This window comes from Diadema antillarum, unplaced genomic scaffold (assembly GCF_040938485.1).
Source record: "Diadema antillarum isolate AM-2024a unplaced genomic scaffold, OU_Dant_1.0 seq00000944_RagTag, whole genome shotgun sequence".
NCBI lineage: Eukaryota > Metazoa > Echinodermata > Echinoidea > Diadematoida > Diadematidae > Diadema > Diadema antillarum.
The window spans coordinates 186716-330894 of record NW_027271793.1 but is presented as its reverse complement, the minus strand read 5'-3'; the positions used below and the strand labels follow the sequence as shown (position 1 = coordinate 330894).

The 144179-nt window shown below is 38.5% G+C and overlaps 1 protein-coding gene across 1 annotated transcript; it reads right to left on the bottom strand.

Moving 5' to 3' along the window:
- Nucleotides 1–49904: 49904 nt before the first annotated feature.
- On the bottom strand, nt 49905–131244 carry LOC139741657 (EH domain-binding protein 1-like). Its single transcript, XM_071652235.1, has 22 exons — nt 130861–131244; nt 123301–123534; nt 102355–102412; nt 101595–101690; nt 100594–100650; nt 99728–99909; nt 97417–97637; nt 90184–90484; nt 89594–89741; nt 87636–87832; nt 85690–85738; nt 84129–84824; nt 71909–72031; nt 70142–70277; nt 64283–64318; nt 56903–57073; nt 55361–55497; nt 54269–54389; nt 52363–52456; nt 51931–52004; nt 51380–51494; nt 49905–50043 (listed from the first exon to the last, which is right to left on the bottom strand). Exons 2-22 carry the CDS (start codon nt 123402–123404, stop codon nt 49959–49961), a joined length of 3201 nt encoding a protein of 1066 aa, XP_071508336.1. The 5' UTR covers nt 123405–123534; nt 130861–131244; the 3' UTR covers nt 49905–49958.
- Nucleotides 131245–144179: the final 12935 nt, after the last annotated feature.

The following is a 144179-nucleotide window of genomic DNA, read 5'->3' as shown; positions in this document are numbered from 1 at the left end:
AACCCCTCCCCTACCCCACCAGGGGAAAAATAGAGACACATAAGATAACTTGTTATATGCCACTAATAATTATGTTTAGAAAAGTTACATAAACGACTGTGATAATGGTGCACCTATCATATTCAGTGAAACAAGTAGATTAAATTATGTTGGCACTCTGTCGCCGAAACAGATTGCAACTATTTGGGCAGGAAATGTCAGTGTTCAGAGTAATACTTCTTGTTATTTCGTTGAAACATGATGCATCAAGCAGATGAAAATGTGATAAGTTGGTTTGAGTACATTTCGTGTTGATAACCTGTATGTTATGCCATCAAAATGACTGCTGAAAAATTAGCTTGCGGTCACCTTGGAATCCCAATTCTAAGACAAAAATTGTAAGAAAATATAAAATGAAATTTTACTGGTTGTCGCAGTCACTAATCGGAGATTACGAAATTATAAAGTTTAAGACGGGATGTAACGGATAAAGGGAAACGTGAAGTCTTGGAAAATACGGTTCTGGTCACGTTTCATTTCGTTTCTTTATGTCAGTCAACCTGTTCTCATTTTGATCGCGTACTCCTTCATTTTTTTTTAAATCAAAAGTTATGAAAGAAAGCTCACATGTCGTTGATGGTTAATTTCCAATCTTTCAAGGTTACCAGGAACCAACTACCAGTCAGTAAGGCATCAGGGAGAAACACACAGATCTTATCTCACCAATCTTTGCACTATCTGGTCTCTCTATTTGGGGATGCCATAGACAATGGCTCGGGGTTAATTAATGATTTCTGGCCTTCCTTGATTACCCACTAATTCAGAACTAAGAAAATATTTGCTCAGTTACCTAATTAGCAAGTGTAGAAGACTTGGAGAAAAAAAAAAGATAGTGGTTGCTTACCACATTCAAGTAGCATTTGCGGTTACACGAGATGTAAGCCTCATTTCCCATTTTCAGGAGAAAATGTAACTTTGTAAAATGGCCAAAATGGACATGATATGAAAAGCTTCGATTTTGTAAAAAAGAATAATAGAATAAGAATAAAATTACATAAAAGAAATAATTTCTGTATATCAGTAGCTGTTATAGATTTCCCCGTAGAGAATCCAGAACTTAACACTTAATTGCATTAGCATTTAGATTTGCAAGACAAATGCCATTATCTTTACTACATCAAGCTTTTATTTTTTTGGTATCATGCATACATCATTACCACTTTTTTCCCTTTAATTGACCAAAATGTGTAACACTGCCAGACACGGTAGAATATCTGTCTCTTTATCGCTCGAAGGGTTACGTAATAAACTGTTTCGTCAGATGCGTTCACTCACACGTAAATGATAGCATGTGGTAAAATATTAACAAATTGACTTTTCTGCTCATACGACGCCATGTTTTGAATAGGTACAGATGTCTGAGATTGTTATCAATTATGAAACAGGATTATCTATGTTTCGTTTTGAAAAATGTAAGACAAGGCAATTGCCGTCTCTGTTTATCGTTTTTTGAGGGACATGAGAATACAATGGTCACGATATCTCTCGATATGAGCCGTAAGTGTATGCATGATCACCGTTAAAATGCGCGCGTCATTGGTACGCTCATGCACTCTTCCAACGCGCGCCGATCGCTCAGTACCACAGCTCATTTTCTTCATTCTTCATAACCTTTACAGGAATATCTTAGAAGGCTGGTGGTCAAAAGAAAAAGAAAAACATCCAGCCAAGAATTACTACGTTTGTGTTCTCATGTAACCCCCTTTCAGCAACTGTGTGCGATACTCTGCTACTTGTCAATGAAAAGTTAGCCTCAATAGCTAGGCGAGCTACACAAAGCATTTTAATCTACTTAAGCTGGATTATCCGGAGATTACTCCATTTCTTATTGACAGAGTAATTTTCCAGCCAGCTAGTTCGGTCGACAATCGAGGTTCACGAGCGACTAATACGTCATAATCAAAACAGATATCAACGAGATGAATGGGACCAATTATGGGCAATAGATCACTTCTTTTCATGCTCTAGGGTAGCCTTTTCCTCTTGCTCTGTCACAAAAGCGATGGAAGTTTGCCCATCATCAAAATACTTTGATATCATCATATGCCTCTTCGGTATTTACGGTTTGTGACTATGGACAACTCGTGACAGGGGGGATTAGCGAAAATATAAACGTCATCAGTACACTGTCACGACGAGAAATGTTTACGCACAATTCACAGTCTAGAGAAGGATATGTCTTCATGTTGATCTCCTTTATGAAATACTTCAATGCTTCCAGAATTTCTGGCGGACTCGGTCGCTAAAAGACTTTGGTGTGTCTTGCGCATTTTGTACTTCTACTTGAAACATGAAATGTGCCAAACAACGTTCCGAGTTCCAAACGAAGTAAACTCTAAATCAATTATTCTGTTTTATCAGTGTTTATCAAACCTTAATATTACTTTTCTTGGATATTATGCTTGATTAAAAAAAAAGGAAGATATTCTATGTTCCTACCTGCACTCCACTTGTGAAGTTGCTGTCACCTCAGTAGTTAAGATTCCGACGGTTTTCCAGTTGTTTGTTTGCCGTTTGTCCAGGCACACTATTACTTGCAGCACTTTACTAAAAAACCATGCAGATGGTGCAAGAGACTTTCCGGTTCCTATAGAGAAGCAATCAAATCAAATGACTGAGAGACGATCGATGGAAGAAATAGGATTACTACACATAATCTTAAGACAACATTGGAAATAATCATGTGTTCGTGGTTGTTTTTAATGTGCATTGCACCACACATATTATATGAGCAGTACATTAGCGAAGCATGATTTAATTGTGCGACAATTATCAGAATCATCTGGCTAGTCAATATGAGGTGATTTTTGTTTTGGTTTTTAAGTGGTCACTTCGGCGTCGGGTCGACAAGATTCAATCGCCTCCGTTTGGCTACCAGGTCCCAGACACGCCACGCTCGGGGTTAGAGCGCCGTAGCTCTGGTGGTGACAGGCATTCGCACCCGCTTGACAGACGATAAGCCTGGTATGACACACCAGCAGGAGTGAAAAAAAAAATATTAGAAGAATCTTGTTAAGCTTTAGACAACGTTAGTAAGGAGCATCCACTGCATATGATAACTGTGATTAGTGATGTAGATAGATTATGTTGGTCCCACGTTAATTCTAAGTCCTTACCTTTTACTTGATGATAAAAAGACTTGAGAATTCCTACCGCGTTTCGCTCATAGGACCAGTGGTCTTAACGGGTGTACTTCTGAACCCATGTAAGTATGGCACGGGCTGGTGGTCTATATGGCACATCAACGAGCACCTTTTTTTCTCTCTCTCCCTCTCCACTTCTCTCCCTCTCTTTCTCTCACTTTTCAGCTTCTCGGTATGCCCGCGGCATGTATTCATTGAGTCGGGAATACATCCGCCAATCAGGTGTCGCGTACTATATAGATCGCCTTTGCCAGAACATAGCGGTTTGCCGTGTACAATATGCAGAGTAATGTCGTAAAAGTTATCTTTCGCTGATTATGGTATAGTTTGATGAGTAGCAAGAAAGATGATAATTAGAGACAGTATTCCAGTATCAGGACAATCAATTAATTGATGGTGTCATCATTGTTCAAAGGAATTATTTGCTTTTAGTTAAGCTCAGATACTTCATGTATAATACATTCAAAGGCAGTGCCACTCTCATCAGCTATCATGAGGACATCGAACTTTCCCTAACCACGTCTTGAATAACCACTCTACCAAACTCTAACCACGGCGTTCAACAGGGCCTCCTATAACCCCGACTCATGTCAGCCTTTTGCCATTTTTTTTTAAGATGACATTTTTCCTTATTTTTTCCTCTTTTTATGCCCCTCATTGCTCCGGGCGCTTGGACGAGTTCAAACTGGCTACCCCCATGTTTACACCCTTTAAGTTGCTGCACACTGGTTATTGTGGCCCAAGAATTCTCTTACTTGTGGTCGGCTGACGTATCATAATAGTAACGCCTTTAGAACGGGACTTTCTATCAAATTTCGCCTTTCATCAAATGGGGTTAGCACGGCGGTATCGACGCTGCCAAGCCAACTCTAGCGCACCTGTGAACCCCAGACCGCGTTTACTTTGGCACCCTTTCATTCTTCCCAGTTGTCAACTCCAAACCTCAGTCTTTTCCACATTTTTTTTTTATAGGGAAGAAAAAAAAATGGAAAAGGAAGAGAGAAAAAAGAAAATTCAAGAAAAAAGCCTGGTAATACAATCACTTTTGTCTCGGAATTACAAAGGCTCAACGCGCTCCCTTTCATGACATGACAATCTGCGACGCATAAATTGTCGGAATCCGAGGCGTTATTTTCAATATTCCGATCTGAACGGCTGGTGATCCGTATGTAAACTTGAGACACAACTAGGGAGAAGTGTCTTTCATAACAAATACACACGCTCGAATTGAAGAGGAAAAAATAATGCATTGACAGATTGAAGGAAACATTAGATCCTAGCGTAGAAGACATTCAAAAGATTTATTGGCTTATAGATATATTTTTTTCAGTACACCATTGTAATCAATAGACGGGGATTAATGTCTGGTCACAACAGTGTCAGCTTTGAAACGAGCTTCTCAAACATGTCAAAGCCAAAACATAAGCTAACATTTTGTTCTTGTTAAGAGCGATCCTCTTAGAGAACTGTTCTTGATCGAGGACACAGCGGGAAGATCATCCATCAATATATTTTACTGCTGTACAATCCTTTAAAAGACACCAGTTGCAGTATGACAAGATGGATATGTTGTTATCAGAAAACCATTCACACTATCAAGACATCGTGAAGAGAGGAATATTATTGTATAAGTGGTAAGAAGTAATTAATGTTAGGAACAGTCAACAAAATAATGTAATGGCAGAGTTTTGGGTCTAGAAAACAACAATGTATCATGCGACAAGCTTATAATCCTCTCCATGGTATTGTTACTATGTAGTGTACTAATGAAAACAAGTAGGTAGGCTTACAGATGTAAGGGATTTATTTGTATATGAATGTCTTGAAAAACAGATCGAACTTGTTCATGTATTCAGAGACGCAAATACCAACCAGTATGATCGTCACACGGAGAGTCGTCTCACCAAGGCCATGACATTTTGGTTACGACGACACATCCATATTTTCCGCTGATTATTTTTTTTTCCCGATTAAACAAACTTAACTTTTGAAAGGAGAAGAATCCTAACGAAGCCGAATTTGCGAGAAAAAAAATGAAAAAACAACAACCCGGCTTCTCGAATTAAATGGCCTTCCTTCAGTAGTGTCTGATTCAATCGTCATCAACTGAAGAAAGCATGCTTATCATGCGTAATGTATATAAGTGATATATAATGTATTTACACTGTATGTAGTGAGAGATTGAAAAGGTGTTATCGTAGTTCGGAATTACTAATATGTGCCTACTGTAGATTGATACTTTGAGAAGCTTATCGCAATTTGTGTTTATCTTTTTATCACTATTTTTTTTGACGTAATTATGTCCTTTCAATGTAAGGCAAGGTGCATGGTCCAGATGAAAATTGTCCGTTTAAAGTCAAAGTGCGCGGCTTTTCCAAAAACCAAGAATTACGCAAAACATTGACAATTTAAAGTGTTGCTTAAATCATCCAATCACTTCTCTCGTCTCGCTCTCTCTCTTGTGATAAATGCATGCGCTTAAAAAACATAAACACATGCATATATTCACCTTCACTTTCATACTTACTTTCCGTGTGCTCTCCTCCTCCCCCCCCCAAAAAAAAGGTCTACAATTCTTGTTCTCTCCCATTTGTGTTGTAAGAACCCCTCCCCCCCTCTCACTCCCCATAGCGTCTATTGAATTTGGGCACTGGGGCAAGAGGTGAATATGAATGGGGGACCCAAGCAGGAAGTGAGAATCAGTCCCAATCGCGGGTAGAAGTCCATTCAGTGGGCCACAGATTACACCCTCTGGCTTCGTGCTCAACAGCAAGTTCAATTGGTCCGTCCCTTTGCTGTTATACTGTTGTGGAATTCCGTGGCATTCCTGCTCCTACAGTGCAGGCACTCAAGAATACAAAATGAAAAGAATAAAACAGAATAAAACAGCAAGCACTTAAGCAAAAATATCAAATGATATATGACTTGGGCTTGATGTTCGTGGCATCCGCTGAGGCAAGAGTTGCATATGAAATATTATGTATGTGTATACACGTATATCAATATATATCAATATATATATATATATATATAAACACTATATGTTATACATATATATATATATATATATATATATATATATATATATATATATATTATATATATATATATATATATATATATATATATATATATATATATATATATAGGGTTAATTTGGCATGAATTCCCTCCGCTTTTCACAATATTTCCAGAAGAGGATGGCTTCTGCCTAGAGTTGGTGAGTAATGCATGTGCCATCAAATATGCGAGCACAAACACAACCCCAAACAGATACGTTTAAAAACATGTTATTATTTTTCCGAGGACGTTGCTAAATTCCAGTCAGCGAATTGAGGTGATTGCAGCAAAACAAAAATCATCTGGAAATACACACGTATCCGTTAATGAATACAAAGTGAAAATATACCAGTATGTGATATGAAAAAAAAAACTAGCATTGGATGTGTATTATCATTCTTTTATATCCATAATGAATTCATTTTTGTTTTGCTAAGTCGATCATGATAAATGCTTGATAAGTTAAAACAACAATAGAAATCAATACCACGCTGCAGGTTTGAAATCTAGTTTACACGTAGAGGGATATATAAGTTTGATGATGAGAACCAAGTGTTTGCTCCACAAAACTTTTTGCAGTACCTGAAACTCACTATATGGACTTTCTTTGAGGTAACAGCCAAAGAAGCAGCAGTTAAAGAGCAGTTAAAAGCGCAGCATATTAACGGAAAGCACATTTCACAAGCCAAATGAAATTAAAACATCGGAATCTGGTGAGAAGTCCACTTTTTATCATTGCTGATTAGTTCCACGTAATTTTACTCCTTCCAGTCTTACCATTCTATACATGTATAAGTGCCTGCTGAATATCGTAACCTTAAATGAAAATACACTGTAATGTGCATTCGAGATGAATCATCCCATACACAGGAACGGAAGAAATGTTTGTTTTCGTGTATGTTTATGTGTTGTGTGTGATTTTGTCTGTTTGTATGTGTGTATGTGTGGACGCGAAAGTAATTCATATATTTGTTTAAAGATAGTCGCAACAGCCCGTGTGTACGGTGACCAGACATAGAATGCAAGTTATATTTAACAATACATTATGTATAATATAAATATATAATATATGAATATATTATTGTCATATCAGAAAACATTTTGATACGGACTGAAATCAAGTGATACAGAGAAATACAGATAATTAAAGGAAGAAGAATTTTTTTCCACCGATCGCCCCTTATGGGCCCATACATAGGTCAGGGGGTTCTGGGAACGGAAACTGGCCTATATTGACTTGTTTACGGTGATACGTGGAAGGAATGGTTCTACTTGTATAGGCTACTGTAGATGGTCAAATCTATCGTACTGGATGGTCTACTAATTGCTTCCATCTCCCAGGATTGGTGTGTGAAGGCATGTGAAAAGAAGACAAAAGAAGAGACTCTCAGAGGAAGATGCCAGGAACACTCGCGGGCTGGTGGAAAAGAGAAATCGATTGCCTTGGGAAGAAAAAAAAGAGAAAGAAAGAAAGAAAAGGTTGAAAGGAACAGATTTGAAAGAAGTTCCAAACTATCTTTCCACCGATATGCCTTCTTTTCATTCCCTTTTTCCCGAGTCAACGCACAAGAAGAATCCACGGTAAACCTCTCTCTGTGAAAAAGAACGACAAAATCCCAGCCCAGCCCGACTGAAAGAGGTGATTAAGGTTGGCGTTGTGTCTTCGTCCTGTCTATTCTCAGGCCGTGAACAACCATTGATGAAAAGAAATCGGGAGGTGAAGGCTAATTAAATCCCTGGTCCGATCAGGCAGGGGACAATAACTGCTGTCTTCTTCTTCTTCTTCTAGAAAATTTCGAGTAGCCAGTGGTGGCAATGAGAAAGGGAAAGGGAGAGATATAAAGAGAAAGAGGGAGAGAAGGAGAGAAAGGGAGTGATGAAGAGAGAGAGAGAGAGCGAGAGAGAAAAGAAACCATGATTTCTCTTGTTTAGAGCTTTACCAATCTCTTTAAGCGCTTTCTCGTTTATGTGCACCTGATATATCGATTTACCTTGGAAGGTGTATAGGTGTACAAGGACATATACACAAATATATGAACATAACGACGCAAACATGATACACACATGCACATGCACATGCACACACACACACACACACGCACGAAAAAAGTTACATTTATAAGAAAAAGTACGTTTGGATTGGGCCTGAGAGGCACAATATTATCATAGGCCCTAGTGGTCCTGTATGGTTACATTTAATTGCTTGAAATTACAAAAGGGGTCATGATCTTACTGATGATAATGAGATGATTATAAATAGATTACGGATTTGTGTGTGTGTGTGTGTGTGTGTGTGTGTGTGTGTGTGTGTGTGTGTGTGTATGTTTATTTTCCTTCGCTGACACTTCTTTAAAAATGTGTTTTTTGTGTGTAGGCACCCTACATCAAACCATATTGGACAGGGTGGACATATTGGACATATTGGACAACGGACAAAATACATTATACTTTAACATAGTAAGTTGTCATATTAACTGCCAGTGTGATAAGAAGTGTCATAAAAGCGTCAAAAGAGAATGGGGCGAAACCCACATCGAATCAATGTTACAAGCAATATATTCTTTAGACATTGTTTCACGTGCACTGAGTGGGTTATGCGCTTTTCTTTTCTGAAATTAATGAAATGGTGCGTTGGCACGTCCAGGACATTGTCAACTGACCCAGACGTTTTTCATTACATGTTCTCTTTCTTATCCGCAAAAAGAATCACGTATTTCAACCCATGATTCGCCCGAATGCATCATAGGGCAAAACAACAGCATGATTTCCCATGAGTCATTGTGTCAGTATGAAAAAAAAAGGGGCGCAATATTTTATGCTTTCTTCATATTACTATGATCGATGTGTGTTGATGATGTCGCATGCGAGGAGAAAAAAAAGAAAAGCAAAGTTTGCCCAAACCCGATCGTTCCAGTAATTCACTTTCTACCGTAGACGGTTGCTACGCAGTACCCGAGTCTTGGCGCGAAAAGCATTCGGCGGATGCACCAACGCGCCATGGCCAGTGGCGTTGCCAGACGTATCATCGCGCTGTACCGGCGGGAAATCCAATTTAATGGACCATCGTGATGAATTAGCGCGCTCGACTTCTACACCAGTTTGACTCAACGTAGGCTCCACTGCTGATAAAAGAAGAAGAAGAAATACAAATCAAATTGTAGGTTGAAATTTCGCTGGCGAAAAAAGTACAAATGAAATAAGATAGAGACCAGACTATAATACTATTGGAAATTGTCCCTTTTGCAACGTTGCTCCTTTCGTGGTAAACGCTGGTACATATACTTGGGATGTATTATTCTCATTAAACAGCTTTCTCATCATTGGAAGAGAAAATAGAGCACTCTATTGCAATCCGTTATGAACTTTGCTCCAAGGTACAGGAAGGTAATTTGTCACGAAATTCATCACGTGTGTCCAATTACCATATCCTCCAATCTCGTAAACTGTGCAATCTGCTTCCAAAAATCATCTCATTGAGACTTGAAACACTATGTCAGTTGAAAAAGAAAATATTCTCACATACACAAGAATTGACCATAATATTATCATTGTTCTTACAATAAACTCCAACCCAATTTTGCAAAGACATTTCTAACTCGCAGTACATCGCCGGAAATAATTTGAATGCAACAGTGCCGTTTTTTCGATGATCCAAGCAGTATAAAGTTCAACGATGAGGTCGTCGTAAACAATATGAGAAAATTAATTGTCTCAATTCGATTGTCTCTTCCTCTCTAATATTTGATATTGATAACTGTATAATTTACTACTTCAATTGACTTATGATTCTATGATTATGTCACTACACAATGCACTAACTTCTGCAGTTCAGCCATTACCATTACCATACAAGCGAAGTATAGCAATATTTACAACAATAACTGTAGACAACTACAATCCTCTGAACTAAACTTATAAATAAACGTCAATGATAAAAAAGAGAATTCTGTAAACAGTAATGGATTTCCCAGAATGTAGAATCAGAATCTGACAAAATATTGACTATCGGGACTATCGGGCATCGCATGTATGTATCGCGAGTTGATCTGGCAAGACTAGAATTGGGATGTTTCTATTATCCCCCCTTTTTACTCCCCCTGTCTGTCTGTTTGTCTGTTTGTTTGTTTGTTTGTCTGTCTGTCTGTCTGTCTGTGTCTCTTTCGTTATCCTTCTGTTCTACGGGAATCATGTCGGACACTCTTGTCCTATTGCATTAATGTAAGATTTTTATCGGTTACCAAGCAATGCCAAGGGGTCAAGCTTATTGTCGGCACCGTTCTGTATGGAAATATATAATGCCAGTCATTATGTTACAGAAGGACATGTAATGAAAATTTTTGAAAGTTGCAGGAAATTTATAGTTATGGTTGTGGTGCCATATCATATATGCATTATAATGTTTGATGGTATTGCTAAAATGTGTAAAGTGTTGCCATTCAGAGAATAAATCAATCAAATCAAATAGAAAACTGATCACAGCGTTGTAAATAAGATGAAAGGAATGTGGACCTTCTACAATTACATAATTTTGTCTTTAAGCTCCATTTGGTGGTAACGTGATAGCTAAAAACCTGATTTTTTTTAGACCCCCAAACAGAAAAAAAAACCCACCAAAACGCTGAAACTTAAATTCTTTTCCCGTAGTCGATTTTCTCTCTCTCTCTCTTTCTCTCTTTCCTCTTTTCTCTCTCCTTTTACTTATATACTCTTTTGTATGTGCTGTCTTGATTGGTCAGTATTCAAGCATTCATGGTTCCATGAGCAGCATTGTTCCGAGTGGGCCCTGCTTTTCAAGTGTTTCCTACATGGTTGGTTGAGAAACAACGAAAGGCAGAGGAGAATGGCCGAGATGTGGCGGGGAAGAGGCCTCCAAGAGGATCCAAGCTGCAAATGAAAGACAACAAAACCACTAGAAGTCGGCCGAAGAAGGGGCGAGGATTAATACCAGTGAGAGTGTAGCTTTACCCCCACCCCACCCCACTCATTCTCTCTCACTTTACTCTATGCTCCTTTTTTTTTATTTTTTACTCGGCTTGTATTAATGAGCACACTGCGTGGGTTGTGCTTAAGTGTAAAAGAGAATCAGTGAAAAGTGGGGGGGGGGGGTTGGGGAGAGGGTAGGGCGTTGTGGAATTTCTCACGACTAATGATCCAAACTTGAAAGGTAAAAAGGGATTCTATCCAGGTTTTCTGAACCTCTACCCGGCAAAGTGTAATGCAACGCAGAATGATATGGCTTCAGCTTATCGGTGCGTGAATGTGAACGTGTACTCATGCACGTGTGCTCTACCCGTTTTTGATGTATCATGCTCGTATGATGTGTTTACTAAAAGACCTTGCAATTTGCATCCTAAGTGATACTGTTTTTCTCACGCATATTCATGCGGACATAGTACGTACGCTTGAACACAAAAGCTTTTCCTTCTCAGAGACGAACCGCATATCGCTATGTAATATGCATTATTGGTTTACATACTTCTTGTATATGCCATATGACTTGCCTAAATTCCATGAAGAAAGAATACGTCAGAACACACAACAACCAAAAAAACCAAAAAACAACAACAACAACAACGAACACTCACACCCAAATACACATACAGAAGATTAGGGTAAATATTTTAACAAACAAATACTGAAGAAACTGGTCAAGTCATAAAGCAAGATGATAAATTATCAAAACCTATTCTGTTATATGGTCTAGTAGGGGTTTTCATGGAGTTGAACAATTACTGACGGATATTGTTTTGAATGGCTTGGGTCATTCACATTAAGATTAGTTAGGGGAGAGAGAGAGAGAGAGAGAGGGAGACAGGTAACTGATCACACCATTAAATGTGACTGACTAAATCAAAACACCTAGCTTGATAGGTCAGCCCAGTAGGAACGTTTAGTACCTCCTTGGTCAGCAGTAAGCTCAGCATCCAGCCATTAATGTTAAGTCCCGTCCAAATGGCCGATTCTCCACGTGGGTGAGATAAACATCTATCTAATCCAGACCGCCACTCGTTACACATCCTCTTTTCGATTTAACTGGTGGGAATCTGGATTTGCCTAGCTTACATTCGTGTTTTCGATTGTCTGCCGATTAGACACCACAAAAGGTTGCCGCCATTAGAAGTGGACATATACTCTAAACCAAGCTTTGCGATTATCTACAATTGAAATTAAACCCCTGACAATGTCCATCGGAAGGACTAAGCGATGGTTCGATGTGTGAGGTCAACACGGAAAACAACCGTTAGTGGATTTAGATTAGGATTTAAGGCGGGAAAATAACCCCACTTCATGCAGCTCTTGCTCTCAGTCACTTCAGAAATCTATTCATTGCCATGAAGTCGTCTGCAGACCGTAATAACGGGCGCGTGTATAGTTGTTATTGAATGCTTGTTTACAACTTTCATACCGACTTCAATTCAATTCTACGCCATTTATACTGCAGTCACGTTACAGCGAAGTAGACGTGTGGGGATAAACTGCTTTACAAATGATAATTTGCCGATTGCTTACCTACGTCTAGTCATCGTGGCTGTTGTTTGTTATGTTGGTCGAATACAAATCATATGACCCTGATGGCATGAAGAGCTCAGAGGAAAAAGTGAAGGTCATAAAATTCATTCATCTCGCTGATCATTGGTTATTTTGGTCATTGTTCCGATCTTGAGACGAGACATACGAGCATCCCTCTTGTCTGTAAGAAACGTTTGCTGAATGCGCAAAGTATAGTTAATATACATAGGCCTAGTTATATGTGATATATATACGTATATATACGTATATATTATTCCCTATCGTGCCTAAACAGTTCAGTGTTATTTCGAAACATGTTATCGTATAGATCGTTGTGCATCTATCTTAATCTATGTAAACAATAATGTTTTGTAATACGTATCAAATCCTGTTTTTCTTGTTGTATTCTTTATTTAATCATAAGTTGTTCAAAACATTATAGCCATCAGGGTCAAAAGCTTATGAGCGAACTATTATTGGATCACTGATATTAAATTTTCTCCGAAGAACTTGGCGTAATGTGAATTCAGCGTATAGGTAAGTTGAATCTTATGTGTTACTCGGCACTAGACAGAGAATAAAGATAATGCACGACTTGAAACAATACCAGTCACTATTATGTATAAGCATTATAACCATGAATAGAAATTGCATGTACTTGCCATTATAGTTTTTTTTAATCATGAATGATTACTAATATAACTTTTAGTGCAACGATGCCCTTTCATTTCTTTTTCTTAAAATCTTAGTCACGAATTGGTCATTTTATAATCAGTGACGCCACCACCTCCAAATGAATAGTTATAGTTGATAAGTTATGTTTTTTTTTATCGTTGGATGAGCTTTATGCAATTTTGTGGTTTGGAGGCAAAAGATAACCATTTCAGACACTTGGCATACAAATTTCCATAACGATCATTAGACGTATGGGCAATAATAATCAATCTGACACCAATCTTGAGATAAAACATGCGGAGAGTATGTTATCGGTGTCTTTGTGGATCATGTAAGTTTGTATTTCAGTCAAGCTACTTTGAACATTTTACATGCACTTCATTCATTCATTCATTCATTCATTCTTTATTGGTCTATGTCAGACATAGAAATTTGGCTTCCACTGGCATTACATTGCAACAAAATGATCGTAACAGTTCACATAGTTTACATCACAATTACATGATTACGTCTATGATAAGCACAATGAAAACAAACAACACCCTACAAATCTATTACACAATACATATACAATATATCAATTCTTTATAACCCTATACATTGTATAAATCAAACTACTTCAACCCTTCTCAACCCCCAATTTTAGATTTATAAAATTAAATAAATACATCAAATCCCTTCAAACATATACATAATACTATTTCAACATTTATACTTACAATATATACCCAAAACCCTTTGCTCCATAACCCACACCAAGGAAGGAGATAGAGAGAGAGAGAGAGAGAGAGAGAGAGAGCGAGAGAGAGAGAGATACAGATAGACAGAGAGAGAGAGGAGGAGAGAGGAATGTGAAATTTGTCCCTGGCCCATAATCCTGTTCCCTGGAGCACGTATATGCAGATGAAACAAGGAATTTAAAAAAGAAAAAAAAATCTATGAGCTACAAACAAAAACTACCAACATCATACCGGTAAACATTTTAATCAGAGCAATATTGTCAAACACTGCCAAATATAAATTATGGTCAGAATGCTTCATCATTTCTGCAGGAATATGATTTCAGTTTTGTTGCTACAGGGCGACATCTTCAGTCATGTTTGATACAGAAAGACATAGCAATCCCTTTCACTAAAGTCATTTTAAACATTCATAACATGTCTCTTAAGTTCTATTTCTTTCTTTTTTATCGTAGCAATTTCATACGAAGAATCCCTCGGGAGGATATGTGGCTTCAATCTTGGCGCCAGGAAGACACCAAGCCGACTTGATTCAAGTCATCTGTACTATATATAGATTGAAACACAGGAGGTAATTTGAAATACATTTCACATGGTCGTCTCATGTTCGTGCGAAATCATGTATGTGCTGATCTTTTCTCTTTTTTTTTTCCAGTCAGTCTTCACACAAGGCTTTTTTTTTTTGTTCGTATCGACAGGAAATAATTGACTGAAATCTTGGCCCGAAGACGCCGGGACAACAGGGAGTATCTACTATTCCCGTCCACAAGTACAGACAAGGAAAATGTTCGGAGAAGAAGCGCGGGAGATGCCCACTCATCCTCCGCACTCTAATGGCAAATTGTCAGTCATGCCAACATTATATTTTGAGCTAGTAAAGGAAACCTCCACAAGCAAGGTCAAGGCTATTTTTGTGGCCTCCTACACTTTCCATCTGACCTTCACAGGACTGGTTCTAAAAGTGTCATTCCTTCAATATTTCTCACTTTTTCCCCACTTACGTCGCCAAGGTGAAACAATATACCGTTGAATGAAGGGGTTGTCGTTTGTTTTGTTTGTTTTGTGTATGTGTGTGTGTGTGCGCGCGCGTGTGTGTGTGTGCTTTTTTTATCAAAAAGCCTCGAAAGAAGAGGGTGCAGACAGAGACCTTTTTTTTTCTGTCTTTGAACTTCTTGCATATAGTATTGGCAATCAGCGCGGCCAATCTGGCGGTCGTCTGCCGAGAAAGCATGGGGGCGCTGAGGGGAAAGAACACGTCGTGAGGCTGGGTGGAGCGAGAGCACTCGCGAGCGAGATGCGGTGGCAGATTACGACCAAATTGAAATGCATTTATACAGCGCATTCAGCGAGCTTGAGTTCTTCACCGATCGCTCCCGATGTCCGTCGAAGCGTTGAGAAATCATCTTCATTTGATGGCGGCGGGGAGAAGTAGAGAGGAGACGATTTGGAATGTCAGGTATTATAACAAGTTTGTATAGAAAGGAACTTGTGGAAACCTAACTACCATACGCACTGATACATGACATAATTCAAAACGAAAAAAGAAAAAGAAAATGTTAATTGGCAGTATATACGAACACAAGCTTGCCTCACCGAAATAGCTTGCAGGAATATATTGGGTATATTTCCTCTTTTCCTTCCCTCTCTCATGCGCTCTTTTGGTTTGGTTTGTTTTTGTTTTTGTTTCTTGCCTTAAAAAAAAGAAATGGATGTTTTGCAGAAGAAATAAAAAAAAAACAATGTTGTAATAAAGCAACAAGTACAGTCAGAATCAGGCTGGTGTTGTTGTTTTTCATTTTCTGATATTTACATCAACTCAGGTCTTCTTGGTAGATGATAATTTCTGAACGGCGTTGCTCTAAGCCAGAAATGCTGGTTATACTCGACAGTATGCACGGAGGTTCTCTTCCATCCCGTCATATTTTGTCACCGTGAGAGTGGTTCGGTTTCATTTCATGTAACGTCGAAATAATTTCCCTCAACCCTCATTTGCATATAAAACGGCGAGTTTTTTTTTCTTTCTGTCACCCATCGCTAATCCACGCTAAAAGCCGACTAAGCCTTTGCCGATACCCTGCCATTAGAAGCCATCGTACAACCTGGAGAATTCGGACGCACCCACCAGCATCCATCCTCCACCTATACAGAAAGAAGTCCAGAGCGAGGGGAATAGCCATTATTACTTCTTCTCTATCTCTCTCTCCTTTAATAATCAGTGACGATATTATTCATGGAAACTGCGACAGAAATAAGCCAGTTTTCACCAGGACTGTCGTTACCTCGACGCCTGGACTGGGGTGATGAAGTTATATTTTTAGCTTGATGAGAACTGCAAAAAAGCAAGATTTGACACAACGTGAAAACTAGGTTTATTAATCCTTGTTTTGTGTTTTTCTCTTACCATAGCACGAGAGACGGGTAAACTGTAAACAAGTTGTGAGTATGTGTTCATTTACGTGACATAACGGTACATTAAATCAATTTATGATGATATATTTTCAATGATTACAAGTAATGATATGCAACAATGCCCAATGATATGCGAATGGTTGTTGAATGGAACGTTAGACGCACTTTTGCCAATGACCTTCGTCTTTTGTCACAAACACACGTGCACACACATAAAGGACAAACACACATGCATAATATAATTTCTTGTACAAAGATTTGTACAAATGCTAAAATGCGAATGAAAAGCACTTACTTTTTTGTTCTTTCTGATTTATTGAATTGTATTCTCATTTATGTCATTTTTCAATGAACCTCACCACAAAACAATTAGCTATAAATACTATGTAATCATCACTGAGTGGGGCTATCCAATCGCATGCTTTACACTAGTCTTTGTCAACTGTAAATTTGTAAATGTTAACTTTTATTACATGAGAAATAGATACCTTAACATATTACAAACCAAACTATATCATTTGCGCTGGGAATAAAGGCTCAATAAAAATGGAAACGATACAGATGGGATTTATGCGAATGATTTCTAATGAGCTTGAAAATAAGATCTCGCTTTTGTTGTTACCAACTCATTTCAGTTTAAAGAGCAATTTGCAGCGACGATTCGCATCACAATTTTTTTAAAGTTCGTTTTGTCATCTCTGGAGTTTGTTAACTGCATAACGTATAAAATGTGGAATTTTCGAAGTAGATAATGGATCTAAAAACTCCTTTGTCCTTTAAGCATAGATGATTTACAAGGAACGATTTCAAATAAAACCTAAACTGCGAACGTCTAAACTCCAATCTTGACAAAGGTCATGCGACTTTTGCATGAGCTGTTGCTTCCTTGCCTGGCAGCCACGGTTTTCTCTCTCTGCGGCTGGATTTCGAAGGGATGACCCGTTTCTCCGCTTTCTCAAGAAAAAAAGGAAAAAAGTGCTCACTGTTCAGACAAAATCAGTGGTATTTCTACGCGGCATACTGGGTCTCAACTCAACTCAACCCGATTCGTGTCGTAATATCGGTAATTGTGACAATTCTCTGATGCGATTAGCGCTCCAAAATCACGCGTGTTGATCTGTTGCATGAGTACGGTTAATGCACTTAGCGCTAGCAGCCCCTAACAACACAGCAAAGGATTTACTTGGCAAAAGTATACAACTGTGAAAATGCAACAATTTGAAGACGACGTACCCTAGGCTACGATGGCTGCAAGCATGATAGGTCGTGCGTGGCTGCGTGCAAACGACAGTCGCCCAGTATAGTCCGCGAGAGTGAGGCGAGAGCGCGAGGTTGGATTGGAGCCGCGGCGACCGATTACGCCTTGTAATCTGCTTTCCATTAAGTCGCTCTGACCCACACGAATGCAGCGGACTTAAAACACCCTTGCATTGATTATAGCTAAACAAATGTATACTAATTCTAATGACGATGTCATTACGGTTGCTTAAATCCGAATTAGTCGATGTTCAAACAGTGGAATCGTTTCCGATTTGTAGGTATAAGCAGTCGTTTTAAGGTCATGTTTTTGTTGCGAGTCTGTGTTGTTTACACACATTCCAATTCATGTGATTAAGACGAATGTTCATGATGTATGTCGTTCTGATTCCCGTGTTGGCTCTGTCCGATTAAATCACCCGGAATCCAGTCTTACACCAGACCTTATACCTTACTTAGCCACGAGTTTAAAGGGTCAAACTTCAATCACAGTTTAACTTACACCATTCTGATCTTAAATAAATCGTGTCTCCTTAACGTTCGACTGTTTCTGCTTATTCCAGCCCTTGTGGACACAATTCTCTATTTGCATTCGTCATCATATCAGTCATCATTGCCATTACTTTAACTTACCATAATGGGTGCAAATGTTTACGAAAATATATGTAAATATATACATATTCATATATCGTAAATGTATCATATAATAAATACATATAAGTACATATACATTATAAGATATCATACAAACCTATATACACGCATAGAAAGAGAAACAGAGACCTGCTGTGTTACTGTTATTATTTTTGTTTCCTGTGTTTATGTGGGTCATAAATAATCATTATCAATCATCATTATTAATCAAATCTCTCTTTGCATGACGATGTTAATGACCTTGGTTACAAAATTTGCTGATTTCACCAATCAATACTTATTTTTCTGAGTAAAGTCAAATTCTACAAAAAAAAAGAGATATTAGAGTTAAGATGAACAAAATAATGGAAAAAAAGGATGTCATAATCATGATGAAAGATGTAAACAACATGTATGTATATATGATTCACGTATATATTATGTGTGTGTGCTAGTATGTGTGCGTGTGTGTGTGTGCTTGTGTGTGTGCATTAAATGTTTTCTCATGAAGCGTAGAGCAATGTATCTAATGGTTACGAAACTGTTTTTGTGTTTGTTTGTTTGTTTGTTTGTTTGTTTGTTTTTCCCTAGAAAATATCTTATCTGGAATGGTTAAAGGGGAATCCGGACCAGTTTAAAGTGTCAATAAGAAATGTCTGGTAAGAAAGAGTAAACATTCTTGAGCACAGCAGTTATAATTTGATCAGAATCGGATAAAAATCAAGAAAGTTATGAAATTTTGAAGTTCCTGGAATTTCACAAAACACTTTCTTTAACAGTCAATATGCAAATCAGTGACTGACGTCATCGACTCACTAATTGCCATATAGTTTGTACACAAACTCTTGAAATTTCTATTTTTTTTTTATTTCAAATACAATTATGCCCTATTATTGGTTAAATACTAATAATGAACGTGAATGATCATTATTTTGAGGTCATTTAGCCAAATGTATGCTTTACACTTTTATAACAAACAAAAAAGAACGAGAAAAATTAATGAAGAGTGTTTTTTAAAAAATCGTTATTTCTCTTTACACACGATCAATGGAAAATTGTGAGATAATGACATGATCAGTTCACTCAATGATATATTCATATCAACTGTTCAATTGAATTGTCTTGTAAAAATTAGCAAAAGTTCACAATTTCACGACTTCACTACTTTTTATCTGATTTGATCAAATTGTCAGTGTTGTGAATATAAAATTTTATTCTTTTTTAAAAACTAATATTAACTGGTCCGGAATGCCCTTAAAAGCACGTGTTGATGTCGAATTTCAATTCCGATAATTTTCCTGATCACGCAGCATACGAACAGTAATCGTTTATAACATTACACTACCCCCTCTCCTTCCTCCTCTTTGTACATACAATGTGCATTTTTGAACTGCTTTCCATTTACACCTCTATGGGCATGGCGGCTCGTGGTGCATCGAAGAACCACCCAAGAGCCCCGCGTCAAAGACCCCATCTCGAGTAACTATCCTCACTTGATTCTTGGAGTACTCTTGACTCAAGAAGACAAGTTTACTTATTTTTTCTTCTTTATTAACCATACACGCATGTACAGCCATACATCATATATCTGGCGCAACAGAAGTGAACGGTCTTTCTTCCCATTTTTTTTTTCTCCCCGCCGATCTCCGCCGCTGTCCCTTCCCAGGGGACACCCGATAAGATCGCACGCCCGCATGCCTCGAAGATCGCAAGAAGCTAGATGGATTTCCCCTCATCCTCCTTCTCCTCCTCCTTTGCCTCTGAAGTGTACAAGTCGATTGTTTTCTTTTGATTGGGAGAGTGAACAAGAACGTGAGTGCGGGAAAGAGAGGGGGAAAGCTAGTGAATATCAATGGTCTCGTTCAATGGATATCGCACTTTACGAGCAGTTCTTTATCCCAGGGGAAGCCAAAAAGGAACTTCATACCGGTAATTTTTCCTGTTTAATTCTGGGAGACGGAAATACGGTATGATATGTGAGAGGCCGAATGAGAAACGGAGGAAAGGGAAACAAAGATAGCCTAAGGTGAACATTGATTGTTTGAGGTATCTCGGGAAAGGATGGCCAAGAGCCGACGGTGGAATGAAAACGATGCGAGCGCCTGAAGCCAAGAGAAGTGATTCTTCTCGTACTTTTCTGTCGTACCAGCTTGAGGTCAATTTATTTTCTCCATTTCACCTCTCTAGCTTGTCTGTTGCTACTCGATCCCTTTATATCAATCTCTATTTGTGTGTTCTTTTCATGTTGCCCTTGGCGTAACAACACAATAAGAAATTATTTTATTTTCATGTGTTCGATTAAGCATGCTATACACTTGGTATACCTCATGCATCCGTACATCCTCTTATCAATGATTATTAATAGATTAACGGACACTTCATTTACTCTCTTTTTTTTTTTTAATTACTCAATAAGCTGAGTATAATAATTTCTTGACAATTTCTGCATGTACGACGTGTAGCGTGTGTCTATGTTAAGCGGGTGAGAATAAATGAGTGAATTGATGAATGAATAATGAAAATCAATACATATATTATATAATGTATCTACATCGCACGTCTGCAAGCACGACCCTTAATTTGCACTGAAATATTTTTGTTTACAATGATGATGAATTGTCGTCCAATCCAGACATAAAAAAGAAAAAGAAGAAAAAGAAAGCAAAAACACAAAAGCTCACTATTATTGAATAATTATGATATGAACAGAAGCATAATAGCTTTGAAGTTCAAAGGCGTTATAAGACGCAATCAGAATCTCCTAGCTCTGTAATACCTACTTTTATTCTCTAATCATATGTTTTTGACATGCTCTATGCCCATTTCATTTTTTTTCTTTCTTTTACAGTTTTCACTTGTTTGGTGTATAGGGTAAAGTTGAAGAATATTGCCCGTGCATGGTACAATCGTTTGTGTGTGTGTGTGTGTATGTGTGTGTGTGTGTGTGTGTGTTTGTTTGTTTGTTTTTTGGTCTTATTTCAGTAGATAAATTCATAGATTAACAATGTCATGCCAACAAAGTTATCAATTCATCCAGTGGTAAATATTTCATAACCCCTTATTACAATACAATCAAGATGAAATAGAATTACGCAACAATCCACCTGTGACTGTAGCACTGTCTTATCTAACAATTATTACCGGATTAGATGAACTTTGCTCTTGTTATAAAAAAGAAAGATGATGATGATGATGATGATGATGATGATGATGATAATAATGATAAAGATGATGATGATGATGTGATGATGTGATGATAATAGAATGCGTGCATTGTTTCTTTCATTTATTATATAAATTCGTGCATATTACTGTTTGTATAATATTTTATGACATAGGACCTACTTATTACAAATTGTTACACAATATACTTAATTTGTCAAAATATGTATTACATGTTGTTGAGTTGAAACAAAGTATTATACTATCAACTGAATTCAAATTGAAAATGGGAAAAAAAATAAGGATGATAGCAAAGATGATAATAATATAATTACTAACAACAGTTGTTCATAACGAGACTAAGAAGAACAATGAACAATGATGAAAAAGCACCTACAATTTTATTCTAGTGATTATAACCTCCTCGTGTATATATTGCTCTTATGATATTGATACACAAACAAATACAATATAGAATAAAATTATGCAATATTGACACCCTGCTCTACATAATGAGCATGATAATTGTATGCTTCTATGAAAACGTTAAAAAATCATAGTCTGGGCATTAATCATGAAAAGGAAGATTTTACCATATCGACCTCTAAAATGCAGGCTATGCACGGTATAATTTTTATAGTCATTTGCAAAATACTATTCATTTTTTTAAAGTACATTCCATGAATACACATTTCGACCATGAATTCTGTCTGATAGTTTCACAGTGCACGTATAGGAGAATAAATCAATAACAAAATCCCGAAACAATATAACAGCAACGAGTATATTAACATCGTAATAATTGCGTAACGTTATGCAGCGTACACCAACGCGAATCTCTTGTAGGTATTCTCCATCTTAAGATATTATCTACACCCCAAATTCCCCGAAAGCTCAGTCACTTAAAACAAGTTGCCGTCAAAACTAAATATAACAAACATGTGGGAGGTATGGAAGGAAAATAAAACGTACCATAAATACATAGATTTACACATGTACCGCAATATCAACGTCTATATCCATGCACCCATCGTTATACGGAAGCCGGATCTTATCCTTCCCTCATAGCGTCTTGACTTTTTGTGGCAATAAATTATGTAATCAGAAAAAGAAATATCTTCCAACTGAACTATGAATTATTCTCCTAAGAAATAATATCAATATCCATCCTCCTTTCGGACAGTGTTTGCGGGACTTTGTAGAGGAAAAAAGGGGGCATATCATGCAAGCCTAGATAATTTTAACTATCCAAGCGATTTTAGTGATTTTTTTTTTAATGTGCAATTTTGGCAATTATAAAGTGAGGAGGTTACAGTAAACTCCGTTTCACATACCTGTTTTTACATAAATCACTCAAATTTCAGAAACATTCAATGTATAAAAATTGGAATTTACAGCTGTGCATCTCAAATAGCTGTAATGTCAATCATAATGTAATGAGACATTTTACTATAACTGCAATCAAATTGATATATTATGCATGTTCATGCATCCTCTAAAGACCTAGTAAAAAGATTTCCCATTCGCCTGCACACATAACTCAGTCTATTTCGATTCTGGAAAGCCCCGGGCAGATCTCGGACAAACCTCGGGCAAGTCTTCTGACTGTCAGGTGGTATCTTGTAAGAAAGGTATGCATAAAACTTGAGTGGTAGTAAACTGGTATATTTGAGTGAGGTGCCAACAATTTTTGTTTCCCTCTCTATCTCTCTTTCTTCTTTGTCTCCCTCATTTTCTTATTTTACTATGACTGATTAAAGTTCCAAATGTTTTATGAAGCTTCAAAGCTTCACATTAGACGAATGCTAAAACAAAATCAAATAAAACAGTATCTTACTTCATACAGCAAGTTGCAATAAGCTAGTCCATGAACATTGAACCTTATTTGCTTTAAGTTTTTCAACTTTGAACTTTACGAAAATGAAAGACATAGAATGCTGCACGTCTTCCAGTCTGTACAATTATTGTGCAATTTACAGAGCCAAACAAATGCTACTTTTTTGTCTCAAAACATTGCAACTTACGCATAAAGATATAGGTATTTATTGATATGTTTAGGTCACGTTCGAATTATCGTGTGTGTATGTGTGTGTGTGTGTGTGTGTGTGTGTGTGTGTGTGTGTGTACTAAATATTGTGCTGCAGCTGACCTACTGTTGATGTTTTCAGTGTGTGTCTTGTAGTGTATACAAATTTTTCATAATTCATGTGAGCAAACCGATTCTTTCCCGCAACTCTTTCGTCCCTTAGTTTTGCTTTTGTTTTTGTTTTGTTCTTTGCTTTATATAATCAATGCAACATACCGAAATGAATGATTATAGAGCGTAACGCAAACATGTGTCTCCAGAAGCGCAGATACACAGTCATCATGACCGTAAGCATCAGTACATAACCGCACAATGGACGGAAATAGCACACTTTTTGTGGCGTTGTCGATATGCGGCTGGGTAATGTTATCTTTACCAGGTGTGTCGGGATCTCAGATAAGTCGTAGGTTTACCGAAGGGATTGAGTTAATCCGTCAGATAAATGCTGATGCAAGTAAGCAAAGGAGAAATACCACATTTTTCGTCTCTTTCTGAGTGGACGAAGTTTACATGTACACACACAGTCACACACATGCACACGCACACCCACATGTACCAATCGATGAAGCCAATACACTTTGTACATTTACGCGCATTAACAAAATTTACTGAGCTATACGTAGTGCGATTTTGATTTGATTTGATTTGAATCTATTTTCCGTTAAAAAGTCACATTACATAGTCACTGCATATACAAACTATTACATAAAATGAACGGAAGGATAGCCCTACTCAGCTATGTTTGTCATAACACAGCTGTTTTCCAGACGGGTCCTAGAAATTAACAATGTTGTGATAGCAAAATGATAATTACATGAATTACATAATAGTGTAGAAAATCAATAAATCTTAAATCAAACCAAAAAATTAAGATTAAGATAAAAATAAAATGGAAACATACCTCTGACACCTGCCAGTTGAATCAAATAAACTGCAACCCCCATTACCCCACCATTACGACTCACCCCCCGCCCAAAATATCCATGATACTTTAAATACACACGCACGCACACACACACACACATATATATATATATATATATATATATATATATATATATATATATATATACATACATATATATATGTATATATATCATATACATATATATATTTATTAATCAGTTAAAGCCATTTTGATATATGTTGATCAATTTCTTTAAGAAACAAATTATATGAAATGAAGGATTTAGCGTCACGTGCTAAATCATTAAAGTAAGAAGCTCCACGATATGAAAACATTCTTTTACAATAATCAGTGTGAGGCTTTTGTAAGGAGAGATTTCCATCGGAGCGTAAATTGTATGGATGTGAAACAAATTGAAATGAATTTTGCATATACGGTGCACTGAGATCATTTAAACTTTTATACACTAAAGATATAATATGTTTGATACGGCGAGATTTTAGAGATTCCCAATTCAAAATTTGACGTAACTCATGGTTAGATATATGTTTATAAGGACTTATCCCAAGTATTATTTTACCAGCCCTGTTTTGTAATTTCTGTAATCGATCGGTATATTTCAGGTGGGAGGAATCATACACTACATCTGCGTAATCAAACAAAGGATGAATTATTGTACGGTAAATCAATTTCAAATTACATAATAATAATAATAATAATAATAATAATAATAATAATAATAATAATAATAATAATAGTGAGACTCTTATAAAGCGCACATCTCTACCTAAAAAAAGATACTCAAGGCGCTATAGAACAGAGTACATATTGTGTCACGTTACAACAGTATCACAGAAAATAATAAGACAATAAACCAACAAACAATAGGCCTATATACGTACACATACTATACATACAGGTATACAATATTGTCAATTCAAATTAAAAATATATGTCTTGAGATTCTTTTTGAAACTATCAATGGAAGATGCTTCTCTAAGAGATTTTGGTAGGCCATTCCATAGTTTTGGGCCCATATATGAAAAAGCCCGATCCCCCCAATTATGCTTGATTCGAGGTACCTGTAATTTTAGCGAGTTTGATGAACGGAGATTACGTGGTGGTTGGTGAAGATGAAGAGCAAATTGGAAAATGGAAAATGGAAAATTGGAAAATTTACATTCATTAATATAAACTCGAAGACGACCTAAGAGTTAACCAATTTACTGATTTTTTTTTTTTTTTTTTTTTTTTTTTTTTTTTACAAAGATATTCATTATGATCGTTCCATTTTAATTCTTGGTTTTATAATCACCTAAGTATTTCACGGCTTCCTTGCATTGAACATTGAATATGTTTTCCACTGATATAAACATTTAAATTTTTGCGTTTTGTCAACATTGAATGGGTACCAAACAATATACTCTCCGTTTTATCGACATTGAAGCGAATTTTGCTCAAACACATCCCATCATATATATATTCCAAGTCTGCGTTAAGAAAATAATCTATACAATTAACATCTTTGTGAGAGTAATACAAAATGGTATCGTCTGCGTAAAGTTGTAGGTCGCAGTGTTGTACCTGCTGAGCTATATCGTCTATATATAACGAGTGAACAGTAGTGGTCCAAGGATTGAACCTTGAGGTACGCCGCGATGTGGCGGAACGCAGAATAACAGATGGACAATCGGAATTTTATGAAAAAGATATTGTCCTGAATAAGATAATTATGCTTGTTATCGTATTTATATTTATTTGTCTATTAATTTGTTTGTTTGTTTTTAGAGGTTACCAGATTCCAATTTGCTAAGTTTTCAAGTGATATCGCACTGCAATTATTTCAGTGTTGATTAACTTTGTGAAAGGATGACAGACCACTATGAGACGGTGATCGGAAATCAGGAGATCACATGACGGAACGACGTCACAGTAGTCATGTGATATGACACTGTACCAAAAAAACAACAACAACAACAAATGCATCTTCATTCGAACTGTCATGCCGTTTGATATGGGATTTGGAATCAAAGTAATTAAAGATCATGTTAGCTCCTTCTTTAGGTGTATGCAAAGATAAAGCTCGACGAACGAGAGATCGAAGCAAAGAAAGAGAGAGAGAGAGAGAGAGAGAGAACGAGCTATCCTCAATGCTATACAAGAAGAAACCCTGCTGCCTGGCTGGGCGTACTGATGTGCGTGTTGTTGTTGGTGTAGTCAAACAAAAAGTGCATGCAGTATCAAAGGGATAACAGCAGGTCTATTGTCAAGCTTCCATTAACCTCTAACGCCAAGAGATTTCCCGCGTAAGAAATGAGACGGTGCTTTATATCAATCATGGCAGAAGAAATTATGTCACAAAAGTCACTCTTTTGCTGAGTTTCTAACTCCGTCTTCGAAATTTCCTTCTCTCTCTCTCGCATTCCTCCTTTGATTGTTAGACTAAAACGATGCCGATGGTACGGCATATGAGTTATTCATAATACCGCCCGGCCATTACCACTCGCTCGCGCGCTCCTGAAATGATGTAGGTAGGTGATGTATTGCATATTTCATGATTGCGGCGGAAAGACGCGGCAGAACCTGTAGAGTATTAAAAGCAACACTGGACTCGTGAGAGAATAAGAAAAATATGAAAAGGGAGAGGGAAAAAAATAACGACGAAATGGATAAAAGCTAGGAAATGTACAGTTTCTTGTGGTACGTGTTAGTAAAATTAGCGACAGATTTTGCTTGTGTATTTGTCACTTCATGCCGGCACGCTTTCTTCTTTTAAGAAGAAGCTTTGCAGCTTATCGAGAATTGTATATTTTTTTTCTTCCCTCTCCAATACTGAGAAACGGAACTTTCACAGAGAATGACTGATTATGAATCTGCAGAAAAATTCAGTACTAAGAATGAGGAATCTCGTCACGTTTCATGATATATCATTCTCCATTAAGGGGGTTAAAGTGCATCATGTGCCTGTTTTTTTGTGTGTGCAGTTTCTGTTCTTTTTCAAACTCTGCCCCTCCAGCAATCATATCTTATTTACTCTCCTCTTGTTTGTTTCTCGACAGGAGTCAAGAAGGTCAATGCAAAGGCAGCGTACTGGCGACACGGTGGCTTGTATTACGTAATTTGCGTCACGAGCTGCGAACCGCCATGGCAACTGCAGCGTGAGAAACGAACATGTTGAGCCAATGAGCGCCGAGATACAGTTCGCTGGCGTGAATAATGCCATTTTAGTTTGACAACAGGTGGGATGAAACACATATGCAGACGTGTTCAAGTAAAGATTAAAAGAATGTTCTAATTCTGATAAAGATCATGAAGACATTAGCCATTTCAATTCAGCGAAATTCAAAAGTTAGAATGAAGGCTTTAATAATATTTGTACGGCATCTCCGTTTTTCTTCTTTACTGTATTTTTGTTTACACGTGAAACTATGTCTTGGGTTTTATTCCTGAGCCTTGCTGTACGTCAATCTCTATGAAGTTATTTTGTGTTTGTTTGTGTACTAGGCGTTTTTGTGTGCTCTGGAATATGCATATAGGGCCAGTCGGAATCAAACGATATCGTCTGATTGTATTTGGTTTAGCTGATTTTATTCAGTGTCTGGATTATCACAAAATGGTCGTGCCCAAAGTTTGAGGTACAAAACTAATGTTTTGCCTTTTTGTTCATTTTTTATCATGTATCAATGTATCAATGTATCTGTAGATATGCGATTTTCACCTTGTGTAGATTATTATATGGATGAAGCTATTTACTGAAAATTGTTAATGAAATTAATGTTAATAAAAAGAGTCTTTCGGGTAAAATATCAACAGGAAAAAACAGGTTCCTGTCGAAGGAGCGAAATTCCACTATATACTTGAATACTCGATATCACAGCACAGGCAAAAAGCAAATAACGCTTCAATCACATCTTTAAGAGTGAAAACATAATACACCCACTAGCCTTAGATTCTGCTTTATCTATCCCTGTGTATCTCTCTCTCTCTTTCTCTCCTTTTCCCTTGTCCATATGATTAATAATAATATGTACTTTAGCCCATCTATTTTTGGTCGAATGACCATGACAATAAATACCGTCAGCACATTATATCAACCCAGTCTCGGCACTGATAAATTACATGACGGAAGACATTTCCGAGTAAAGAGAGAGAATAAGGAACAAAGAGCGAGTCAGAATCTTACAAGACGCCATCCAGGTAAGTTCGGTGACATTTTAAGTACTATAAATTTGAAGAACGTAAGCCTTTATTTCATGCTTCATGTGAGGCAAAAAAAAAAAAGAAAGAAAGAAAGAAAGAGCGAGAGAGAGAGAGTATTAAGTAAAACGCGTGATCGAAAGACTATAAGAACGCACTTCTTTCTCGGTAACATACTCCTGCAATAGTTGGGGAATCCAAGCACGATGCGACTTATATAATTAAGTAAGAGCATCGTCTGTGGCGTGTTTTCACAACAAAATGTTCATCCTAGCTGACGACAAAACGAGAGTTTTCGCTTGTGGTATGTTCGTGAGCAGCTCTGGAAGACCACCTTTTAGTTTAAAAACAAAAGCAGAACAAAACACCGGAATACAAGGCACCAGAACTTAAAGCATCAAAACCGCAGAATATAGAGAGATTACATAGACCAATGGGACACAATATGTTGATTGGAGTTCCACTTTGTTGTGTACTCATATATTGTGCAAAATTGTAGCATATCATGACGGTTATTCGACCAAAGTAGATGGTGTAAACGAATGGAATTTAATAAGTACTGCTTTGAAATGCAGCACAACTCTTTCTAGATTTAAGTGCTTACTAAAGGACTCTTTTTTTAACAGTTAGCTATGACTGAGTAGACAATGCTTTTTTTATCTATCCTTATGTATACTGCATGTGTGTGTGTGTGTGTGTGTGTGTGTGTGTGTGTGTGTGTGTGTGTGTGTGTGAATGTATATTATATGTATGTATTAATGTAATGGTGTCTTGTTTATCTACTTGACTTCACACAGAATTATTAGTAATATTTATGTTGCCATTGTAAGGTATATAGTATTTTCATGTGTAGGCATCCTGATACAAGCACAAGATACTTTCAAGGCTGCCTGCATGGCTCTCATTGTAAACGCTACTATCATACAAAGTTTTTGTGTCTTATTTTGTCGAATAAATGGCCTAAATTGGCCTCAATCAATCAATATTTGAATTCATAACTATAATCAGCATAAGCAAAATCCTGACTGAAATCAACAGAAAAATGACCTTGGGGACAGGAAGAATAATTTGAATCTACCGTTTAAGTTTCATGTATAAGAGAGTCAGCAAGAAAAAAAAAAAGAACAAATAATTGTCATAAAAATCTCGTGTGTGCTTGCAAACTATCCCTACTCACAATTTCCCTGACACATGGCGCGTCGTATTTCCCAATTTCCTCCTTTCGTTTTCCCTACTTTATGATGTTGCAAGTATAAACTTTCGTCGCTGAAAAGTGGAAGGCGCAAGTTGTACTGTTAGAATGCAGACTGCGTTCATGCCACTACGGAAGCTAGCATGAATATAATGAACGGGAGTATATGCGCTCTTCCAATCGGACATCCTTCCTGCCGCTTTTTCCACAGTAGATAAACCATAATCATCGATGCAGCAAGATCTTGAACAATACTGACAACGATACAAAAATGGATTTCATAATGAGATATCATACTAATTTTGCAACTTCTAGAAGGAGAAAAGCTCAGACGTAAACCATGATATGATGAGATAACATGACAAAAGTTTAGGGTAATGAAGTGCGTCAGTACTTTTTATTATTGTTCTGGGTATCTCCTTGGACATTTTCTTCAAGCGCGACATTGTGCACGAAGAAAGATGTCCATTTGCTTTCCTGTTCCTAAAACATAAATCTATTAACATTCAACAACACAAATTTCTGTTAGTTATTTGGTATCTACAGAAAGGACACAAGTGATATATTATGCACTCCTGTGTTCATCATACAAATTATGATGATTAACTTTATTCAGCAGTGATGGAGACAGATAAATCAAACAAACAAAATTATAGGTGAGTTTTATTCCCTCTTACTGCTTTATTTTCTGTCACTAATCGGACAACACTTTGTTTGTTTGTTTGCTCCATATTCCACATTTCACAAGTATACAGTACATCATAAATGTATAATCATCAAGAGTTGTGCATGGAACGTGTCGATACTACAAATAAGAGAATTGATACACGTGATCGAAATAAGGAATCTACAGTATAACAAAATAGATGTCCATTATACATTTAACTACAAAAGAGTGGCATTGTCGCCGGAACTTTGGAAACATGTTCTACTCAATTTCGCTTATACATCTGCTTGATATTGACAATGGCAGACAACACAGATTTTTGTTTTTCCTTCGAAGAGATTTAGAGGTCATGTATGTCTTTGATCCATGTTTACGTCGTTGCTCTTATTAAGATAGAGTAATTACTGTCTTTTTTCACTTTGTTGACACCAATCTGTCAGAGTGACAAATATGTAAGTCACTTGAGTATATAAAGAAACAAAAACATGTATGTGTGTGTGCGCGTGTGTTCGCCAGTGAAGGTGAATGTGTGTCATGTCCCCGTTTTGCGGGCATTTTGAGAGAATATGATGTGTTCAAAAAACAAAAAGCGGATTTCGTTTCTTTGGTTAAAAAGAGTCACAATGTAAGTTTGACATAATTTTGCACAATGTTTGTGTCACTGCATTTTTTCTTTATATTAGTGTAAGATTGACATTACTTTGTACTATGTTGTGTGATTTATAATGCAGTTTGGCTTTTTTTTGCGTAATGTTTTGTTTTTGTTTCTGTGAAAGTGAATTTTGTGATATGAAATTGAACGAAATTAGAATAAAGAATAAAAAAGTAAAGCTTTAAGTAAAAAGATACCATTTAATGAGCATCACTACTCCCAATCACGACCTTTCCTTTCTAATATCCAGAAATTAGCCCCACCCCAGAAAAAAATGAAGTCCGAAATTATTCATATGGTTTTTCGCCCTTATGCTGGACAATATATGATTTATGCGTACCGCATAACCAGAAGGTAATTTGGCAGCTCCGTACGTACCAGAACAATAAAGATCAATCTGTAATCTCGCGCGTTACACTGGTGGCTCTGAGTGCAGCAGATTGAGAAAAAACACTGCCATTAGTGTTCCTGAAATCCGTTAGATCCCGCTAGGCCTCTTTAAACCACTGTACTCTAAATGGGTGTAGCGCCCATCCAGCACTCGCGGAGTCAAAATTGAACGAAAAGAAGAGAATGAAAGGGAAAGAGTGAGATAGAGGGGGGAGAGGAAGGAAAAGTCATAATTTGCGTACATGAATGATAACTACCACCCGCTGGTTCAACGAGCGATGACGGCGGGGGATCGCTTGCCTAATTGCAAGATTATAGAGCTACCATCGGGTCAGTGGCGAAAGTTGTGGTCCTTTTTTTTTCCCCTTCCTCATCTACCTCTTTTATCTGTTGCTTCAACCTCCATCCGTCATCGTATATACATTAAGTTCACGTCTAACCCGTCTGTCTACCCGCACAGGGTGGGGTACTCAACCGTCCTCAATGAGTGGCAGTTTGCCCGCAATGAGCCGACTCGATGACTTTCACCACGCCCGCCCGTGTCGGGTGGTGCTGTGGATTGCTCCCGTGGCGCCGCGTGCTTGGCTGTGGCGACACATCTGTACGTGGCGGACTGACGTGATAGGCAGATTGGACAGTCAAGGGAGCCGAGGTCAACGCGACTTTAATGCGGGGGGGGGGGGTGGTATTGTAACAATTATTTCAGTAGATACCCCTTAAAAATCACCGTACGTCACTCACAGTTATGACAATTAAATCTCTATTTAATTCAATTTCATTACTTTATCCTAAGGGGTTTCTTTAATGCATTTTCATTTCTAACTAAACAAACAAAGCATTCTTCGAATAAGTAAAGGCACTGTGCTATTTTCACAAGAGTAAGGCGAGGTATTTATTATGTAAATAATTGTGTTTTAAATAAAATAAAATGAGAAATGTATGTACTGTGTCTTGGGAGACGAGGCGGTAGAGAATGTATGTTATGTGCATCTGTGTACACTGAATGACAGGTAATAAAAAGGTGATAAAAAGTAATATTTGCACAAACCACTGATGCATAACACAAAGTGATCATATTACCCAACTAATGTGAACACTGTTTTTAGATTGTTGTAATTGACATAACTACAAACGAATAACATAATTGCCTTTCTGTCAAGTTATTAAAAACTTTTCACGTGTGTACGTTATACTGTCAAGACTCGGTACACTGCATATCTGTGAGCAAGAAAAAAACAAGAAATAAAGCAAAGTAACACTTGAATGAAAATACACACAGACAGTTCATGCAGACAGAATAACACATAAGCAGCGGATAGGCAGTAGTTTGCTGGTGGCATGTATAGTAGGGCTGTATTAGGAGGTGTGGCCTCTCGGGGGTTCTGTGTAGAATCGAATCGTGCTATACTATTAGTAAGATAATGCATGATAGCACGGATGAATATGACTGAAATACAGTGTACATTTACTGCATGGTTTGTATCGCCTTTAAGTTGTGGTGAAATATGCTGTGATAAGCACAATCAATTGTAAATCACACATTGATTACGTAAACCCCTGAATAGTTAATAACCCATCAAGTTAATTGTCATCATGGTTATTACGTCATACGTGAAAGGAGAATAGTGGTGTCTGACTAGAACCATGATGAATTTGAAAGAATTCACGCGTGCGTATTAGTGTTATATTCCTCTCTATAGTGTCTTCAGTGTTATAGAAAGAACAATCTTGGTTCACGCGTACAGCGAGACAAAGCTTCAATATCATTATTGTCACATTCTCTGAAGATAATTATAATGTTATAGGCAAATGTACAAATACCAGCCTAATGAAAGTTGTTTGATCTGTGAATATCTGGACAACAACAAAATTGCATACTTCCGAAGGCAAAAATTAAAGCAGCAAATTTTGTTTCCCAATGAAATTTGTAGACCCCTTGATCACAATGATCGGATATAATCCTTAAATTTACACTTTTGTGGACGGTTCCATGTCCCATTATACCTAGTGTATCTGATCAGCGCGTTGGTCGTTTTATTTTTTCAATGACCTGCCTATATAATTTTACTTTCACTGTTTGTAAGATTTCTGACAAGATTGTGAAGTTAATCGTCCTGACCATTTTACATCTTGAGTACAGGTATCTGTTTATTGACGAATGTATCAAAACATTTTATTTCGTTTCGATACCTGTTGCGTATACATTGGACATAAATCATATTGCATTTTTGTCGTTTTCGTTTTCAGATTACAGCATGCTGGCTGAGCACGTTCGTCAGATTTAATCTGTATGACTGGACCCTCCTGTAAAACAGTGGTGCCATGATGACTATTCGCTGAGAGCGCCTCTCCAACCTGTTTATCACGCACATGTTGTGTAAAAGTATTATAAATGTGTCATGATATTAGTGTATTTGCATGGTTGTTTTGTTAAGACTGATATAAATACGAACCAAGCAACCAACTATTGATATACATTGACATGTCATCACTTTTCAGTCTCTCAGTTTGTATCTTTCATTCTATCCATCTCATTCCTTCCTCCCTAGCTCCCAGCTATCTATCTCGACTCTCTACCTCCTCGGCCTGCTCTTCATCCTTCATCTCCTTCCTCCCCTGTCTCCTTTTTCTCTCTCCCTGTCACTCTCTTCGAGAGCCTTGGTTAATAAGATCAAAATATTTTCCGCTCTCTTCTCGACGAGGATTTGCGAGTCTTTCCGCATCCCTACATCGGCTTACTACAGCAGGCAGGGAGGGATTATAGATGGCGTGGTAGCACAGTCCGCGTGCCTTCCATGATGTACACGGCCATATAGCCGGAGAAAACCGCATTAAGACAGTCTATCCGATCAAAAAACATTGCCAGAAATAACTCTTCAGTCAGGTAAAAAAGCGGGAAATAACAAGGCAGTATTTAAGTGTAGAACAAAACCGAAAAATAGCCAGAAAAATACAGCCAGTTTGTTTTCTGGACAGGTCGGCTAAGGACGTGGCTATCTAACGTCACGGGAGTGCATTATAGTTACAGGGCTAGTTGTCACCGAGATGTCTTCTTTAATAATTTGTGATTGGATCTTACAGGATAGGACGTACGTTGGACACGTGACAAGATCTAATTATAAGGTGTAAGTACCACATAGATTTACACAAATGCCATTTGTTCTTTATACTTTTCATCTTGATGTCTTACTTATGTAATTATGCATTTTCACCTAAGAAAATATGTCGTAAGTATAAGGATTGGATGAATACAATCTCAATCGTTCTTACTTTAGCACTTAACCTCGATCCCCTAATATTATGCGATCAGGGTAATGTTATTGTAATATCAAGGATTTGGAGTATTTGTCATATCCGGGTCCTATGAAATGGGGGGGGGGGGGGGAAAGAAAAACAAAAATTAAAACAAAATGATGAAGATGAGATCATTTGAAATGTTAGAACACAATAATCATCATCATTTTGTATTGAAAGACAGAAAAACTCTCGATGCTTGATTCAAAACTTAGCGAAAACGCATAAGCAGAAGTGGACAAGAGAGTGGATATTGTTTGTTTCACATTGACGTGCATGCTGCTAAAAGGGAAAATTCTTATAGATTGCTTTGGTGCTTAATTCTATTCGTTCAGTCACGTTCCGTTCCGTTCCGGGTATAATGTATAGGCCTACATTTCTCAATTACAGCATAATTATGATTCTAATAGGACGAGAAAGAAAGTGCCAAAGTGGTCCAGAGTACGATTCAGGCAAACTTATACAGCTGCACCCGAATTCACTGTAGCCATCGTTCTGACTGGAATGGTTTGCGAGTATTGTGAAAATTCCTGTCAGCAAGTGCGATGCATATCTTGTTCGGCCAACTGCGCACAAGCCGGCCGCCATTGTACATGGCGTTATCAAGTAGACCCCTTTACAATTTTGAAAATTAAATTTCATATTTACGATTTTTTTTCTGATGATGATCAGCGAAACGATAATCATTCGATAGTTTTCTTCAAGTTGATACTGATATTATTATCTATTTATTATCACTGGTGTGTCCAGGTGATGAAAATATCATATCTAACATTTATGGCGACTCAGTTATTTCGTTGTGTCGGGAATGATATCGCTGATTAATACCGCATTACCTTCCGCTGTGGTTCTATCAGAATGGAACGGAGTACCCTGTACTTGTGATACAAACAGCACTGTTAGCTATGCCCTCGACTTACAGAAGAAAGATTGCGTTGATTGTGAGTCACTATAATGATTGCTGGTACTGTGATAAGACATATCACAACAAACAGCTGAAATGCAAAACGCCTAATTGGAAGTTACAAAGTTTTATTACGATGACAAAAGTTTTATAGCAATTAGTTGAAGTACTGATATAACAGCTAACTGACTACATAGCTAGCTGTTGATATGGCAAATCACAGTGATCAGAATTATCATTTGCTTATTATAGATTAGCAGCACTCTTCGAAATGATGACGAGGAATACTCTTATTTTATTTCAATAAAACAAAAATAGTGAGTCTAGCGGAAATTATTTGGCACCAGTGTCAGGTATCAAGAAATGATATAAGACATTATTTTCATAAATTATTTTGATATGAAAGTGACTAGTTTCGTATGGTTTTTTCTTGGTATTTGCCAGAAATCATCTTCTGTCACAATACAGTGTACAAACCATCTTTTGTGAGCCCGCGCAAACCTCCTTACATCTAAACGGAAGTTAACATTAATAGTGTTAAAAGCGAAAAGGAAAGCATCCAAGATGTATCTAAAGGGCTGTGATACCCAAATGTAATATAATTGGGATTGAGTGAAAGCACTTTCATTACACTGGAAAATTTAAAGATATTTGTTAAAGTATTTTTATCTTTATCTTTATCTTTATCTTTAAATCGTTGTCCCGCAGTGACGTTTTAGTCTGCTCATCCAGCGATCGCGGCACCCAAACTTTAAAATTCATAACTTTTGAACTGATTTATCGATTTTCTCATACTTAACACTGGTGTGTTTTAGTTATATTTCTGCATTCACTCAATGCAAATATATATTTGGGTTTCATACACATTTAACATGTGAGCTAAAAAGAGCTAACAATTTTTGCGCAGGTGAGAACATGTCCTTCAAAATGTTGAGGAATCCTTTCTCTAATGCGAGCGTCGATTGTTTTCTAGCCGAGTTTTAACATGAGAGGCCCTCATCTTAATCCCCTTATTATCGCGGCAATTTTACTGCATAGGATAGGAATGACAATTCGAAGCTGTGGTAATGGACGAGTAGTATACAGTAAGGCTCTTATTTATTGTATCCTCCGATGCACATGCAGGACGGTGATTTAAACGAATATATGAACGACTTATATGAAGGAAGTTTGAGGTTCGAATTCCTCAAAAAAGAGGGTAACTAACCCCCTTATTGTACTCAAATATAAAAAAAAACCACCCGACGTAAGTTGTCAATAAATCTAACACTATATATGAAAATGTTTCACATTTTTATCAGCAAAAAAAAAAAAGACGAAAGAGAAGGGGGAGAAAACAATAGTTGAAGGAGAAAATGATAAAAACCTGACTGATGATGAGAAACGAAGAAGGAAACGAAAAGTTGAGTAGGGGGAGGAGGTCGAGGAGGAGGAGGAGGATGAAGACGAAGAAGAAGAAGAAGGAGAGGTAATTTTAAACGGACAAGCCGAGAACACTAAACTATGGGCCTTTATCTGTGTAGTGAAGCTTCAGCGAATATTTAATGGTGATGACACCCCCACATTCTGCTGAAAAACGCGGATGCTGAAAAACAGACTCATTAATTTCCTGTGATGAAATTAGACAAATTTAGAAATCAGTCTCACACTGAGTGAAAATAAGTGTCTCACTGGATGTAAATATAGATCCCAGCCTGTTTATTAAACTTTTCAGAAAAACAACATTGGCCTTGATTTGCTGTGCCGGTTCGTAGTTCACGTTTTCAATACAAACACGTCAGTACAGCATGATGAAAATATACGTTGTGTAGATTGTCGGCGAGTTTTACTAGTACTTCATGTTTTGAGATGTTGACAAGAGGGATTTGAAATCAAGTCTAAATATAAGGAAGAGTATTATTCTTACATTTTCTGCTATAGGATATAAAAGCAAGTTGAGGCTTTATATCCTATAAAATAGCAAAAATATAAAAATACTGTTGTTTTACTTAATACATATTGTATGTACCTTTGTATGTGTGTGTGTGTGTGTGTGTGTGTGTGTGTGTGTGTGTGTGTGTGTGTGTGTGTGTGTGTGTGTGTGTGCGTGTGTATGTGTCTGTGTGTGTGTGTGTATGTGTGTGCGTATGTGTTTATTTTTATCCTATAATTTCGATCTCTCTTCATTTCTGCTTGGGATCACTATAACGCTATACCTATTGACTTATAAGTTCTACCTGAAGAATGAGCGTCGTTGCGTAATGTGACAAAACCTTTTTAAAGGTTCAATTCGGTTTCGCCACGGATGTGACGAAAAAAATATAGTCTAGCGCTGATGAGCTACTGGGGTCAAGTTGGCTTTAAACATCGCTATTGTGCTATTATACCTTCTACAAGTATTAGCCGGAAGAAACTCAAGAAAGGTATTAAGCTTGTTATCACATGCACAGAGAACACGTTCAAAAAATCGGATCAAACTTTGGCTATATCCTGAAAAGTTGGGATCGTCGATGAAAGTGTACATGACCGGTATACAATCTTGGCGAATTTTTCGTTGTATTTTGATGGGACGAGACTACTCTTGATGCCGTCGCGGACCCGTCAACGAATTTCAGGCACGGTCGCTGTACGTGCTGTCGAGTCTGCAGCTTTTCCCTCCATTACCAATCACGCGGCTCAAACAGTCGCTGCTGCCAGTATTCAAGATTAGGAAGAAATAACGGGAAAAAAGAAGAAAGAGAGAAATGGAAAAGAAATCTGTCGGTTTGATCGAATTGTTGTACGGTTTTCTTTCAAAATGTTTACGGGAGCAGAAAATAACTTGCCACTATACTTGTGACTTGTGTCTGTGCCCCCACCCCCTCCACGGCGACTCATTTCATTGATGTCGTTTGACAATAATTGACGATGTGCCTTTCAATGGCAAGTGGTGTAAACTAGGGCCGATAAGCAATGGGACAATGTCAATTTAAGATACAGCGTGAGCTCAACGTTGGATGGGAAAAGATTTCATGCCAGAAGATTGCAGGAGCAAGAAATGTCTGCCCACTGTGCGAGGCGGCAGGCGACGTGTCGGGGAAACTCCGGCGTAGCGAAAATTGGCGCGCGGTCGCTCCATTGATGCAGCAAGGCGGAAACAACGGGAAACAGTGCGGGCTGATGAGACGGAAATACTAATTTGCGGGGCACATAATACAGCATCAAGCCTATATAATGCGATCACGACAAATTTGATGAAAATCACGCCCCGTGATTCTTATCAAATTTTCTCCCATTAGAACCGCGCAGTCTTTAATCAATCTCCACTAAGCGCTCCTTGTTTTAGCTAGCACATTAAATTTGCACCCCTCTCTTCCCAACAAGCAACCCTATTTTGCCAGAGATATTATGATGTATAAAGAGATCGAGAGACCGAGGGAAAAAAGAGGGAGAGGGTACGAGAGAGGAGGAGAAATTATGGATATTCTCTTACTTGAGTAGTAACATATAAGACCTTGATTGAATTAACAATTGCCCAAGAGCCATCCGCCCATCCAGCTTTATGCATGTCTCTGTAGACACAAAAAAGATAATGTAATATCATCCTATTCGTTTTCTTCTTCGAATGCAATTTATCATGAGTGCACGCTAGCAAAACAACCACTGGAAGTCGGAAAACTCTAAAAACTTATACGGGGCGGCATTTTATGTTCGTGACCGCCCTGTGCACTCTCTGAAAAGGTATTATGTATAATGTGGGATTATTTTGTTTTTAATCAATAGTCATATGCGTTGTGATTAAGAAAAAGTCGAACTCAGTTAAGATTTCAATAAAAATGTTACATAGTATGTCATAAAATGAGTAAATGATACAGTCGTATAATATTATAAACATATCAGAAACACCCTTATGCAGATAAATATGCCTGCATAAATACATGCAGGTTCATACTAACATAGATAATGATACGCATGAATGTTATATACAGTATGTATTATATTGTATGTATTTATCATTCACATACAAACACACTGTCATAGATACGCACATACACACGTGAAAGCAGCTAAAAGGCGGTATCGTCTCTCCTAATTGGATAATGTCGCCAGAGAAGATCTCAGTGCGACTGTGCAATGCATTCGCACATTTTCTATCATCTAATTCAATTCTCGAGTGAAATTAGAAAGGTTCATCTCATTTCCTAAGCGTCCTAACTCTTCTTTGAGCGTCTTTATTTTTCTCCTCCCTATCTCTGGACAGGAAAACGGCGAGTGTGTGATTTAGCGGACTTGAGATATCCCGGGCTTCATGGCACCATCCAAGCATGCTACTATGAATGGTAAATGAATTTCTGCCCGCCGGGCTCTCAGCGAACGAGGCATGGCCAATGAAAGAAATATCAGCAGACAGGAGCAGAGGGGAGATGGGGAGGAAAAAGTGGGTGCAAACGTCGCACCCCATGCTTGCATCTTTTATACAGTGAGCTCTCCCCCTCAATTCGGACCATTCAGGAGAAGCTGAAAGAGAAAGAGAAGAAAAGAAAGAGAGGGAGAGAGGGAGAGAAGCCCCTGATTACTGAAGGTGTCGTATCAATACCATTAATGTGTTGATGCATTCACCTCCGTATGTCGAACTTGAACCGACCAGAAACTTTATTATAGTACCAAACACCGAACAGTTTTCTCTTACCAAAACAGTCTTGTTTCTAACCTCCTCCCCCCCCCCTCCCTCCCTCTTTCTCTACGCAATTACGGTATTGTAAAGAAATTATTCTTCACTCATTGAGTCGGGTGTCAAGTTTACGTTACTGTGGTTACAGGGCAAGGCGGCTAACGTGATATCTGGGTGTTGTATAGAGCGCGATCTAGTTGAAGGGTGATTAGTACACGCGGGCCGTGCGCTCGTCACAGGTCGGGCGTCTTTGAAGTGAGGCCCGTAGCTCGGGCAATAAGTGACAGAAGGCAAGGGGTTTGAGATGTATCAAGAGCCAGATTGGATTGAAAGGAGAAAGAGGAAGGTGGCGGCAAACGCTGGTGCAACCTGCCTGCCCTCTCCCGACCGTAGTTCAAAGCAATGCCGAACTAAAACACAGCCGTTGGTACTCCTGATCACGGTAATTGAAAACGATACCTTTCAAAAAGAACCATGTAAAAATACAAATTAAACGCACAAAGAAAAAGAAAACGAAAGAAAGAGCAAACAACGGGGCCCAGTATTGCTTGTCCGCGACCTAAAAATGGACGCTTTTTCAGCTCAAGATAGGTAGGGTTAACAAGAATCCAATCTATTTAATCACAAGTCTAATTTTATAAATGGGTATTAATTGGTCGAACGCACAAGATTGATATCGTTTGGGTTATCTGCACTCATCTAACGATATTACTACTCTCTTTTCCCTTCCAGCTATAAACAACAACAAACTGTACTACCATCGAACACTGGTTTTATCATATAAGACTATCATACCGGGAATGTGTGTGTTGTGAGCCTTTATCTTAACATTTTGCGGCATGTTTCACCGTCTGTATCATCGTACCCGCTTTCCGTCAACAGAAGGGAGGGAACATAGAAGGCAATGGAGATAGGAATCTTTTCAGCCATTCTCCTCCAGGTTGCTATGGAAACAAACCAGAGTGAAAAGCCAAGACTGGCAGCACTTAGCAAGGTGGTAGGGTCGGAGGGATTGAAGGGGAAATAAAGAATTAGATCTATGCAGCATGTATCAAGAACGTTTTTGATGCATAAAACAACTGTGTACCTCAATATATGCGTCCATTCTACCATCTCTCTTCTTTCCAAGTATACCTCTCTTTTCGTTTGCTGTTCTGTAAGATGTCACAGTCATCCGACTCTTTGGTGTACTTAGATGTAGAAATGGCGCTTTTTGATGAAAGAAAAAAAATGCAAAGTCATGTTCATGTGATGTATTTGTTTTTGTCCTCCAAGAAGCATTATAAGATACCAATGATTTGTCATCAATGTCTGATTTGTCTCCGGTTGTAAACGTCAGTTTCTTTTCTCTTGACTTCCACTTGAATATCCTCTCAAAGGCTAGATTTATCGGAATATTTTGCCAGCGTGTATGTGTGTGTTGTGTGTATGTGGCATCACCTTATTTCACAATAGGAAACATCGTAAAATTATAATTTTAGAATACAAGCGGTTACTTCAAAAAGGGTAATTGAGGATACGAGCGAATACCAACGAAAATGTTGTAAATCATCCTATAAAGACGTCCTGCATGTGGTCATTAAAGATAACAGTTTTGATCACGTGACTTTGATGTCCTTTTATTTTGAGTCCCGCAACATGAAGTTCTTCCACATTCAGGCACAAAGTGTGCACTTCTTCACGATGTTACCATGTCTTTATCGTATGTATGTGTGTGTGTGTGTGTGCGTGTGTGTGTGTGTGTCTGTCTGTCTGTCTGTCTGTCTGTATGCAAAATCTGATATGCGAGGACGGCATATCTTCTAAAAAAAAGCTGGTTTAAATTAGACGCCACCGTGGATGAGTTCCAAACATGAAATGCTCACAGCACTGCTATCCGCCATCTTTTCTCCGATTTCAGTCAAATTCTCAAAGACCTGTTGCTTTCTCTTCGCCTTTTTATGATTTTGAACTCTCCAGTATTTTGTTCTGCCATTCGCTCTAACAAAATGCAATACGTAATGACACACACGACCTCAATAAATTATTCATTTTAGGAAATCCTCACACCATCTTAACAGGCGACTGCCTATCACAACAGCTGATATGTCGCACAATTCCTTTCAGAAAGAAAGTCCATTAACTGGTTTCTTCATATTTAAATGTATATTAATGACAAGATTTGTGATTGGTCGAATTAGTACCACGTGACATTCACTGATTTCGTTATAGGTCATGGTCGTGAATTATACTTTCTGAATGTGGCGCGGGGAATCCCGTGCTGACTCTTCGTGAGCTTTTGAGAGCCAATTGGCACTTATAACTCGGTGATATCTGCAAAGCGTTATTCAACAAAGCAGTCATTGAGGAACATTGTAAGTTTTCCTTACATGGATTATGGAATGACGGTGTGAAACGATCGACAAATTATATACTGTCAGCAACATAAGGTGAATGGCATAACAATAAAATGCGAGCGAGCGAAGCGAGCGAGCTTGAAAATTTTGATATTCTACAGTTCCAAAACTGGAGTTTTAATTGTAGCTATATATTTCGCTTTGGAAATAAATGGGGGCGCATCGGGCGCAACTGCTGGCAATCATTGGCAGCAACATTAGGAGAATGGCATAATGATTCAATGCGAGCGAGCGAAGCGAGCAAGCTTGAAAATTTTGACATTCTACTGGGGTTTGTAGCTATATCTGTCACTTTGGAAATTAATGGGGCGGCGCATCGGGCGCAACTGCTGGCAATTACTGGCAGCAACATTAGGAGAATGGCATAATGATTCAATGCGAGCGAGCGAAGCGAGCGAGCTTGAGAATTTTGACATTTTACAGTCCAAAAACTCCCGTTTGTAGCTATATCTTTCGCTTTGGAAATTAAGGGGGGCATCGGGCGCAACTGCTGTTACTGGCAGCAACGTTAGGAGTGGCATAACGATTCAATGCGAGCGAGCTTGAAAATTTTGACATGTTACAGTCCAAAAACTCGCGTTTGTAACTATACCTTTCGCTTTGGAAATTAAGGGGGGGGGGGCATCGGGCGCAACTACTGGCAATTACTGGTAGCAACATTAGGAGAGTGGCATAACGATTCAATGCGAGCGAGCGAAGCGCGCGAGCTTGAAAATGTTGACATTTTACAGTCCCAAAACTCCCGTTTGTAGCTATATTTATCTTTCGCTTTGGAAATTAAGGGGTGGGGGCATCGGGCGCAACTACTGGCAATTACTTTCAGCAACATTAGGAGAATGGCATAACGATTCAATGCGAGCGAGCGAAGCGAGCGAGCTTGAAAATTTTGACATTCTAGAGTCCAACAACTGCCGTCGTAGCTATATTTTTCGCTTTAGAAATTAAAGGGTAGGCGCACCGGGCTCAACTGCTGGATGCGAGCGAGCGAAGCGAGCGAGCTTGAAAATTTTGACATTTTACAGTCCAAAAGCTGCCGTTTGTAGCCATATTTTTTCCCTTTTATTCATATATATACATATTTATTTTATTTTCTTTGTTTATTCATTTATTTTTATTATTATCATCATTATTCTTTTTTTTTTTTGGGGGGGGGGGGCTTTTTGGGGGGGCAAAAATGCGTTTTGCCCCCCCACTTTTTGGATTGGGGGGGCGGTCGCCCCCCCTGCCCCCCCCCACTTCCGGCGCCTATGACCAGCGTTATACCCGCAGTCCAACGTCCCTGGCACAGAACGTTATAAATCAACGCCATAAATACACTTAATTTACTATAACAACGGGTACATGCTCTTTCATGCTCTACTAGTATTCTAATCAATATACATTCCAAATGCATAATTAGCGCACTTGCAATTTTACTGCACTTCGGTCTCGGCGAAATAAAACTGCACTCAGCTAATTTAGCATTTGTAGTGCATATAACCCAGTACATTGTATAGTGTATTTAACATCATGTTCAGTGATAAATTCATCGTTTTTTGGGGGATGAGAAAGCAAATTCATGTTGTAAAGGGATACAGGGGGCCTACGTCACCGAGGAGAAAATTACATTTTATAAGAGTGCACTGGAGCACAAACAGCACAGTCACTTCATACACAAGAATGAGACACAGGCACAACCAATTTATCATGACAGTTTTGATAGCGACATCCGATCACCATTTTTAATTCTTTATTGCAACTGGACAGCGTCTGCATGCATACTCTATGATGCACACAAGAGAAATATTCAAACACAGAGTACGTACTTTTCTTTGTATCGCTTTTTGTTTTGTTTTGCTGTTGTTTTTTTGATTTCTCAGCTACAATCTACGGCCTGGTGCACGGCACGGCACGGCTGGCACCGGCTCCTCGAAAGCATGGGCAGCCGATGGTCACCGCTGACACGTTCCACCAGTCAAGTTAGCTTCATATTACATTTACAACAACAACAAAGCATCGCGTACGGTGATCACAGTTTCATCTCGCCTCTATAATTTATGTACATTTTACAGGTAATATGATTACAAAATAACATATTTTTTATCTTTTTTTTGTTACAAAATCGACCATGTATGTTCCAGTAGTGAAGAGTACAGGATATTTACGCTTGCGATGTCTACGTGTTATTTCTTTTTTTCCTATCACATACACTTAACACATATAAGGCATAAGGTGCACGTCGTATTGATAATTAGGGTAAATCTATTTTCATGCAAATAGTGCCATTGACATACCATCAGACAAAATAACAATAAAAATTTGCATCACTCACTGACGTATGGAACATCCAAAATGAAGTCTCATTAACAACACTATATAAAATAGTTTACTTTCTCAATGCTTACACTGAACTTTGGCGTTATATTGCGGGCAATATGGAAATGATTTAATTTTTTTCCTAGTCTATTTCCTACTATTAATATACCTGATCATATGCACAGAAAGACAAATGGTTGTTCTTTTTTTTTCTTTTTTTGTTTGCATTTCCTTCAAAGCAAAAAATAAAAGAGGAAAAAATTTAACAAACATAACTATGCCTGCTCGTGTAATTGCTTTAGTGATGAATGCAGATTCCATTTTGAGACTATTGGTATGACTTTGTACATCTCAATGCGAATAGGTTGGCTTCACTGCATAACATGTAGTATATGGTACACCTCCCTGCATGGGTTTCATTCATGGATGCACACACATGCACACACACACACAATAACAAGGGCCAAGGCACGGTATGGCAGGACTTGCATTGTATGTAACAACCTTCGCATTATAGACATCTACTGTGGTGACTCTCTCCTTGCGCTGGTCAAACTGTAGTGTAAGCAGGAAATATAACACACTCCTGTGTACCAGGTGAGCGGCCGGGACATCTTAAAGGGATAGTACAGTTTTGGTGGAGGTGAGAATTGGGCTTTTAACTTTTTGCGAGATACCAAGAAAACACTTATGAAATAGTACAGAGCATACCATTTTAAGAGGAATTCAAAGTTTACTTGATGGAAATCAGGTTTGGAATGACGGAAACATCCAAAAACAAGGTAAAACAAAGCGATCGTGTCAAAGTGTGGGTCCCACACTTTATTAGAATCGCTCTTTTTGGATATCTCAGCTTTTTCAAAACCAATTTTCATCAAATAAACGTTGAATTCCTCATAAAATTACATGCTCTTTCATATTTCATAAGAGGTTTTTCATTATCTCACCAAAAAATGTTAGAAATCTGAAGTTAGGTCTTAACCGAAACTGTACAATCCCTTTAACACAACGATATACTCACAGTACCCTTATCACAAGCATCAATTATCTTGCATGCATAAGATGCCACTGGGCTTTTAAAAGTCCAGCGTGGGACTTTCAAAACTGCGGGAGAGAGAGTTGGCAGAGGCTGTATATGACACATTCACCTCTCCCTTCCTTTAAATGAATATGCATGTCCTACTGGCCTTAAAAGTATAGAAATAAGAGGCAAATGAACCTATGGTAATACCATCAACATATAAATCATAGATACTATTCCATAAACTGTGGCAAGCTCTATAAACATTAACACATATCATTCCTAAAATTAGTTAATTAGACAAAAATAAAAACGTTGAAGATATCTATTTCATGGTCATGCAAGCCTTCAGTGTGAATGGCTCTACTGGACCAGCTTGTCTTAGAAAAGCACACAGCAAAGGCGAGAGCTGGACAGCACACGTACCTCCCACGAGGTACGGAGGACTACCACTCCACAGTGGAAGAAAACACGAGCAGACTTGATTTGTAACTGCATCGGATGGATTCTACACACACACAGTAAAATGGCGCATGACTGATCAATGATTTTTAAGGACATGTTCACCTTAATATGCATGTTGATTGAGTGAATACATCACTGTCAGTAGAACATATCAGTGAAAGTTTGAGGAAATATGGATAAACCAATAGAATGTTATGAATTTTCGAAGTTTCTGTGCAGTCACTGCTGGATGGGAAGACTACTACAGTTTATGACGTCATGTGCGTAGAACAATGTAAGGAAAGTATAAAGAGAATTTTGAAGAAAGTACACATTCCCTCGACTTGTTACTGATGTATGTTCAGGGTAATATCATTCCCTCTGCCTTCTGAAAGAGGCAAGTCAAGTGCTCTTTTATCATGCGAGAAAAGTGAAAATGATATATCAATCTTTTTTACATTTTCTTTATATTGTTGTACACATGTGTCATCACAAGCTGTAGTAGTCTTCTCATTCAGAGATGGCGGTACTGAAATTTCAAAAATTCATAACTTTTGAATGGATTGTCCAATTTCCTTCAAACTTTCACTGACCTGCTCTACTGCTATTGTTGCTGTTTCTCAATCCACATGTGTATAAAGGAACTTGTCCTTGCGTTTAACAGTAGCCTGACCCTTACACCATGTAGATAACGACAATAAGCTTTTCTCCTGCGGACACACACACACACACAAGCGAATGAGCTGGTTTTTGTTATTTTACTGCTGCTTACAAATCTAAACATGCGAATATAAACAAATTGGTGGAACTTTACCACAGACTTATAAGCATTAACTGCACACACGCTGCTGGATTAAATCTGCCGACACTCTTTTTTTTTTTCTTTCTTTTTTCTTTTGTGCAGCCGTCATGAGTACATCATAAATTTGTCATTACAATTTTACTATTTGTAATGCTTGTTGAAGATCTGTATTTGTATTGCACTAAATTTCAACTAAAATAGTCCAAGGCAATACACTCCAAATTAATACACTAACTCTGGTGCTGATACACATTTAAGGCATTTGAAACTGAGCAGTGTACTGTACTACTTGACAAATAAAATGGATCAAATTCATCTGTTTTAAAGATAATTTTAGAATTCAGCTCTGTCAAGATTGCCAAAGTGGTTTTCTCATCTTTCAGTGCCAGGCTTCAAAAAGATTCACAGTTGTAGCATACATTCTGCTCTCAGCAACAGGTCATTCTGAATATGGTGTTGTCAAGTTTTGTGGGGGGGGGGTGGTAGGTAGGGGGAATCTGACATGTATTTTGATTAATAAGAAGAGTGGTAATTCTGAACATGTATGAAACATGCTTTTCTAGAACTTGGCATTTTTGAAGAGATACATGATTGATCAAGTAGTGACACAACTTATATCTGAAAAGAAGAAAAAAAAAAAGAAGGTAACATTGTGGTTTCAGCATAAGAGGTCTCTTTTCTTCCTCTATCATAAAGGCATGACACAAATAATTGGTCACAAAGGAAAATCAGGGATTTTTTCATTAGTTTTCTCTGCTCTATAGCATTAGCTGATATAAGCACACACGCTCAATGCATCTCATGAGATACGAGACGTAAATGACATTTCGTCATTGTTTGTACAATGCATGCTTGAGAGGGTTATTGTTGAAGACTAAACATGATTCATTTGGAAATTGTCCATTGAAGAACTATGACATCAGTCTACTTTTTCCTCTCTTTCTCTCTCTCTCTCTCTCTGTCTGTCTGTCTGTCTTTCTCTTGCTCTCTCTCTCTCTGCTCTGGAATTGCTATCATTAATGCCCCTACACAATTACAAATATCTGATGATGTATTCTGGAAATACTGTAGTTACTTCAACATCATGCTTCAAAGCATGAGTCTTTCACTGGGATACAACCCTTCCACACCACGTTTACATATTAACCTGTTTTTGTTAATAAGCACTTTGTTTTCAGCAAAGAAAAACACGCGCAACTATGCTAGACATTCTCTACACCTACAAATAAATAAGCTCTTTGTTTTGCACATAATTAGGTGAATACACTTTCAGCGATTTACTACAAAATTTCATGTTCATAAAATAAGACAAACAACTGCATTCTTTGCAGCAGTTTGCCACAAACAAACACACCCAAATAGCTCTTGTTCTATTTCATACTTGTGACAAAAAACAAATACAGATAATTTCATTTCACACACTCTATCATTCCCTCTAGCACATTATAGTAGGACTCTAATTATGTCCACAGATCTTTAAGAACTGTAAATGATGTGTTCAGTAGAAATGCCATGTCCTCTTCGTCAACACATCCGCACACATGACAAAAACTTTATTTGCAATTACATAGGTCTCACAAATTTCAACCAAACACGCTTACCCTTGCAAATACAACACGTCTATCAAAAGAGATTGTTGTAACAAGATTCATCTGACGAGACACATATGAACAATCTTTGTATTTTTGTTTGCGGCACAAGACAATGTTCTTGCCTGACGTATACCTTATAATATCAATCTTCAAAGTAAGAAGTAACACCACAGTCCCTCTGTGAGACTAAGGGAATTCTTAGTTTGTGTTAAAAGATCTCTAGCCTACAATGTATCATCAAAGCCCAACGCGTGCATGATCATCTTCTTTTGCATCTTGAATATTATGTACAAGCGTGCAAAATCAAAGCAAAGAATAATGACTTACAAAAGGCACCTCCACTTATGCTCATGAATTGTAACGCCATGTGTGAAGTGAAACGCTCGACGGAAGGTTGCAATAAAATATACGGCTAGGTGTGCGACTGTGGTACTTACAAGTAAAAATGTACATAGTACAATTGAGAGCACTACACATCAATATACATCGGAGCTCCTCTCTGTACTGTGCAGTACGCATTCAAACGCACACGCTTGCTGCGCTACAGTGCGTGTGTCTGAATTAGTTCCTGTGTCATATGGACCATCATCACACCAAGAGATCTAGTAACTTGTGCATATGTCCGGGTTTCCACACCCTACCCACATGGTGCTTACTAAACCTGTGCATCCGCCCATAATCACGTTTATTCCATTCTCCGATGCTGAGAAACCATTCTTTCAGTGATGGTGTGAATGAGACTGTCCATCGTGCACCTGCAAATGGAAACCCCAAATGTCTGGTACGGAATCTACCCTCCTGTGGTTGCACAAGGCCAGGGATGAAAGGGGGTTGGGGGGAATGGCGCGAGGACGGCGATCATCACTGTATACTGCACTTCTCGTCTTTCATTTTCTTTCGTCTCCTCATGAGGGCGTTCTCCAGGTATTCCGCCTCTTCCTCAGCCCTGTGAGGGAAGAGCATTCACAAATGTCATATCGTCGGTGATGTGTCAAGATCTTATATATCACTTTCTGGTGAAAATCACTTTTATGGATCAATTGTCAGATAATCAGTTAAGTGATGACCTGTCTAAATCCCAATTGTCTTACCCCCCAAAAGGAAGCCACCACACTATTTCACAGGAAAGGCGATCCAATTGTTATTGTGCTGTGGCTGCCATGTTTTTTCACTCCTCTGAACATTTGCTATTTTGGAGATACGAGGTTTTGTCGCCCAAACAGTGATATGCCTCATCAAAATTTAAAGCGGTATGCTAGAGCAGAGATTTGCATTGTAATGGGCAGAGCTAAGCTGTAGATGAAAAAGGAACTTAGTGCAGACTGAGAAAAAGAGAACAGAAAGAGGAAAGAGGGGGAGAGTGCGAGAGAAGTCAATCAGAAGCAGATGGCATTTAATATGGAAGCAGACACAGGTGCAGTTGAAACGCTTTGCCCCTCAGTGAATCTCTGAATATATGCGTGTGGAGGAAAGAATCAGGACATATACTGTGGCTTTCAAAAAGAATTACTAGGACAGAATCTTTTTCAAGGCTATCCATTTGGATCAGGAAATCCATCCAGATTTAGAAGGGGTGAAAATTTTGACAGACGGGATTGTACTGAGGCATCACATATTCCCTCGGTTTTCACCTCCACTTAATCATTTGATAAAATGAATAAATCAAATTATTTGGCCATTTGTTTCCTAGAAGATGACCGCAAATCTAGGGGATGAATACCTCGTAGTAAATGAGTACACATAAAATTGACACCTTTTGGATGGTTCAAGGAAAATCACTGTAAGACTTGCTGCTTCCTATTTAACGCTATACAGGTTTTAACAAACTAATATGAGCGAACAATGCAGGTTATCCAAATACTTTGACACCATACTGACAATAAAGTCATTTCGCCTTGAGATTGGGCATCATAAATAATTGTGTGTGTCTAAAGTTGATCTTTTTATACCCTGCTTCAACCATATACAATTTCAGGCCAGGCTTCTCATCCTCATTGTAATAAAACAACAACAATTCATGACTTGTGCACACAAGGAACTTCAACCAGTCCATTCAACTGTCTGCTAGAAGTAGGAGAATCAATCATACTCCCCCTTCACATCTTCTCTTCAATCTACAGAGATGATGCAACAAGCAAGATGCATATTCTTGTAATACTTTGAAGATGAAACTTTGAACTCTACTTAATCCTCCACAGACTTGAAGACTGTGGCTGCCTCATTCCACTGCCCTCCCTCCCCTCCCTCCCCCCATCACTAACACCTCACAGACAAGGACTCACTCTCTCTCCTGGGCGTCCAGCTCCATCACGAGGTCATCTCGTTTGTTGACCAGGATGACCAGGTCCTCGAGGAGCAGGGCCTCCCTCTGGCGCTCCTCCTCCGTCTTCTGCCAGTCTGTCAATCACATAACATTGAAACAAAAATGAACTTGGCAGGCTTGTTTCAAAACCCAGGCAAACCTTGCTCCAATCCCTCCAATAACCAGACATGACATGACCGTGATACTATAAAAATTTTCTTATCTATATATAGATGTTGCCATGCACTGAGAGTAGCTGCTTCTCTGAATGGCAGGAAGACTACACTTGCACACACACACATACACAAATGTAAATCATGTCTCCAGCTCTTGGGTCACTCTTTTAGCTGCATAGTGCTGTTAACACCTGCACCTACACTCAAAGCTCATCAACATATTTGCTTGCGACAGTGAATTCACTGACTTATGAAGACAAATTTGACAAAATAACTGAAGAATTCACAACAGGAAATAGATGACACAGACACAAAGGTTTAACTTAGAGAAGCAATGCCATCAGTGAAGACTGACCTTCAATTTCCATCATCTTCCTGAGTTCTTGGTTGAGCATCTCATATCTTCTCTCAAGGTCATGTTCCTTTTCCCTGCAGGGACAGTCAAGGGGGGGGGGGGGGAGGGGAGGAGTCAGTACAGAAATTCACATGAGCAAACAACTTCAAGCAAACTACTGATCATTCAGGTAATCTAGCATGAAGTAGTAGAATTATCAAGGTAAGCGTAGATCGCATAAAGCCAACAAACGTACTGTAATAGTCCCATGCACTTAAGTCCAAGTTGGTACTTTTTAGTTTGGGTATATTTATCTTACATGAGTTTCCTAACTTTGACATACTTTTTGTCTATAAATGTCATGAAAAATGTATGAGAATCATTTGTAACCACAATGGAATGTCCCTATTTTCTCTTGGCACAAAATCTGCATAGATGACTCGTAAGACTCACATGACGTTGAGTTGCTCTTGTCGTCGAATGAGGGCATTCTTCTTGTTGACCAGCTCAAACCATTCCTGCATCAATGCCGCCTCATCATCAGTGCCTGTGAGGAGCCAGTGAAAGAGAACTTAATGATATTAAGATACCAAAGGCAATGCAAGATGCAGTCATATTCCAAGATGAATCAATCAGTCCTTAAATCTACAATATTCTATTTCTCGGGTGAGATACTGCACATTTATCCCTTCTTTTATTCTTCCTAGGAGAATACAAACACAAGAAGAAAGCAAAAGATTATTGCAAACATGTTCTACACAAAGAGCAAGAAAATCATTTCAGCAGCATCTTTATCACTGCAGTCCTCTCAATGGAAGACATCAATGATAAGTGTCATTGTTTTTACAGGCATATGTAATTATTGAGTACTCCATGCTTGTGGTAAAAATAGTCAAAACAGCATTAGTCAATGATTGCTAAATAACCCCCTATATACTTATTTGCAGAATAAAATGGAATCAACATAAAGAACATCATCATAAGCAGCAGTAGATAAGTAAAACAGGGTAACTTTGATGTGCCATGTTTACATAAGAGCCATCTAAATATGGCGACAAAGTTGTCACATGATCCATTCTGGCTAGTCTGCTTCTCCCTTTTCCAGCCTCCTCCTCATATGAACATGCAGTTTGACTTGACTAGTAACACATGTGACTTTTGGAACCATAACAGGCACTATGTACTGGACCAAATGCACAGACACATTACCCATCTGAGTCTGTCTAGCTACACACAAGTCCCAACGCACTAAAGATTTATGTGCTGTGAGACGCATCAAATTTCATAGGCATTCTTGGAACCTTGTGCCCAATCAAACGGGTAAGTGGATCTGTAATGATCTTCCACAAATAAAAAAAGGGGAAAAAAATGAAGCTATTTCTCTAAAACCACACAGGCTTGACAAGAGCCAAAGAATGCAGGTTCACAGCCGATGGGGGCACACACACACATATCAATTATCCGGGCAATATAATCATTTGGCATTTATCATCACAAATTGCAAAATAAACTATTCGGGCGGCAATTTGAGGGGAGTTCTGCGGATGAAAGGGGGACAAAATAGCGGTCGCATTGACAGGCTGTAATTGGGCCCACGGAGTGATGAGTATGAATGAGAGTATGGTAATGGGCTGACACAAGGCCTTCTCTTCAAGACCTTGCCACATTGTGGAGGGGCCTTGCTTCTTCCATCAAAACGATTCTCTCTCTCCCTCTACCCCCCCCCCCCTCTTTCTCTCTAGCACTGAAAGGGGGAGGGTTTGATGGGTGCCTGCAGGGTATTTATGGAGAGCACAAAATACACATAGGGGGCAGGGTCTGACCTGATGCGCATGAAAGGAACAATCAAGAATAGATAGTTCTTCAACAATGACCTAATATGGAATGAGAGGAAAAAGGTTTGTTGAAATATTTTGCTATCCCTTTTCTTTTTTTTTTTTTCTTTTTAAAGGCAAACCCTATTTCTGTACGGTGCCGTGGAGGATGTTATCACAGTGAAATTACATAGAAGCACATTCCCTTGACCAGTGAGACAAGAAAAGACTGGTCAACCATGATTGTAATGTGTAAGATGAGTCATTGGATGTAGGTGGAGGAACGTCGCAAAAGTTGCAGGTAAAACTATTATCTGGCCAGCATTGTGGTTTCCTACCTGTGACTTTTGTCATTAAATCACAAATTGCGAGTATTTTACTTTCGCTCAGAGTGACACAGCTTTTTTGCTTCTTTGATTCTGCGCAAACAAAAATGTCTAGTTTGGTTAACGAGACACCGCAAGTAGCCCCTAGAGTGTGCGGGGGAGATCTCAAATTGCTCAGTTGCAGTGGATGAAAACATTGTAGTGGCATTGGTCACTGACCTGCTTCCATGGCTTGTCGGAGTGCCTTCTCAACCACCGCCGCCCTCTCGTCAATCTGCTTCTGCTCCCGATCGAGGGCAGAATACTCGCCTAGGATGTACTCACTGGCCTCATGAAGTTCCTTGGGTGGGGGGGGGGGGGGATAAACCACAGCATGTTAGAAATTAGCAAGGGTGAAGATAACTTGACAGCTTCATGCTGCAAAATACTGCAGTCACATGAGGATTTTGTCAGTTATGCAACAATTCTAGGAAAATATCACCAGAGTTCACATTCTCTTTTCTCTTCTGAAGTAGAAAATTTTCCATTTTCTTTTAAATGAATAAGATATATGATGTTTGTACATAAAGCTGCACACATGTTTCATAAAGTTCGGCAAACTTTGCATGTTTCATCCTAATGTGAAGGTTTCACTGGTAACTTTTTAAAGGTAATGATCTAAATCAATATTTCAGGTAATGATTAACATCATGCTGCTAAACCATTACTCACCTCTATTCACTGGCTTCTTGTTCAACAAGGTATAATCATCAAATTGCTTTTATTTGTCCATCAAATCACTCAACAATCATGCCAAGGAGACATATATCTCTTCTAGTTAAGTATTAAACATGCCTTTACAAAAAATAATATTTTCAACCCATAACATAGCATTTGATGATCCAGTATAAATGCAAATACAGAGTTATCCATGAAATAAGACTTTACAGAAGCTACATCAAAAGAATTAAATCCCCTTTTGATGTCCACCTCAAAATTAGCATTTGTCACATCTAGAAAGCTCCATAAACACATTCTTTGCCTTAAATCATATTTCCATTATCTATCTATATACACATTTTCCCCAAATCTAAAGACAAGTAGACAGAGGAGAGAGAGAGAGAGAGAAAGACACACACACACACACACACACACACACACACAGATAAACAGAAACACAGAGGGACATGCAAATAGACAAACAGATTAGATATACCAGAATACAGAAAAGATACAATTTGTATATCATACACACACAGAGAAACAGAATGGTAGACAAACAATAAAAGAGAGAAAGACAGAAAAAAAAGAAGACAGTATGAATATATTTACCTCATCCATTATATCACCTCCTGGTATTTCTTCTCTAGTCTTTTCCACTTCAACATCTTTCTCCTCCGCATCTTGCACTTCTTCCTTCTCTTTGCCGTCCCCAGTATCCTCCGCTCTCAGCTCCTCCGGTGTCTTGGCTGCACACAGGTTGAGTATGTATACAGCATTCACTTGACAGATAGTACCAACTGAAGATAATCTCTTTCCTGTTGCCAATGGCAACATACTACTGTTGTGTATGGTATCATACAATAGCACCATCTGATCAACCTCTGATCAACCTCTTATCAACCTTTTGGGCAAGAAAATGTCATTCAAGGATAACACTCCACCAAGGTAATCAAAATTGCTTATTCAAACAATTGCACTTTTTCTTTAGGTGCTGCTATTTCATACAAAAGAAAATGCATTCGCTACTTTGAACAGTACATGAAGAATCCCAGAAAGTGTATGATACACATCATGCACAGGGTCAACTCATTCATATTCACATATCTATAACAAAAATGGTCAAAAGGGCAAATGAAACATGATGAATAAACATATGAATTTCAATTTCTGTGCTGTACTGATAAATGTTCTTGGATTGACTTCTCTTGTTTATGTAAAATACACCATATTAGTTCTGCAAAAAAAAAAAAAAAAACAACAACAACAACAACAACAACAACAAAAAAAAAAAGGTATGATGCTTTGTTTGCCACAAGACAAATATAATTTTAGCACAAATAACCTGCATTACATAATACTCCCTAAATTAGCTCCGATCTTGCCCCACATTCCTCCCCGGTCACCATTGTTTGTCATCAATATCCCTAATGACAGCTAAAAATGACTTAGCCTCTCTCTATCGTGTTTCTGAAAGTTCTCTGTAGTTGTAGGGATACATTTTGTTATTTTTGCTTCTGAATCTGTTGCATGTACACTGACACGTTCCAAGCCAAGCTACCATAATCTAAGCATTATTTCTCATTAATGTTCTGTCCTTGTCTCTCTCCATCTCTCTTTCTCTGCCTTTTCATTTGAACTGTATATTGCTAGATCTTGATTGCACTTTTATATCAATACACAAATCATGATACTTTTTATATTGCACTGTCATTCATTGTCCATTAAATTGACTGCTTTATTTTCTGTCAAAGACAATGTACACGGATGTGCATGTCCCATGGATAATCATTATCCCCATCCAGGTAACACTGAAGAACAATCTAATTCCTCATAGTATTTAAATCTTTCTGCACAGAAATTCATATATGCAGGATACTTCTAGGCATACTTGGATGCGGTTGATGTCCAGAAAAAGCAATCAGCATGCAAAATACATCACATAACAATACGTTTCATTGTCCACTGCCTTGAAGAACATTTTTATTTCCAAATATTACAGTTTACTTGTATTAAAGAGTTTCAAATTTAGTTTAGCTAAGCAGCATCATGTTAATTTCTTCAAATTAATGAAATTCTTGCCAATCAGGTTAATTTCATGTCTAAACAGAAGGCAGTTTCCCTTCAGAACTGACTGCTACAGCCTGTACTGACCTTTGCGTTGTGCCGGAGGGACCAGACTGCTAAAGGACTGCAGTGGAGTCTTGACCGCTATGTTGCCCTTGGTTAGCCCCACTGTCAGCTGCTTGTCCTCACTGCTGACCGGGGATTCGTCCGGGCTGGTAGGGGAGGGTCTGTCAGCCATGGACTGGTTGGACTTGTCACCTATTGGACACCACAGATACAGACACACATCGGTCAACTCTTCACTTTACCTGCTCACACATCGTTCTTCAAAGAGAACAATGGCCCGTTACTGATGGCATCACATCAGCCACACTACCTGAGATGTCTCTTCTATATCCACATATCTAATGCAGCATCTGATGCAAGGGAATTTTTCAATACACATACACAAATAAAACCAGGAATTACAAAAAAAAAGTATAGCTGGCACAGAATCAAGCAGAATTAATTGCTGAAGTCTTTTCTTGCAATGATAAGCTACCAGGTAAACAAATCACATTACCAACACAGAAACACAGGCCAGTGATTTTTGTTTCTGCTTTTGTTTTTGTGGGTGTGTGCCATTGTACATGTATTTTACTCAACAGCTTTAACACCTTATATGACACAAGAGTTTGCAGCACAGTTGAAAAAAAATGGGGTGATCTCACTGTGGGTGGAAGAAAATATGGAAACAAAATGTATTTTGAGATTTGACATCACGTTTGTTGACCTCATGGAATTATATTGTGTTCAGCCTCACACTTTTTATTCTGCATAGTCAAAGATTATATTCAGTGCTGTGCAGGTAACTCAGAATTCACTGAACAACGTGCGCAAGCAATTCAAACATTTAATGCACAACATATAATAAAACAAGTTTAATTTTAATAATGTGCATACAATGGAAAATATCAAATCCAGACAGATCCAAAGATGTCCATTACTTAGCTCCAATCAGTTATGAAATAGAAGAGCTAGTGCTGCACTGTAAGGAGCAATGACACTACATAGTGAGTATTCCAGAATGCATACACCCCATAGATCTATATACTACAATCCTATATCAAAGAAATGGCATAGTATATTTGGAACTTGCATTAATGTATTATACTATCAGGAATAACAGTGGGTCTGAGCTAGCTCTTAAAAAGAAAATAGAAGGACGCTGTCTACCTCAACAACAGAAAAATCTAGCAATTTGAGGAGTTCATTGTGTGCCCAAGAGATAGAAAAGCAATTTAATAGTTAAATAATCAGTTTTTCCAATTCAAATAAGTAAAACAAAACAAAAAACAAACAGAACACAATTTAACAATACTCCAGCAGCAAAAAACAAAACAAAATAAAGAAATGATCATACAACAATTAAAGAAGAAAGAAAAATTAGTCCTTTCATTTTTTTTTTCTTTCCATTTTTTTTTTCCTGATCTGAGGGGCAGATAGAGTAGGTAGCATTCACATAGATCTGTAAACCTAGAATTTGACATCAAGCAAATGGAAAAAAAGAACTAAATTTGACAGAAGCACAAGGTGATTTTCCTTCCCCGAAAGATTACTGCATCCTCTCTAGTTTTTGCAGCTCTAGGTATTCTGTATGAAGAATGAGCTTCCCTACGAAGTAGCATTCGTGGTAAATTGCGAGTTTAAAGTATGGACAGCCCTGTCACCCTGGTCGCAAAGAAGTTTTTCTCTTGGTAAACAACTGCCTTCTTCCAGACCCCGGAATTAGCGAACTGATTTGTCTGTTCCACAGCAACCCCTCATGAGTAATTATCCCCCAAAATATAACCCGATTTGTTTTTTAGTGCTACAAACAGAGCACAGGAAGAAATATGAGGCAAACATGCACTCAGCAAAGCACTCTAAGGCTTCCACGACATAATTACAAAAAAAGGAAAAAGAAATGTTGCTATGGTGAGTGGCATGTCTCCACTATCTTGCATTATCTCCCAATAGGTCTACAATATATGGTGATGTATGTAGCATACCAAGTTTAATCAAGTGTATAAAATGACTCAATATCAAGATATGGTAAATAGTGCAATTTCAGCAGTGAAAACTTTAATTTTAGCATTTTAACCTGACCTCTGACCCCATAACCCTAAACTCAAGAATCAATGTAAGGTCTCACATGCATTTATACTAAACTTAAAGATACCTTGAGCCATTCCCAAGATAAGGGGGAAAAAGTAAAATTTTAGCATTTTTACTTGAACTTTGACCTTGGACCCCATGGCCTAAACCTTTTCCAAGAGAATCTTTATCTGGTAATACAATCATACATAAACTAAGTTTTATGAAAATACATTCAGGCACTGCACAGATGTGAGTAAAGTAGTGACATTTTGGAATTTGACCTTGACCTATGACCTTGGGCATGTGCACTCACAGACCAATAAGCACAAATTTATCCACTCATACGTACATATCTCACTTTCATTTAGATTCCTCAAAAAGTTCTTAATCTATGTTGTCCACGAAATTGATTACATATGTACTGAAGGATGGACAAACAACCCGAGATATTAATGCTTTCAGCAACACTACCTGGAGGAGGCATACAAAAAAAAAAGAAAAGACAGAGAAAAATATCCAAGGTAATAAATAAAATATTCTAGAAGTTAGCACTGAAAGAAACATCTACATTTCAAAGAAGTAATAACTCCCACATCATATGTCTGACTTCTCTCAACTGCTTCTATTTTGCTGTTTTCTTTTCACATTGAAACCTTCTCTGAATGCTGCATTCACACCAGCATGACAAAGGATGCTATTGTTTCATGCTTTTATTCTTGCTTTTTCATGTTAAACAAGATGATTTTCGGTTTAGAAATGAATGAAGAATATTTCACATTTTTGCAGTTTTGCAGTTACAAAATTGTATGACTGAGGCAACACATGTTATTAAGTACCATGTAGTCCAAGCATCAACACTATTTTGACCAGAAAATACAAAAAAAAAAGGACACAGCAAATCCATTAGATTGGCCACTAAAAAAGATTGCTAACACACTAAATCTTTAAAAAGAGAGAAAAAGTAACAAAAAAGACTATATCATGATCCTAGAAAACATCAGTGATATGAACAAATCAAAATATGACAGCAATGCCAAAGGAAACAAGTGTCCTTCGTACACTGGTGAAATAAAAACAAAGGTGATAATGTGCTGGGTGAGGAATAACAAAACTGTAGAAATTCATAACTATTTGTGAGCACCTTAACAACAGTGCAAAGTCTCCCTAGGCTGAAATGACAACAAAATACTCATAAGCTAGTGTGTAAACAACAACAATAAAAATATACATCTAGATACAAAAGATATCTGTGAGGCAAATAGAAAGAAAGAAACAAAACATAATGGAAAGAATTAGTGAGCTGATAAATAATATGCATTCCATGCAACAGGCTATTTCAAGGTGTCACAACAATGAATAAATTTGCATAAACCAACCTACTACAATGACACATGCTCACACTCGCGTTTACCATATCAGCATTCTATTCCGGAATGCTGTGTGTCACCTTCTTTTCTCAAATCCTCCTCACACACCAATCAAGGTCAAATAATCACTTTTTGCTCTCTCACACTCACTCTACGCTCTTGTTTTGCCCAACAGATTCTGGTTCTACGATGGGCATGGAATATTCATTAAATACCCCAGTCCTTCTAAGATGCATTTACCTCATTTCCTGTAAACTAATAGCAATGAATATATTACTGAGTAATTGTATGGCAGTTCAACGGGTAGGCACTCAACAACTGCATATGTACAGCATGCAAGAGGTTCACACTGCAACGATTTGTGAAGCATTATGGCACAGACAATGAAGCCTTAAACATCAACACAGCATAATATGTGAATGGATTTTTACACATGAAAATCATGCACCATGCATTGATGTATGACATTCAACTACATGATTACGTATCAAAGGTTTAAAAGATATGATTATAAATATGTATGGATACATATGTGTGTATATACAATTATGTATGATTTTTTTAATGCACCAGAATGGTTTAGGAGAGAAAGGTTTGTAGATATCATTCATCAGATTAATCTCAACCCCCTCCCCCTAACAAACATTGAAGCCGCCCAACTAACAAAGCCAAGAAGACAAAATAATTGTTATAACATGTACACAAAATTGGACTTGAAATATATGATTGACTTGAAGTTCTCAATAAAATGATACTGACATTATCATATGACAATGATAGCAATGTTATTGTGGTTGTACACATACAATGTTTTTGTATGTAACAGCAGCAAAACTGCAAGTGAACAGTATAGTGAAATCTGTCCAAATGTATCAATTATGAGACTTTGAATTAAACATTATCATTTTGATTTTACATCATAGATGCAGTCAAACCCACATACAGTGACCAAGAAAAGAAAAGGCTAGAAAAGGCTTTCTTTGACAGACGGGTGGCCACAAAGAACAGGTTGGCATTTGATTGATTTTTATTTTGTTTAATTTGATCTTAATCACCTACTGTTATATCTGACATCATACACATTTTCCCTAACATATCCCAATGCGAAAGGTCACATCTCACGTACGCATGAGTGCTGAGAAACTTTCTATCGTTGCTATCTTCTTTAAATGTACTGGTGTATGACTTTAGCACTTCAATTTGACCTTCCACCCAAGACTTAAAGGGAAACCTACCCCAAATATGAATGAACTTCAAAAGAAAGAGAACTAGGGCGACTGGAATGCCTCCGCCATAATGCATGATTCGCCTAGTAGGTCTATAGTACATGTGGACAATGTGTGATCACATTTTCACAAAATTGGCAAAATATCAAAATGACATGTTTATCACAAATGTGTTGAATGTTCACCTTCCTTGACCTAGGTTTAATTGGATGAATGGGAGAGCACATATTTGGGGATTTTAGGATTTTTACTTGACTTTGACCCTTTCATAAGTTTATGCATTGAGTAATTTTCAAGGTACGGAGAAAAAGTGCAATTTCTGTATTGAATAGTAAATTGTTACCGTATTCATCTGGCCTTTGACCCTTGACCTTTGACCCTAAAATTCATAAGAGAATCACTGTTAGGCAGAACATGCATAAATATGTATAAGTTTCAAGATAACTTGAGCCAACGAGATATGGAGGAGGAAGTAAAGTTCAGCACTTTCACTTGATCTTTGACCTTTTGACCTTTGACCTTTTTTGGCAAAAAAAAAACCCCTTCCCAGAGAATCTCTATTAGGTTATACATGCATACACCAAGTTTAAAAAAATAATCCTGCAGGCATTGCATAAATGAGGGAAATAGTAAAATTTTCAAGTGTTGCCATTGACCTTTGACTCCTGACCTTTGACTCCTGACCTTTGACCCAATGAATCCCAAATTCGCTAGGTAATCACTACCAGTCAGTACATGCATATACTATGTTTCATGAAGATACCTTAAACTATTTCCAAGATATGGAGAAAAAAGTGAAATGTTAACATTTTTACTTGACCTTTTGACTTTTGGCTTCATGACCCCAAACTTTCACCAGAGAGTCTTAATTGGGTAATACATGTATACACTACGTTTCAAGAAAATATCTTTAGGCATTGCATAGATATGGGGGAAACAGTGAAATTTTGAGCATTTGACCTTGACCTTTTGACCTTTGACCTTGAGCATTTGCACCCAAATGTTGATAGGCACAACTTCACCCCTTAATACACATACATGCTAAGTTCCATTAGGATACCTCAAAGGGTTTTTTAGTTACGCTGTCCACAAAATTCATTACAGACGGACAGAAGGATGGACGGAAGGAAGGAAGGAAGGACGGACGGACAAACGGAAGGACGGACAACCCGAAAACATAATGCCTCTGGCACCACTTCAGGCGGGGGCATAAAAATATTCCCTACAGAATGATACAAAAATGAAAAAACAGATAAGAAATAAGGAAGATATGACATTTTGAAATTTTACATTTTTTCGGATAACACTTCTTGGCCAGTCGTTATGAACATTCAAATCAGCAAGTTGACGATGTCATGCTCTAGAACTTTCTCATTCATTTCATATACAAAAATGGAAAAAAAACCCCTCATATTTCAGCTGTGTAAATATAAAACTTGCCTTAATTAAATCCACCCAAAATGAAAAAGAACAGATGTTAACTCTGATATATTTTGGTACGGGAACATGCTTTTACTTATATTAGCCAAAAATAAAACTTTTTCCAAATTTCATATATAGCATACATAAACAATTATGAGGGTATGACATCATCAACTCGCTTATTTGAATATTCATAAGGACTGGTCAAGACATGTTTTCCAAAAAAATGTGAAATTTCAAAATGTCCCATCTTCCTTATCTTTTATCTGAATTTTGTCATATTTGTATCATTCTGTAGGGGATATTTTTCTCTTTCCTTCAAAGTTTATTTGTTTTTGGGGCGGATTTCCTCTCTAAGGTACAGCGTGTCTATCATATCATCGTACTGAATTATTCTGTCATCAGTGGTTTTACTTATTTATTGTTTTTTTGGGGGGGGGGGTTGGAGGGGTCAGTTTGACATAATCTACCTCAGCCTGATGTCAAACACTAAGAGTACTGAATCAACATTTGGAACTCGATATTGATATTATCTGATAGTATCACCTGCCTTTATGTGAAACGAATGTAATATGCAACCAATGAATATTAATGGCTGAAATGTCCCGTCTCCAATTTCATTAAGTCACTGAATTACACACAGTAACAGGAAGTTTTGGTAATGTACATCACGTTGAGATGGCATACCTGGTATATTTATGTGTATATTATCATCACCACTGTAATGAGGTTAGACAAGTTGTGCTAATGTTCATACATCGGCACAATATCATTTCATAATGCATTCAAATTAGGTGTTGATTCTTAGTTGGCCGGGTGTATGGCAACTCTATGAGTGGTATATCATACATAACTATGAATACATGTAAACAATTCTTTAAGTTATACAATACCAGCTGATATGTTTAACTCAAGGTATATATGAAGAGTTTGTTCGCAAAAACCGATAAGTCCATTTTTGAAGATTTTGAAGTACTGTCTCTGTCATAAAGTACAAAATAATACCTTTTAAATGATATCTTGGTCACTACATATAAAGGTATATTTTTGAAGTTATGGTCAAAAGAAGCAACAATTTTCTAATTATTCTCTTTATTTTTCTTGACCTTTAATCGCTAATATCTCCATTTGGCAAATATGGACTTATCGGTTTTTGCAAACAAACTCTTCATATACACATCAGTTAGCACATCATTCCACCTATTATATGCCATCCTGTAAAAGCAATGTGTTACGGTGTGTAAGGCAAACTGACTATGTGTCCAACTCATAAATTTCGCTACTGAAGCAAAAACTGAAATGAAAGTTCATGCCATGTTAGGATAATGTCTTACCAGAGTGACCATACTGATAAAACTTGTAACCAAGACCTACAGCAGGCAGGGGAATGTGGGGATAACAGAAAACAAAGAAATCAGCACAAAACAAAAGCAGAAATGTAAAAAAAAAAAAATAAATGTGGGTACCAACAACAAATATTAGATTACAAAACTCATCGGACATGAAAAGAGGCAGAGAGATGACAAAGGGAAAAAGTAAAGGAGAAAGAGAAAGAATGAAAAGGTGAGGAAAATATATTCAGTAATTGAACGAAACCAAACTAAATGGCAAGAGTGTGTTAACAAATGGCAGATCATTCATTTGAAATGAAATATTATGTGAAGGCCTTCTACAGTTTTGGCAGGCCAGCAAAGATTGAGTCTAAGTGGTCTTTTCACTATCAAGATGGTGTAAAATTAAAAGGAAACTATGCAAATGTGCCTGGGATTAGATTCCTATTAAGTGCTAACATGAACATGGGTGTGTGGGACCTGCACCTTATTTTCCTGTACAAAGAAACAAATTAATGCAGTAATTAAGTATTGGACTCATTCTCTATACCTCATTTGCACTCTTGGTGTATGTTTTTGTTCAAGCACAAAAAATAACAAGAAGTTTCTCAAAATTTACAGTTTAGTTAAATTCTTCAATATATCGATCGATTCCTCTATTCTAGATGCATACACTGTACTTCTATTTCTAATCTATTTACTCACTTCTTTAATTATTTAATATGTATCAATTAATCTATCTGTCTATGTATCTATCTATCCATCTATCTATTTTACTGGTGACGTCCAGACATTACTTTGGTTCTCAGTGAAGAGAATGACATCATCAACATAGAAATGAATTCATACACTTAAAACACAAAATTGAGTATATATGACTGTCTACAGAAACACTTAGACAAGAAAATCAAACAACTGTGATCAAACATTGTCTACAGAGCATGCCATACGTATCCACAATCGAAATGCTGGCACATCACAACAGGTATATTTGAAGTTTCATCAATCACTCTCTAAATCACATTACCAAAATACAGAATGTGACGACAGTATTCTGGTTTAACATGATGTTCATCAAAAAGACGTTTCAGCTCAAGTTGCAAGTCCAGCCGTAAGAATGGGAGTCTATCTTTAGGTATTTTTCAATGCTAGAATGACATCATTCGGTGGGTACAAGACGATACAGAAGTATTGATTGCGAAAATGACTTTGGACCATAAAACTGATAACTGCCATACCACTATCACGGGAACTTTCTTTTGAAACCGAAGCAGACCATGTTTCTGTCCCATGACTGACAGCAACATAGATCTCAAATGAATATGAATAGTTTCATACTAAAAAAAAACAAAAACAAAACAAAACAAATCACACACACCACAATTTCACCAATATCATACCTAAAAACTGTTCAGTCTTACAAACTACTATGTGTGAAACAGGATAATTCAAGGACCAGCTTTGCACATTTAATCTATTGGAAAGAAGATAATTCTGGGGACATTTCTCTTGTCACTGACAGACCATGACTAAATAGTATTGTGCTGTCAAACAGATAAAAATTTTAAGAGGAGTTTATGGGTGAAAGGAGAGAAATCACGCGAGGGGGCTACTCTCGAGGGCTACATGATAGAGGGAAAGAGAGCAATGTTCCAAAGATGATGCTGAGAAGAATCCAATGAATAAGCTCTACTGCCATATTTGTTGAATTGGTCAGGATCACTATGAGGTGGCCAGGACCAAATTGCTCTATTCCTTAGACTTAATCAAGTACAGAGCAAATCTGTGCAGGAATGTTTTGAGAATGTAGTAAAACATTACACTCTCAACTAGGATATTGTGTTTCAAATACCCAAATACATCAGGGCATTGCATGCAGAAATGCAGCACAATATCTACAGCATTGACATCTAATGTACTTGATATTTAATGTGTAATACTGACAAGAATACTTAAAAACTCCTCAGTTGAAAGTAGAGGATGCCACCACCTTACACACAGGCCAGAGACAAAAATAATTTACACACAGAAAGCACAACAAACTCAAGACAGAAAGAAAATAAACAACAAACATAAGCAAATCTTGGATGATTTGCATTTCATGTTACTTTTATAAAGTCTACCACAACTGACTGGCCAGAAAGTGCATGCTTCCAGGGAAAAGGCCCTATAAGCAAACCAATCATTGAAATGGGGAATGAAAAACTGAGTGGCGTAGGCATCAATCAGTCATTGGGAAACACTGAATTGATGAATCACACCTTTCAATCTTAGAGCAATTACAAGGCTCCTCGGTATCGACAAAAACTCGGCCGATGACAAGAAAAAACTGGAGGAGCTGTTTCACTTCTCACTACCAGGCCCCAGGCTTGTTGGAGCTGTGATTCAACACATATTGTCCAGATACCAGAGGTATCTTTATCGGCCCAAACTTGCCAGATCATTTAGGGGAACTGGTAGAAGGGGGAGGCAGTTATCATCTCTCAGAGATTCCTTTTGTCATACATTTGCCCACATTCCCACTGGATGTAGTCAGCGGGGTGACCCCATCCTCTCTAAGAAGTCGTGAGATAGTGCCTGGAGGCACAAACTCTCTTCTCCTCGAGTGGTTGCTGGAGAACTTCCACTCTTTCAGTCCCATCAGTATATGTTTACATACAATGTCAATAGCATTGTGAGATGACGGTCCTCAGAGTGTTAAAGAGGAAAATGATGATGGGGGGGGGGGGGGGGACTGTAAAGAGAAGCCCGGCAAGATTCCAAGACCGCCTTTTACACAGCTTCTCCCCCTTCACCACTAGTCCATCTAATCTCCAGTACCCCATTCATCGTCAGACCAGTTCCAACATCACAGGCCGCTTTGTTTCCAGAAAGCCTTACAAGTAGAACTGTGGGAGCTCAAGGAAAATATACAGCAGCAGGGAAAGTGCAGGATGACTCTGTAATGCCTCAGTTCTATCACTTCCACTTCAAAAAAAAAAAAAAGGAAGAAGAAAAAAACTACAACAAAAAACCTAAACAACAACAAACACAGAAACACAACACTTCATATGTGTGTCTGTCTGTCTGTCTGTTTCGTTTCTCCCCCTTTTTTTCCTTCTTTCTTTTCTCTCTTCTGATGGGTTGTAAAAGTCCTTATTCATGCCTTTTCAATGGCTGCAGCAGTGTGTAGGAATGTAGAATACTTTCTTTCAGCCACTTTCATCCCTGAGCACACAAAGGCACAATGCTATAAGGAAAGGCACGGGGCATTGTTACCGCTAAATCTGATAAGATTTGTATGATTTGGAGAGGCTAATGCAACTTATGTGACAGGCTCTCCCCATTCAAGACGCAGAAGCTACCAAGAATCCCTGGTCTCGGCACACTACACCCATTGCTATGGGAGAGAGGGACTGTGTAGGGGTGAGCTCTGGAGGAGAGAGAGGAGGCTCAAAAAGAAGAAGAAAAAAAAAATCCTAAAGAAGAAGAAGAGGAAAGGAGAGAAAAGACCCTTGGGGATCAGTTGTACATGTATGACTGGAGCTTTTCAGGGAGAGGAATCCACACATAATCTTGCTTTGTTTCCATGGACTTAATCAGCCGGTTAGATACCGGGTGCTGAATGCCACATAGAACTCTTGCTGCTTTACATTCAACCCCTTCTCCTGCTGGGTTTGCTGTGTATGGCTCACAGCCCCGGACAAAGATCCTTTTCAATTACGAGAGGTCTTCAGTTACCGTATTGCAATCTCCATGCTCCATTGCTTCTTTGTCAATGCCCAAATGTTACTCCCCCTGAGTGATTCCTACATTTGCAGCAGCATGGGCTTCCCTATATTAACATCATGGCAAAAAGTTACTTGAATTTGACATAATCCAAATACCAGGTACCACTTTTCATGAAAGACCCGTGCAGTTTGGGGCATTTCGCACTATCAACTTCTGTCAGCTTTAAGTCAGTTAATGATACATACAAAATAAAGATATTCCACTATCATATGATGGCAAATCACATTGATATGGATGTATCATTTACTTCCCAAACTTTGAAAGTGAAAGGGAACTTCCACTAACTAAAAACTAAAAAGAGGATCATTTTAAGGGAATATCAGAATCACTTTGGAAGACGAAGCTCAAATTCATACAAGTTCTGTGATGGAAGGCGTAACGCTAACAACAGTGAAAAGTTTGGATCATTTGAAAACTGATATGCTTTTTCCTTCAACAGGATAGTCCGATGTTGTGATAACTAATTTTGTCTAAGAAATCCCAATTTATTTGCAGCATAATAACTACCTGATGATCAGAAAAGTATGGACAACACAGATTTGGAAATCAGTTTTTGACCGTTTTTCTTGTCTCATTGCATTTACAAGTGTGAATTCAAATAGTCTGTTAAATGTTTACGGAACAGCTACACTGACCTACAATTTTAGAAGGTATCCGTGGAACAAAGAAAATGAGAAAATATGAAGTTCCTATACCTATAACAACAAACGCATACTGCATAACAAAACAAAACAAAGTTCGCTATGGTGAGAAATTCATTGAAACATATACACACACACAAAAAAAAATCAACATTTCTTTCCTTTTTTTTTCTGCTGAAGTATACTGCCAGGGTTACATATTCATACTTGAAATACATTATATGTCATTCTAAAGTGGAGGCATTTTATTAATATCAAAACTCAGAACAAAAATTTGGACATTGCTACTTTGGAGATTTGGGCGTTTTTAGTCTTCTCGAATGCAAATTTTGCTTGAGTACCACATAAACACATTTAAAGGCATAAATTCCATCTGGTTCCTTACAAAAATGCATTCCATGTACAGAGCTCAGCTATGATATTCAAGCATAATTTTTCCTTCACATCCATAGTATCTAACTTACAGGGAAGGGGGAAGAAGATGAAAGAAAAAAAAAAGTTGGGAAGTTTAGAAAGTGTGGGTACAACAAAGACTTAGAGCACGGAATCAGGTTTCTGTAAAGGCAAGGATTGCTATATTATCGCCACTTGGGTGATCAACCTTCCCTCTGAGTCAGACTGTCTGCCTCTAGTGGGAAAACTGAAAAGTTCACTCTTTCTGCTGGACTTATCATTAGACATGGTCCAGCTGAGATGGGCACACCAATGTCCAAACGCATATTTTCAGTCTTAATTGTACACACACACACATACACACACTCACATTCACACAAGAAGAGATATATAGACACATTTACAAACACACATGTAATGAAACACATAGATACATTTCGTAAGAAGGGGCAATTGGGTACAGCAATTCGTGAAGGGATGCTTGAGTGAACATTTTGAGGTAAAATCTTGAATGATATCTTTAAAAAGGGATACAATCCACTTTTTCTTCTTGTTGCCATTTTTAACAAGAATTCATCTTTAAATCTCTCCACTAACAAAAAGTAAAACAGATTGATGACAAATGTCATATATACAGTATTTCCTACATTCAGCTAAAGTAGATATAAAATAAAAGTGATTTAACACATACACAAACTCATCACGCAATGACAGCTCAGTAGAACCAAAACTCAGATTATTTTACATCACATGAACACAGAGTATAACTTGAAGACGTAATTCTGTGACATGATCTTCTACAACAATGTCTACTCAAGTGAATGAATAAAAAGAAAACATACATCACGAACATATCATATCATTCAAAAAAAAAATGGATACAGTAAGCAAAATGGCAACAAATGAATACATTCAACAACATACAACTATAAATCGTAACGTGTATAAGCACTATGTAAATATGAGCGTGAGATATTAGAAATGAGCAAACGTTTCGATGGATACCAAGGATGATGTAAGAGATGATGCCAAAATAAGTTTGTTTCTCTCCTCCTACCTATCGTTGCTTGCTCTTTCACTGCCTGGGCCATCTCATCGATTCCCTCAATCTCAGGCTTGTTGATGCTCCCCCGAGCCTCGGCGATGAGCTTCCTGGCCCTCGCCTTCAGGTCTTCTTTTCTCTTTTCATCCTCCTGAAATTGCAGGGAGTAAAGTCCTCAAATGTTACGACTCTATGGCACTACTGAGGTAATGTCGGGTCAGCGGAGGTCATGGGTGGAAACTCTACTGCACACTCGGGTTGAATGTGGTAGAAGTTTCATTACATTCTGACGTGACATAGCAAATCTATGGAATGTTAGTTTTTTAGATGTTTTCACAAATGTTTGACATGATATCTATAGAGATTAAAGCAGATTACAGTGGTGTTGGTGCCATTACCTCTCAAGATCCCTATTGACATGCACACAAATCTTCACTTGATATCCTCTTTACAAATGAATACTTGGACAAAAAAAGCAATGACATACAAAATTTGCAACATGTTATTATAGAGTGGTAACAGCTTAGCAATGTTGATTTTTGAAGTAACAAAAACTAGGATTTGTAGAATATTTTCATGAACAGAAAAAGGCTGAATTGCAAGGGGATGACATCATCACTTCATCTCGTCCTTTGACAGATATCACTGTTTCACAAAAACATACAAAACCCTAAAATTCCATAACTGTCTCACCTGAAACGTGCAATAGTAATGAAACTTCTGATATAATGTTTCATTGTCTGTAATCTATCAATCTAGGTCAACTTGAACAGCGAGTGGCATTTTAAGTCTAGAGAGTTTATACAATGTTAATGTTCCTATGGTTCTCAGCCACAAGATATCCCTTCCTTCTTGCTTGACATAGCTCCACCATACTGAATAAAACACAAAACATATTCTGTATCTTCTTATGTGAATTGCCCATAATGTCACACTGCACAGTGTAAACCCTTTGGATGGATACAGTATATCAGTTAATAAGGAAAAGTTTGTGCCAGTTGATACCAACATACTATGTAGAAACATACTGCTTTATATAACCCATACTCAAACTCATTTACATATCCCTCCCCCCCCCCCCCCCACCTTCATCTCGGCCACCCCCACCCTTATCCTTTTCTCTCCCCATTTTCTACCCATTGAATGCATCAGTTTTCTTTTCATTTCTGAATACTGGGCACCAGCATGGCACTCAACAAGGACATAGAACTGGAACATAATTTAGGTCTGATTTCCCACTTCTCATTGTGGAGATGCAACTTACAATGCTCATGGCCATTTGAAACTCCGATCAATCTCACAAACAAACAGCTAGCCAAAATATCCCTTGTCACGAGTATCAAAGCAATGAGAATTTGTTTCCTCTCCACAGCACACACTTGTACCCACTCACATGCATGCACACATGCACATACATATACACGCCCACACGCATATTTATATGCTTGAGTTGCATACAGATCCACAAATGTAGTTCACTACAACTATGCATGCATCATGCCTTCTGCTACATTCAGTAATCCTCTTAACCCAGCACAGCACCATCAAGTTTTCAGGTGTCTTTTACAGGTTGCTACACTGCTTACACCTTTCAAATTCTTCTAAATTGTATGCAAGCATTATCTATTCCTTCACTTCACTCTTTATGCTTTACATTTTACTGGAGAAATTTCTTGTGCTATTTGAGCACTCTGACAGAGCGGTACAGGGAATTACAAATACCCTGTATTATTATCATTATCATAATCACTATTATCATTTACTCAGGACATGCAAACTTACTTCCGTAGTATCTCCATCAGTGGGTGACTGGCCTTTCTTTAGCGTAGCTCTCTTCACTGCTGCTTCTTTTCTGGCCTGCTCCAAGAGTCGCTTTGCTCTCTCTTTCAGGTCTTCTTGCTTGGCCTGGATTATAAAGCACACAAAAGCATGCAATGCCAACAATTGCCTATGTGAAGAGTGTATGTGAAAATCAAGGCATGCTGCATACCTTGGTCAAAGTGGGCTCCCTACTTTGCTTAACCTACTTGAGATCATCATTATACAGTGTAATAAATGAACAAGAGACCCGCGGGTCTAGCGCTCACCTGAGTATCGCAAGTTCACCTTTCACGCAGTCACTAATCTAAATTATTCACAGCTCTACCAAAATTTGACGAGGCATTCTCAAGTGGAAGATGAAAATGTACAATAAGGGCCCAATTTTTTCAAGATTCCTTAATTTGGGGGAATTGGGGCCCCCTGGGGCCCTCTGGGTGGGGCATGGTGCCCAGTTTGATAAATTGAGATCCTGACCACCTAGGGATGCTACCTGCCAAGTTTGACAAAAATCCATCATCAGGTTTTCAGGAAGAAGATGAAAATGTACAATTCAGGCCCCCATTTGGACCCTTCCAACCACCCCCCTCCCCCCTACCCCCAAGAGGGGCACCCCTGGATCTCCTATGAACAAACTTGAAACTACAGTCATTAATGTACTCACTCATAGTATTATCTCAGCTCTATAACTTCTGATTCTAGAGAAGATTTTTAAAGATTCCTTCATTTGGGGGGTTTGGGCCCCCTGGGGGCCCCCTGGGCGGGGCATGGTGCCCATTTTAACAAATTGAGATCCTAACCCCCTAGGAATGCTACCTGCCAAGTTTGGTGAAAATGGGTCATGGGGTTCTCAAGAAGAAGATAAAAATGTACAATTTAGGCCCCATTAGGACCCCTCCTCACCCCCACCCCCACCCCCCCCCCTGGGTCCCAAGGGGGGCACCCCTGATTCTACCATGAACAAACTTGAAACTACAGTCATCAATGTGCTAACTCATAGTATTAACCTAGCTCTATCACTTCTGGTTCTAGAGAAGAAGGTTTTTGCGGATTCCTTAATTTTGGGGGGTTTGGGCCCCCTGGGGGCCCCCTGGGTGGGTCATGGTGCCCATTTTAACAAATGGAGTTCCTAACCCCCTAGGGATGCTACCTGCCAAGTTTGGTGAAAATGGGTCATGGAGTTCTCAAGAAGAAGATGAAAATGTACAATTTAGGCCCCATTAGAACCCTTCCCCACCCCCCTCCCCTGGGTCCCAAGGGGGGCACCCCTGATTCTGCCATGAACAAACTTGAAACTACAGTCATCAATGTACTAACTCATAGTATTAACTTCGCTCTATCACTTCTGGGGTCCGTTTCATGAAGCTATCACATAAAAGCTATCACATAAATCTTAGAATGACCAAGCCGCTCCTAAGCTAGGAGAGACTTTCACGGAGAAGTGAAAACCATTTCACGAAGTCTCTCCTAGGCTAGGAGAGACTTTAATTATTTCAATCATCATGTTCGAGGGTAATACTAATTAACATATCATTAGCATATCATCTCCCTATTGAGTTACATACGGTGAGCACTCGCTACATAGACATAGCACGTATACACACAGGGTATACACACTATACAGCGCAGAGGCAACAAATCTACGACGGAGGCAAGATCCCAAAGGCCAAGTTGCATTATACACCGCTACTAGTACATATTTCAATTAGTGAGTATGTTTAAAGCTGTCTGCAATTGAAAAGTAATGCATGAGGATTCATAATGTTATATTATGTGGATATATTTTTGTTCGAATCTTCTACAATTCTCCAAGGGCTGGCTAGATGTAGATCTAGTCTTACCGGTAGTAGCGTTATCACAATAGTCCCACGTAGGCACATCGCCGTTTGTTTGAAAGACTAAATAGCCAGCTGAGTTTATGGAGCTAAATAGGTAAAACGTTAGTAAAGTTTAATTAGCATGGTAAATTAGTAATAGTGAAATGTTTTATGATATATTTAGCGTGCAGATATTTCATGAGAGCAATTGCCCGATTTGTTCATGTATGGCTGAATTGCAGGTAACTTAAGGCCTGAATAGTGTAGGGGATCGAAGAAGAAACCGGAAATTTCATAAGAATTGGTTTGCATTTATTTTTTATTTTTATTGTTAGATTCTAGTATATTTTTGAAGACGTGTCTAACAAATAACATATTTACACTGTCACTAGTCTAGCTGTTTTGCCTGTGTGGATAGTATTCAGAAGTGATACAAATTTTCCGTTTTGTGTCAAATCGACAGGAAAGATCTGTGTGTTTGTTTTTTTCAGTCTAGAAAATCTAGGTTATCTTGTCCCACAGAATTATGGGCCTAGCCTAGGCCTAATGTTTTTAAGTCCTAACGTGAACTGTATAGCAGTAGCGTTAGCATTTACGGAGAACCGGCTGCAGGACCTAGTGTAACATTACCTGTGTCATTGTTACGTTTACAAGTCCTAATGTTACTGTCTAACGTTACTATAGGTTTACAACCAAAATTTGTAAAGTACCGTACTGGGGTTTCAGAGGTTATAACTGCAACCAGCCCGAACACGAAGCACTGTGTACAACTAACAGGGAGTGCCCCGGGGTTCTATCTAGAGAGTCAGACAGTGGTTAGACTAACTAGATCTAGTAGTAGTAGGAGGGCCTAGTAGTAGTACGTAGATCCAGGTCTACACAGAATATAAATTGGAAACCATGGTTCGATCAGATCTTGGTTCAGACTTGAAAGCTATCTTCAAATTCTAAGTGCATACAGCACTGTCATCGCAATGCATATGTCACAATAAGATAGAGAATGATGTTTACCTAAATTCATTGGCATGGAACCTCTAGAATTCTACTGCTATACTATCAGATGTCTATAGATCTAGAATCCGGAGGTATAGTGATCCTGAGTAGCACCTACTGACCTAGATACTACTTAACCAGTGTATACCACAAGTATAACCAGACTAGACCCTTAGCCTTGGTATTCCTAGATCTAATTAGACACATTATCACTAACATAAGTAGGCCTATCACTCATCAGTAAGGAAGTTAATGAGTCTTCTAAATAGTGCTATCTATCAAGGCAATTAGTAGATTCTATAGGTCCATACTCCGATGCAAGTACCACTTACACAACTTCTTTTAGCAATTTAATTCATGATGACATGACAGCAGTTGATGATCAGAGTCAGACTGTGGCTGCATCTCAGGCTGTAACTGCGACCAACCCTAAATGTGAAACCACAGTACAGCTGGTCCTACCAAATCTTAGGTAGATGTAGACCTTGCCACATGGATGCCTATTGACAAGATCTAGAACCTCAAGTCATAATACCCCAAACTATAGGCTTGCACATGTTGAATTGAGACAACTCAAATACTAGAAGTGTGTCTTTTAATCATCCCCCCCCAAAAAAAAAAAAAATAATATAAGGTCCTTTACATATTTAAACTGCAAAAACATGTGAACTAATTTCAAATTTCATGCATATTCAAGATATTGTGTGTAAAATCTTGTATAATCAAACAACAGTTTGAAAACACACTTTCTATTTTGTATTCACATTTTCAATTATAGTGTTAGATATGGAACATCAGTCAGACTGCTACAATCAGACTACTGCATCTCACAAAGCCCAGAGTCAGTTGCTGAACTTCACTGAACACAGAACCAAGCTGCTGAACTTCCATCTTCTCCACAGCTATACTGCTACTGAACTTCGCTGAGACTTAGCTGCTGGCATGGTCACCTTCAACAGAATGCAAGTATTTTAGCTAATACTATTTTAGCAGACAACATATCTGTATAATATATTTTCAAATACTACAATTGCAACATTATTTTCATTTGGACATCAAATTGTCTCTGGATTTTTAGTTGAATAGTGTTAGACAGGAAATATTGAAACGATGTTTGCTGTACTGTCCAACCTGGTAATTGAAAACACACATTCTTATCCAATCAATAGTGACCCTTCTAGAAATAACTGTTCTGTGCGTTTTTTATTCATTTCACTATCTGTAGAATATGACATACTGATCCAATTGAAAAGAGATAATTCATGGAAAAGGGAGGGGTACCTGCATGTCTACATGTATCAAGCTCCTGGAACAAACTTTAGCAGTCACGTTATCTTTATAATGTAGGTCCTACAATGATTGTTTAATATTACCCTCTCCCTTTTCTAGTATCAAAACAACCTCATGCTCTTGCAATGTTTGAAACAAGAATATTCGTCATAGCTTATCATTTTAAACTGTGAAAAGTCCTATTTACAGCTTATCAGTAGATACTAGTGGATTCAGTCTTTCAAAATCAATGGTAGGACTTTACAATTTGATTGCTATAGCTTGTTATAGCAATGGCTAAGGGTGGGATTTCACGGAGCACGCGAACGATTTGCGAAGGACGCGAATGACAAAATCCAGCATTCGGAAAAGTTTTTCTCCGAATGTTTTCCGACAATGAAGCCGAAAACTATTCTTGCGCAATTTGTGCGAAGTTTCCGCGACGTATGTGCGAATGTCGTGTGTATCATTGCTAAAGTACAGCATGTTACATACACGAAGAACACGCGACGGAAATGCGGACAACGAAAAATTTACAATAATCATGGGAGAAAATGTACCCAAGGAGAGGTGGAAGCTGTCTTGAGTTGAATTTTTTTCTTTCCTCTTTTTCTCCTTTCTTTTTCTCTCATTTTTCTATTGTGTGCTTGCCTACATTTTTTTTTCCTAGGACGTATCTCCACTAGTAAAGCATATGATTTTTTTTTTGCAGTTCCTCCATCACATAATCTCTATACTTCAAATGAAATTTTACATACTTTAGATTAATTTTAACTGTATTCTGCGATTTTCTTTTGTATATCAAACATTTCTTTCTCTTTGCTAGTCTTTAATTTCTTTTGTTACTATAGTTGTTAATAATTGTTTGATGTTTAGGTGTATGCTACAATTTTTATTTGTAGAAAACGTATAGGTCATACATCCCCCAAACGTGTGCTAAACGTTCGCGAGAATGTCTCAAAAGGTACGCGAACAGTTTGCGATTACGTCTTAAAATGATCGGAAAAACTTCGCAGATTTCGCGTAACATACGCGAGACATTCTCCAAAGTTTCGGAGTCTGTTTGGGGTTTCACGAACATTTTGCGAACATCGCGCGTGTCTTGCGAAGGTCTTGCGCATATGACGAGGCTTTAAAGACACTTTCGAGAACAATTCACGAGCAAATCACGACCAAGTGTGCGGAAAAGGTTCGCAGAAAATTTCAAACTTTTTTGAAATTCTCGCCGAAGTAAAAACGACATTCGCGAACAATTGACGACGCTTCCGAACCCTCACGTTCATTTGGCGATCTTTTGCAGACCAAAATGCGAATGCTGGATTTTGCCATTTGCGTCCTTCGCAAATCGTTCGCGTGCTCCGTGAAATCCCACCCTTAGCACCCATCTCTAACATACTTTCTAATGTCCCATGTCCTGCATTCTTGTTTGTAAGATATTAACTGTTCTTGTATATTGAATAAACTCCAAACAGCCAAGGACCAGACAACAGGTGAACTTCATCCAGTTCAGAGTTAAGGACTGGGGGCAAGATGCAAATGGAAAAGTCAAGTGACAGTGTCATGGATATTCCACCATCTTCATTTGGTATGTTGAATAATTATTTCTAGCTATTGAAGCAAGTTGAGAAATCATATGTTATCTTGATCACCTACAGTTGGCTGCAAAATTATTCAACCCCTCTCTTGCATTTTGGACACTCTGGCATAATGAATTACATTATAACTGAGATTATTTCTAAATCATACAAGTGATGATCAGATAGTTTGCTACAAGTAAATAACAGATCAATAGCCTTTGATTTGCATATAGTTACAAACTTTAATCATTCATGGATAAAGAGATATGGTCCAGTGATCACATTTATGGTCATTTTTAGTCCTTTCAGTGATCACTGAAATACTTCGTTGAATATGGTTTGTTCACTCAATGTTTTGATAGGTGACACAATATGATGGAATTTGATGTAGGATTCTTAATATTTCAGTTGGCAGTTTTCATTGCACAAAAATATCTAAATGAACTAATTTCTAGTGAAAGTTGCCAGCATAGAGTTTGTACAGAGGTTTAGCCATGATATCAATAATTCAAAGTTTAAGTCATGTCAAAATGAATATAACCCATTGAAATGCTAAGAGTTGTGTATAGAATGGCAAGATACTACAAAAATTCCATAAAAAAAAAAAAATAATTGTTATCATCAGACCATAACACGTCACACTTCAGTGATCACAGAAAGGTCTGAAATGACCACAATGTGCTCACAGGACCTTATCTCTTCATGCATGAATGATCAAAGTTTCTAACTTTATGCAAATCAAAGACTATTGATCAGGTAAGCATTTGTCATAAACTATCTGTTCACCACTTGTATATGATTTAGTAATTGTAATGTTATTTCATTTGCCATAGTGTCCATAATGCAATGAGGTTAAATAATTCTGCTGCCAACTGAATAAAGTGAATGCTTGTTATTAATTTCCCCTCTCATTTATTACTAAAAATTCGTACAATTTCCTAACAAGGGCTCATTACATAGTGATTCAAACTTTGAAAACTGGCAATTACAACTTGTTGTTCACATAATATATCTGACAAAATTGATAATAATTAATGAACATTTTGTTGTTATTGCTTGTTTTAATAAAGATGTACACTCATCTTAAATATTTTACAAATATCCCATTTGTGCATCCCATGTTTCTGTTTGTATGGCATTTAACTGTTCTATATTTGCAAACCCAAAGGCCTGAAGAGAGCTGAACCTCACCAAGCCTTGGGACAGACAGCTGCAGCTTAACTTCACCCAGGTCAGAGTCAGACTGCAATTGGACTACAAACTGTATAGCAGCATCTTATCTATGACAGAACACGGGTATGCTTTCTCAAATTAAACCTGAAAGTATAAGATTTTACAAAATAAACAACTTGAATAATAGTTGAAAAAAGGCAACCTCTGTTGATGACATATCAGTTACAGGTAATTTGGTCTTTCTTATTTTGGCAATTATTGTAGACTTGGTGGACAAACAATGTCACCTCTGTATGTGAACTGTTCCACACAAGAAATTAAGAAATTAGTGCATTTATATACCCCAGTTGGGAGTTGATTCAATGTTTATGTCTATATCAGCCACAATAGTTGATTAATGCACTGACATGGCAATGCAGCTGACTTGTTGCATAACCCATTAATTCATCTTTCTGTTTATTTTTGAACTCCCAGCTTGCCTAATATGATTTGCAATCCTTTCTAAAAAAGTCAAATAAGTCTTAACTGACATGAATGAATAACATTATGTCAGATGAGTGATTTAAGTCACAGGCACATTTTCATTTTGAGTCTGTGTCACACCTTTTTTGTTATCAGGAAGAATCTGATACACTAATTCTTGTGTATGACAACCCAGACGATTTTTGTTGTTGTTGTTTTTTGTTTTTTTTTTGCCCTTGATGCTGTTAAACTGTCGCTAATATACATGTATTGTATATGAAATTGCTGACAAGCAGCTCTGTGTAATGATATGTGTGGTAGTCGTGTGTGTATTCATTCAACTGTACACCCACATGTTACCACTCTGTATAATGTCAGGGAGAGGGGATGTGATTTGCATGTCGCAAAATTTCAGTATGTAACCAGTATTGTTTATTTTTTCCATATTCTATTTCTTTTGTCCTTTCTTTCTTTTTTCTTTCATATAGATTCTCAAGGCATGGAGCTTGCCAAAGGTGATGCAGACAGGTTGAATATAACATATCTTGGTTTTGACCGCTGTGGATTCAATCCTTCAAAATTTAATGATATACAATATATACAATTTTTTTTTGGGGGGGGGGGTGTCTGCATTAGATGTGAGGATCTGACGTGTACCTGCAGCACTGTGATGAAAGTCATGAATGCGAATTTCATGGTGATTTTGTAATAGATCCTTATTACAAAAGCTTCTAGCACAACAAAAATTCCTAAAATGGAGTGTGAATATTATGTCTTTCAGGACATCATTTGGAAAATAAGAATAGGTCTATTGTTGCTAGACCTACACACATGATAAATTTTCAAATTTCATGCACTTGCTGCAAATGACATGAGTAATATTACAGAACCTAAGAACATCTGGACTGTTTTCTGTCTGCTTTTCTATTTTGTGTTCACATAATTGGCATGCTCAATTTCAACTTAATCTGATAATCCCTTCATTATTGTTGCTCTAGAGTTTTGTATCCTAGTTTTTGTCCCATTCATTGCACCGAACATAGCTAGGTAAGATTAAGAGCTTAAGATAGACCGTATACTTCAGAACCTATTTGCTAGCTATGCTTTTGCAGAGTGTGTGCTTTCTTTCTAATATTCAAATAGGTGAGGAGAGTCCATCTGAATTCAGTTGTACATCATTTTAAAACTTAGAGTGTGCTCTTTCAGAAACAGGATTGGCCTTTTTTTCCTGCAGGATACTAAGAAACCACTATTGAAGTGCTACAGAGCATTAATTCAAAGAAGAGTTCAATGTTTATTTGACGAAAATTGGTTTTGAAATGGCTGAGATGTCCAAAATAAAGGATTCTAATAAAAAATGGAACCAACCTTTCACTAGAATCGCTTTGTTTTACTCTGCTTTTGGATATCTCAATCATTTCAAAACTAATTTTTGTCATATAAACATTGAATTCTTCTTTGAATTAATGGTCTTTCATATTTCATAAGAGGTTTCTTATTATATCACCCCCCCAAAAAAAAAGAAATGTTAAAAATCTGAAACCAGGTCTCAACCAAAACTTTACCAGCCCTTTAACCAGAAATTTATGTTTGGTGACTTTCTGTTGATTTTGTGATACAGAGTCACAATTGCAGTGTTAGATATGAAGCTACAATCAGACTATTGCAGTCTGACTGCTGAACTTCACTGAGTTTTGTCATAGACGAGTCCACATAGTCCACATGGCATAAGTGCTTTGCCAGGTACATGTATTAACCAAACAAGAAATGAGAGAAATCCCCCTTAAAAAGAAAAAGCAAAAACATTACAATACAAAACAGAACAGAAAAATTAAGTGTGCAAACAATTCAATGAAAAGCAAATGGGTGAATTGAAGCACTCTGAAAAAAAAAAGATTTATATAAGTAAAGTGTAAGAAAGCATTCTAAAACAGATAAATGCAAATTCTGATTTCTGATCTTTGATGATTAAAAGCTGTTGTGCAGTAGACAAGGTCATTATTATTAGTATTAATATCATAAGTAATATTCTGATATAGGGAACCCTAGAGTGCAAAGAAGGTGGATTGCAACACATATTATCATATGCTTACAAAATATTTGCAATGATAGCATTGTGTGAAGTTCAGCTGTTTTCATATTTTGATTAATAAACCATGAAAACATTTCAAATGATTATGAAAGATATGTTGATGTATAAGCGATCCAAACATAAATACATCAGTGAACGTTGCAATGCATTGTTTTTGCTATTATTTCCAGGCGTGTGACGGCAATATTTATGTAACCCAGTTAGAAATTATGTCTATGCGGGCAATTATTATTTGATTAGAAAGATAGAATTAGGCATAGCTTATAATGTAGAAATGAAGTAGAATGTAATACTAGAAAATACTGTGAGTGATAATATTTTCACAATGACTCTTACCAGTATCACGAATGTGGTTGTGATGATTGTGCTGTGATTATGGTGACACTGAATAATGAAATAATGTTTTTTAAGATCAGATTTTCTAATGAAATAATGTTTTTTAAGATCAGATTTTCTAATGAAACAGGCAACGAGAATAAAATGTATGAAATTTTGACAGCAACAGCTGTTCCAATAGTTTTTGCAGTTACATAATCACTCACATGACATGTAGTTAAATTGTGAGGAATTGATATTAATGAGTATGAAATTGATAGCAGTGAATGAATTAAATGATTTAATCATTGTCGGCATATGTCCTCCTGCCTCTTTCAATGAAATGTGTTCCCATTGTGGCAATTGATAAGTGAAATCAAATCCAAGTACGAAACAAAGAATACCTGCAGAAATTAGAACTATCATTGTGATTTTTACCCCCACCTATAACTGAGGGAGTTTGTTCAACCAGCGCTAACTTTATATGGTTTTATTTTAAAAAAAAGCTGTACCATGGCAATGCGTTGTTCAACATTGAATAAAGTTGTGTTTGGTTAATTCAAAAAATCTGTTTGTCACGTGTGTCTATATGTATCGCAAGTCAAGTGCTCAAAAACTGAGTGAATTAGATGAATAAACTGGAAAGTCCTATGATTTTTCACAAATGATGTTACCATGGCAACACACTGTTCAGTACAGTAGTAACGAAAGATGAATATACACAAGTACATAGTATAAATTTCACGTTTCAAATTTCTAGTCAAATGCTCAAAAGCTTAGGAAGTTAGCTGAATCCAAAATATTTTTGAATGATTTTCATTCAAAATAATCTGTTACCATGGCAACACGTGTGAAAGAGAACAAAGAAGAAATTTGCACATCAGTCTATGTACTTAAGCAGTCTTATGTGCCAGATTTCAAGTAGAATGCTCAAATACTGAAGGAGTAAACTGAATCTACACCTTTTTTTATTATATTCATTGAAAATGCTGTTACCATGGCAACACAATGTTTTATATCTGTGAAAGATGAAGTTTACACAACTTCATATCATGGTGGTCACATGTACCAAATTTCAAGCAAAATGCTCAAAAGCTGAGAGATAGCAGAATCCACAATATTTTTGTATGATTTTTCATTCAAAGTCTGCTGTTACCATGGCAACGCATTGTTCAACAATGGCGAAAGATGAAGTTTCCACATCTACGCACTATGCTGGTCACATGTGTGCCAAATTTCAAGTCATATGCACAAAAATTAACAAATTTAGCGAATTCACAATTTTTGTATGCTTTTAAGTGAACAAAATATTGTTACCATGGCAACGCATTGTTCAACAACAACCAAAGATTAGTTTTGCACATCTACATACTGTAATGGTCACGTGCCAAATTTTTGGTCAAATGTTAAAAGAAATTAAGGAAGTTAGGTCAATTCACATATTTCTTTGTGTGATTGGTATATAGAAAAAACTTGTTGCCATGGCAACAGATTTATTTTCACACCACACATGAAAAAAAGTGTTTTGCACAACTACACATTACATTTATCTGATTCTATGCTGAATTTCAACTGCATTGCTTTAAAACTGAGGGCAGTAGTTCAATCTACAACAATTTGTATTATTTTTGTGAAAATTTGCCGTTGCCATGACAACGTATTATGCGATATTAATGAAAAAGATATCTTGCACATCTACCTTTGACAGTGGTCACACATGCCAAATTTAGGGTCAATTACTCCAAAAATGAGACAAAATTTTGATACAATGGCTCTCTCAAAAAGCTATCACATAAACTTAGGAGTGCTCCTGACCACTCCTAGATTTATGTGATAGCTTTGCCAAGTTAGGAGAGACTTTATGTGCTAGCTTTGTTCATGAAATGGTTTCTAGAAAAAGTCTCTCCTAAGTCTGAGTTTATGTGATAGCTTTATGCGATGGCTTTTTCATGAAACGGTTTTTAGCAAAGTCTCTCCTAAGTAGGACTTAGGAGAGAGAAAGTCTCTCCTAAGACTTTCATGAAACGGACCCCGGGTTCTAGAGAAGAAGATTTTTACAGATTCCTTAATTTTGGGGGGTTTGGGCCCCCCTGGGGGCCCCCTGGGTGGGGCATGGTGCCCATTTTAACAAATTGAGTTCCTAACCCCCTAGGGATGCTACCTGCCAAGTTTGATGAAAATCGGTCATGGGGTTTTCAAGAAGAAGATGAAAATGTAAAAAGTTTACGCACGACGCACGACGGACGACGGACGACGGACGACGGACGACGGACGACGCACGACGCACGACGCACGACGGACGCCGGACGAAGGGCGATCGCAATAGCTCACTTGAGCCTTTGGCTCAGGTGAGCTAAAAACCTTCAAAATATTGCTACTAAAAGACAAGCTTTACAAGTTCTGGTTTGATTATGGTAAAAAGTCCTTTATTTTGGAACAATCTACTGCACAACGACATGTAATGAAGGGTTCAAATTTCTTCCTACCTTTGGAAGTGGTTCCCCGTCAGCCTTGGATTCCGCTGCGCCTTTCCTAGCCACGACAGATGCCCTGATCCATACAGCATCCCCTGCATCTCCTGCCGGACTGGTTGCCTTCTTCCCATTCTGGGCCGTCTCCTGGCCGGGCGTCCTCTCCCCGTCCGTTCCATTCGACTCCGCCTCGTTTTCCCGTGACTTCTGCCGACCAAGCCGTCTCTCCGGGTGGCCGTTAGAGTTCCGTGCATGTTCGGCACCGCTGCCATTGTCCACGCTTTTCATACTCTTGTCATCCACTGCCCCGTTGCTGAGCTCCGCGATACCACTGGGGGATCCGTTGCTGGTTCCTGGACTAGATTTGGTGGGTGAGCCAGGGCTCTTTGGCACACTGACTCCATTGGACATCACCTGATCACCACCATCTGTTCTGTCTCCATTGGACATTGCCTGGTCACTCACAGTGTTTGTCTCTTCCGTGAACACGTCCTCCGGCATTGACTTGTCCGAGGTGTAGTTGCCGACGATGTACGTGCTCTTCTTCGTGGTGCGGCCGATGCGCTTGACCTCCATCTCCTGGCCAGTAAAGTGCGCCCTCAGCTGGAAGAGGTACGTCATGACTGCCAGTTTGTCTGGGACTGCCAGGAGGACCATGTCTTGGGGATCAAGAAGTCTTGGGATGCCCAGCGTTGCTGCGGCATCAAAAGCCTGGACATGGAGAAATAACAACTTGGCGTGAAGTCCAAAACACAGCAGGACAGTTCAAAAGAATCAATGCACAGGTTAAGCTGTGATAGATCAAACTAAAACAAACTGGCAAATTAACCTATCACCTGTATAATATCTGTGATGGTATCTTTACAAATTGTGTGTCAAGTGTTCTGTGAACCAGTTTAATATGTAATACATTTGTGTTTCTCCAAACCATTACCTAAACAATGAAATACAAGGAACTATTACTTCTTCAACACATCAAATATTTAGAATAACATAATTCGAAAACAGACCCTCTTTCTTCTAACGCAGCCTTTACATTTCAATGTGACCAGCAGAAGCCGATATGTCTTTAGGACAGTTCTGAATTCATTATGTGTCCATCAAAAAAGAAAAAGGACTTTAAGTTACAAGTACATGAACAAATCTCACAACTGAATGCTCCATAAGAGGTAGGAAAACACACAGAACGGCTTTCCCAAGCAGAGTAAGAAGTGAGTGACTTGTGAATGGAGTTTTCTTTAGAAGGAGGCTGAGCTATTGCCCACCACCCACCAAAAGAAGTCTGCAGTTCATACTGGGACAGATTTTTGGAGCGGGTTACCAACAAGAGCTTTCCTGCATAATCATAACATGAGCGAGCAGCCATGTTATTGTCGATGGCCGCAAGCAACGGGCAGGGAATAATATTTCACTGGTAGGCAAGAAAACACCTTTAATGGAGCATGCTTCTTTTTTTTCCAGTTCTGCACTGGAGACGCCCTGTGTTTACAATGTCAAAGTTGAGTTATCTTGCAGCAAGCGCTGCATAACATCACGGCACCCTTTCCATTGAAAATTCCAACTTGGAAAAACAAACCTTCTTGTTATTTCCCTTTATATCATGTTGTGACAGTGATGCAAAGTCTCTGTTGAAAGAGAAAAAAAAAAAGAGAAAGGGATGAAAAAAAAAAGTGAGCATGGTTAAATATCAATTAATTTTGGCAAATCTTGCAAACACCCTACTGAGCTGTATTCTTTGTTAATGTCTGCGCCTACCCCCGGCCTCTCCCATTTCCCAGGCAGCTGGGGAACAACACACAAAGTACAAGTGTTATTCTCCCAGTTCCACTCAATACTAACTCATCAGTAAAATAATTTCGATGGAGAGATCGTCTTACACATCCCTCTGGCAGTAGCACTCCCAAGTTTTTTTCCCCCTCTTTGCTGGTGAGGGGGGAGGGAGGGGAAGGGAAGGTGAGACAGGGTATGGGTGCATGTGTGAGATTTGATGTGCCCCTGTGTGGGCAGGAAAAAGAAAAGGAGGGGCTGGAGGGAGGGGGTAAAGGAGGGGGAAAAATAGGGAGGTTGTCCCTGTTTCACTAGCACTGACAAGATTACAATGTTCTTACTATGACCGGTGTAGTGACACTCCTGAAAACTCCTCACACACTGGGCCTAGTAACCTAATCCAGTAGCCTCCTTCCAGCTATTGGTGTGTGCTAGGAGCTCATTAATAGACTCATCAACCTACAATGTGCAATCATTGGGGGGGGGGGGGGAGGAGGGAGGGGCATGCAATACCAATTTCACAAGTCTGACACTGACAATGAGGCCACCAACTACCAACAACCATCTTGGCCACAGTTTCCACTCCGTGTACAGAAAACAAGCAGAGGCCAACTGAATGTTTGTCACTTTGTACTCTTAAAGGGACACTCTAACTCATACTAGGCTCAAGTTAATTTTACTATAAACACACACACAAACACAAATGCACCCAGAGGTGTTTCATAAAGCTGTTCTTAAAGTTACGAACGATGGCTGGAACACGTTCTGATGTGCTATACTTATAAAAATTTAAATAATTCAGCACAAGAACTGATCACCAGTCGTTTTTAAGTCGTTTGTAACTTTAAGAACTTTATGAACCCCCCCGGTGATGCAAGATCATACAATCAGTTTGTCAATCTATCATTGTCACAGGTATGATGTTATCAAATAAGATCTGATCCTCAATGACTGTGAAGAAGATATATTCAAACTTTCTTGGTAAAAATATGTATTTCCTCAATGGCTCATACACAAGAGACTTTCTTTCTCTCTCTAAACATCTTTCGATACAGACGAAACTGTGTCTGTGCCAAGTCCCTCATTCACACTGCCATTTCAAGCTGACATGACCTTACAATCACGAACAAGTGCTATTGTTTCAGATTCTACTAGCATACAATATGTCGTTATCAGACTGGCATTAATGCAGTCAGTATACCAGGGATGCCAGTCTTGCAGTATGCCAAGGGCTGAAAAGAGGGCATTTTAGTTGGGAAACTAGTATTTCTACCTTCCCTGCAATAGGCATGATTTTGGGAAAAACAGCATATTTTTGGCAAAGTAGAGTACAAAAATACTGCAAAAAAAAAGTGACAGTGACAGTCAGCATCTCTAACACTATTATCATTTATCTGGTTTTGCCGACCTCTTTGCCTGTAATTTCCCTCGTTCTACTGCTATCCATTGGACAGGGCATTCAACTTTTAATAAAAAGGAACTTCATGTATATCTCTATTCAGGCATTTAATGTATTCTCAAATCCACATAACATATCTTGTGGCATATTCAATATATATAACATACATCCATCAGATATAATAATAAGTACATTTGCTACAATCTGAATCAAAAATAATATATACCATAAAAACTCAAACAGATGTCAATGAAATCCCCCATAAACAAATGACAACTAACTTTGAAATATATCATCAGAAGCTGGGTAAAGTATATAAAAAAAAGTACAACACAGAGGAAAGAATCAGTACTCACATTAAATCTGGTCGATGTCTATTTATGATTGCACAGAAAGCGAGACCATTTCTCCATGAGGTGGTTAGATTTGTGACCTTGACCCCTCGATAACCTCTGGTGACCTCCTGACACCAGAGGAGGAGTTGTTGGCTGGGGGCGCTCTTGTTCAGCTTGGAATTATCCCCACTCTCCGAGACTTCATGCCGTCGAATGGGCTAGTTTAGAAGAAAGAATATACCAACCAACCGATTGCATTATATTTATTCCATCTTGTCTTTGCACATGCATCACCAAAAAATACCATAAAGCTTGTAGGCAATATGTAAAAAGACATCACTCTTGTTTTTAATAGTTTGTGTTCAGTCAGGAAAAATATGAATTCCAAGATTTCTGATAAGAGTATTTGCTACAAAACAACTGTAGGCAAGGTGAAATACATTTGGAAAGCTTGAAATTGATAGTGAGAATTGAGCTTTGACTCGCGAAATGCTAGAGTAATATGTTTGTGTTTGATATAGATCCTGAGACAAGTCAGTGATACAATGCTGCAATTTATAGCTTAAAATCAACTGAACTATACTGACTAACAAACATCAACACATCACGTATCATAAAACAAAGAACACAACAATGAATCAACTTGTCATGCAGGATCACGAACTCAATGGCAGAAAACACCTAACTCAGTCTATTTTGCCTTCATATATTCTGAAAATTCAAATTACCAAAATCATCAAAATCTGGATGGCTGACTGACTTATTTGAGGAGCACAGATGCAGTAAGTGTCAAGGTGAAATTGAAATTTCTTTTCAAACTATCTCCCGTGGACACTTTACAGAGAGCTGGTAAAGAGGTTTTGTTACCCTTTCTGACAAACCTATTGAATATCAACCGATCAACTGAATGGCATGCCCAATGTTCAAATTGAACATCACACATTTAGACTTGCAAGACAGCACTGTAGTTTCAACAGCTTATTAAGATTCAAATTTTCTTGCATGCTTGTAGAAAATTTGGGGCATTTTGAATCAAAGCATGATGAGAGGTCTACTCGCTGAAATGTATTGTCACCTGGTATGAATTGAATGCTGTGATTATATCCCCCATTAGCCCTGTCATTACACACTGGAGTGAGTCTTGTTTCTATGTGTTTGTTGATTTGTTTCAGATGCCCAGGAATGTGTTACAATGAGGACTGCAATATTTCAGTTTGTTGGATCATTGCTACCCTGCAGATATCGTGATTCAAGAATGATAGAAATATTTTAACCATGCAACTGCCCAACCTTCTCTTAAGTTTCTCCATCATCACAATCACAGTGGTTACTAAAATCCATGCAGGATGCACAAATGAACATGACTATCAACATCTACACACAGATAACTCAGTATCACATGTACTTCATATTGCATTGTCCGGAATACGAGTAAGTTTCACACATCAGATGTTTGTGTTACTGTTACTGTGTGTTTGTAAGAATGAATTATGCATAATATACCAGTGAGCTCAGTTAACCTCTGACTTACAGGAACTGAAATTCACAATTCATCAGGCAATATAATTCATGAAATCACAATAACAGGCAGAACAAAAATATACACAACCTAAACAAACTGAGTACCTTTGAATTAAGGGGGTAATGCAACCATCGTCCACATGGATCAGACTACATGAGTATAACATAAAATGCAAATAAAATAAGACTTCATGATACACTCAGATGAGAACGAAATATTTGAAATCAAAATTTGGGGAGACTGACTGGGTCAAAGCAAGGCTTGACAAAGTACCATGCCCATGCGGGTAAAGTTTGTGGGCATGCACACTTGACGTGAGTGTTACCCAAAATGGGGGACCTGGCCTCTCTATAAATTCCTTGCTCTCTACGTTCTCCATGGGCGTGGGGGATTGCGAATACGGCGCCATGACGACGGACGAGGCCGAGTGAGTCGGGGACGGAGTGCTGCTACTTACAGGGTCACCGCCACCGCTGGTGGCAGCCGCACTGACCCAGCCGCCGTCCTTCTGCTTCGGGGGCTGAGGTGACGATGGCGACGAGTTGGTTCCTCCATCATGGGGTGGCTGAGGAGCCTTGCGCTTTCGCTGTTTTTTGTCTGAATTCCTAGATGAACATCGGGAGACACACATTGAACCCCTAAGTTATAAATTGATATTGGACTTTACAGTCAGTACACATGAGCAACGTGCATGTACAAGTTCATATCATAATTATACTTACAATACAGATTGTAAATAAATGTAGTAAATTCTTACAATACACATGTACATTACCACAGGTATCTGACCCACTGGAGTAATAAAAATGCTATAGGAGTGGTCAATTCAAACAAACTTGCAAAGTTTGTATAAAGTGGTAGTAATATTGCACATTCTTTTATTCATAAAACACTCCATTGTTCTAACGAACGGATTGCTATACCTCCTGTCAAAGATGTCTACTACAGAGTAAGTGCATACACAAGAGAAGAACTACACTGCCATCTTCTCCATATCAAATCATTTTAAGCCATGAAAGATTCTTGCGATGTAAGATAGATCCTTACTCATCTGGGTCCAAAGCATCTGCAATAACATAGGGAGCCCCGAAGTCTGATGAAGCAACAGGTGTACTGGGAGTCAGGGACACAGTGGGCGTGGTTGAATCTGACGATGGTGAAATATCCTCTTCTTTGCTGTGGATCTCCCTCAACTGTTCCTGGTAGCGTGCTCCGCCGTCGTACTCGAAATCGTCAAAGTCCCCACCGTGTTCGTAGGAATCTTCGAGGGGGTCCGCGGAATCACTGTTGAACGAGCCGTCCAGGTGAGTTGGTCGCCCCCGGGAAGTGCACTTCAAGAAAGGATCACCTGCAGGTGGACACCAAGGGAGAAATCACATGTATGATTGAAACACATTCTAGATATTTAAAGAGGTGCTCCAAACAATGTATATGATGGCAGGATTTAGATATAATTCACATAAAAAGGGGACTGCCTAATGATGACATATATGAAAGGATATGATACGTAAGGCTGATTTCTAAAAAGGATTAGCTGATGCAGAGAGAAGATGAATGAATCAAAATACAAAGTAAATCAGGGCTGTAAACAAGTGATAATTTCTCTTCAACTGATGGCGTCTAACTGCACAAATGGTATGTGCATGTTTAAACATGTGTGAAAACAGAAAAGAAATAGGGTTTTTCAGGCTCAGAAGTCTAAATCCACAAAAAAGTAAGAATTCTATATCTAAATAAATCATAATAAAAGCAGGTGATATTGGGTTTCATGATGAAGAAGCAATATCTACAGTAAAGCAGATCTGTTAAAGAGATCTGAGCCCCCCTTCTCCATGACATATACCTCAATACTCACTTGCAAATTCAAAATCAACTGCTAAGAATGCAGCATTAAGGGATCTTGATTTGATTGCCAGTAGTTTATGACAAGGTCATTGTACAATTGCAATGTGTGGCCTTCAGTAAATCAAGCAAACTCACTCCCATGGTGATTAATCCGACACAAATTAGCAAATAAGGGCAAACAATGACTTAAAGAGAGAATTTCTGATCTGTTCCTTAAGCCATACAATACAAATTGTTCTAAAAACAGATTTTCTGAGCAAAGGAAGGGCAGGGTCACTCATGAGCAGACAAACATGGTAAATGTGCGATATGACAACAGAATTTCTTTGCAGCCAGTACCCACATACCTTGCAGGATTTCTAAATGTATGGTTTCAAGATGCAATGTCTTATAATATCAGTTAGGTACCTTCAGCTTTGTGATTGCACGTACACAAATTTTCTCAACAGAGGTTACCGAAACACTTGTAGTCAGCAAAGAAGCAGTGGAAACACTCATAACTGGTTGCCTTAATGGGCAGCAAAATGCCAAACAAATTTGCTGGTTTGAAAACCAAAGAATACCAGCCAGCAGCATGAAACATTAAGGTACTAATTTGACGGCAGCATGCAGGCAGCTTGGACGAGTCTGGCTTCTCACACAAACAATATATCCTGCTTCAAGTACAAGTCTCCAATTACTTTTAAATGAGGTTCATTAAATCTTGACCATTGACCCCAGGGATAGATCTTGAACCTCCTTTTGAATGAACTGTTCATCATTTGCTGAGATTATGGGTAGATTTCTAGCAAAGTACAATGACCTTTGACCTTAAAGGACAAGTCCACCTTCATACACATAAGGATTGAGAGAATGCAGCAATATTAATAGAACACATCAGTGAAAGTTTGAGGAAAATTGGACAATCCGTTCAAAAGTTACGAATATTTTAAGTATCTGCGCAGTCACTGCTGGAAGAGAAGACTACTACAGTGTATGATGTCACATGCGTACAACTACATAAGGAAAATAAAAAGAGAATTTCACAAAACTTTACTTTTTGAATAAAGTGCACATTTCTTCAACTTGCTACTGACGTATGTTAAGGGTGATATTATTCCCCCTGCCTTCTGAAAGAGAGAAGTCGAGTGTTCTTTTGTTATGCCAGAAAAATGGAAATATGTTGAATTTTCTTTATTCTTTCTTTATATTGTTGTACTCATATGACATCACAAGCTATGGTAGTCTTTTCATCCAGCCGTGACTGAGCAGAAACTTCAAAAATTCATAACTTTCTAACGGATTGTCCGATTTTGCTCAAACTTTCACTGATGTGTTCTACTAATATTGCTGCATTCACTCAACCCACATGTCTATGAAGGTGAACTTGTCCTTTAAGCTTTGGGACCGTACCCCTATTACTTCATTTTACTAATTGTGAATTTAATGAAATCTCTCCTGCTAGATCAGCATTCTCTGCTGAAGTTTTGGCAAAAAAAAAAAAAAAAATAGCCAATGTGCAATGAGTCAGCCTATTTGTACATCATATAGCATACCTGGGCAAAGACAACAAAAAGGAAGAAAAAAAAAAATCACAAACGAATCACACACACACACACGAAAAAAAAAAAAAATCTGTGAAAGGGTTACCGATGCTCTGCTACCAACAGTTCTCCTCACAGAACTAACCAAGTCATAAGACCAATGGCATCCCTCCCATCTCTCCTTTGACCCTTTTTAAGCTTGTTACGGCACACTTAAAGTAAAGCCTTCCTCTATCATTTTTCTATACCTATCATTACTTGTGCAATCAAGAGGTACATTCTTCACACATTTTACAAATCAGTGACACTCATCTAGATTTCTATGCCTTAGCCTGAGCTCATCTCATTCCTTTCCCTCGCTTCTCTCCTCCCCGTTCTCTTCTCTTCCTGGTTGCTCCCATTCCTCATTCGCCCTTCCCTCTATCCCCCTGCTCCTGTTTCCTATGCTTCTTGCTTCCTCCCTCCCTGCTCTTTCATGCTCCAAGAGAGAAGTGTGCTGCACTTTTGGACCACTTGTTTTCCCTCCCACTCCTGAAACTTGAGCTGTGGGGCTTGGTGTTCAGCGGTGGGAGGCAGGGGGTGTCACCTTGGCCATGCCAGTTCTCTGGCTGCTTAACCATGGGTTTGTGGGGTACCCACATATAAAAGTTCAGATCAAAATGTTACACACACACACACACACACACACACACACACACACACACATACATACACATACACACAAGCCAAAAAACAAACCAACAACAACCCAAGACAGACAGACAGACAGACAGACAGGAGGGAAAATGCACTTTTTGTCACTCTCCCTATTCTCTTTGGACCTATTCACCCACATCACTGAATTATTTTGTGAATGGAATGAAAGTGCAAGTTTCTTCATAAAGATATTTTATAAGGAAAGCTGTACTTTTTGAGTAGCCTTGTACTCTAAAAAAGGAATAAAGTATTGATCAGTAACATTTATTGCACTACATTACTACACATTTGATGCATAGGCATGAGCAGAACAGTGAAAGTGTTTTTGTACAAGTGAACTTTGGAATAGTTTACACCTTCACAATGCTTCTAAAAGGTTTTAAATAATTTTAAAAATTGATGTGACTGCACATGAGCCTCTGCATGATATGTTTTACATAGAAGGAGCATTTACACTGCTGGCATGGTTAAATCATTTCAAATTTTTCCAATCTTATGTCAGGTAACTTCATGAAGAAAAAAGATGATCAAGCCCAAGAGAGTATATAACTATACAACTGCACTAATATCATCATACATGACATGTGCAATCAATCAAATCAATCCTGTCATTGTACTTGCTGTACAACTGTGCTACATGAGATATTCCAAATATATATGCAAATTGTAATCTCAACCATCTTGAAATTCTGTCAAATTTCTTCTTAAAAGAAATCATCACCTAGTTACCTGTGTCATGATTGTAGCTTGTGTTACAGCATGAAGAAAGTAATTACAGCATTCAAAGTTTCCTACACATCAATGACAAGTCCTAATGAGTTCACTTTAGACTAGCTCGCTTAAAGTTTCACAATCTTCAAGTAGCACTTCAGCTGTTTCTGAAGAGCTGCCTACTTCATGTTTACTTCCCAATAGAAGTGTGTCTTAATTGCCTCTGATAATGCATACAAATATCTGCACATAGAATGCCACAACCATTCTTTATTTATTTCGGATGTGATATTCATAATCACAGTTATTCTTTACTTCAGGGCATTGGAGAAGCTAGGCGCTGAATGCAGCACAGGAGACTATCGTGAGATTAGCGGATAATTCAATAAATCTGAAAACACACTGGTTTGGGAAGAGCTCGATGGTAGGGATTTGTGACAAGAGTTTGGGGGTGTTACCGCCGCCTCCAGCTAGAAGCTCCATTCATTCCACTGCTGAGGGGAAAAAAATTCAACACAGAGTAAAAAAAGAATAGAAAAGAAGATTGACTAGCTAACATATAAAAAGAGTAAGAAATGAGAGGGAGAGAGAGAGAAAGAGAGGGGGAAGAAGGGGAGAGAGGAAAAACCCTAAGATGGACAGGAGTGAAAAATGGTAGAAAATGGGAGAAGCGAAGATTTTCAATCAGGAGTGATAATAGGTGAATAGCCATTAAGATTGGGTCCAGTGGACAGTGGCCATAGAGCGTTGACCCAATGGGAAACGGGGGCTGCAAAGCTGCTTTGGGAGCAGAATCACCCATTGTGACCATTGTCCAGTCCATCTATGGTCAGCACAATGACCAAACTCCAGTCAAGAGACAAAGAACACGATCTGACACATTGTCCGCTTTGTTGGCTCAGTTGTAATTCTACTTGAGAAGCAGGGAGAGTTGGAGGGTGGGGGAGGGGGGGGGGGAAATGAATTTTACCACTAAAAGGAGTGTAGAAAAGGGAGAATCATAGCAGGCAAAAATCCTTCCCCTCAGATGAAAAGGAATGCAAGAGAGAGAGAGAGAGAGAGAGGGAAAGAAAATAAACCAACGCCTCTTGCTCCTTTGATTGGACTCATCTATTCATTAACTCAGGGCCTGTGTGAGGAGACACCAACACAATAGCACATGGCTTGGGCCGATTGCGTAATGCCGTTCTGGCCATTGTGCGAGGCTGCTTAAATCTCTCCAATTCAATGCACTGACTCACAATTTGGACTTTCACTCCCCCTGTTCCAAAACCCAGCACACCCCTTTCTTTTCCTTCAGTCTCTCCTTTTTTTTTTTTTTTTTTTTTTTACAATTTTTGTTGCAAATTCTTTTGTAGAGTTGAAAGAGGGAGAAAGTGCATCATGGGGTGACTAGAGTTTTGTCTCCAAGATTCGCTCCCCCCCCCCACTTTTTTTAAACTCCTGATAGGCAACCACAATAAATGAGGGACCTAAGTAAGAAATTACAGACACTCCACAGATTATGAGATGAAAAACCCTCTTAATCAGAATTATCACAGGATGCATAGATGAACCAGCTGTCCTCTAGAGCTCCTTGAGATTGTAACAATAAACATTCAAAGAGTTTGGAAATGTAACAGACATTTGTCCCACTTGTAGTCAAGACTCTCCACATTGTGATTACTGTTCTCATTGGATGGAACTGGACTTTTTTCCCCCATCCAAGAGACACTGCTGTCATTATGATGTGGATGATAATAATAATAAAATAATGCCAGTAATGACAAAATTTGAACATGATAATTTAGATAAAAACAATGTTAACAATCCATCATCACCCTCATCAAATTATCATATGATTACTATATAATTAATATTGTTGTCACTATAATTACTACAATTAATTGTTACCATCATTACCATTAACACCATCACCATTCAACATCCACATTAACAATCCAATCTAAGCCTTCAATGCAATAATACAATCCTGGTTTTCTGCTGCTGGCGGTAAGCTTGCCTGAGACTTGCCCAACATAGCAACAATGAATGCATGCAAACTGAATCCAAACACTGAAATGCATTGAGGTATGTACCAATGGATGGAATACCTTCTAAGTCCTCAGAGGAAAAATGACATTGAAGTGGAAACATTGGTAAATCAGCCTATAACCAATACTGAAAGCTTGTCTAGGAGTAAAGTTGAATGATACATGTACACACCAATCAAGAACCCAAGCGCTGTATTTCTTATAGTCACACACAAGCAGACAGAAAGTTCTGTACAACCATATGTTAATTGGATGAAGGTGGAATTAGTCCCATTTCTGAAAGGGGGTATAAATTAGAACTGGCAAATATTTGCCATCCATTACGGAGGCTGCAGTTACTGTAGAAGGAAGAGCGAAAACTGGATGGAGGGGTATCTCATCGGTCTCGTCGGCTTGTGAAAACGAGGCTGAATGGAAGGGAGTCCAAACTGGTCATCTCGGCCTACACACGCTCCCCTTGGCTCAAGGCTTTGAAATCTGCGGGGGCCATTCCCCCGCACCTCATTAATTATTCATGGGCCCTTTGCAGCGGGGTCCAAAACAGCAGCAGGCACCGATTTGGGCTTTCACAAAAACAGATCAATATGGAATTTGGAACAGAGGGACGCTGGAACTGCCGACATGGTGTGTGGTGGAACGGACAAAAGATGGGTGGTTCAAAAACAAACACTTGTTTGTAGATTGTTTCAGATAGCATGGAAGACAGGGGGAAAAATAACCTTGAAAAAAGATTGGCAAGTTTCAACCAAAGACATCTGGGCAAATGCCATCCACAAGTAAATATTCAAATAAAATTCTAAGAAAATGATTTATAATATGAATTATAGCATGCCGTTTCAATCTTTATTGATCTTAATATCTTCTGGAATCTGGCATGCAATATTTTCTTTTGGAAGGTGGAAAAGGGGAGAAATTGGTACAACAAGCAGATTGGCAAAGATGTACTTCTGCCTTCTTCGAAGGCAGCTGTGAAAATGTTACTCCAGAGACACCACACCATTAAAACTACCTTTATATTCACCAATACTGCGGGCATAACCATTCTACATTGTAACACCATCTTCAACATCATTTGCCATAATATCCATCACTGCCACTATCACTATTATCATCAAGATTATGATAATCATTATGGTTATCACCACCATTACAATTTTTACTTCTCCTGACCACCAAGTATGTCATTTCCAACACTGGCATCATCATCCCCACCATCAACATCTTCATCATCTGACCACCTTCTTATTATATTGCCATTTTCATGATGATCATTCAAAAAGAAACAAAAACATGTCATTTATTACACACAATGCCATCATCATCAGCATTATCACCAGCAGCAGCATCATTATCACTATGTTCGTCACCAGAATTATCATCTCTCGTTTCCACAACATCTAAAAGAAATCTGTAAAGTTACATTTACATTGGTGATGGAAGTCATCACTGCACATCTCATCTTTTATCTTCACCTGTGAATTCTTCCTCTTCAAGGGCATCTAACGCACTGAATGGGTCGTCCCCATCATTGTCCGGTACCATGAAGGTGTACTGACTGGTCAGCTCAGAGATCTTCTCCGACGTCAAAATCTCCCTGTCAAACTCGTCGTCCTCGTCCTCGAAGTCGTTGAGGTCGGCAATGTCGGGCTGGTGGAAACTCAGAATACTGGCAAGACTCTGCATGTCGTCATCTCTGTGTGGCCAAGGTTAAAAGAAAGCATGTGCTGTGCATCACAGGATTGGCACAAATTGCCAGATTTTGAAACAACAACAACAATGGGGGGGGGGGGGGGGGAACAAAAGTGCACACCACCCAAAACAAATAATATACTGACATTGGTCAAATAATCATACTCGATAATGATTAAAAATGATGTACATCAAAGAGAGGACAACTTTCATTGAAAATTACTCCGTGGGTGGGGATGGAGTCTCATTAATCTCTTCCGTGTTCATATTGCACTGTCTGATTCCAATTCATTTAATTCATAAATAATAATCAGATTATGCATGTGTACTCTAGTATTTGTATATATACTGTATCAGGAACATTATAAGTTCAGACCATATGGAGAAAATCCATCTAGACTATGAAGTACATTAGAATTACCCTTGGTATTCGAAATCAGTAGGGTTTCTACCCTTTTGATATCATAGGTGTGTGTTTATATCCTGGCCGTTCATACCTAGGGTAGTTATCATTGGTATTGGAAGGGTATTGATGCAAAAGAGTTTGTCATGCCTGACTTGCAATATGAGCACAATTTTATTCTCCCAATTCAACTCATACACCTATCAAGGTACTATGGGAGAGAGAGAAAAAAGATACACTTCTATTGATTCAAACAATGTGCATTTGTCCTTCCACAAATTCTGCACCTTAAATCGCTCCAATCCAATTAAATGAGGCGTGATGAGAAGGTTAATACTGAATGCCTACTTTCCCTGGGTGACAGAAGGATTTTGTGGGGTGGGGTAGGGATGGTGACACGAACAATATCAAACATCTCACATTAAACACCACTGAAAAGTGAAATCTACCAAGTCAATTCAATAATACACAGCTTTCCATAGCACTATTCACTTACTCCAATTCAGCTTGCATTTTTAAAGGGTTTTTTTTTTCATGGTCACTGTACACAAGACAAGAACCTTTAGAAAGTATGTAACTCTTGCTAACATATTTCATCTATTTATTCAAACTGTATTAATGAGGTGAAAACAAGAACAATTTCTAAACAATCCTGAACATAAACAAATCCCTCAGTTTTCACAGTGCACAAAGTATAATTGGGGGGGGGGGGGGGGGGTGGGTGGGGTGCCATTTCATGAACAAATAAGCATTTCGAGCACCAAAGAAGAAAGTCAACCCTTTAAATCCAAACCATATCTTATCCACAGACTGCAATTAGTGGATTAGTGGTTCAGGCAGTCACAGCCTCACACAAATTACAGAGAGCACAGTGAATAAAAGACTAAATCTTCGGCTTGCGTAAATCTCCATCAGAATAAATGTCTAAACCATCCCAAGATAAGATACAACACAGAAGTAATGCCCGAACAAAGGATTACATACAAGTATGCCATTAAAGCTACAAATCACTGAATTTTCCTTCTTGTTGCTATGGAGAAGGGGATCCCATATGTGGTGAGCTATTATACAGTGTAGGTGTCTCATGTGTTCATATCAAACTAATCTGAGCAGTTTCTTCCTCTGAACTATTCTGATGGTAGAGTGTTAAAATCTAAAGTGACACGACAATCCTTGTTAGACTTAAACTTAATGAAAAGAGTCACATCAAAAAAAAGAAAGATAAGATTTTTCATAATAATTGCACTTTAATGTTAAAAAAAGATATTGGTTGTACTAAATGTATATTAGATATAAGGCAATAATTATATTATCTCACAACTCCTCCCACTGGTTTGAACTTTAAAGATAATCTTTAAAGCTGTTTCTGGATGGATGAAGGAATGGATTTAATTGTTGCTGAGTTATTACACATGTACTATGTGACAGAAGGATATAATTAAGTCTTTTTTTAAATTCTGATCAGGGACGTGCAGCAAAGTTTGCGTTCAGGTAAAATGGAAGATTTGAGGGGTGACAACATTATTGCCTAATCTGCAATTGCCTTTGTGGTAGATATCACATTTTTGGTGAAAACAAGTGAAATTTAGAAATTAAATGACTTCCTCACTTAATGTCTGAATTAAGTGGAGTCGCCTTTAACAGGCATCAGGAAGATGACAATGATGATGATGATGAATGATGTAACTCACGTGGCCGCTCCCTCCCTCAGGAGCATACAGGAGACGGTAAGCTCCAGGGAGGCGCTGACGATCTTCTTGCTGACCGCCTTCAGCTTGATCCGCTGGCGCTCCTGGGTGGGCACCATGCTGGCAAAGTCCTTCATGTTGATGACCCCCTGGGCCAGCACCCGCCGCTTGCCCTTCTTAGCCTCCTAGCAACGAAAGCACAAACACACACAAATTTGTACATCAAACAACTTTGTCACATGTCATCTTAGTCTTTCCCCTTCATATCATATCAGAAGGTAAGTCCTCAATCAATTTATTTGCAGCGTCTAATAAGACAAATAAACCAAAACACTACAAAACACAGGAAAAATCATTTCTCTCACAATTAATTTGATACTATCTAATCGATTCAATTTAATTCAATCACATGAATATCACTCATCAGCCATCCTACAGACTTGTAATGTGCTATCGATTACAGTGACCATCATTTACTGTATGTGTCTTCACCATTCATCTACAGCTACTAGTAATTTCTTTTGTACATAGAGACATTATTATATCAAACATGCTTTACAGAGGGCACATTTTTCTTTCTTTCATTTCTTTTTCTAAGTTTCACTGAAAAAATAAAGTGACATTAAACATTAGGAGTAATATCACACAAGGAAGTGAAAGAACATCAATACTTTCTACAAAGAGGCTGTACACTAAGATAGATCCACATCACTAATTTTTCCACCACATTGTGCCTCAGATATTTTTCTCTGGGGTAGAGGTATTTATCTGCTTTTTATCTAGTACTGCACGATTCCATCCATACAAAAAAAAAAGAAAAAAAATGCAGACTACAACCAGAGCAGACTCATATGGAAAATGATACTTACATCCTCTATGACAAACAGCCACTCTTTGTCTTCAAATGGAGCATCAGCTCTGTTTTCCTGTAAGGAAAAGAAGCCATATTTTATACCATCTCGAAACATCAACTGATCTCAACAATGATGACTCACGGAATAATACAGTCCACAATCCGTTGCAAACTAATTGAAACACTTTCTATGTATACATGAATGACCACCTCTGCATTTAAAGTCCTCAATAGCAAACTTCCCAAACCATACAATGCAAAATAAAAATATATCAGAAGAATAGACATGATTACTTCCTCTTTGGCACACAACTTACAATTTATGGCCTGAATTGCAAAATTGCAAAATTGCAAAGTTTACTTCAAGACTGCCTTATTAATGGGAGCATTAATCAACATTCTTACAACTGGTTATTACAAGCAAAGTTTCATACCTGTTAAGTCTCTTATAATGTGGAGTTATAACCAGATAATACTCGGCCTTGACATTATATATATTGTCTGTTATCATGTATGTGAGGTGTATGTGGCTATCTGATAGCCAGACCATACAATGAAGAATTTTGTTATGTACAAGTCTGCACGATGTGAGATAAACAAAAAATGCCTACAGTACACCTTGTAGGGTATTCCTGTAACTGTGTTTGTCAGGGAAGACCTATGTATTCAAGTTAGCTTACTATGTAAACTTTTCATTTTGAAACTATCATATAAACTTTCTCCACTTCACTTTCAATGATGCGAGAGTATGAGATGCCAGCTCGATTGGCCCACCAGACTTCGCAGGTTCATTTTCATGGCATTGTGCATCCTTTGATTGACTCACAACAACAACAACAACAACAACAACAACAACAACAACAACAACAACAACAACAACAACAACAACAACAACAACAACAACAACAACAACAACAACAACAACAACAACAGAAACGGCAACTTGTGGAAGAGGTTCATTCACCGATAGACTACAGCCAGCATGGTGTTACGGGCACCCAGCATGATGCCACTCACCTTAAACAAAGTGACAGTAATCTCTAGGTTCTCTGGTACTGTCCAGGTCACTGTCCCCTTGTATGGCTCCTTGATACCGGGCACCCACTTGTGAAGCTGAAAACAACAACAACAACAACATCAACAACGTCAGTAAGAACAATAAGGAAACACAGTGGACGAGGTCAGAACCAAGCCAGTCCTTCATGCACCATCTCCATTGCAAATGGTTGGTTTTGCTCATTTCACCCTGCAGTCATTCCTATGTGACAAATGGCAGTATATCCTCACTGACAAAAAATTGATTCAATTTGAGATAAGAGATATTTCACGGGAATGATCAATTTAAGATATTGTCACATTTTCTGAAACAAGTCATTGAAGGATGTTGTCACATTTTCTGAAACAAATCATTGAAGGATTGACCAGGATGGCTTTGCTGGCTCAAAAACTTTTCCAAACATAGTTTGATAATGATAAGGAAACATACAAACTTTGTATATCAATTCTGAACTGTTCTTGGCATCATAACCCAAGTCACTACATCCACTACATTGTATCTACAAAAGTAATGACACTCTGGGATTATTGGACAGAGAATGTAGCACACATTGAAACATATCATTTCCCTTCTACAATAAGAAGCATTCTATCTGACAGTTACTAACAATCTATCCACAGTATTTGAATCTTGCTTGGCCACCAAAAATGCTATGAAACGCAAAGAGTGACAAGAAAAAAGAAACTAATTGTTGATGAGAATACAAATTTCCAGTATTACCTCTGTAGATTTCTTTCGTCCTCTCCTGGTCCATATCACACAAAGTTTGTCTGGTTGCCTACAATGGAGTAAAAAAGAATATATACAGAATATGATTACAATCAAATACAATACAGACATTGATTTGACCATATATATTTTCTCTTGTAGATTGTTTATTTTGTTGAATCATATCATTTCATCTACTCCCGTGCACAATTTCTCACTCTTTTTAAGCCTTGACTCACTGTCAAAAGCTTTTGATTGATTCAGTTTAGTCTACCAATGCTGTTTCGTAAAATCTTTGTGACAGTTAGGACAACAGAGAGAGATACGTTGTTGGCAAAATCATGTTGGGCTGTGGAATTATAATACTGGAATGAATGTATACAACCATCACACAACATTTGTCACACACAGCATCTATGTTAAAGTCAAAGAAGGGGAGGGGGTACTCCAATCTACTACTGGAGTGTTAGAATCTCAACTCATGAATTTCAAATGGGGTAAATAGTTTCCATTACAGTAGTTTTCATAAGCCTTGAATAATGAACACCTTTGAGTATAGAGAAAATGAAGAAATCAAGCAGGGATGACCTCTTCACTTTCTCAGTCACCACATATTGTAAATAAAAGTGAAGATGACTTTTGTAAATGGATGAAATGCCAAATATTTACAATCTCACACAAATCAGTTTTTTGTCTCAAATCCACTCTCTCTCTCTTCTCTCAAAATGCTTAGTGGAAACACAAAAGACAAGGCACAACTAAGCAGCTATAGTTTAGTAGTACTAATCTCAGAGTGAGACTCTCAAATTCATGCACGCCTGCTGTATCAACTACGCTAAGGACTTGAGTAGTTGATAAGACATGGTATTATCGGTAATGCACAGTCACTTTCAACAGGTTGCTGAAGATATATCTGGGAAGCTTTCGGCATGTAATACTTGATAATCAGGTTTAGTGGACTCACTGAATAAACGCCATGTGAAGTTCTAATTGTCCTAATTCACATGTTTGCAGACAGACAATGAAATAGAAGATTTTTTTTTTTTTAAAGACAAGTCCATGGAAGAGGGACTTAAGTCTTAAAAAGACTGAAACTTTGATAGGATTTGCACAGTGTGTACACGCGTGTCCCACCACGCAAGTAGGATGTGGCCACAGAAGGGCCGAGTCTATTAATATGGGATGAGAAGTTATCAGCTGAGAATATGCCATGCCTAATTCTGACACAAAGTGCTAACACTATTTACCCCATCGCTTAGCAGTAATCACAAACCACACTTTACCCTCACCTGCGCTAATTTCCCTTTTCTTTCCTTTGTGTATGTGTTTGGACCAATTTCAAAGCACAAAGAACGGCAAGTCACACATTTCCCAGTGGACAAAGAACAAACCTGGATTAACATTGTGATTCCTACCACCAATAATCACCACAGCACATGCTATAAAGTGGAGCATCTGAGTGTTTCCTTTTGAATCAAATTTACCTCAGCAGTGGGGGCATGCAATGAAAGGGTGAAATGAATTTCTTGGAATTAACTTGTCTGTGGACGTCTGTGGGCGCATCTATGGCTACTTTTTATACATTTTTTTATCATCCCTGCACAAAGTCTTCTTGCCTTGTCCCCTTGAAGGAAGTGAGTCAGACATGATTTGCATATCAAGAGCTAAAATAACTCCCAAAACAAAGCAACAAGACTTTTCCAGCTCTTGAAACATACTTTCGCTGGAGCAAATATGCAGTCCTTGAAATTATTATGGAAGGTTATGTTTACTTAGCTTTAATACATACACTAGGGGGATACATCATACTATCCATGCGCTTACTTAAAAGTAACTTTGTGTGATTGTCGTGGCTGTCTAATGGTTTTAGATGACTATATAAATTGTCACTTCATCTTTTTAGTCAAAGACATAGTGTAGCAAAAATGCTCAGTCTGTAGGTCAGGTCCGTTTGTTAGTCTGTCAGGTTTTTCCATCGGGCCAGTAAAGCCCAAGTCCTTGGTGCAAGAATTTGGTCTTTTGGAGCAACAGTCCCCATCGGGATTTTGTCAAGACACGCCTGGCTGATCTGCCAAGCTCCGGCTGACTACTGCTACAAAGGCCCTTGCAGAGTATTACCAGGGATATGTTACATGACAATGGTAAATTCATCTGATAAGAAGCAGAATAAAGCAGATTTCTGCCTGTCAAAAAGATGAGATAGAAAATCTTCTTAGCTGCTAAGATTATTCCAGTATTAATCTTTTGTCCTGACGTAAATTCAGACACCCCTAAATGCGTCATTAAAAGGGGAAAAGAAAAAAAAAAAACGCTCAGCAGGGAATTGTTTTCTTTTTCTTTATTTTGAGGCCTCTTGAATAAATCAAGCCCAAATTAGCTGCTTAAACCACCTCCTTTACAGTTAACAGTTACAGGCTAATTCCAAAAGATGCGAGTACAAATGTACCAGTCTCTAACTAAAGTGACTTTCTCGTCATGGCACTGCTCTTTGCTGTGCTGTGAAATGAATTAGCTTATCAACTCAATCACATGAACATACAGCTTTTTTGATGACTTGATGACTTATTGATAAACAAACTGTCATAGTCCTTTACTTGTCTAATCATTTTGTTTTAGGATGAAAAACATGACTGTTTGATTTTAGCCTCTACCCTTTGGCCTCTGCCCATTACCTTTTCCCCCAACAGCTAAAAGTGCATTTCAAGTTACAGTTTAATCCATATGAAATATGTGATTAACTCCTTAAATCATCAAGAAGGAAATATAGATGTATTTATAGACAAGACCTATAGATAACTAGAAATATCGCTATGGCGACTGGTATGCCTCCGCCATAATGCATGGTTCTCCGAATAGGTCTATAGCACAATGTCTTGACAATGTATGATGACAGTTTCACATAACTGGCAAAACATTAAAATGACAGGTTTGTCACAAATGCATTGAGTGTTCACTTTCCTTGAACTAGGTTTATTTGGATGAATGGCTATACTGTCTAAGAGTGCAGGTATTTGGGGATTTGAGGATTTGTACCCAACTTTTGACCCTTTTATAAGTTTAAAGAAGAGGTGAAATTAAGCACTTTCACTTGACCTTTGACCTTTGACCTTTTGGCAAGAAACTTCCAAGAGAATCTGTATTGGGTAATACATGCATACACTAAGTTTCAAGAAAAAATCCTGCAGGCATTGCATAGATAAGAGAGAAATAATGACATTTTGATGAGTTGACCTTGACCTTTGACCCCTGACCCCTAAATTCCCTACATGATCACTGCCAGTCAGTATGCATATATACTAAGTTCCATGAAGATACCTTGAAATATTTGTGAGAAATGGAGAAAAAAGTGAAATTTAAAAATTTTCACTTGACTTTTGACCCTTGACCTTTGACCTCATGACCCAAAGCTCTCTTTGGGGAATCTTTATTTGGTAATTCATGTATATACCAAGTTTCAAGAAAATACCTCCAGGCATTGCATAGATATAGGGGAAATAATGACATTTTGAGCATTTGACCTTGACCTTTGACCTTGAACATGTGTGCCCAAAAGTTGATAGGTACAACTTCGCCCACTCATACATATACATGCCAAGTTTCATTAGGATACCTCTAACAATTTTTTAGATACGCTGTTCACAAAATTGATTACGGACGAAAGGACGGACGGACGGACAACCCGAAAACATAATGCCCCCGGCGACACTTTGTGGTGGAGGCATAAAAAGATACCCAGGCACAATATCATTCCAATTTTGAAGGCACAGTAGACGCTGTGATACCACAAAAGCATGGTGCTCAAAGTGAAAAGGCCAAAAAAAAAAAAGTTATGATGTATCAATAAGATGTAGTGTAAGATTTAAAAAAAAACACCTTATCACATGTGCAGTGGGTGAAATTGGTTCACTTACCACTGCTGATCTTTATTTTCACATACTACAAACTGTCATGTACTGTGGCATACATATATTTTCATGATAAAGAGCATAACATAATGTGTTGCAATGCCACATGTCTGACCAGATTAGCATTTTGTAATCCCAGTATCAGAACACATTAAAAACTTTCTGGAAGTATTCAAATGCTTGCAAAAAAAAGGACCCCCCCCCCCCAAAAAAAAAAAAAAAAAAATACTTAATGGTAAAATACTGCTTTCACTCCAGGCTGTACTCACTTATTCATATTATACTTTGTTTTTGTTATATTATCATGTTCAATAAATGTGCATGAACATCTGTAGCAAATGGCTACAGATATTGTATTCGATTCACTGTTACAAACTGCTAAGTGAGCCCTAAAGAGAAAGGTAGGTCTTTAGGTCATCACAAAATTCAATTTGCTTCTATGGGGCAAACATCTGCTTGGGTTTTCAAACAGACGCCGCACCACGAGAAGGCTTCTCAAATGCCATGACACCTTTAGAACTTGACAATGCCATAATAGCAAGTGGTCTAGATTAGCCCAGGTGTTGCCGATTGTTGAATGATTGACAAATTGACAAGCAGTTTCCGAAATGCCGCACGGCACAGAGCACCTCGCTGTTGACACACACTGAACCAACGGGTTTCGCGGTCGACGCGAGGTCTTTGGGAATGTCACGACCACTTGCAACTGTATACAGGGCCGCCGACACTTAAGTACAATACACTTGCGGATACATTTCGGCTGAGCGTGCCGTATTACAAACTAACGTTTCTGGCGCGTGAATGGCGGACAGATAATTGTAAAAATAATTGGCCAAATGGAATTTTTTGTCCCTCAAGAGACAATTAAAGAGAAAAAAAATGGAGCTAGTCAATACTGAATTGACGTTTCAACTGGTTATCCAACCCCCCCCCCCCCCCTTTGCATCCCCTTCTTCGACATAGCATATTGTAAAAGCAAAGGAACTTTGTGGAAATAGAACACGTGGGACTAGGCAGTGCCTTATGCACCCTCAGGCTAGGCTGAAATGTGTTCAGCCTTTACAAAGGTAATCCTCGCTGGTCTTGTGTAGGCACACCAAGTTGTCTCGAAGAACAACCCAAGCATACAAATGCAGTTACAAGCACCACGAAAAGCTCCCAACTCTTTCTCGGGCAGCGTCCCGTTTTCCCCTCTTACCTATCCCACACCCTCCCACCCCCCCCACCCCTTATCTTTTTCTCTTTTTTTTCACACCTTTCCTACTGTAGCAATGAATCCCACAGGCATAAGCTGCAAATTACTCCCTTCTTTCTCGCCCAATGTCAGGGATATTTTGTGCTTGCTCCAAGCGATACTTCCACGAATGAAAGAAACCCTTCACTTCACAGGTACATCGCAGGAATGTGTCAACACAGGTGTCTGGCACAATGGCCCACTGCTCTGCCATGATTAATAGCCCTCAATACACCTCCTGTATGTCCACAATGGGTGTGAACACAGTTACAAAACAAAGGAGGCCGGGACCATTCTCGACAGATCAAAATACCTTCCAACTGACCACTTATTTTCAGAGCGCAATGACATCAGGACGAAACAAGCCACTCTCTGTCACCTTAAAGATGGTACTGAAAGGTATAATGAAGCATTAAATTGCAGTAACTGCGTGTAAACTTTAAAAATAAAAACAAACAAACAAACAAACAAACTATTGACCTGCCAAACTCTGAAATGACCTTGTCACAGAATTGATGGCACTTCACCATACAGGAATCAAATACAGCGGTGACATTTTCAGGTCAGGATCACACTTATTACTGAGCTTTTCAAATGTCCCCACTCAAGTATTCACATTCTTGAACAAAAATAACCCCTAGTAGTGTATGCAATCACAATCTTGTGCACACACATACACACACCCACACACATCACAATAGACAAATCAATGTCAGCATGGTATCGTCGATTGGTCTTTGCATGGATTCCTTGCCATAGCCTCACTGCTCACTCATGATTTGACATCTTTCTCACAAACAAGGGAGGAATAACGGGAACAAAATGGCATTTATTCTATAAAACTGGGGCAGAACACACAAATCTATCATTGATGAAATACTTTTAGAAAATATGGTCAAATGAGTGTGTACTTTAGATAACAGCATTTTTAGTGTGCTATATCTAGATATTAAATCACTTAGGTCACAGACTTTCAAGCTGAGGTTGAATAATGTACTTGCTTACTATAACTTCCTTTATTCAGTGCCCCTTCACCAAAAACCAATTTTCTCATTCTGAAAATTGTCCATGAATAACTGATTGTGACACAAGATTTCATGACATTGTTCTTTTTGCATCATAACAGATTGTACAATCATGTGATGGGCATGTTTAGTGCTAGAAAGCAGCTCAGGACTCATTTTAGGTCAAGTTTAACTTGATCTACATTTGTTCTATCTAGTCTTGGTTGACAGTGTGTGACATGCTTTATCAACTGTCAACTTGTCAACAAAAACGGGTCCCTGATACTGCCAACCACTGGAAGATGGTTGTGATCACTCACGGACATCAAATCACCTCATTTCCTGTCCATTCTGTACCAAAGTGCACACTGGCTGTGCACTGCTTTCGAAAGAAGCTTTATCCTTTGGAAAAGTTCAGTGACATGGATGAACTATTCAAGCAAAAAACTCAAAAACAAAAACAAAAAACCCCAAGATAAAAGTCTCTCCAAAGTCTCGAGACATCCTCTCTTTATCCTAACCAACCAGTGTGAAATTGCCAAGCGCCAATTTACTGCTGACAGAATTTCAAGGCCCCCTAAAAAATAAATAAATAAAAAACAAAAGTTGCTGCCTTCTTCTGGAACTCTTTGCACAGGCATAACTACAAAAAACGCCAACCAGGCAAGCAGTGCAAATCTCCCGCTAGTTCAAATGTTATCAAATATGAATACTGTGTGTCAAAGAGGGCATGGGCTACAAATATAAGAACCAGACTAACGGAAGCAGCATGCTTCTAGTCAACATAAACAGCACACCTTCCTCTAAGCAGCAGTAATGTGCACGACTCTTGTAACATGTATCCGTATGTTTACGTAGTAACTCAACTGTGCAGGCTTTGTCACGCATTAAATACAACATGCACCATGCATCAAACCATGAGGAACAAACCTCAATAGTACCTGCTCCGTTTTCATCAGAAAATCTTTACCGACACTCTGTAACTGGCAAATTAAATTCAGCGGGCCTTAGTGACAAACAAAGCATTTTTAAACCGACAATGGGGTCACCTATTCAACATGTGTTTGCTGCCTTTTAATCAGTTTACGCTATATTTGTAAGATTTATCTTTATCTGTTGTTGGTTGGGGTGCCATTTGATACTTTATAAAATGTAATCATTAGTGCCGACACAGTTGTTCTGTGCCGAATGTTCAGACATATGTTTCAAATATTTAAGTTTTATGAGAATTTGCTTTCTATTACTAATGCTGCATGCATTCTTTCTACACCCATGCATGAAATTCAGTCTCCTTAATAAGCATGGGCCATTATCATAATCTTTAAGCTTTAGATGCCCAACTTTTGAATTTATCAGCCTCTTGCTACTGATATTCCTATAATGACATGTATAATCTACCCTTTCAATCTTACCCTTCCATTTTTATTTCTTAGTGTAATCCCAATTTTCTCTCAAGAATTGTACATACTAATTTGAACTGAATAATGGGATACTGAATATTAACCAGCTGAACTAGACAGAAATTGAAAATTCAATTCTTGAAACCTAAAAATGAAATCATCCTTATTCAACTGTCCCCTAATTTACAAAAAAAAAAAAGAGAGAGAGAGAAAGAAATAGAAAGTGATAACAAAATCAATTAGCTCAGAGATACCCCCCTCCCTCCACCATCACCACACCAATACAACAGAGAATTGTGCAGCTAATGTGGCTTTACTCTTCCTTAGCCCACCCCCCCCCCCCCTCCCATCCTATCCCTCGCAGCTGAAATATCACAATCTCCAATGTACTGGCACTTTGAAAGTAGCTACAATAATTCTTGGAGCAACATATTCTGCCAGACACACATGGGAGAAAAAACACACAAATATGATTAATTTGCACAGTGAGAAATAATGTTTGATGTTCTGTCTCCCATGAGTGACCCACTTACATATTTGTGCCCACATAGAAGTGCTGGACGTTCCATTTTTCTTCTGATGATGACTCATATTGATATTAGAATGTACCAGTCAAAGAATAATTTCTGCCCCGATAAGTGGACTGAGGAGTGAAATTTTGCTTCAGGTCATGGGGCTAAATCTACACACCTGTCCAGGGTACTTGCTATTACTGGGCCAAACTCAGCAAATATTTCACAGTGGCCATTCTTCCATCTCTCTTTCGTAACAATCTCAGATTTCTCTCTTTTTTTTTCTCTTCTGCTTCTCTTTTTTTCCCCCTCGTTCCCTCTCTCTCTCTCTTCATCTTCTTCTTTTAAGACTGCTAATCTGCATTGTACATCAGCTTACACATTAATCCTGTGAATCAAGGCAAGATTGTGGGCAGCCATTCTTAGGGAAGCTGCACGAAAGCCCCCCTCCTATTATTTGCTCTCATTTTATCATCTCCTTTTAAATCTATTCAACTTTCTTCTGTGCAATTGATTGTAAACCTCTCCCATGCCCCCCCCCCCCCAACATACAAACTTTTTCCTCCCTCTCTCTCTCTCTTGGTTGAGCTTCATCAGTGGACCATCCCTGACACAAAAGAGGTTTGAGAAAAAAGTCTAGAAACAAAGAGAGGACAGAAAAGGGTACTGCGGAGAGGGGGAGTGAATAGACCCAATGACCAATCGATAGGGAATAGGAGTGGAGAGAAAGCTGTCATGTGTGTCCCACCTTTGTCCACCTGATGGTCACTCATCGCAAAGCGGGACAATAGCCGCTACATTCCTGCACAATGACGCCTTCTCCTTCCTTTTAAAGCCCCCCAAAAAACTTCTGCAAAGTCCTTTCTATGGTGTGAAATGGATGGGTGATCCTAACCCCAGAGAAAGAAGGGGGGGGGGGGGGGCTGAGAAGAGCGTAGGTGAAAGTTTGTTAGATTAATAAAATCACATCGCAGTCTGGGCAAGGGCAAAGCATTAACATCTCTTAAGATCCTATGACCTTTCTTTCACATGTCTTTACTTGTGTCCAATTTTTCTGTCAAAAAGTATGCCCAGGAACGTGTCTCAATCATAAATCTCTTTAACAGTGTCATGCATGGCGACCAGATTACATCCCTCTTTTTACCTGCTTAGCACACCATTTGACACAGATGAGCAGATAAACGTCATTTTTTTTTTTCTTCTGGATGAATGGCATTTCATTCTTTCTAACTGCAGCCAAACTTCCCACTCGGCACAACATTTTCTTACTCCGTTTAAATTAGATGAACATTTTGAGACATTTTTCCTTCCAAATACATCTCTTACCAATAGTTCATTTTCAATTTCTTCTTTATTCTAAAAGAAAATTACTGGTAAAAAAAAAAAAAATTGCTCAACTGACTTATACTATCCCTAAGCGAAAAGTGAAAAGCAAACTGTATAACTTTTACTGCAACATTTCAGGATAATGATCTTCATATCCATCTCCACAACCAGATACAAAATTGACAAAAACTACAAATTGAATGGAATTTGAATGTATTCTTGATTATTTTTTTCACTCCTGCAACTTTCCCTGCAGCATTTAACCTTTCTTTATTCCTTTGTCTTTTCAAGAACATACCTGCAGAAGAGATTCCTTTCTATCACATTCTAGAACAATATGAGAAACAAATTTTCTCTAACCTTTCTATTATGTGAAAAAAATTCTTGGAATATCGAGGTCTTGAAATGTAATTCAAGCCATCTTGAACTTTGTCATTTTAGACTACTATATCAAGTTTTGAAAATCTTGCAGCTCCGATTACCACAATCACATCAGTGTGTATGTCACATCAAAATGCTTTCAACTTCCACCTGATCACCAAAATCACGGCACAGAAAAATCAGAAACTGACCTTGTATTGATATATGAAGTTGTATAAGCTTCAGTTAACGTCGATAAAATGATACTTTCACTAGCAAAAGTGCTACTCTCTCCCTTCTATATTTGGGGTCATTTGAAGCACTTTTCCTACCAAAATTCTATCTCCCTGACAGCAGGGGATACCCCATCAGACTTGTAGGGGGAAAAAAAATCAATTAGGCAAATTCTAAGAATGGCAGGGTAATGGTGACATTGAAGGGGGTAAGAAAGGAAGCGGCAGCCTGAGCAGACCCTGAAGTAGCCAAGTGCTTTACCCGCCCCTGTCTCTCTTTTCTTCCATTTTCATCTTCTTACTTCTTGCTTCCTTTCTTTCTCTCCTTCGTAAAACGATGTGAGAAAACTGTGGCCCATCACCCATTCCACAGTACTCCCGGCTGAATGATCAGCTGCACAATGAACACCGTTAATAGATTTCAACCAAGGATACAATAGGTGTGCACAGGGGATGAATAAAATGGAAAAAAAAATGAGGAAAATAAAAGAAAAGGGTTTGAGGATGAGTGTCCCAAGGAAAATTTAGCTGAAAAGCCAGGATGTCATTTTGAATTCTTAAATGATGAGACCGAGGTAAGGGTAGCTGCCATTGTGGTTGGCGCTTAATGGCATTTCTGAAGTCAAACAATACCTGTAGGAAGTGGTGAGCACTGGCAATGAAGTGGGCTCAACACCAGGTTATTTGTTATTTTAGATTACACACTCTCATTTTCTCTAGAGCCTCCACCCCTCACCTGTGTGTGTGTGTGTGTGTGTGTGTGTGTGTGTGTGTGTGTGTGTGTGTGTGTGTGTGTGTGTGTGTGTGCATGCACACACATTCCCATATGGAGGTAAGACAAGAAAGGTATAAAAATAATAAAAGAGGAGATAAGCAGGAAGGAAGTACATACATTGAGAGATTAACATTTTCTTCTTATTACCATGCCAAACTTTGTAAGAGTATTCCATCTTAGTTGTCCTACTAGTTCAACATATAATACCTGGGCCCTGTTTCATAAAGCTGTTCGTAAAGTTACGAACGACTTACGAACGACTGGTGATCAGTTCTGATGTGCTATACTTATCAGAATTTCAATAATTCAGCTAAAAAACTGATCACCAGTCGTTCGTATGTCGTTCGTAACTTTATGAACAGCTTTACAAAACACCCCCCTGGTGTGTGTGTTGGTGTAAGAGAGAAAGGGGGCGGGGAAGGCAGGGTATGTGTCTCGGGAGATAAGATGTCATAAAAAGCTTATGATGTTGATTTATGGTTAGAAATTCACAAACACAATCACAACAATAACACTAACTCCCCAGCAAGCCTCTGTCACTGCAATGTTAAACAGCTACCCTCAGGGATGACAAATCTTCAGTTATTGTCATTAAAACAAAGACAGCAGATATCAACAGTTAGGATCTTCCAGAGTATAAACACATATTCTGAGGTAACAATCCATCCCATCATATCATGAATTTACCTGGGTGTGAATTATGGGCCACTATATAAAGTCATCCCATCGTACTTTTGGAGCATTAATCACCGATCACTATGGTTGTCTAAATTATTTCAGAGACAGGTATTTATGCAAACGCAGCTTACTGGTCGGATGCAGTCAGCTTCCAGCCCGTATTCAATCACTTCTCTTCTTAATTCATACAAATGGTTTATATAAAATACTACTGCAGACTTTTCAGTGGGGCTACAATGTCATCACCTAATAGGCAATCTGTATAATATGATTGTCTATGTATGTGTATGTGCCTGCATCTGATGTTCCAGCGTCTCAACTATGATTTAATCTCCAATCATAGTGTGAAACTCACTTCTTCTCCAAGCAGTGGTGACATTGCAGAAAACTCACATGCGCCCAAGGTCAACTTATACCATCTACAAGTAGGCCATAAATCATTTCTTTAGCAATAACTGCCTTCAAAGTACAATAGCATTAGAATATTTAGGCTGATGTCAGATTTTTTTTCAAGCACCAGTGGTCTTGTTTCTGCATGATCAATAGAGGTCGCTCTTTCTCCTTTCTGCCTGGCCAGTGCTCTATCCTGCCCTGTTCAAGAACACTTGGCCCACATTAGGAGCATATCTCCTGAGTTGAGAGCACGCCTGTCTAAAATCTAACATAGAGGGCACTATTCTACAAAAGTTGCTGTACTGTCTAAGGATTTGTTGTATTGCATGTTAGGTATAGAAGGGACCACAGTGAAAGTATCAAAACATTTAAACCTAGTAACCAGCACTAAAATCAGGGTTTCAAATTAAAATTTATCCGTGCTTGTTAATACTGAACAAAACAAAAAAAGAAGAGTCAGTCGCATATTCAGTATATCCAATTCAAGCTTTAAAATAAAGTTTTAAAATATTACAGGTACAAATGTATTTGGATTCAAGAGCTTCAATTCTGGCACATCATATCCATGAAGTAGGTTACTGATTGACTCCATGTTTGCTGCGACAACAAACCTAGCATATCAAGGTTTGGCACTACTGAGGCACAATCAAGCAAAGTCAAGAATATGATGACTAACCAGAAATACAAACACACACACATGCACACTCTCAAATCAAACTACTATTTATCCCAAACATTCACAGAAATTTATATCTCAGACTCTACTAATAACTCTGTTGAAGGTTAAGTGCCTGCAAACAAGCTCTAATACTTGCAATTATTTTGCACATGACAAACACACAAATAGACATCGATGATAGCAAATTTATTTCTCCATTAAAGTCCATGCAGGCTTCATCTTTCCATAACTGATAATTCTTCAATGTGAGCTATCGCAAACAATTGTATCAACATGCCCAACCTTAATCATTGCTGCTTTGTTTACCAGATCCTCAACATGTGGCAGGACTGGTTACTCCATGATGAACTCCTTTTATGGCCACACTTATCACCATGGTAACAGTGTGCAAAAATTAGCTTCATCTTGAAGACAGAATCAGTGGGAAACATCACTGAGCCATCGAAGGGGGAATGCTTCTTAGATGCCTATAAATAACACAAATGTACTTTCTGTTTTTTATTGAATTTGCTGTCAACAAGACCAGGCCCAAAATAGTTCTTCCTGTTGTTCATACCAGCAAGTCATCCAGGCTAGTATTTCAAGTGAACCTCGATGTAGTACGACCATGATCCCTTCCCTCTTTCTTTTGTACTCTAGGGAGCATAAAAGAAATCTCAACACTCTGCTTACAAGAACTGGATGTGTCATGTACAAAAATCTACAAACAAGGACCACTACTCAAAGGTAAGGGGTTATATTTGTTGAGAGGAATAGCCAGACTGGATTGAAAAGGGATCTTTGATATACTGTAAAAGTGGATATTTTCGTGTGACTTCTTTTTCGCACTTGGCTGGGTAAGAAGAGTTTCGCGTGTTTTTAATTCTGCGGAATCAAGACATCAACTACTGGACCATATGGCATGCCAAAATATTTGTGTGCTTTTATTTTCGTGCTAGCTTCTGCTTGCGCGAAATGCGCGAAAATTTCAACACCTTGGAAATTTCCACTTTTACAGTGGCAGGAGCAGTAACAGAGGAATTTGTTGCTGTGTTCTATTACTGTTCAATGACATAGAATCCAGCTTGTAGTTTGTCTGCTGCATGAATGAAATATCCAAAGTTTATTGATTCTTGCAGACTCATACTTTTGTTTGGTTGGTCTATTAATTTTCAGAAATTTTCAAGATTGCTTCATTTCAATAACAACTTTCAATTAAAGAAACTAATGAGAAGACAGAAGATGCAAGATAAGAACTGCCTCTTTGACTCACACTGCAAAGCGATGCTGCTGCTACAAAGAATCAACAGGAATGTATTCAACCCTCAAACACCAACGATGCTCTAGGACTACACTAGTTCACAAGGTGCAAAACATAAATGCTTTGATGTTATTGACTATCTGCCAACTATCTGTCAACTATGAATGCATTAAGAGGTCATGACCTTTGCCCTGAGTGTTGGCGCTTCCATGATTAACATAGACTTACACTGATATTGGCACATACATTGAAATTGGTGCAAGGTACATTATGTATCCTAAGGCTGTGCTTCTCAACCAGTGGGTAGCAGCCTGCTGGTGGGCTGTGAAGCTCTCGCAGATGGACCACAATGTCCACCCAAAATAAAATAAAAAAGATTTGTATTAAATCTAACTGGGCCTCCAAAACTTAGTAGGAGTTATTGGGCCTTGGGTTAAAAAAGAATGAAAGGCACGGTCCTAAGGGACCTGCCAATACACATGTCTGCATTCTGTCACTGGGGTATATACTTGGTGCTTGACTGCTGCTCTATCATTCTGACATGCAAATATCAATGATTTTTGGTTGTATACTCAGCAATGTTCAAACTGAATTATGTGCTTTTCTTCGTAGTAATCTCAATTAAAGCCCAAACAAAGTCCTGGTACGCCTGCAAAAGTTATCAAATTTCGCTCCCAAATGTGAACGTATGCTTAGGAAATGTGCAGGATAACGATGTTATAACAAGATATTCGATGGGTAACGACGAAACTGCGAAATATTAACCAAAAAGGTTCAGTCTCAGTACTTACCCGAACGGGGTCAGGCTAAACTCGGACTCGGGGACAACTCGGCTTCGCTTTGACGGCGAGATGAGTTGTAATGGTTGTCCCTCTGATTGTACAGTGTTGTCCTATGGGAGCGGCCTGTATAAACTATAGCGCTTCGTGTTCTGGCTACTCGCAGTAATGGTCCGAGTTGTTACAACGCGCGCATCAAAAACGTCTTTTGCGCACATGCAAAATTAGTGTGCGCCTATCAAGCACCTCTAAAACAATCAAAGGCGCTTGATAAACAACAACAAAAACTCCAAAGACCGCGCGTCTCAGCAACTGAGGACCGCGCGCTGTCATTTTTGTTTTGTTTTGTACAGGATTACGTTAGCACGCACTTTCCTGTCCATTCAGTTAGGCCTCATTTGGTATTATGCAGTGACCAGTAGAATGTGGCGATCACGAACTGCGTGTGAATTGTCTGAAGTAGGGTGGAATTTTTCCCGAGACCGAGTTAGTCTGGAGCCTTCTGGAATAAAAGTCGGTTTTCCTACTATTATTATTTTTCTCAAAATACTCCAAACCGACTCATCATTCCGGCAAACCGCGTCAGCCAGGTAAGTTTCTTAGTGGACTCTTTCGATATATTGCAAGCAAAAATGAAATGGTGCTAGACGGGTTCTCAAGCACTTACCGAAACTTAGTTTTCACTTTAATGGTGGACCAGTTGTGATCATACTACTTGGAACAGGTAGGGATTAGTTTAGTGGCCTACAATGAGGATTGAAGTCAGTATCTAAACACTGTGGCTTGCACTGCAGCCAGAGGGCGCTACGCCACTGCCATATGACGCTCAATCTAGGGCCTATCATATGTAAGGTTCAATGCATCTCAACAGCTGATCTTCAAATATGCAATAAGCAAAATACAAACAAAAATAGCTTAAAAAAAGGCTAGAAGTGTTCTAATTTTGTTCATTCCTTGCCTATTTATAGAACAGGGGAGCCACCACGAAGCATTAATAGAGGAAATCTCTGATTAGCACTGCCCTCACACCAGATCAAAGCAAATATCAGAATAGAGCCACGCCACATGGACATGCAGACAGTTTGGTGTACTGCGTGCTCATTGCCATGGCAACCAACGAGCGGCACCCACAATGTTGTTTACACCTCCCTGACTACATCTGTCAGTATCACAATTGGTAGCATGGCTTGCACTATCCCCAGGGGTAGGGCTCCTTTGCCAGTGCTTTACAATTAGGCTTCAAGGGATCGTTACTGCCTGAGAAGACTTAATGTTGAATTGTTTTGGGCACAGTGCGCTGCTATGCTCGCAGCCACGTATATCCAGCAGGAAAAGTAATTCATTTTGTATAGGTTGTGCAATCTTACATATATTCTGAATATTGACAGCTGTTGGATGTCTGAAGTTATGCAAATCTTTTAATGGTGTGGTCACGGAATGGTACCGGCTATCAAATAGTACAAAATCTCTGGGGAATGAGGTGAAAAGCATTAAGGCTAAAAAGCATGCAAACCATGAACATGACAGCCAAAGATGCAATGTGGCATTCCTTATCTCTCCTTTTCATTTCTCTCCAGCTCTTAATTAATTCATTTAATTTCAGAGGCATGGTTTTTTTGTGGTCTGGCTTATCGTTTGCCTGTTAACTAACAGAGGATTTGTCTTGTTGTAACATGATGTGTGATGCTGCTGTAGCAAAGTTTAAATTGTACAGATCTAAAACTCCTTCAGACGGCATCAAAACCAAGGTTTGAAATCACAATATTGTGCCTACATTGTAAGGTAAAATAACAAGCACACTAGGTGTGTTGACAAAGCCAATGTTTGTCTGTAAACGATGCTGAACCTAGCCCTCCATCAATATCAGATGTGTCCTTACAGTGTGGTGTCTGCAACAAATATATAAAAGGGGCATCACCATAGCAACAGCAGATCCTATTTTCCTTCCCCTTTTTCACGGATGACGCTCCATCATCATGAGCCACAGTCTTATTTTAGTTTGTCTGTCAGCTTTACTCATGGAGAAATTGAGCACGTAAAAGCATCCTTCATAGGACATTTGACAGCCCAATTAAGGAGGTTTTACATCATATCCCTATGACTGAGTTTGTGATATCATTCATTCTAAATGGTCTGTCAAACATAATGGCTCGTATTCACGAAGGTGATTTGAAATTAATTGCGTCCACTGACAGATGTCCAGTAACAATTGCGTGTTGATATGTGCATGTCAAAGGTATGCCTATTTCATGCTTATTTTAGTCTATGGACTAAATTTAAATAATGGTCTAAATTTAAACCATCTTTGAGAACATGGGCCAACAATTTCTATATGTGGTGGTTAGTTGACTGAAGTCATCGCATTAATCATCATTCATCCACTTGCCCTTGTTCTTTAACTCTTCCTGCACCCTAAATGGCTGATGTTGTATTAGATGTTTCCATTAATACCTGATTTATCATCTAATTTGCATATATCAGTGGTTAATATACCAGGGATCAGTGACCAGCTTGAGGGTGCATTTTTTGTGGAGAATAACTCGGCCACTTTCAGTCATCATACAATTCTGATCCTAACCTCTAGAATGTGATACAGATATAGTGCACCTATACACATCAAACGAGGAGTATGTGGCTGTATCTATGCTCTACGCAAGTACAGCATACGTCTCATTCATACAGCCCTGTGAGTCAGCAAAATTTGGCTTTCCTTCACTCTTCTCAGTTATAGAAACAATGACACGAGTACGTCGGACAGAGCTACAATGTACAATGCAGTTTTGCCGGCATGCATTGAATATGAAAACACGTTCACATGATCCAACCTGCATGAATGTATTTAGGAAATTAGATACGCCCAAAAGACCTCCTATTTCTACCCATTTCTCTTTCAACCTTGACAGCGTACCAGATGAAGATGATATCATCCATGTTTCAGTAGATATCAGTACAAGCATGCTCACACATGTATTACACACACACACACACACACACACACACACACACATAAATAGCATGCCCAGTACAAGCATGGCCAGCACAAGCATGGCAGCATACCATCACATGACATTCATGACTGTGCAGAGCCGAGCGTGTACGTCAGCACTTGCGCACGAATTGAGATAACGGCAGCCCGTGCACAGACTCCGAATGCACAGATTACAGGGTCGGCAAGTTCTTGCGCCGAGGAGCAGAAGTGGGAATCATGGCCAAAGTGCAGGGTGCCAAGATTTTGGTGACCATAAATAGCTTCTTGTCTTCAAACACCAAAATAAGTTGTATGGTGGAGGGGGGGCAAACTCAACTCTGAGAAAAAAAAAAATGCACTTCACCTTGCGCAGAGTTTCATCAGCATAATCAATTCTACTAACATAATAACAGAAACGTACGTATTCAAAACTGAATGACGGGACTATATTTTCCTATATCCATGTTGCTAAGAATGGAAAATGCTTAACAAAATGAAGTATGAATTCTCTAATATGTCTTCATTACAGGACTTTTAAGTACATCTTTTGTTTTGATAATAATTGCTGTTTTCAGTACTGGGACAGAGTGTACAGGTGACAGAATATAAGCCATGAATTTATTTCAAAATGACTTTCATGTGGGTAGCATGTCACTGACGGTGACCCTGGACCCAAACGGTGGCATCTCGGATATGTGCCTGTGTTGTTCCTGCCATACTGTTCTCAAATTTGTGTTACATTTGAACTGTCATGAATTTTAAGTGGTCCTGAGGAGTGCTGTGCCAGTGACATCACGGTTATTCAAACAATTCTGTGTTTTTACAGACGTCCGCACAACATTAGACCATGAGATGATTCATTCATCTCCAATATTAAGATTAGACACATTAGAGCCCTTTCAGTTCAGTTCAAATATAATTTATACACATGTTCACTGGGGGTTTATTTTTGCTTTATGTATATGTGAAAGCAAGTTTGAATCATGTGTCCCCAAAACACATTTCTCACATCACCTTCAACCAGTTATGGGCCAGAAGTGTTTTCCAAAATTGAGCTTGGCTTGATCTACAAAACATGGAACAAGAAGCAGAGCTTCACTGGACCATCCTTCACTACTGCCGATGACCCCTCCCCCCCCCCCCCCCCCCCCTCTTTGGAAGGTACATATGATGTTTTTAGCACAGGCATGTACATGCATGATCTTGCATGCAATGTGTCTTGGGAGATGCGTCTTTGATTGATAAGCAACGCTGTTTGAGACGCAGATGATGTATGAAATGCCACTGCGGTTTGTGACCAGCAGGTGGACTCAATTCAGTGTCTGAAAAGTCTGTAACTCTGAGCTCAATTTCAAATTGTTTTCAGAGAACATGGTTACAAGGCAGAAATCTTGGAAAGTGTGAATACAGACCCTGAGTGTTGAATGATCTTCAAAGGAAATGACAGAGAGCAAGCAAATTTTCTCTCACAGACGTTCATACATAGCACTCTCAAGAGCTACCATGTGTCCTTATTATCACTATGCTAGCCCAGGAAGAAAATACAGGTTATGGAAAAAAAAAAGTTGAAAAAAGAAAGAAAAAGAAACACACAAACTGTAAAACTGGACATTTTGGCACAATTATTATTATTTTTTTTTGCTTTCAGCTACATAAACAAATCTTGTGTGTTTTTAATTTTGCAGATGGTCATGACAATTGAGCACGCGCTTTAAGCAGTCAAATGCGCCCATCGCGGTGCAGGGCTTTGGCAGGACATACTAACAGGTAACTGACCAGTCTGCATTACAACAGCAAATTCACTCATGCTACAGGAATAGCGTATGTGCAGAAAAGTACAAATTCTAGAAAAAAGCACACAAAAATATTTGCGTTTATTTTGCACTAGTTTCATGTCGTGTGAAATGGGCAAAAATTTCCACACTGAAAAAATGTAAAATTTTACAGTATGTGCACTGACAGATTTCTCATTTGATGTACCTGTATCCAACTCGGTGTGAAATAAAAAGTTTCCTATTCAGGAAGATGACACTCAACTGTATATTGCAAATACTACAGCCTTCCTTCAACAGCATTTAAAACCTCTCTGACTGGCATAATAAGCACGATGAGGTACAAAGGAATGACCAGGTACATAACCTGCTGATATATTTTGTCAAATGGCTCAAGTTCTCCATTTAACCTGAGTGCCGGACTGTATCATTCACACCAGGCAAAAAAAAAAGAAGAAGATGAAATGAACATGGCAAGCTGAATGTCCGACTCGGGCTGTGTTAACCATATTAATCATGTTTGAAACATGTTTCAATAACCACTATCAAAATGCATTTTCAAAGGCCTTTTGGATCATGTTTCTCCAGTTGTTGCGTTTATCATCTCTATCATGAGTCAAGAGGGAGGCCTTGTCACTGCCGTGCAGCTCCACTGCACAGTTTGACACAAGGAACAGAGATGTGTAGTTGGCAGTGCTTGGCGTGGGAGGTATGAGCTATTAACGCATTTCAAAATGACTTACTGTTTATCATCTCCACAGTAATTTGCATTTGCACTTTTTCGTATGTTTCAGAAAGGTGTTTCCGACCCCATAATCAAAACAGCTTTGCATTTCTGATCTGCCCAACTCCCTGAAAGTTGTATACATGCAAACCTTAATTCTACACAAGAAGTGAGCTGATGAACGCATCCTCAGAAGAGGACAGAATGAAAGACTGGTGAGGCATCTTAGGAATACTGATACAAGTGTGGGTTTAAAGAATGTGCTTTGATTCAAGCAAAGAGCACCAGCCTACCTATGTTTCTGTCTCACAGCAGACGGGTAGACATGGAGGGAATTATTAATGAAGAAGACTGGATTTACTTTGTAAATATGTTTCAAAAGCAAGCCTCTCACAAACTGCAGAGATCCAATACCCCTTTCAGTAACTCCTCTGGCTTGGGCCAGGCACGAGCTAAGTCGTAAAATTTTGAGTTTATGAATAGTTCATGCCAAAGTGGCCGCGCCAGGAGCGGGCTATTTTGGCGCTGCTGAAGCTAGCACCAGGCGCGGGCAAGGCTCGGGCCTGGTGCCGATCGAAGAGTTTATGAACGATAGCAACGCCATGCTTGGGCCAAAATTCCTTACACGATCAAAGGTCACAATTACCTGGCCATACACTCTACTGGAGCGCGCGTTCAGTCACCATGGTAATGTGGCCGAGTTTGTCAATGGGTCATCGTAAAAGCAGCTCAGCTCTGCTATAGTTACTGAACGCAAATTTTACTGCTTGGCACGGGCCAAATTAGCTCGGGCCAGGAGCTGGTCAATAATGCATGAGTTACTGAAAGGGGTACAAATGAACTGCAGAACCACTCAGGAATCTCCCACTCTTATTTAACTTTCTGCACATCCTCTTTCCATCTGTAGCCTCAAACTACACAACACCACTCTATCTCTCCCCAGCCCCACCCCCAATGAGATAGTGAAAACACCCACCATTTCTTGGTAGCCTCCACAGCCAGCTCATGCAGCGAGCCTGTAAACTTGAACTTGGCCGCCCTCTTGCCGACTCTCTGGAGTCTCTTCCACACCGAGGCCATCCTTCCTGCCCTTCACGTCTGGTCTTGGCTCCTTTCCCTCTCCGGTGCTCTCCCTCCACAACCGGGGCCAAACTCCTCCACAAGAGGAAAAGTCTCAGCGGAGTCTATCACGGCAAAGCTGCCAATATCGCTGCAAAGGAAAACAAGAAACAAACAAAACAAAACACAAATGTTTATCAGATGCATGCAATCCAAGAACTAAACAATGACTACAGAAAACTTCAACAGACTAGAAAGCAAAGCAAAAAAGACCCCAGTTGCCAAAACACCATTTTCCCCATGATTTCCAGCATTTGATGAGACGCTGGTACCGTTATAACGTTAGAAATCAGTAGATACGGAATATGGATGACTGTCGGAGTTTAGTTTCCATTTGGTTGATAGAGTCAAAAGCACGGAATACTCACACATCAACCCTGAAAGAAAGGAAAGCGTATGAAGAAGCATCATAATCATGACCCTGAATGTCTAAACAGAACACATGACGTATACATGCCTCATTCTGACACTCTCAAAACACACACAGAGATAGGAGGCTATCAGTGTCCTCACAGCTTGAACATCTGGCATCAGGCATGGGCTCAACACTGAGCACTCATCTCCTGCAAATTAACCCACCAGGCACAACAAACTCTGTCATCACATGTGTAATCTGGAAGCATGTCCTGTGAAAATGTGGACTTCCTGTGCTGACCCCTTCCAGCCTTTGTTCGTTTCCCCTTTCCCCCTTCCTCTATTTTTATAGCCACTACACTTCCAGGGCAAACCTGTATCTCCAGGTGTAACATGCCGCTTTGCACTAGAGTCACACATTAATTGTGGAAGGAAACAATAAATAATGTATCAAGGTACAAAATACATGTAGCTCATCTGAATACACGCCCCTATCTACCTCCCACCCCACCCCCTTTCTAGTGAACCATGGGTAAGCATTTGAGTGAGGTGCAGGTGCAATGCTCATCAAATCTTAAAAGTCACTGTGTGCCTACAGCCCCTTTTCATGTTAAGATACTCACATTTAGTTTGGGTGTTACAGTCTAAACTGTATTCATTATGGAATCAGTAGAAATGCTCACGGCAGGTTGGCTGCTCTTTCATGTAGTTGCTGATACATATTTGCGATAATATACGGAAGGAGATAGTGGGGGGGATTAAATGCACTTCATAACAAACAGAGTACTGATTTGTTCAGTGTTTTTGCTTTTGTTTATTTTTTTTCACAATGAAGTTAAAGGATCAGCATTGCATCTCTATTACATACCACAGTAGGAACTGTATCAGTATTTACCACAAAATCACATTATCAAAAATGGTGCCAGTTTTGTTAAACAATTTTTTTTTTTCTACTCGCTTGGGACTGTAAACTTTCTTTTGCTATCCTTGGCATCTACAGTTGTTTGCTATGAAGGCAGGTAGATTAACTCTCCTGCAACACTGCACCACATGTAGGTCTATATAAAATACTGTGATATATATAAAAAGAAAATAGCAACAATATGATGTGATAAGTTGTCCCACTATGGTATACATGGGAAGGCCTTGGAGTGGTTCAGGAGTTATCTAACTGATCGTAAACAATATGTTTCAATAAACAATTATAACTCTGATATGAGAGAACTAATTTGTGGCGTGCCACAAGGTACCGTAGTATATTGGGGCCATTGTTGTTTATTGTTCATATTAATGATTTATGTGCTTCCTCCAAAGTGTTATCATTCATACTTTTCGCCAATGACTCAAATGTGTTTTATTCACATGAAGATCCAAATATTCTTGTGCACACAGTAAATTCAGAGTTACAAAATTTACGAGATTGGATACGAGCTAATAAGCTGTCCCTGAATATCAATAAAACCAAGTATATGTTTTTTAGTACTTAACACTTTAGATAATTTGAATATGGATATTTATTTTGATGATATTGTTTTAGAAAGTGTTTCATATACAAAATTTCTTGGAATTACAGTAGATAATAAACTTTCTTGGAAATTTCATATAGATTATGTTTGTAAAATTATTTCACGCAATATAGGCGTCATTAACAGGTTCAAATTGTTTCTTCCCCAACATTCATTATTCATACTGTATTCGTCTTTGATATTACCTTATTTAAATTACGGAATTTTGGCATGGGGAAACACGCATCAAACATTATTAGATAGGGTTTTATTGTTACAAAAGAAGGCACTTCGAATCATTTGTAATGCCGCTCCTTGCTCTCATACAGCTTCTTTGTTTTCTGAAAATAAGATTCTGAAAATTAAAGATTTGTTTTTATTTCATTTAGGACAATTTATGTATAGTTATAATAATAACTGTCTTCCGCTTATATTTGACTCTATGTTACCTCGTAACCTGACATACCACAGTTACCCAACAAGACAGTCTAATGAATTTCATTTGCCCCTGCTTAGAACTGTGTTAGCTCAGCAGACATTTATTTATACAGGCCCAAGATTCTGGAACTCCCTTAGTCCAGACATAAAAAAATGCTCCTTCTTTGTTTTCATCTAAAAAAAGATTGAAATCATTCCTTCTTAAGTCTTATAATGTAACAGAAAGAAATTAATTTTGTTTGTTTATCTTTTTCAGTAAGTAGGTTTTGTAAGCACCAGGATGCTATTGATTTTTCATTGGCTTGTTAGGTCGCGGCTTTCGCGGAATTCCGCATCGCATCCCCTGTTTTTTCTTATGCAAACTTGTGCATTATTACACGTGCCTTCACAGAACAGATAATATGTTCTGCTATCAGCAATTCCATACAATTGTATGCTTTCTCGTCGCTGTCAACGCTCTACACTTCTAATATGGCTAATAGTCTCTGTTGGTTTGATCTTGAATGTATCGATTGATCTAGGCTTTTTGTTTTTAGTTGTCTCGTCTCTTTACTTGTATTTCTGCTTCTTCCCTTTCCCCTTTTCCACTTCTTTTTTCATCCCGCACACTTGTAGTTAAGTTTTCATCTTTTTTTTTCCTCCTGTGAGGTGCCCACGTTGTACAAGCATAGTCTTTTGAGTGGGTACCTCCACTTTCTTTTCGCAGAATGTATAAATATGTCTGTATGAAAAATGCCTAATTTTGTAATGATTATTGACATATGTTATTCTTTGCTATCTATGTATCATTCCTTCAAACTCATGTCGAATCTATATTCTTTTGTACATTCTGTTGAAAGAAGTGAAAATAAAACCTTTGAATTGAATAATGAACCTTAATTGTCATACACATAAGGCTATCACCTTGTTTAGTTACAAAGATCAAAACTAAATTGTGTTTTGATCGGCCACTCTAATCAAAGTTCAAATATCAAAACATGGTGACACCCTGTACTGCAAGCATGCTTATGGCTGAGCATGTCTATCCCAGACACACAGATTTGTATGAAAGAGTGTGTGTATGTGTTTGATCAATGACGAATCATTTGTTCTTATCAGCACAATGAAGCACAAAATTTGAACATGTAATAAGAAGAACACCTTTGGAGAGACGGTTGCCAACTGGAAACAACTTGATGGTACAAATCTGATACTCATCTGAAAGGTTAGACATCCCCTTTAGCAAGAACCCCATGTGCCACCTGATTTAATCTGGCTGTGGCAAACTGGCAACAGCACAGCACGTGATGTGGTATTTGGTACCCTGGGGTACCAACTGAAAATTTGCCATAATTTGTTGCTGAAACTATTATTATTCTTTTTTTTTTGGGGGGGGGGGGGGAGCTGCATCCTGCTTTTTTGTGCTGTACCTCACATTACCAAAAAATGGGTGAAAGTCATTTCTAGTGCTCAATAGAAGATTTTTGTCGGTGGTGTTAACACAATAATACATGAATGCTAATCACACATGTAATCACATACTGTGTACTTTATTCAATAATGTATCAAAAAAAAATCTATTGTCCCAAGTACGGATCAATGAATCCTGTAACCATTTTTTCCCCTCTCTCTCAGAGATTACGGTACCAAACAGTTAAATGCTAATGCCCTGCTGCTACAACGGCGGCATAGGTGGTGCTTGCATGTGCAGCACAGCAGCAGTGCTAAGTAGCAACAGCACCAGTACGACTGCACTATACATTCACTCCACAGACAAAAAATACATGTAAGTGTTTATGGGATGAGTTTGTGCATTAAAATGATCTCTTCCTGAATTACTGTCCCAAATTCTGTGTGATATATCTACTGTCACGAAAAGGACGTGTATCTCTTGGGCTCTTAGATTATAAACGTTAAGAGTTTGTGGTCATGATGAACCTGCATACCAAAGGGGTGGGGGGGGGGGGGGGAAACCAGTTGACAAGTGTACTAGTCAGCAAACTTACATAACTGTGATCCTTGATGTTTAAAAGATGGAACATTGAGGCCTGCATCACTAAAAGTGACAGGAGTCTAGATTTGGCAATCGTACAACTACGTAAAAATTTTACACAATATGCGTCACAAAATGCCACCTGTATGGTGCATACAAAACACCCATCCATATACGTTGTATGACCTCTAACCATATCAAGTGCAGAACAGTAGGAGCAGCAGTACCAGGAACACACACATACAGACTGTAAAGGGATCTAAATTTCACCATGATGTACGTCGATACGAGTTTTGAAAAAAAAAATCCATCAAGAAATGTGGATGTCACAGCACACACAAGAAATATAACATGGTGCCAGCTTTTAACCCAATAAAAGGCTGAACATTTGGGGCAGCATTTATAACCAAAAATAGTGTGGGCCAAAATTTGATGATGATATACAGCCCCCGTTCCACAATTACGATTTGGACCCCGATCTGTCCCGATCTAGAAGATCGGGAGAGAGCGGCAAAAGCGTACGGGGATCGGAAGCATCGTAGCAGCAGCGTGTGGAGGATGGGGTTGGAGCGGGTATTTTTTCAGATCGGGAAGAAATTTTGAACCGGTTCAAAATTTCTTCCCGATCTCCCCGATCAAAATTGACATATTTTTAATCGTACGGCAAGCGGGGAGAGCGTAATGACAGCATAAATGCAGTGGGGAGAGCGTAGTGACGGCGTAAACGTAGCAGGATGAGCACAATAAGGTGTTTCTGAGTGTAGTAACATCAGCACAAGAACGGGAAGTAATTTTAGCTGTAATTTTCGAAGAAGAAGAAGAGATGAAGAAAAAGAAGAAAAGAAAGCAGTGAAGCAGCTACCCAAAAGGCGAAGAAAGAGAGACTGCACGTGATGCTGAAAGAGGAGGAAGAGGACATAGCAGAATTTTGAAGAATATGAAATCATCTACAACTGGAGGAAGACGGACTATAAAAGCAAGGACATCAGTACTTTGCACATAAATGTCAGGCCGCAACAACAGCATAACACTGCTATCCTCCTCCGGTACACTCCGGTACATGGTTTACACACTGTACCAGGCAATACAATTTTGGGAAAACAAATTTGTTGTTATTGTAATGATATTACACATGTCAATAATAGGGATGAATTAGCAATGGGCTCATTATAGTCAAGTGCTAAAATTCGGCCGCTGTGATAACAGCTTGCATTGGTAATATTCAGAACACAAGATGGCACTACACTGTGCCATAACTTGGGGTATGACAGTACCCCTGGTTATTAGAATCATGAATCAGGTGCTAAAATTCTGACCCTGAATCAAATGACATGATGAATGTGTTAGATGAGTCATTATACCAGGAAGGCTACCACTGTACTTCTGTTAACAACATTCTTTTTATCAGGGTGGAAATGGCAATGGAACTAGACTGAAATAATGGATCAAAAGTAGACCGCTGCACATCTATAATGATTATATATTAAAATAAAAACCACTACAATGAGCAGAGCACATAGCATTGTTTTTTTTTTTTTAAAGACCTTAATTTTGCCGATCAAGTTCCCTTGTGCTCTTGGGTACTTTTACAATAAATAAAAACAAAATTGCACAATTACCCTCATCATACCCCTCCCCTCCCATGAAGGGGGGGGGGGGGGTGATCTTTTATGTGCATGAGTTCTTATGGTAGCTGTCTCACACACAGGACCTTCATTCTATAATGTCCTATCCTGGGCAAAAATTGTGTTTTTATTGGGGGGGGGGGGGTTGGGGCTATTAACAATGCCAAATCAATTAAAAATGGCCTTGCACTTGGTATAGACTGGCTTGAATTGACAAAGGTAATTCTTCTAGGTATCTAAAATCATCAATTGGAGGTGGGTCTAAAAGTAGCTGAAGTCACACGTAGGGCTCAGTACGCACACACACATTGCATGCTTTATGCAGTATGGAAAGGCAGTTTTTAGTTTAGATGCAGTAGCTAATAAGATAGAAAACATTGTTAGTCATTGCACTAATGCCTTTTCATTACACATTGTATTAATAATATAAACTTTATGAAATTGTTGAATGAAGACATCAGAAACAGATTCATCACATTTCTCATTTCAATTTACAATTCCATTCCTCTTGTGAAGGATTTCATTTAATAAAAGGTAACTGCTTCGAAATTGGTAACAAATGCCTGCATGCCATACAAAAATACATCTATCAACTTTCTGTCTTACAGACTGTGGTGACATGGTGTGAGTGTCAAAGCAAGATTTTGGTTAAACATTAAACATTTGACCTTTTGTAGGGTTATTCGATTAGTCCATCCTTGACGAACACACATGGTCTCTATCAAAGTACAGAAACATCTCATTCAGAAGGTCTCAGAAAGGGCCGACATCTCGTCAGGGAAAAGTCAATGACCTTTAATCGTTCTATATCGACTTTATCCACATTCAAATCATTTTCCCATTTCCTCTTAGTTTTGCCTAAGTGCAGTGCTATTAGAATTAACAATAATCATTTAAGGATATTGCATAAATTCAGTTGAATTGTGACAATGTCAAATAATTAAATGTCAATGGTTATAAAAAGCATAATTTAAAAAAAAGTAAAACAAGAAAAAAGCTTGTGACTATGCATAGCTACAAACACGCACATGTGTACGTGGGACCAGTGCAACATTTAGCTGTTTATTTCTTCTTTCATTCTTTTTTTTTTTTTTGACTTGCAGGTGAAGAAAAATATGTACTCATCTATATCATATCATAATGGTAGAGTACTTAAAGCTTTTGCTTTCAAGAGAGATTTCCATCATACAGCACACTTGCTGCAAAATTTCTTTTTGTTTAGAGCTCAGCAATGTTTCCTCTTTTTTTCTCTCTCTTACGCAGGCAATTACTACAAAGAAAAAAAATAAGGCATTCAAAGAGAGGACCTGAAAATGTTCACTGCCTCAACCAATCTCAAGGGTTAGGTGATATCAACAATCTGACTCATCTATCCAATTGCACAGGGGGACAACACTCACTTTAGGAAGCGGCCGGTTTGTGTGCCGCTCTGGAATGACATTGCAAAAAAAGGTATACGACTAAATTTTATCCAGCAGACACAGAATTCCATCTGGCCAACTGCTCACCAACTTGACTCTCACCTTTAACGTTACCTCAAAGCCAGCAGGCTGAGAGAGATGACTCAAAGGATGCGACTTGGCGGTGACCTGGTCATTGGCTCATGCCTCTTACAGGTACATCCACTGTGCGATGCAGCTCGGCAATTGCAGAGCACGATCTGCTGCGGTTTTCTCGCTTAATTAGATCCTTGTAGTAGCGGATGAGGCCCGTCCCGATTTCAGAGCACGGCACGCACAGACAGCGTAGTGCATTGGGGGGAGAGACGATGGCTTGTCACACCATGCGTTGAACCCTGCGCGAATATGACATGCAATAGGAAGAACTTGTTAGGTGACGACTGAGATTGCCAAAACAACGACTGTGGAGCATGCCGTCGAGCCCACTGACAGTGGCCCCGCATTCTGCTGGGCTTGTCTCGCACAACACAGGATGACTGAGTTGCCGAATGAGGAGAGGGTTGATTCAACATCGCCTCTGGCTATAGGGGGAGTGGGTGGGACACTGTCTGACACCACGCTGTCAGAGGACATTATCTCATTACTGGTGCCACATCAACGCCTGACAATTCGGACTGCACTTAAGGATTCAAGCGTGTGTCAATTTGAAATTGCAACTTGCGACTCACTGTGACAATTACAGTTTCACTGAGCTATTCTTTCTCACCCTCTACTTGATCAGATAAAAAGCCATTACACAGTAGGAGCAGAAACTTACCTGATAAGCCCAAGATCATAGCTCGATTGTCATCAAAGATTCAGGATATAAACTATCATATGACCCACATGGAGAGAACCGTTTACACCTTTGCAAAGGTTCCCAAAGTGTCATGGGACTCTTGTTTCATAAAAACAGCAAGTAATCGTATAATAACAATACAAAGTAAAAGATAGAAGAAATGCTGGTATACTATATCCCATCTCATGCTGATTTTATCACTAGCACCACAAGTACAATGTACATGAGATCTGCTCAGCTTCCAAACATTATAGGGCACGGATCCATCAATGCAATTAATCATCCAAGATAGACAATTTTCTGAAAAAGGACTTTCTCTACTGTATGCCCCCACTAATTAACACAACTTTGGCATCCTCTCAAGGAATTTAATAAAATGCATGTTTTACTTTTTACATAAATACACATGTACATGTTTTCACAATGATTTCTTTTTTTGGGGGGAGGGGGTAAATTTAAGAAGCCTGCAATTTTGGACCCTGCTCGATGATTCAGAGACTACTTGAAAATATCTGCACTACACAACTATTTCAGCACTGTGCTTGCTAAGCTGCAACACACTCGTGGAGAGCTACAGTATAATAACAATAATGCACAACTTTAACAGTCAAATTCATGAGGTAATGCACTTTGTCATCATATTTCAGAAAGTCAAGGCCTGATCACAACAATACCCAAGTGACAACGCAATCAAGGAAATGGAGGTATACCATTGGTAACCAAGCTGCCTCTGTATGAACAATCTAACCTAAGTAATTTGAAAGCATTATCCTACTGGCCTACATAAAGCATCATCATTAAAAAAAATGTACTATTCTATTTATCACGTGAAAGAAATGATTGGAGACCCGTGCTTGACCCATACACATCGAATATGCGTATAGAACATACTGCAATTTGCATTTCACATCGGCTGTTCAATACCAACAATATCAACCCAGTATAATCGGTTCTCAATGCTGCACATAAACAATGCATGCCAGCAAAAGCTAGTGTTTGGATCTTTACCATACAGCATACCTTCCTACTGTATCTTCTCAAATATATGTTGCATTAAATACACAGTAATGTATACCAGCCCATTTCATTCCCTCAAGGTATAAGTATAAATCAACCTGAATCAAAGAATGTCATAGAAATATATTCTGTGATGCATCCTGGAGTACAGAATTTCTACAGGTATTACTGTGCATCCACAAGTACATCAGCCAAATCACTACACAATCCCATTTATTGAATTGCCTTCATTCTAATTTACATTTCACAGTGCACTTTCACAACACAACTTCATCTAGGATGCTAAAGTGACAAAATTCTGAAGAGTTTCACCACCATACTGACTAGACTCATTAGCAGGCAGGAAGGAACTATTCAATCTTACATTTAGGCTGCATATCATCATGCCATGCAATACGGTAAAAGAAAGCCCTGGAATGTCACTCTGATTTTGGCGGGCTTCTGTTTTTTAAGGATCATTTACATGCATAACAGGCAATCAGTGAGGTGCACTGAAGAGCTCTGTATCCATAATGCAGCATGCTGGAAACACACACGTCTGCTTGCCCGGGTCAAGTAAAACCTGCTGCTGGGCAAATAAATTGAAAGGACATTTGCCGACAGGTCAGTATAGAGGCCTTGCCCTGCCCATATGCCCAAAAACGCATTCAGAGAAAAATGTAGAATTGTATCTTAAGTACTGACCGGCAATATGTTCTGGCTCCAATGAAAGGTCACTACTCAAGCTGAAATATTTAATTAGTGATCACGGCAGTATTGTCACTCTACCAAACTGAAGTACTGTATACGCCGAATATTTCGCTAGGTTTTTATTTTCGCGAATTTTGCGAGTCAGGTGCTATTCGCGAAATTTTAAGACATGCGAAAATATGGACTCTGATCCCGATGTGAATGCGACGTACGCGTGTTCACTTCTCTGTTCAGTTCAGGACTCCACGATCGCGAATTTAACCACTCGCGAAATCGTCGGGAATTCCCGATTCGCGAAAATTTAGACTTGCGAAATATATGGCGTATACAGTAATCCACCTGAGGTATGTCACTCACAAGTACTGACCAGCAATATGCCCAAATTGTGAGACGGCTACACTTGATTGAGGTACACCACTCAAAAATATTGACCAGCAATATGCACAAATTGTGACACAACTATACTTGTACAGCCATTGAAAAAAAAAATGAATAAAAAGAAAAAAAAAAACAAATCATAGCAGTTTAACCGAGTAGCTAGTGAATACCACTTGTCTAGGGACTTTGTAATTGTTTCAGATCCCTGTGCATGTACCAATGGGGCAAAAATTTAAGTGGCAATGAGAGCCGAGCTCAATCAAACTCACTCAGGAATACACACAACGAAGCCATGGCTGGCAGGCAGGGATCTGATAGGCAACCCTGAAATTGTGCAGACATTTATGAGTCATCACAGCCTAACAGACAAATATGTAAATTGACAATCATTGAGAATGCAATAGGTGGGTTTGTATCAGGAACACAGACAAATACACACCATACTACGTACAGTCATTTCACATGTGTTTGTACCCTGCAAAGTTGACCAAAAAAAAAAAAAAAAAACATGTCTGATGGTACAAATCCTTGCTTCTGCAGTAATACATTCAAAGAGATATATTGAAGTGAAATGAAGCATTGCATTTGTGAAAATGTAAATACCTGATAGAAAGAAAGAAGGCAGCTCTAGTATAAAACTCATCCCAATCTCCTTCAAGGCAAAATTAAGATCATAGCATTCTGTTTCAGAATAGCAAGCCAACTTTCAGCATGCATAAAGCAGCTGTGAAATCACTAAAGTATTGAATGGAAGTTTATTGTAACCTTTTCTATGATGCAATGGCATCTTCCACTTTCATTCAGATTAACCACACTCAATCATAAATGTCACAAGGGCACACTGATACTGCCAAATCACATGACCTGTGATTTTCACACACACATCTTGTTTCTGTTTGCAACATCATAGCAATACTCCCCCTCCCCCCCCCCCCCCCCACACACACGCAAACACACACACACACACACACACACACACACATACTCATGAATACAAACATGGTGCAAATGAAGATAACTGTGCTGGTCTGTAGCATACACAACTGTAGAAGAATGTGGAATGTGAAGTTGAACTGTCATTCACTGAATCATATGTACTAAAAAGCATATCTATGCAAGAGATAACATACCCACAAATTCTTGCAGACAGCTACAGTGTAACTAAAGTACTAAATTCACAAAACTTATACTTCTGTTGTAAGATACATGCTCAAACTTGATGTTAAACTAAAGATCAAAACACATATTCAAGCATGTTTTTTTCTTCATCTTTGTTTTGTTTTATTACTATTTTTTTTACCCATGTTCACGTTCAGCTTTAGGATTACTAGGGCAAAATCACACCTGTTTCTCAGTCAAATTTTCATCACCTTCTCATGTGTGATTTGATAAAGCCAACAGAATTGCAGGCCACTTCATGAACAGACTACACTATTAATTTACTATGAAGCTAACCCTTATCAGATTTCATGTATTTTGAATCCATAAGCAAGGCAATTTGATCAAAATTCTTGTGCATATTTCCAAGGAGGTAAATGCATTAATGTAATATCAAATTTTACTTCCTGCAAGCCAAATGTGCTTTGCTCAAAGCACTTTCCATAATTACCACTGCTTTCCTGCTTTCTAGATCTGGATCAGCCAAATTTGCTCGAGGTGAAGAGTGAAAAATACATGATGAAGGAAAACACATGGTGATATACAATATCTATATGCACAGAGCTCCAATGACATCTTGAAAAGCCCTCCTTTGATCTCTTTCTAACCAGTGTGTACTACACCCGATACTGAAAGTATGGCACTTCATGATAGTGGTGACCCTCAAAATCAAACACGACTGGTTTTGATACAAGGGAAGAACTGGTGATATCACTGTTCTATGATACATGAATTCATTTTGCAAAACTTGTTTTTGACAGAGTCAAGAATCAATGCACCATAAATGCATGCAGTTCATCATTCAAGAGTTCTGCTACAAGAATTGAATGAGAAGGCAGGCTCACCGCACCATGTCACATAGCACTTGACATTTAACTGGAAATATGCACTATTAAAAAGGACAGCTCAAGTGTCAAGTTTCATATCTAACCTCCTCTCATGATACCTTTTATATACAGTAACATGGATACAATGGAAGGATTTTTTTTTTTCAACATGTAAACTGCCATTTCTTTTCATTTAAAAAAACCCTGAAAATTAAATGGTTGCTCCTGTTGAAAGGCACTGATTACCAACTCACAATTGATTGCCAAAGAAAAATGAGACTCTTGCTCTTCACTGGACATAATGAGTGACCATTTGAACATCATCTTCTGGCTACTGGTATAAAGTCATGGGTCAAAAGGTCAATTTGCCACTGAAGACAAACAGAATATATTGAAATCTAGAGAAGATGTGGATATATCGTTCATAGTGAACTATTCATCAGTATCAATCTGCACAAAATGCCAATGTTTCACACGTCAGCACAAAAATATCACAATCACAGATGTCAAACAAATTGCTTTTTCACACATTCTATACATCTCAACTTTGTTTAGAGCTACTGTGTAAAGAGATATTTGAGTGGAGACATAATGTAAGTTGGAAGGGGTAGCATACAACCAAGTGAAAGAGGATTAGAGCAGGGAATAACTAGGGACAGGGTAGTGGAGAGGGGAAAAGAAAGAGGTTCTGTGGAACATCTAGGAGAAAAATCATAACTATAATCATATATCACAGACCAATTAGTTTATCTCTCACAGTACTAAAAAGCACTGAAAGTTATCCTTGTAGGAACAATGCATATTATACTAAAGAGGATATCATGGGAATGTGTGATGTATCCATCAGCCATGTCATTATTATTATTATTATTATTATTATTATTATTATTATTATTATTATTATTATTATTATTATCATTATTATCATCATCATCATCATCATCACCATTATTATTATTATTATTATTATTATCATAATTATCACTATCTTCATCAGTATCATCTGTATATCATCATTGTCATCATCATAAACATCATCTTTAGACCGTCGATGTCAATTGATATCTTCCCAATAGAATAAAAACAAAGAGCGGGTATCATGCACAAACCCAAACACATACTCAAAGCCTCAAATACATTGTATGACACTGCACTGGTACACCTAAAACTACTCTACAGCTCAGAGATTGACCATTGCAACAAATGCCTTGCTCCTCAATCCTGAGATACGCAGGGAAAAAGCAGTAATGCAGGAAGCATCATATGACCACTCACAAAACCACGGAACTTACCATACTGACATATGTTACAGGAAAAAACCCACCTGCCAACACTTCTCGTCTTATCCCAGAATTCTTAATGCAATGGAGATGGAAAGTAGGTCTCAGCCAAGCTGCCCAAGAGCAATGTTCACTGTACATCTCAAAGTCCCTTTACAAATTCAGAGTCAATTTCCCACCTACACTGCAACCATTAATGGCAAAATCTGCCTCACCCATTCTACATTGATGTCCACAAGTGACAACTGCTGTACTGAAGAGTGTCATCCAGCTCTATTCTATGTCATTTCTCTTCTAAATCCTTTTCAAGTTTCCTGAAAATGGTAACTGAAACTGAATAGATACAAATATAGATCTGCCAGGCACATGCTGTGAGTATCACATTTACCTTTCACTTTGACATCTAAGCACGTTGGATGATCATTTACAAGTCATTCCTTTCTATATACTGTAGACTGGGTGATTGCCTACCAGGAATATTAGGGGAATATACGAGTCAGGTTTCGTATTTCTGTATCCATATGGCAAAACAAAATCATTCTTGAAAGAAAAATTCTACAGGGCACGTCCAACCAACTTTTTTCAAGAGCATATGAAAAAAAGAAATGGATTAAAAAAAAAATACAATACACACACAGTAAAAGAGCTCACGCCATAGGTGGTTTTCTCAAAAGTTAATGCACTGTATGGATACAATTGAAATGAGACGCACGTTGCTAAAATTTTGATGGTTTCACTATGTAACACAAGGGATCCCTCAGTGAAACTGAAACTTCCTTTTCCACAGTCAATTCTCTATTGGAATATTTTTGTGTTTGTTTGTTTTCTTTGCCAGATTACCCGCCAGAACTCAGAGGGTTAAATGTGAAAGGGAACACCAGAAAAAGGTGTGCTGAGCATCCTTCCGGTAGTCAAAAGGCCTTGTTGCTGGGTTAGATCTGATCTGCGGGGCAGTGTCGTGTATCGCGAGGAGAGCCCGATTTGAGAGGCTTACCATCCTGCCAAAAGAGACATCCGAGACCTGAAATACACGCTCGCTGACTAGAGTGTCATCAAATAGCGAGAGGCAATACTTGGCAGAAAGATTCATACTCTAATAAACTAGTTCATCAGTCTGCTTTTCTCTTTGTTTTGCTTGGTATTTCTTTTTTTTTCTCCACAGTTGAATGGTATTTAAACATGGTATAAAACCCAAATCAAATGATGCTATGCAGGCAGGCATTGTCTTCCAAGAAGTATTGTTGTGCTTTTTTTTCCTTCGTAATAATCATCACATCATTTATTTAACGCATGGAAGTATCTGTGTGTGTGTGTGTGTGTGTGTGCGTGTGTGTGTGTGTGTGAGAAAGGGGGGGGGGACTATCCTAACTGTACACAACATCATCAAAGTATATCCTGTAAAGGAAGATATGAGGCATTTGGACATGAAATTACAGTTTGAATTAAAATGTAAGCTAGCAACAATGAACATCACATCAATCAACTTATGGTCACCAAGTGACATTTCTCCAGAAATGTATTTCTTTTTCTGTGTTTGTATCAGTTTTACACTTGGGAGAAGTCATGGAAATACCACAGTTTACATTTGTATGCATCAGGCAGGAAATACAAGGAATTTCACGGAAACCTCAACTTATCAAAATCCTTCCCTTTTCACACAGTATGAGTTGAATACTGATGCGTTTTATATAACTAATGCCAGGTAAAGGGGAAGTTTAGAGTGTTGCACAGAAGGGCAATCCGACATTTTGATATTGCACTGAATGTACTCCACAAATTCATTTTATGTTTCACAGGGATAGTTATGTGTGTGTGTGTGTGTGTGTGTGTGTGTGTGTGCGTGTGTGTGTGTGTGTGTGTGTGCGTGTGTGAGTGCTAAAATTTGTATCAGGTGCCTACAAAGTACAACACTAAAAAAAAAATCATACAGCAGGCTACAATAGAGAACTGAAGTTGTGGCACGAATGCTGCAAGCTTTAACCACATCAACCCATCATGTGTCAAAGTTGTACAGGAGGGGACTGGGGTAATTGCAGTATCGAAATCAGGCACAAAATATAATCACAAAATTTGAGGTTAAACATTAAGTTACTGAAGTCTCTAGGCATGTTTTCAGTGATACCACTGTCATATTATTTACAAATATGAAGTGTAAATATGTAAATCCCACAAGTAGATGCAATATTTATACTCATAACAAATCCTGTGGAAAGAAAAGCAAATTTGCGTTTTCCTCACTCTTAAAACAACATGATAGCCTGGTATTTTGCCAATCCATCACTGCACTTGGGAGAAGAAGCAATAATACACACATTCTCATATTTCCCTAATCATATGTACATGTTCAGCATATACTGTGCAAACAGCCCCACGCAATTCTGCTCTGAATGCATTTGGCGACCATGGACTAGCGAGAGAGGCGACATATTTGGCAGGCTGCACATTTACACGACTAGCTCCACACTCGTGCCTCCTCGCAGGTTCAATACATGTATGTCACTAGTCATCATGTCAATGTATGCACATACACACACACAAACACAAACAAACTCAATCACACACATACACACACTCAAAGACATGCACACACATACATATTGCACCTCTAGCAGGCATTCTTGTACACTGTATAAAACAATGCTCGGACTGATGATGCTGTCTGCTCTTGACTCAATACAGTGTACATATGTACATGTACACCAAAGCCCAAAATGAAAGGAGAAAATCAATGCATCAATCAATGTACAATGTAATATGCATTGCATTAATCCACATTATGCTAGTTCCTGGATTATTGCACACAGAGACTCCAACTCTCCCGTTGTCGACGGGAGATCTCCCGCCGAAAGCCCATTTTTGCAGAATCTCCCGTTCTCCCGCTGAAGATTTGATTTCTCCCGCCCTGGCTTTGTGTCTCCCGGTGGAAAGGATTTCTTACTTATTGCTATCGTATGTTGAAAAACTTAGCCTTAGATAGCACCAGAGAACATCTAGAACCCTAGGAACTTTGCGCTTCACACACATCAACTTGGAGTCTCCCGTTTGCTTGGGGTTTCGGGCGGGAGAATCTCCAGATCAGAAGGTGCTTGGGGTTGGAGTCTCTGTGCACATGTATGTAAACAATGTATCAACAGCATCACCGTGCCTTGCTGTACCTAATGTAGTGTCTCACCAAACCAATTGCAGTGCATGAGGAGTCTTTCAAACCTTCTTGCAGAACAGATCTGGGCTAATGGCTCAACGCAAGTCATGTGACTACCCTAAATCCATTTACAGATGCCAGCAGAGACATACATTGTATAATTCAACAGATATCTCTCATCTCACCCTCTCATGTTGTTGTTGTTTTGTTTTCTCTCTCTCTCACTCTCTATCCCTCTTAGTACAATTACTCTCTCGTCTTAAGTGCACTTGTCAGTCTGACAGCTTTTCATATATGCAATACACACAGTATTATTGATGTGTGATGCATTTTCAACAAATTGATGCATGTACAGTAGCACGAAGGAGCGAATAATCTACAATGTATAAGTGATTGATTGTGACTGTGTCAGAATTACAAATGGCAGACGTATACTTGTAGAGCCCAGTGTGCTTTATTGAATTGCAGCTCGCTTCACCTTCTGATTGCACAATATCGCCTTCATAATACATGCATGCACATGCTGGTTTGCACGTCAATTCCACTTCGATAAAGAAATGTGCATAGAAAACAAGGTAGAGAGCAGTGGCTACACACAGTCAGCATCGGTGATCTCAATGTTGCCCTACAATGTACAATGTACTCGTATGTTCAGTAAATGATATATGAAGACATAGTGCTCTTTGAACTTACTGGCTTCAGTGTGTACCAGATTTTGCTTGTCTTACACCTACTATGTACTGTCAGTTATAATCTTCAAGAAAAGACTTCCAGTTTGTTGTGCATGTTCAAAAGTATCTACCTCCTTCAACACTTGGTGGTAGCATGTTTCACATCAGTTCTTGCAACCACAGAGAACAATTAATTTTGACAACAAAATGATATATCAATAATAGTAATATTTCAATTTATAAAGCACAAGACATATATTCTTCTGTGCTGCAAAAGCTTCTGATGTACTTTAATGACAATGAACAGTTAAATGAAATGATGTTATTTGAGTCGTGATTTAAAGACTTCTACAGTTGGGGATTTCCTCACTTCTAATGGTAGGTCATTCCAGAGTTTGAGACATAAATACAGTGCAAGTAAACCTGTATCAAACCAATAAGCAAGCATGACTTGAGGAAAACAGTATCATGAAGATTGCTTTACACTGGCTGACAGAAACATTTATTTTTCCTCACAGAAATACAAACAAACCAAGTACTGTATGATTATCTGCTTTCAGTGATGATAATGTATTGGGATATTACCAACAGGCAACAAGGTATAGGGTCTCAAAACTCCCTCAGTGTGTACATTCATGACGCTTGGTCATTTCCAGTTGACCGAAGCTCAATGTAAAGCTCTTTTATTAATTCTTGGCTTGTTGTTAAGCAAAACAAAAAATATATCTAATTCAATATAATTACCATCATTATCATCATATTCATCATTATTATAATTTATCATCAGGATTATCAATGAACAGTTAAATGAAATGATGTTATTTGAGTCGTGATTTAAAGACTTCTACAGTTGGGGATTTCCTCACTTCTAATAGTAGGTCATTCCAGAGTTTGGGACATAAATACAGTGCAAGTAAACCTGTATCAAACCAATAAGCAAGCATGACTTGAGGAAAACAGTATCATGAAGAGTGCTTTACACTGGCTGACAGAAACATTTATTTTTCCTCACAGAAATACAAACAAACCAAGTATGATTATCTGCTTTCAGTGATGATAATGTATTGGGATATTACCAACAGGCAACAAGGTATAGGGTCTCAAAACTCCCTCAGTGTGTACATTCATGACGCTTGGTCATTTCCAGTTGACCGAAGCTCAATGTAAAGCTCTTTTATTAATTCTTGGCTTGTTGTTAAGCAAAACAAAAAATATATCTAATTCAATATAATTACCATCATTATCATCATATTCATCATTATTATTATTTATCATCAGGATTATCATTGTGGCTGCTAAACTGTCAGCATAGTAATCATAAATAGTGATAACATTTTTCTTTCCCTCTCAATTGGTACCCCTAACCCACCATCAACAGCCTCCCCCCCCCCCCCCTTCTACTCTGTCGATCACATTCTCTCCTTGCATCAAGCTTCTTCTTGAAGGCAAAATCAACAAATCATTCAGCCGTCCTCCCATGGGCATGCTTGAGATGAAGATGATCTGAGAGACAGAATGCCGGGGCCTCTCCCCTCCCTCTCCCCCTCCTCCTCCTCTCTAGGCAAAACAAATGGAGCTTGAAATTCACAACGGCTAATGAAAATCTCACACTGTAGTCAGGATTCCATTGGGGCTCATGGTTAATCTTTTTATACCATCAGCAAGCTTAATGGACTGCTACCCTCTTTATAATCTTGGCATATATTCATCTGAGAGGAACAGAGAGAGAAAGAGAAGGGGGAGGCAAGAAAAGCATGGTCTTTGACACACAAGTGAAACAAATTTCAGTTTACCACAATTTCAGGCACAAATTGACGACATACTGATGTGCGTTTTATGTCTATAAATATTCCAACGTTCTGCTAACTATGCTGATATTACCGATATTGTTGTGCAAAGACCAATAAGTCAGATTGGTATAATCAAATGGCGTAAGTTCTGATTCATCAAGGTAACCATCAATAAAGGTACAAAATTAAATCAATTCATCTGGACTTACCGTTTTAATTCCGAGACGGTTTCACCTCCGATCCTGGACGCTTCATCAGCTCATCTGATTTGATGGCGGGAAGGCGTCGTTGCCAATCAGCGCAGACGCACTACCGACGTTATTGTTTAAACAATAACGCCGGTAGTGCGTCTGCACTGATTGTCTACGCCGATTATGCTAATCTATCACTGCAACGTGTTGGATTGCTTTGATATCTAATGGCTCACAACTTCCTGGTACTTGCTGAAATTTAAAAATACTGGTTGACGTTGATGAATTATCATCCTTGTTTGTTATTTTCTTTGTTTTTTGTTTGATTTGTTTGTGTGTTTGTTTGTTTGTTTGTTGGTTGTTTGTTTGTTTGTTTGTTTGTTTTTTTGGGGGTTCATTACACTGATACACTATATCTGCTTGTTCTAAAGGTTGTCAATTCTTTTGTACCTTATGCCTCATATGCCAAAATACATTATTTTACTTACAGTATTGGTGTACTCTTCATGAAAATTTTCCACAGAAACTGAGAAAAAATATGCTATTCATTCTTAATTCTAGATGCCAATGAATATTCTGGATTATGTGGCATGGGTAATTTGAAGAACCTACCAAAACATTGCAAGAGATAACACTGATAACACTTACAGTAACATACATGGTAATTCAAATATGATATTTACGCAGTAAGCAATTTATGCAGCTTGGACATCACATCAGTGGGGCCTATTTAAGATTAATACTAGTTTATATCTTTGCTTCCCTTTCCTGTATACATATCATACAAATGACTTGTGATTTAATGACACTTTGAATGATCAGAAAATCAAATAATGTTAGTATTTCAATGCTGATACCAAGAGTAATGCAAACTTCAAACACTTAACTTTCTATATATTCAGGTTTAAGGAGAAAGGCAAGATGACGGGAAATATTTGATGGGAATATACTACAGTACATTGTACTATTTTAAAGCACAGAATTGTCCATAATCACTTTAACTGACTGCAAAACTGTAAAACGAGGAATGTTCACATACATTTTAATTTCATGAATTTTGCGAGAGCCAAGATTTGTGAAATTAGAATGCACGTGAAAGTTCTTGTCTACACTGCATGCATTGGATGCCAGTGGCATTTCGCGAAAATGTCATGCCATGAACATCATGTTTTACAGTACTCTGCATCAAGTCCCTGCATTTTGTTTCTTTCCTGTCCTAGTAAACACTGTTACTGATAGCAATCTGAAATCTTGCAGAATCTGCGAATTCTGTAAAAAATGTGATCAGTAATTAATGTAATTCTGTATGAAAAACCCTAGAAAATCACAAAATAAGGGTGCAAACTTACCACTCTAGTCTAGGGCATGACTCCACAGTACAGTTTTGCATACCAAGAGATGAAGACCCACAGAAAACATTGTTCAAACTCTTTGACATTGCATGGTACATAATGCACTCA

Coding starts and splice junctions, on each gene's coding strand:
- LOC139741657 (XM_071652235.1), bottom strand. CDS start 123,404: ATGGCCTCGGTGTGGAAGAGACTCCAGAGAGTCGGCAAGAGGGCGGCC. Junction 57,074..64,282: donor TTATCAGTATGGTCACTCTG/GTAAGACATTAT, acceptor GGTGTCCAATAG/GTGACAAGTCCAACCAGTCC. Junction 54,390..55,360: donor GAGGTGATATAATGGATGAG/GTAAATATATTC, acceptor CCCCCACCCAAG/GAACTTCATGAGGCCAGTGA.